The sequence below is a fragment of the Tachysurus fulvidraco genome, chromosome 9 (assembly GCF_022655615.1).
Source record: "Tachysurus fulvidraco isolate hzauxx_2018 chromosome 9, HZAU_PFXX_2.0, whole genome shotgun sequence".
Lineage (NCBI taxonomy): Eukaryota > Metazoa > Chordata > Actinopteri > Siluriformes > Bagridae > Tachysurus > Tachysurus fulvidraco.
The window spans coordinates 4,584,720-4,728,080 of NC_062526.1; the positions used below are offsets into that span (position 1 = coordinate 4,584,720).

At 37.3% G+C, this 143,361-nt stretch overlaps 11 protein-coding genes and 2 long non-coding RNA genes across 17 annotated transcripts in view; 9 read left to right on the top strand and 4 right to left on the bottom strand.

Annotated features, from left to right (window-relative positions):
• Positions 1-13,054: 13,054 nt before the first annotated feature.
• Positions 13,055-15,743, bottom strand: sdf2l1 (stromal cell-derived factor 2-like 1). The gene is made up of 3 exons (XM_027162801.2): positions 15,486-15,743; positions 14,612-14,808; positions 13,055-13,387 (listed from the first exon to the last, which is right to left on the bottom strand). Exons 1-3 carry the CDS (start codon positions 15,661-15,663, stop codon positions 13,109-13,111), a joined length of 654 nt encoding a protein of 217 aa, XP_027018602.1. The 5' UTR covers positions 15,664-15,743; the 3' UTR covers positions 13,055-13,108.
• Positions 15,744-17,520: 1,777 nt separating this feature from the next.
• Positions 17,521-22,310, top strand: ydjc (YdjC chitooligosaccharide deacetylase homolog). Of its 3 annotated transcripts, none has more exons than XM_027162799.2 (6): positions 17,521-17,790; positions 18,255-18,502; positions 19,427-19,583; positions 20,097-20,196; positions 20,279-20,456; positions 21,416-22,310. In XM_027162799.2, the coding sequence occupies exons 2-6, from the start codon at positions 18,339-18,341 to the stop codon at positions 21,750-21,752; spliced, it is 936 nt and encodes a 311-aa protein (XP_027018600.2). In that variant the 5' UTR covers positions 17,521-17,790; positions 18,255-18,338; the 3' UTR covers positions 21,753-22,310. The 3 variants fall into 3 exon arrangements, with proteins under 3 accessions (XP_027018600.2, XP_027018598.2, XP_027018599.2); XM_027162797.2 differs by having other exon boundaries at positions 18,324-18,502; XM_027162798.2 differs by lacking the exon at positions 17,521-17,790 and having other exon boundaries at positions 17,797-18,502.
• Positions 22,311-23,812: 1,502 nt separating this feature from the next.
• ube2l3b (ubiquitin-conjugating enzyme E2L 3b) lies at positions 23,813-30,665 on the bottom strand. Its single transcript, XM_027162802.2, has 5 exons — positions 30,621-30,665; positions 30,167-30,275; positions 27,938-28,033; positions 27,483-27,669; positions 23,813-25,326 (listed from the first exon to the last, which is right to left on the bottom strand). The coding sequence occupies exons 2-5, from the start codon at positions 30,191-30,193 to the stop codon at positions 25,172-25,174; spliced, it is 465 nt and encodes a 154-aa protein (XP_027018603.1). The 5' UTR covers positions 30,194-30,275; positions 30,621-30,665; the 3' UTR covers positions 23,813-25,171.
• An 8,427-nt stretch (positions 30,666-39,092) lies between these two features.
• Positions 39,093-41,249, top strand: ccl19a.2 (chemokine (C-C motif) ligand 19a, tandem duplicate 2). The gene is made up of 5 exons (XM_047818861.1): positions 39,093-39,186; positions 39,830-39,983; positions 40,475-40,595; positions 40,713-40,825; positions 40,925-41,249. The coding sequence occupies exons 2-5, from the start codon at positions 39,851-39,853 to the stop codon at positions 40,933-40,935; spliced, it is 378 nt and encodes a 125-aa protein (XP_047674817.1). The 5' UTR covers positions 39,093-39,186; positions 39,830-39,850; the 3' UTR covers positions 40,936-41,249.
• Positions 41,250-42,677: 1,428 nt separating this feature from the next.
• On the top strand, positions 42,678-44,198 carry ccl19a.1 (chemokine (C-C motif) ligand 19a, tandem duplicate 1). Its single transcript, XM_027162840.2, has 4 exons — positions 42,678-42,866; positions 43,195-43,318; positions 43,575-43,677; positions 43,952-44,198. The coding sequence occupies exons 1-4, from the start codon at positions 42,791-42,793 to the stop codon at positions 43,979-43,981; spliced, it is 333 nt and encodes a 110-aa protein (XP_027018641.2). The 5' UTR covers positions 42,678-42,790; the 3' UTR covers positions 43,982-44,198.
• Positions 44,199-44,687: 489 nt separating this feature from the next.
• Positions 44,688-55,086, top strand: tctn2 (tectonic family member 2). Its single transcript, XM_027162835.2, has 18 exons — positions 44,688-44,929; positions 45,299-45,412; positions 45,494-45,567; positions 47,207-47,405; positions 47,507-47,607; positions 48,317-48,516; positions 49,555-49,675; positions 49,757-49,895; positions 50,099-50,173; positions 50,279-50,398; positions 51,065-51,139; positions 51,219-51,308; positions 51,832-51,949; positions 52,374-52,477; positions 52,975-53,122; positions 53,192-53,335; positions 54,224-54,312; positions 54,438-55,086. The coding sequence occupies exons 1-18, from the start codon at positions 44,836-44,838 to the stop codon at positions 54,557-54,559; spliced, it is 2,127 nt and encodes a 708-aa protein (XP_027018636.2). The 5' UTR covers positions 44,688-44,835; the 3' UTR covers positions 54,560-55,086.
• A 974-nt stretch (positions 55,087-56,060) lies between these two features.
• sec14l8 (SEC14-like lipid binding 8) lies at positions 56,061-77,432 on the top strand. Of its 2 annotated transcripts, none has more exons than XR_007143937.1 (12): positions 56,061-56,267; positions 57,323-57,398; positions 61,410-61,453; positions 65,425-65,487; positions 65,628-65,816; positions 66,030-66,125; positions 66,309-66,369; positions 67,433-67,516; positions 67,671-67,777; positions 72,788-72,927; positions 73,462-73,573; positions 73,697-73,866. XR_007143937.1 is itself a non-coding variant. In XM_027162837.2 (12 exons), exons 1-12 carry the CDS (start codon positions 56,214-56,216, stop codon positions 75,890-75,892), a joined length of 1,230 nt encoding a protein of 409 aa, XP_027018638.1. In that variant the 5' UTR covers positions 56,067-56,213; the 3' UTR covers positions 75,893-77,432. The 2 variants fall into 2 exon arrangements, 1 of the variants encoding a protein (XP_027018638.1); XM_027162837.2 differs by lacking the exon at positions 73,462-73,573 and adding an exon at positions 75,747-77,432 and having other exon boundaries at positions 56,067-56,267.
• Positions 67,784-71,787, top strand: LOC125145540. The gene is made up of 2 exons (XR_007143938.1): positions 67,784-68,576; positions 70,609-71,787. It is a non-coding gene; the product is annotated as an uncharacterized LOC125145540 (long non-coding RNA).
• Positions 77,433-79,435: 2,003 nt separating the features above from the next.
• LOC113653315 (metal transporter CNNM4) lies at positions 79,436-108,591 on the top strand. Its single transcript, XM_027162834.2, has 7 exons — positions 79,436-80,837; positions 92,616-92,759; positions 92,977-93,111; positions 94,028-94,197; positions 99,818-99,911; positions 104,158-104,333; positions 106,692-108,591. The coding sequence occupies exons 1-7, from the start codon at positions 79,469-79,471 to the stop codon at positions 106,929-106,931; spliced, it is 2,328 nt and encodes a 775-aa protein (XP_027018635.1). The 5' UTR covers positions 79,436-79,468; the 3' UTR covers positions 106,932-108,591.
• Positions 108,592-109,927: 1,336 nt separating this feature from the next.
• Positions 109,928-127,716, top strand: ckap2l (cytoskeleton associated protein 2-like). The gene is made up of 9 exons (XM_027162836.2): positions 109,928-110,088; positions 112,348-112,414; positions 112,519-112,582; positions 119,155-120,167; positions 123,007-123,205; positions 123,909-124,064; positions 125,275-125,332; positions 125,857-126,007; positions 126,678-127,716. Exons 1-9 carry the CDS (start codon positions 110,046-110,048, stop codon positions 126,979-126,981), a joined length of 2,055 nt encoding a protein of 684 aa, XP_027018637.1. The 5' UTR covers positions 109,928-110,045; the 3' UTR covers positions 126,982-127,716.
• A 5,901-nt stretch (positions 127,717-133,617) lies between these two features.
• Positions 133,618-136,052, bottom strand: LOC113653377. The gene is made up of 4 exons (XM_027162943.2): positions 135,871-136,052; positions 135,240-135,411; positions 134,899-135,008; positions 133,618-134,470 (listed from the first exon to the last, which is right to left on the bottom strand). The coding sequence occupies exons 2-4, from the start codon at positions 135,403-135,405 to the stop codon at positions 134,102-134,104; spliced, it is 645 nt and encodes a 214-aa protein (XP_027018744.2). The 5' UTR covers positions 135,406-135,411; positions 135,871-136,052; the 3' UTR covers positions 133,618-134,101.
• LOC113653379 lies at positions 135,913-141,376 on the top strand. The gene is made up of 3 exons (XR_003443076.2): positions 135,913-136,057; positions 139,707-139,837; positions 140,831-141,376. It is a non-coding gene; the product is annotated as an uncharacterized LOC113653379 (long non-coding RNA).
• A 345-nt stretch (positions 141,377-141,721) lies between these two features.
• purba (purine-rich element binding protein Ba) overlaps positions 141,722-143,361 on the bottom strand; it is a 3,483-nt gene continuing 1,843 nt past the window's right edge. For both annotated transcript variants that reach the window (XM_027162940.2, XM_027162941.2), the window contains exon 2: positions 141,722-143,361. This exon is cut by the window's right edge. The gene's annotated coding sequence lies outside the window, so the exon portion shown is untranslated.

The following is a 143,361-nucleotide window of genomic DNA, read 5'->3' on the forward strand; positions in this document are numbered from 1 at the left end:
GCCTCCGCTATTTGTTTAATTTGACACACATGTGCATACGCTTCACATATGTAAAATGTAAGCATGCAGCTTGTTTTACTCGCATCACGTGTGCATGCAAAAGACAACACGTGAATTTCCAAACCGTGCGGTACATTGTGCAACCACAATGACTTAAATATTAACCCGTGCGCCACGAACCAGAAGTTACAGTGTGGTGGCGTGGATTTTTTTTTAAATGAATGTAGATTGGTTTAGATTTTATTGACCGTAACATGTTCCATGTTTAAAACATTTTACAAGTTAATGTTATATTTTAATATTACCTCTCCTTGCATAAAGACATAGATGCTTACATACATACAAACATACATACAAACATACACACACACGTACACATACACATACATACATACATACATACATACATACATACATACATACATACATACATACATACCTCTGCTTATGATTTACACTCTGCAGTACCTCCCTCCCTCCCACACACGCACACACACACACACACACACACACACACACACACACACACACACACACACACACACACACACACACACACGCAAACAGAAATTCTTCACATATTCTGCACATATTCTGCGGTCCACTGAGAGGATATCAATAGCTATTTGTTGGGCAAAAATGTATGTGTGCGGAAATGCTCTTTAGAAAGACAGAGAACAGAATGACAGTGTGTATGAGAGAGTAAGAGCATTTCAGATTGAGAGTTGTCCCTTCTCCATGTGTCTGCAGCACTTACTGAATTCACGCTCTGCTTTAGATCAAACGTTCGGTACCGATTAGGCCGCAGTAAACGGGGGAGAGCGAGGCGGCGAGAGGCGGGCCCTTTTCCGCCGGACAATGCTATTATTTCGGCTCCATTGGTCAGGAATGCCGGATTTTACAGGCTGCTGCCCTCCTCCAGGCGTCAACCAAAGAGCCTCCGGACCCCCCCTGCTTCCCTCCTTGACTCAAACCAAGCAGCATATCAATCCCAGCCACCAAGACTGACAAGTTTGCCAGATTGGCCAGTTTCCTGTCCTGTCTTTTTTTAGTCACCGAGCTGAGAAAATAGCTTTGGGCTAGTAGTACTTAAAGCCGTTCTGCGGAATAAGCCTTCAGAGATCAGGTTTTTAGTTATGACTATAAAGTGAGAGCACAATCTGGATATTCAGAAGAAACCTGTCACTGCCTTCCACTTTGCTTTCCACAATTTTTGCTCCTGGGTCATTTTAAAGAATCTACACAACTCACTAGGTTTATATATGAAGCAGTCAGAGACTATACTTTATTCTAATAGTTCCATGAGGCAAAGTATTTAACAGCAACTTTAGATAAGACCTTTAGAAAAGGGGCGCAATACATGAAGCCGTAACGACCCGTATTCAAAATTAGGACCTTTTAAGAAGAAACAACCCAGAACTCATCGAAGAATAACCAAATTATGTATAGCATAGATTCAGAGGTGTTTTTTGTTTTCTCTCTCTTTTTTAGAACTTCATAAAACTTGAAATGTGTTCTAATAATCTAATAATCTAATAATTAATATAAAAATAATTTATATGCATGTCAGATCTTACACATTATTTAAACAACTTTAAACATTTACACGTTATTTATTAATCATGCTTATTTACAGCTATTTATTTACAGCTACTTGCGTGACAATGTCCTAAAATTAAATAAAAAAACTCTCATGTTGCGCGGTAGATATAATGAGAAATTTGTGAATGGAGAATGGAATGTGAACGTTCATTGTTAAACTAAAACTATATGATGACGCTTCGTGGAAAGCGACCAATCACGACAGTGATGGGACAGTTAAATGCCTCAGAATTCGACCAATGGCTCATCGAGCGGCAAAGACTAGCGCAGAAACGGACCAATCGGAAACGCGCATGCAAATTAAGGAATTCGCTTCAGCAAGAGCTGAATGTCAACTAGTCAAAGATGGAGTCTTGGAGCTGAGAGGCCGACAGGCTGGCCACGGATAAATTACAATTTACATTACCAAGACAATGCGAAGAACGAATACGCAAGGATGACAAGATGGCGTTGGTTAAACTGGATGAATGCGAAGGAGCTGGTTGGAAATAATTGATGACACCTTTTGGCTTGCTCTTTGGTCCAACTTTTTTCTCTTTTTGTCGTTTCTTCTTCTGCTTTCAAGGATTGTCTCACCTTTTGGCCAGGTACCATTCATGAAATTCGGGAGGGGTGTCCCTCTTTCTGTTTGTGAGTAGCATCATCCGGGTGATTTCTCGAAAATGGCGGGAGCTGAAGGCAAAATCGACAATATCGTGTCGCTTTGGGTGGGTGAAACTGCAAACAGGGTGGCTGGTCTAGACTAGTCTAGTTTGAAGCCCCTAAACATGGCTGTAGTTGGATATCTTGAAGAGCACACTAGTTGTAGACAGCATGGAGGGCACTGCGTTGCATTACACTACACTCGATTTGCTGCTTTCTGCTTGGTTTCCTTCTTACAGGAAGATTTTATCAACCATGTGGTCAAGCTTTCATCACTTGGATCTTTATTGGTACATTAGAAATTAGACTTCTGGAGATACCTGAAATGTTGGGACTAATTAGTCCATTAAAGTAGGCAATGGGTTAACCTGCAATCAGCATGCCAGTATTAATAGGAAATTTAATAATAATAATAATAATAATAATAATAATAATAATAATAATAATAATAAAAATAATAAAATTCGTATTACTTATAGAGACATCTAATTGTCCTAATGTGTTTTTCTGACTCTTTTTGAGGCCAGCCTGTTGGAGTTTAGATTAACACCAGACGAATTTTAGTATAAACTGAACTTTTGTTACTTCTGAAAGGACTTCACACTCAAGTTCCACATGATTACGCACGATTTATTTGAATAGGATAGTTTTAACAGTAAATCCCGTTCATTGATTAATTCTTCAAAATTATTTTTTTCGAGTTCAGTTGTTTGTTTATTTCAAAATACAGAAGCAATTATTAAGCTTATTATTATTATTATTATTATTATTATTATTATTATTATTATTATTATTATTATTATTATTATAGTCTGCTGGGGAAAACAAGCATAAAGCCCCTTGATGAAATGTGTAATAGTACTATTGTTATAGTGTGTGTGTGTGTGTGTGTGTGTGTGTGTGTGTGTGTGAGAGAGAGAGAGAGGGAGGGAGATTCAGATTTAGTGTGTGTGTGTTTTATATATACTGGTATTATCCTATTTAATTTACAGTACATGCATCAATCTTAATACAAAATTATACGAATTACATTGAATTAAAATACTAACAGACTAACAGACATGAGAGATATTAATGTCATGCACTGGATTTGCAAGTGGTCAGAATCTTTCAGTAGTGGAGAGTGAAAATGCCAGGCTCGGTTCAGCAACTCCCGCCCCCTCACTTCACCCCCCGAACAGGAGGAGAGGAGTGGAGGACAGGAGGGGGTTTTTAAATTGCCACTTTGGCAAAAGGGATAAGAATAGTACATATTAAATGAAGAATTCAGGTATTGTATCGCGGAATGCGCTCTTTGCCCCATTTTGCTCCTCTCCCTCGTTTCCTACTCGAAGGCGAATTATTTTTTCTCCTTTCAAATCGCTGTGTTGGTGAAATGTCCATATTCACACTAATTTCACAAAAGACATTGAACATGTTTTTCTTCTTCTGGAAAGCAGTGTTTGTGTGGCAATGCAAAAGTAATTTCAATACTTTCTGAAGTTATTTTGTATGTCTTCAAAAAATTATTATAACCTTTTGAAAAGGACAAATATTTCAGTCTGTCTTACTTTCTTCTTTCTTGGTGTTTTTATTTATTTGTTTGTTTATTTTTGGATCGTTAGAAAATTTTTACATTTTTCTAAACCATGATTTTAAAGTCTGCATGTAAAATGTTCTTGGTGGTTTATTTACATATTTGAAATAGTCAATCACTGTTGTTTTTTTTTCTGTCCTGGTTCTACGACGAATCCTGATTTCGCAATCTCCATTTAATATAAAACAAATACGATATGTTGACAATTACATATTAATTATAAATGCAGTAAGCTGAGATTGTCAGCTTCTACTTTGCTTGTCTCATATTGTTAACCAGGGCCCTTTTTCTGTTGTACTACTGTGAATCAGATAAGCAGTGCAATATTAAAAGGGCATTGGATGACAAGAAACACTCCAACCTTCCCATTCCAGTTAAACGTGTCCAACTCCTTCTTAGAAATTAATCTCATTCTTAGAAGTAGATATGGTTACACAATCCAAGACATTGTTTTCTATACATCGCTATTTTAGTGACAATCTTTATTAAAATAAAATAAAGTAGGCCTCGTTTGCTCGCTTATATTTCGATATATTGCGTCTAAATACACTCATGATCATAATTCAACACAGGTTTTATATATTTACAAACACACGATATTTATGTTCTGATTGCACCAACGATTTAATTTGAGTACACGTTGTACACATGTGTGTGTATATATATATATAAGTGTAACTTAAATACAAATATGGGATAAATGCGTTAAGATAGTCTGAAAAATGTGCAATCAGCTATTTTAGGACGAATTAACTTAAACCTCGTGAAACGCTCTGGTTGTAGCCTGAACTAATCATTAGAAAGTGCTAAAGTCTTTTGCTTTGACGATGTTGCACTACTGAACCATCTAATCAAGCAGTGCAATAGTATTGTCATTGCATTCGGCTTTCGCCAACTCGTATGGCGTTATACGGACATGGGAATTTGCTTTAGCACCAAGGCAGCAGTAGGCCATGTGCTGTTTAATATGGACACACTCATTCAGACCCTTAAGGGGATTTTTTTTTGGTAACACGAGAGGGCCATAACAGTAGTCTTTACACTGACTCCAGCCCTTCATAGTATAACTCTAGTGTAATAAATATGACCCAGACCGTGCTAAGTGTACTACAGATATACTATAGTGGCAATGTGGAGCCAACGTAAAGTCCATGTTTCCCTAAAACGTAATGCTATAAACGTATACTGCAGGTCTGGAGTGCGTAAAAAGTCTATTCACGTGTCCCACAAGCTAGTGGTGGACGACATCTTTACAACGAAAAACTAGCCTACGTCACAATACGATTTTCTGCTAATGTACCTAGCTAATGTAACCTACGTCACAATAGGTTATTTGATACGATTTTCTAAACAGTACGTGGTATATATCTATATCTATATATATCTATAACACGTTGTTATATACCAAGTCTGATCGTGTTAGACTTAAAATGAATTAGACTTAATTAAATTAAAATGAATTAAACTACTTATGAACTGACCTATGAAAAATGTCTTATTTGTTAGTAGCTGTTATCTGTATAGTGTATGATGTCGCAATGTCATCATAAAATTCTCATATTAAATTGTGTGTTCTATTACTTGGCAAATATCATTCCCGGTGGCCCAGGCCACAAATTACGGGATATAAATAGGATCTGGACACAATTATTGGTCACGTTTATTAAAGAAACTGAAACTAGCACATAAAAATTCTTTGTTGCACTTAGTTTGAAAATAGACCAGCAAAAAAATAAACAAATATAAAACAACCAAAACAACATCGTATTTTTATCGAACACAACAACAGTAAATCAAAAGCTTACTGTGATTTTGCGTTGTTTACATTTTTTTCAGTTCGTTTTTGGAATATTTTACTTTGCAACGAGTGTTTTATTTGATTGTTTTTGTATTTGTATGTTTGTTTTGGGGCATTTTATCATTTTGGCAAACTTTAATGAAACCCTCATTCATAATTGTCATGCACATTGTGTATTCGTGTGTCTCTGTAATATCACACAGCTTGGACACATCTTTTTAGGCCATACTGCCCACACTGACACCACAAGCACTATGTAGAGGTCTAGAGTTAGGCTAAAGTCCCATGTCCCTGACCGTGTGTGTATATGCGTGTGTGAGAGCGCGCGTGCTATAGGCCATCCATATAGGAGCAATGCTCTTTCCCCTCGTGGTTAAAAAGGGCCTCGATACCACGCCCCCAGAGAAAGAACATTCTGTTCAACAGAGCTTCAGAGGTCGTCTTCGTTTGCAACACTTAAACTTACATGTAAGATTAAATAACATTCAGATATTACTTAAGTCCCTTTTTTAGATAAAGCATTGTAGATCTATTAAACGTCTCGTCGGTTTTAGGCTATTTATTCTTCATCTTGAATAGTATCAATGCCCTAAAGTCTAATTAAATAAGTTAAAAAAAACCCCAGCTCTATCGTACCACGTGCAATATTGTATACTCTAATTAAACGCAAGCCATATTTTTTTATTACCTTTTCGCAGAATATGAAGCACTTTGGTGAATCAGTATTTTATTTTATCCAAGTGGGATTTTTTTAATCACGCAGTTATGCTGTTACAAGTAAATAAACAAAACATAAAGCAGCACTCATAAACTGTGCTTTAGATTAAATACAAAGGCCATTTATTTAGAAATAATCCAGAAAGTAACGCTCAGGCAGGATAAAGTTAGACCATGCTTTCCTACAGCCGTGTCTGATGACAAATATCAAAATTAGAGATAAAAGCCATTTAGGTCTGTTATAGCACATGTATGAGTGTTTGTGTCTTTTCCCCCTTCTTCTAAACACATAGCTACAGCGAGGTTAGTTGTCAGGAATATGCACTAATACATCTAATTGCTTTATAAGAATAATGGTTTGCAATTATTCTGTGCTTCTAGTAAATAGGCTATGTGGACACACAGGACTTAAACAAAAGCTATACATTTTGCAAGGGTATATAGTGAGACTGTGGACGGAGGAGGAGGAGGAGGAAGAGGGGGATGGATTTCCTATTTGAGGCAGGTCGGTGGGGGGATGGGACTATTTGTAAGGAATGCGGGAGGGGGGCAGGTCTCGTTCAGTGAGTAGAGGAAAGGAAAGAGGGAGGGAAGGAGGGAACATCCCACCCAGTGTGACATTTTTACTCCTTGGTCGGTGTCTGCAAGGTTTAGCAAGTTGAACTTTTGTTTTAATCTCATCACTTAACAGACTGAGTGAGAAGTTTGGCTAAACGGAATGTTGCATGCGTAAAGCGTCTTGCAGACTACAGAGTTAGAGGTGGAAGGCTGCAATTGTAACATTTTTTTGGTTAGAATTAAAGTGCTCGACGATGGTTTAAATTACAGACTTCATACTTCCCACATAACATCATGCATAGGGGATGTGCAAGTTGGCTGCTTTTAGCTATCAAGTGCATGTTTCCCCATTTAAAAAAAATGTTATTTCAACTTTGAATTTCGTGTCTCCACAGCATGTGAAATGAATACTTCCAATAAACAACACTGTCAAAACATAGACTTTTCACTATTTCGCTGAAGACGACAAATTGACATTTTAAACAGTATATCTGTGATTATGACTGGTACATTTTGGATTTCTATTGGTTCTCTTTTATGTATCCTGGCAACAGCAGACTCCAGCCCACCCCCATCCGCCCACTCCTCCTCCTCCTCCTCTTCCACCTCTCCGTTTCCTTCCTCGCGCGCGGTGGTCTCGGGGTCTCCCATGGCAGAACATTAGCGCGTGCACATCCCAAAAATCTAAACCAAAATAGAAATAAACATCGCTTGCTTCATTCGTCAAGCTAGATAATGATGATGTGTAGCCTAATTGGTGAATATCATCCATGATGACATGATCAATTAGGCTTCCTGTCTTTTTCCCTAAATGGATTTGTAAGCTACAGACGCACCTCTTATTTTCTTTAATATCTGTATGCACCACATAAGCACCATTTAACCTGAGTGTTTATTAATACTGCGGTCATTTTATCTTGTTAACAATGGTGGTGATATAAGGCGGGTTTTCTGATCATTTTTACCTGACGTCACATGAAGCCGTAAACGCCTAGAATTAAGGAAATTCATGGGAAAAAATGTTCCCGCGTGGTTCAACGCGCATGCGCATCACTCTGGCATAGGAAACACGGGGCCTTTGCGACACCTTTTCCTGCTCTTCATGATCAAGGCTCGACTTTAACAGAAAGCCAAATGCATAGGTTTCATTGGTGGTAAGTGCAAATGAACATTTTTCCTGTAACTATTGCATTTTTTAAAATATATATTTTCCATATAAACAAGAACACCCTTTTAAATATGGTGGCACATTAGGGCCCAACTAGTGTTATTTTCTGACGGGCTCATTTATCAGTTTAGATATACTCTCAATTTACGCATTAAGAGTTTTACATGATGATGTTGCCATTCTTGGTATTATTGACCATAATATAAATGGCATTATTGACATATTGATATTTTACATAGAGTACCGTAGTCATCCATACTTAGGAGTGCACAGATCCTGTCTCCATTTCCACACGCATGAATTATGTCTTCACTATGAAAGAAAGGCTCTTTCAGCCACACTTGGCACGGAACATGTACGATCATGCATGTCACTTCAACGTAAAATCCCCCAAGAGGAGGGGGGGAACAAAAACTATTCTGTTGGAGCATGTCATTTGCTCGCAGGCAAAAGCTGGTATGTGAAGAATTAAAGTTTACCAACGAGAAAGTGAAACATATATAAGGTTTATTAATTTGGCCTGTTTTGTGCCAACAAGGTTAATCAGGATCCTGGCATAAAGATATAGGCTTTGCAGCATTTTAATCTATATTTAAATGAGTGGATGTCATATGATCTATTTGTATTTTATGGCTCTTTCAGCAAAGGTTTTGTCATACTTTTATCTATAGGCAATAAGAAAAAATGATGTACTGTTTGTTAGTTGACAAGTGATTTTCAGGCTTTACATATCACATAAATAGAAAAGGAGATTTTTATTTCATTTTAAATATCACAAATAAACAACAAACAACATATGAGAAACATGCATTCTAAGGATGCAGTGGTGTAGAAATGTATAGTACAAATGCAAATACAAGTTTAATGTGTTCATACAGAACAGTCTTGATATAAATGTATGGTTATGTATGGAGGCGGTTAAAAACAAAAGCAGGATGGACAGTGCTGTAGTACATTTGATGGCAGGCATCAGGAAAGGGGCTGTGGTTACAAGAACCAAGGAAAAAGCCATATTTTCTGTCACTTTCACATTTGAAAATGATTAAAGCTCAGCCATATTTAATTTAAAATGCTATAATGCATTTACACTATGAATTTCACCTTGCAGGCGAGACCCTATCAATATTGCCTCTGCTTTTTCAACTGTAACTGTAGTAGTGCAATATTGCTTATAGGGTCTTGACTTTAAGGCATATCTGCAATTGTAATTGTTTTACATTTCCACCAAAACACATAAAAACAGACAATGCAGTGATGCTGTATATTTGCTGTTATGTTCATTTCAAATTATTTTTGCATTTATTTATGAATTATATGAATTTCTAGAAATGTGGTCTTGAGGTTCTTTTGATACGTGGAGGAAAAAAAACTATGTAGCAATATTTTAGATGCAAACTTGCTGAATTAAATTATTTAATTACAGTGAGAAAAGTTAATGAATATAAGCTCAGTTGTTGTTTTTTGCCTCTATTTAAACTATTTTTTCAATAGTACATCTTTTAATCCAAACAGAACTACAATTTTTTTGGTTTGGTCAGGTGTATTTTTTGCACTTGTTTTGCAAATTATTAGACATCAACATTCAGGAACAGCAACATATAGAACAGTAAGATTATGCATCATTGATATCTAAAGATTATTGCTGAAACAGAAAAACATTTAATTATATATTATATTGCTTTTAAAAACAGTGAACACATTACAGAAAGTGTGTTTTGAAAACAAATGACCCTGGAGGCATGTTGGTACATTGATTTGATGTTTTCTCACCATTTAATCAGGACAGTCCAATGATTTGATTATATAAGTATTTATTTAGACATATCCAGACACACTAAGGATTACAATTATCTTTCAAAGAAGCGTGAAAGCTCATATGGTTCATATGCCATATCTTGGTGGTTTTGAACTTAATTCTGACCTTTTCTTTGAATGGGCACATATTAATACTTACAGAATAACAGTTCCTGCAATGTGGATTAATTAAAGTATGATTTTATTAATATGTTGCCTTGGATAAGTAGCTTTACATGTTGAGCAGATCTAATGATAACAGATAGATCGATCGATAGAGAGATAGAGAGATAGATAGATAGATAGACAGATAGACATAATGCGCATGTGAGTGTAGTTCTTGAAAATCTCTTGTATCCACTGACTGTTAGTCGTCTGTTGCCTGACACTCTTTCTCTGTTGCACTACTGTGGGAGATGCAGCTAGCAGTGCAATAATGAAAGGGCATCAGTCCACTAGACTAAAACACACACACAAACCCATAAGTATCTTTTCCTCAGCCTCTTTTCTTTCTGGACAGCACAAAGAGCTCCCAGCCACTAATTTACCTGCAATTAAACATGTATGAATGTGTGTTTTGTGTTTATTCTTTGTACGTTTTATGCTGTAAAGGAGAGATATATAAATAAAAGCTGAAATCATTTATTTATTGTAATTTGTATTACATCTGTGTAGCTTACTGTTAAACACATGAACATCTTCACAAATGCTGTTAACTTTACCTACTGTGAGATTTAATATCCAGAGATAAGAACTCTACTTTACAGGTTAACTTGGATTTTGTTTACTTGCCTGAAGTGACCGATGTCACAGCAGATAATATTTAATTTCTGCACAAGACCACTTAGCGGAACAATATTAGTAGGATCCTGTAATACTTATTCATCTGTGGGCCGAAATTAAAGAAACAAATAAAGGAGTGGCTACATTTAATGTCATCTGAATTATTTTATTTTACTACATTCACATAAAATTCAAATCACATTTGAATGACGTTCCTTTCGATCCAGTTTTGCTTACTGTTTATAATGTTTAGCTTTAATATATTAGAAGGCTATTTGTGGGCATGTAAGTGAATTAGCATGTTGTCTGTCCTAAGTACTTCAATAGAAAGTAGGATCGTAGGATAGACATGTAGCTTTAGAAATTGTAGTTTAACTATTAAGTAAACAAAACACAAAATTAAATATACGACATAATAAATGTAGTTTAAATGTTAGTTAATCTGTAGAAATGTGATACTAGCAAGGTGTCCCTTACCCCAAGAACAAAGGATAATGCAAGAAAATTCCTGCTGAATATTAATATTTGCTATGTATATATGTATATTCAGAGAGAATGTAAGAATATGAGTTAGTCCATGTCCATATTTGGCAGAAACATCTTGTTATTTTTTTTATATCCACACTGTACTATGACCTAGTGTTTGCTAGCATGGCAAAATAATACGCCATTTGCATACTGGTGACATACTTGCTGTTTTTAACAATTAAGTGGGATATTCGTTTTATTCTTTTAAATAAGTCGACTTGGAATAAAACTGTAGTGTTTTAATATTTATTTTTTTCCTAATTAGAAAGAACGTAAGGCGCCATGATGGGAAACCAATGTTTAGGAAGTCTATATAGGCAAATTCACAGAGATGTCATAATGCAATCATGTTTTTTACATTACTGGACAATTGTATATAAGGTATAAGACGAGATATTTTTTTATTCGGCACTTAAGATATTAAACTGAACACTCTAAATGAAAAGGGTCACAGTGAATCACAACATGGAGGATTTCGTTATTGCAGAAACGGCAGTACTTTGAACGCTTCTTTTAATGCTGGTGCGCCACCTACTGTCAGAAAGTTTATAATCACGTTGGCTGCTTTCTCTCAGATATCGATTTTATGGCGTTATATTGTGTGCAAAATATTAAACATCCTATTCCAGATGTTTCAAGATATCTACGATGCTTTGAATTCACTTGTCTTTAATGGAACGTCACTGCAAATCAATATAAAGTTCCTATAGCTCTGATCGCCTATATCCTCAGGTGGGCGTGGTCTCTTACATGGTCACGCCCACACCAAGTAGACTTAAGGACTCACTGAAAGATTCAGTGGATGATGTTAATGACGTAAATCATCAATACAGCTGAATCACTAAATCAGCGACCTGTTAGACATCACCATCATCATCACCACCACCAAAGCTATTCAAGCTATTAACACGCTTTATAATTGTTCCCCATTTTGTCACCTATCTGCGGTTTTCCAGATGTAATAATTACTCTCGATGTATACTCATAATTTCGATGTTATGATCCCAAAAGCATCGTAAAATAATAGTGTTTGGGAAACTCATCTTATTTAAATGTTATAATATGTAACTGTATTTTTTTAACAGATTTACACAAATTAATTGCAGATCCAGATATATAATATATAACAAATATACAACTTAATAGCAAGAAAAAAAGAACAAGCGGAGGAAGAAGTATATGTATTTAAATATTGTATATCAATTTAAACATTTACACTGATCATTTTATCATAACCTATTACACATTTATCATTTTGTATGAGTTTAGAATAGAATTCTAAAGAGAATGGCAGGGATAACACAGAAACAATGAAGGATGGATTTTAACCAGATATATGTTCAATATTAAATTAATATTTTTATTCATTTGGGTTTATTCATATTCATTGTTTAATTACTTTCCCTATTACTCCCTGTATACCATTGTAAACCATATATGGAAATAAATGGCATTTTAATATTACTGAAAGTGTTATTAAAATAAAGCTATAGCTACAAACAAACAGTAGTTATTATAGATTGACCAAATGTAACCACAGTTTAAACATTTTATCATTAAAAATGAATTTACTGTTATAAGTTTAAGTCCAACCTTCAAACAGCCAATGAACAGACTATGCAGTATTACTGATAAATAAAATACAACCACCATAAAACCTCAAAAATGGATATTTTTAACCTATATACATGAGAGAATAAAAACATATGTAATAAAAGAAATTTAATTTCCTATTAATTGTGAAATTGATTGAAAGTATCATTTTTATTCCATACATTTTACTGGTCATTTTTGAAAAAATTCAAAACAGACACAAAGAATGGAAAATAAACCGAAATTAAAACTAAACTCATATCAGACAGGATGACAAATGAAAAAGAAACACTAGTTGCAAATAGTGGTACAGTCTTTATTGGCTGAGAGTACAGTGCATTCTGAGTCATCAGAGCTCATCATGATTTAAAGGTTCAGTACCAGGAAGAATAAAAACCCCCTCCATCACTTTCCAATAGTTGTTTTGACTGGCCGAGGGCATTCCGTGGACCTCACGCTGGCCTCTGATTGGATGACCATACTGCTCTCCAGTCACACTGAGGAAGACGCTGGTGCCAAGATGCTTGAAGCGGACAGTGTCTTCACGCTCCCAATAGGTCCCACTGCACTGGACCGTCCACACGTCTAAGTCATCACCTTCACCGTTCTCTCCAAAAGCACTCACCTCCTGCATTTAAAAACACAATTTTTTTCAACCAAAAAGCAGTAATTATTGTGAAGCTTAGGAAGCATTCATACCAAGTCTGCAGACATTTTTCTAAATTTAGAGATGTAATAAGTTGGATATGTTATTTTATTAGTGCACTTAGAAGAAAATTAAAGGATTAGTATAATCCAACCTGGATGACTAAAAACTAGATATTCTGAAAATACTTTTGCCTTACGTGATATTATGCCTCTGAACAAAGACCCATGGTATATCTGGTGGTAATATTGGAATCTACTATTAAAAACACACACAAAAAACCTAAATCTGACCTGGATGACTACAATCATTCAAAAGAAACCCAAGGAAATAATAAAATACTACTAGTAAACCTAAACACCTAAGTCATTTAAAAAAAATACTGAAAAAACAACCAAATTAAAAATACAAAACAAAAATAGACTAAATCAAATCCCAATATGCATATACAACACATGTAATACTGTTTCTTTCTGGGGAAGGAGTGGGACAAAATAAAAGTTAATTTCCAATTTGCAAATTCATAGAATGAAGTTAGGAGACTTAAGGAAAATTTAATGCGCTTTTATTTAATTCAAAATGAGGGCAACTTGCAGAGAAACACAGCCCAATAATGTTATTACAGTCCTCTAAAGATGTATATGAAAAACCTGCTGTCCTCATATCCAGACATACTGTAGCACTTTAATGACATGAAGCAAAGTATCCGTCTGTTGGAATTCCCTGAGACAGGAGACATCCGTTACACAGGGTACAATGGCATATTTATGTCATATCTAATATAGGAGTCTACTCTTGATGTAAGAATTTTCTAATGATATCTTTGCTCTTTTCTAGTTATCACCTACAAGTAATTTGGAAACATCTCTCAAACATTGAACTGAGCATGTTTGCAGGTGTGTGTTCCTTTTTCCTACAAGTTCCTTTTTTTTTTGAAATACTGAGGCAGAAGCTAACAAAAAACAAAAACAACAACTACAAAGAAACCCAGAAACAAAAACAGACAAAATAACATCTGCTATTAGAAACAAATGTTTGATTGGGTGTAAATGTTTAATTTTTTAATAGCCGTTTGAAGAAATTTGTTTTTGTAGGTATCAGATGAAAGTACCCAAATAGGAAGGAATTAAAACCTTTGATTTAGGATACACACTGAATGTATGTATGAGAAGGTGAAGTCAAATTCAAAACAAATAAACAAATTACCTGGTTGTTTGATAGAGGAGAGCTGAAATGGTGGCTGTGGAGGTTGCGCCCTGTCTTCATATGAGTGAAACGGATAGCCTGACCGCATTTAATGGGCACTCCACGCTGGCATATTTCATTTGGTTTACCACGGATACGCCAGTAACTGTTTGCATCGTCTACTGTATCCACACCTGTTACCGACTGCTGCCCACTACCTGTTAGGGGTATAATGGAAAATAACAGTCATATGCATATGCCATAATATATAGGGCATGTGGTAGCTTAGTGGTTAAGGTGTTGGACTACCAATCAGAAGGTAGTGAGTTCAATCCCAGGTCCACCAAACTGCCACTATTGGGCCGATGAGCATGGCCCTCAATTGCATATATAAAAAAAATGATATAATGTAAGTCTCTCTGGATATAAGGGTGTCTGCCAAATGCTTTAAATGTAGAGCAGGTGGATGGGATATGATAAAATGACCCCTATGATGGTAGTAAAATGGAGTAAAATTAGAAAAGATTCATTAAATAAAGTGAAAAATAGAACAAACCGGAAGTGTGAAAATTTAGATGCAAAGCAAGATGTATTTAACTAAATCCTTCCTAAGCTTGCTTTGTGTGTCGTATACACCAAATCTCGTCGTATTTTATCAGCATTAGCATTTAACTGACTGAATTAAAAACCGCAGGTTATTCAGAAATAAACATATTAGCATAACATATTAGCACAACATATGACTAATAATGCTAGCAGATATTAGCCTCATGTCTAATAAAGTTTTAACACAAATAAGGAAGTAAATATTATAAAAGTATATGATGTGTTCCAGTTGTTTATCTCTGTTATAAGCGTATTTGTAGAACATTATATTTACTGTAGCTTTGTCTACCTGAGCCGTATTTCACATCATGCGAATGGAGTCTAACGTTGTGTCTTGTGTTCAGTAGTTTTACTAAAGATCCACACGTAACATAATCAGACTCTGAGTCGCGACCCTGACATTTTGCAAAGATGAAAAACAATAAAAAGAAATCTAAATAGACTCGTAAAGCTTTTACTGGATCCATTGCGCAGATGTAGTAGGAAACCTACATAACACCTAGAGGTCCATTCAAAACATTGGAGCTGCAGCTGACCAATCACAGCGTGACAAGTCCGAAAACCAGGAAGTAATGTGAACACCCGGTAATCAGCGATTGGTCAAGGATGTAATGACGCGACACGTCGTCACGGCTACGTTGAAACAAAACTCTGTAAATTTGTAGTCATTAGTGAAAGTCTTTTGTGATTTAAAGGAAAACTGCACTCTAAACATTAGGTTATAGGGTTTTACTGAAATATTTGTCATGTGCTTGGCTTGGTGCTAGAACAGTTCCAATGGTGCTGAATAAGAGAAAAAAAAATTAAACTTAATGGATAAATGGAAAAAATTTGAAAAAAAAAAAAAAAACTCCAAACAAACAAATAAACAAAAAACAAACAAACAAAAAAACAAACAAAAAGAAAAACACTTTCTCATCCATGGTTCACCAGATAATTTCAACGTAATAATAAGAGATCAAAGATGAAAACAGGAAACTCCATTTTCTAGTTATCAAACTATGAGATGATGATGATGATGATGATGATGGTGGTGGTGGTGCAGTTTATTGTGGTGTTAGTATAAAAATTGAAGTTGATGTGATGTATCCTGACACCGTACAGATAAGAAGGTGAGGGTGCTGTAAAGAGTAAAGGGTTAAAGTTGGACCAGTCAACAAAAACACTGGTGATGCTTTTTGAAGATGGAAAGACTTCATGTACAAGTACAAAGCACTTAAGGCAAACTTGTTTCCTGGTGAAAAAAACTTGTGAAAAAAACACATGTGCCCAGAAATACTACACAAACTGGTTATATCAGCCTAACTCTAACTCAATGTCTACATAGCATTGTAAGTCACATAACTAAGTCACTGAGTAGGCATGTATGCTGTTTGCTATCAGGCTTGTACATTTATTTAAAATAGAAATAAAAATAGTTGAATAAAATAGTTAATAAAAGGAGACAGCATCATAATCATTATCATAATGAGTCTCTCTCTCTCTCTCTCTCTCTCTCTCTCTCTCTCTCTCTCTCTCTCTCTCTCTCTCTCTCTCTCTCTCTCTCTCTACCAGCAGTTTGTGACTCTCAAAAGTACAGACATGACATTATACTATACAAAACAAGATCATATAGACTATACAAGAAAAACTAAATAAATAGTATATATGTGTTGTTGAGGGTTTTGTTGCTGGCAAATAAACTTAATAAACAGGAAGAGAAATTAAGATATGAAAAATAAATGATACACACTCTGCACACTTGTTATGAAAAATATGAATAATCTCCAGAACATTTGAGTACTGGTATGTATAAATGCAAATTTATACAAATATACAATTTAAATTGCGATTTCAACTCCAAAATGACAACAAGATAATAGAAAGGTAGCACCTCATAGCACATTAGGTTTTATGTAATACTGAGGATTTTGCTAAAATGGACTATATGGTCGAACAGATTTAACTATAAGCTTTCAACAGTAGCCTCAAAGTGTGCTATATTGTATGATATTGCATATATAGAAATTCTTTATTTTGCATATTTCAGTGCAACTTCAGTTGGAGTAGATTGGGTAAATGATAGAGAGAATGGAAAATATATCAATAGATATAAAGAAAAGAAAAGAAAAGAAAAGAAGAAGCAAAGCAAAGCAAAGCAAAACAAAACATAGAAAAGAAAAGAAAAGAAAAGAAAAAAGCAAAGCAAAGCAAAACATAGAAAAGAAAAGAAAAGAAAAGAAAAGAAAAGAAAAGAAAAGAAAAGAAAAGAAAAGAAAAGAAAAGAAAAGAAAAGAAAAGAAAAAAGGTGAAAACTCAATAATCATTGCTATACATGTCCAGTAGAGGGAATCGAACCCCGGAAAAGGAAGCAGTTTATTTCTGTCTAAGGCTAAATTACAAATAGGTCTGTACTCTCTATATTAGTGCACTACATAGGGTAAAATGTAACGTGTACTAATGACTGTGTAATGCTCTACGTCATGGAGCAAATAGAGATACATTTGGAAGCAAACCCTAATATTTTATTGAAGCTTGTTCAGTTCGAGTAAACAGAGCCGCTAGTTATCAAGAAGAACCTGCATCAATGGCACAGGTCTTGTAATAAAAAATGGGTAAGTACACATTTCATCTGTTTAGCTATTTAATAAGTACAATTATAAGTGTATTTTACGTCCCTGGTCTGACATCGAGCAAAACTCGTCTGAATGGTTCAGGGAATAGATGGCAAGAGAAATTGCCCCGAAGCAATAATCCGTCTTTGTAGGTAATGCATACAGTGGTGCGTTCAATATACCAGGCGTGATCATTAGTTGTTCAGTAACATTATATAGGGTTTGGTTCTCTCTTTCCTGGAAGATTAGGTTACAGGAAGATGATATCCTAGCGTAATCCAAACCCGAACATACTGTCATTTCACTAGCAGCATAGAATGAATAATTCAGGAGGTTGGACGAGTTAACCGACTACTAGAAGACATCCGCATCTGGGTTTAATGCTGAGGTTCCACCTCATCGTGACTCACAGGAAGGGAGCCACGTGTTTGAAAGCTAATTTAACCTTTGTATCCGCTTTTAAGGAAACTAGTCATCCTACAGATGTTTATAAGTCATGACTGGAAAACAGTAATTGACATATTTGCCGCCAGAGCCAGGTCTTGAACATGCCTCAGCCCAGAGTCAAGCTGGTGGTGACTGGAGATGATTTTGGGTACTGCGCCAGGAGGAACCGGGGCATCGCCGAGGCTTTTCTGACGGGTGGCATCTCCAACGCATCGTTACTGGTGAATGGAGCTTCTGCAGAACATGCGGCCCAACTAGCCAAAAGGTAACCATCACCTAATAATTCATTTAAACAGGCTAATCGTATGGAGATTCAGAGGAGTCGGCTCCTTAAAAGGCGCAATGGGGTGACATTATATAGTCTATAAATTTACATATCTATTAAACCATAATGATTTTTTGGGTGGGGGCTTTGATTATTTGACTTCTTGGTCACATCCTAGGTCAGCGCTATGTTTTCTGGAGCTTGGATCCAAAATCTCAATTAATACAGATAATCACAGAATTAACAAATATTATGTCACTGTATTTTTATATGGTTCCATTATAAAGGCAATTTGAATTAGTGGAATTATAGTAGATACATTTATTGGATTCCATTACGTTTAATTGCTGATCGGTTGTGTGGTTGTGATAAGTGATTGATTGTTTGGACACTGTCATGATCAATGGAAAACATTCTTTATATATATAAAAAAAATATTTCATTTTAGTATCAAACACATTTTCGCACATATCAAACATATTTTGCACCAATCTGCCAAGTTACGTTTTTGTGTTCTTGTACAATGGTAAACAGTGACTTATTGTTGGTCCTGCCTTACAGAGCAAGCACAACTCTGTCACAGTCTGCCTAGTAGTCAAATACACCTGTTCTTTTAATTTGTGTATTTAGCATTTGCATTTGAGTTGGAGAGCTGTACTGAGTGTGAGATAATTGTTAATACAAAGGCATCAAAGTCACCAGCTTGTTTTTAATATAATTTAAATCCTTGGATGTTGGATTCACTAATAATCACCTACTCATGAAAACTGAGTTTTGTTGTCTTTTCTCAGTCCAGCGAAATGTCCTGTCTGATAATCACACATATGTGCCAGATATGGGAGATAGAGTTAAGGTTAAAAACACTGAAGTATTTTTCTAACTTTTCCGTTTCTCTCTTCTTTATTTTTTTTTATCTGTGTTTAGACATTGCATTCCTATAGGACTCCATGCGAACCTGTCTGAAGGTGCTCCAGTCTGTCAGGAGCTGAGGCGGTCCACACTCCTTAATAAAGATGGCTTCTTTCATGGCAAGATGGGCTTTCGTGAAGTTCTGCGAAGTGGAAAAATGAGCATGACTGATGTATGTATAAAGGGTTACCACATCCAGAGACAGGCATTCATCTAGGTACCAATGTCAGTTACTATATTACACAGATTCATGGTAAGAGCAAGTTGTGTGTTATTGTTTCTGTATACAGGGTGATTGGTAACTGATTTAGAATACGGATATACATGGATATACATATTGCTCAACCGTCAGGATTATTTCCAGAGCTGCTGTTATGAGAAAATGAATCAGCACCTGCTGACAGATTCAAGAAGTCATCAGTTGATACATGTTAGGCAAACTAAACTAATGTAATTTTATACCAGAAATGGGTGTATCAGGAAAATTTGCCTTTGCCTCATGTGCAGCTCAACTGATTTGCTATGAGGTCCAGGTCAAGGTTTGAACAGTGGAAAAAGTATAATATTATTAAAATCCTGGGAGGTTGCAGGGTTTCAACAGCCAAATCAGTTGTCTAGGCCACCTTTATTAATGCTGTTAAACTTCCTAGAATTTCATGGTAGATTACTTTTCTCTGATTGACAGGTGGAAGTGGAGCTTAGGGCCCAGGTTAAACATTTTTGTGAGCTCACTGGTCACCTGCCATATCACATGGATGGGCATCAGCATGTGCATGTGCTGCCAGGTAAAAACAACAGCTTGTGGATATTCATATCTTTGAACACGGTTTTGAATGTAACTCAGTAGGTTGGTATGTTTGTTTACAGAAGTGCGAGAAGTGTTTGCTCGGGTTCTTTCTAATTTTGGCATCCATTACACACGGGTCCCAGTGGAACCTGGTCTGCACTCCTGTCATTTCCTACCTCCAAACCTGAAAGAATTCTACTTGCAGGTTGAGAAAGATGCACTTCAGTCTGTGGAAGTCTTCCACCGCCATGGTATCAGGTGTGTGAGGCTGAACGGAAGCATGAGATTTAATCAAGGATCAAAATCTGAAAACCTACAGTACTCGTAATGATGTAAACTGCTGTATCAGCACTGTGCATGAGTGCCTTGTGCCATTATGGGAAGATACAGTTACATGAATTATTTGTCATTGGAGTATGAACTGTAGGGGTGGAAAGATTCACAGATTAGTGTAAATATAGAATGGCTGCAATGGGAAAACACATTTGAAAACTACATGGAATAACAATGCAGTAATATTTATAAAAATAAATAAATAATTGAAATACTGCAGGATAATTAGAGATGGAGCCTGCTGATTTTTAGTCTAATCTTATTCTAATGCATCTGTAGTGGATTTGTGACCACAAGCATGGACTTTTTTTTTTTTTGGCTGTACTAAGAAAAGAACAAACCTGTTGACCTGAAACTCACTCGTTAATGAAATCCGAATAGTTTGTGCTAGTTGACTAAATTATTCCACATATTTGACTAGTTTTCCATCATGCAGTGTTGTCAATCACATTAATTGTAAATGGAGCTGAAGGCAGATACTAGAGACTAATTATAAGGCTTTAAATAGTAGTTCAAAATTTAGGCAACTCTTTGGTCTGATTAGTGAAATGAAAACATGGTTTCTTTATGATGACAGAAACAGAATGTTTTAAGAAAAACAGACAGATTGTTATGATTATTTTCCCCACATCAACAATGTCTCATCTGTTCTGAATGTGACTTTTGACTAGCGCCAAAACGAAACAAAAGCACTTTAAATGATTCTTATTTATTAAACTAAATCCTAACTAATCCTAATATTATTCAGTCATGATAATTTATATATCATGTCAATATATCTAGATGTATAAGAAAATAATTTGCTGGATAACTTTTAGTTTAGACTGTCTGCTCTCTCACTCACTCACTCTCTCTTTTTTAATCATGAGTTTGTGTTTCTACAGATGGCCAGATATTTACATGGGCCTCAGCACGATGGGTCAAAACATGTCCTTCTCCAACCTCAAAAGAGTCCTGAAATTTGCTCTAGAGGAAAGGACATCTATAGGCACCCTGGCTGACAGCCATTGTGCGCCTGAGTCATATCGACCAATCACAGCAGAACTGATGGTACACCCTGGATACACAAGTTCTCCTATGCATGGCGGGTGCGGTGAAGGACCAGATGACTTCTCACAGTCATCTGATCGTCTGCATGAGCTTAACACACTCAAAGACCCGGTGCTGCTTAGTTACTATCAGAAGCAGGGAATCCTGCTCTGTGCGTTTAACGACTTCTGAATATTAAGAACCGCTTAACTGGGTCCTCAGGTGCTGCAAGTCTCAACGGGATTTCTAAAGGACAATACCTGACTTCACTAATAATGTTTTCATCCTGTTCTCTTGGGATATATTAATTAAGCAGCTGCGAGATTGTTTTTCGGATCACTGGAACGTTTGAGATCTTACCAGGTTTTAAACTGACCTATCAAAACCATACACTTTACACTGTGACACTGAGATTTGGGTTCATGCTTCCAATGGCCATTATTAGTGTTTTAGGTGCTTGCCTTATTTGAAGAACCAGTGCAGAACACAACAAAACATGGGCTGCATTCTCAAATCTTACAGATAACTGGAAAACATTTTGCATTATTTTAACCAAAACCAGACATTTTAAAATGTCTGAACTGTGCAATAGGGTTGCAATATGATGTTTTAGTTTTGACTGAGCATGTAACGGTGATTATATCTTTTAAAATAATATATAATGTGTATATTTTTATTACATATATTGTAAGAAGTGTAGGATATTTTTATGCCATTACTTGAATTAAAACCATAACCATATTATTCCAATTGATCATTCTGATGTCTTTTTTTTTAAAAACTAGATTCTGGAAGGGAAAAAAAAATCTAGAAAAATTATTTGAAGTAATATGAATTGAGAGATAAATCTTAAAAACCATTCATGGATTCTCCATGTGTTTCTGCAACTAAAGAAGGATGAGGAGACACAATGTGGCAGGAGTTATTACACAGACCAGGGAGTGGTTTTATCTTTATATCTACTGGTATAAACCTTGCCATTTATTCTGATCGTGGTTACAGCAGAGGCGGAGCTAATTTGAGGAATATTGGGCATGTTGTGGGAATCAACCCATCTAGGGGGCAAATTAGAGTTGCCATTCTACATACTGGCAGGTTTTGGAGGTGGTAGATTTCCAGATAACGTAGAGGAAACCTCCAAGGACACAGAGACAAGACAGTAACCGGAGCTCAAAACACTACCCACAGTGCAACATTACACTATTAAGTTGTGACCTATAAACTCTAAGAGTAGCCTGCTTTCTTTCATAACAATTCTTTAACATTATCTCATCTACAGCTTCTTCAGTTTATTTCTTTTGCATTTTCCGCCATTTTTTTCATGGGTATCTTATCTTATTGTTGTGTACTGTCTCTCTGATCCTCCACCTACATTCATACAGCATTTACCGCTCTTCTCCATGGCATTTTGTTATGGCAAGTTATAATATCCATCCATCCATTTTCTGTACCGTTTATCCTACGAATGGTCTGATGAAAAGACAAAAACTATGAGAGGGGACCCAGTGAACATGATGGACCCAGTGGACACTCACTCACTCATTCACACTACGGATAATTAGATTCCATTCAACTAACAAGACATGACCTTGTTCTATGGAAGGAAACTGGAGTACCTAGAGGAAAACAAGTAAACCCATAAATCGTAAGGAGAAAATGCAAAGTCTGCACAGGGCAATTACATTAGGTGTTAGGTGTAGATGTCAAACCCTACCACAGGTTGCATCTCAGAAAGGTTCTATGTATAACCCTCTTCAGAAAAACCTAAATGTCTAAGGAACCTTTAAGGAAACAAATCAGCTGAAGAAAAAAAGCTTAATTTTTTAAAGCCTTACTTTCACAATAGTTCATATTTAATCCATTGAACCTTATTTCTAATCTTCCATGAAACACAATAAAAGGTGAATGATGTGGAGATGAAAAACTTCAAATAGAACTCCAAAAGATGACCTTCGATCGAGGTCATGATCCTCAAATGATCTGTGGTGGTTGAGAAAATTGCCATTTAGTGTGAAGAGAAAAAAAGTAATACTAATGTATGAATTACGTTTGTTAATGTGGATCAAGCTTTAATCAGCTGTTTGGGTTGAGATCCCAGTGTTTTTGTTTATTCTGCCGTCTACTGTGTTTCCATGGAAAACACAATACACTTAACGGTACTTTAATAAATGACTGATGCTATGTGTTTATAAATGTCTGAATTATTTATTCAGATATAAGGTGCATGAATCGATATATCTGAGGCATCAATATTTGAGGTTAGCTAGATTTATTTGGAAACCATTGACCAATCAGAGAGTCAGAACACTCAGAGTGACCAAGAGTCAGCCGCTTCTTGAGTATAACGTCATTCCCATGACTGTGCCAGTTTATTCTAGTTCCACACAAAATATATAGAGGCTGTAAAATAATGAATGTAATGCTGATACGACTTACTGTATGAAGTGGGATAAATGAATTAAAGGGATAAGAGACTATATTTCCAAACACATCAATCACCAATAGTTTTTCTTGAAGGCCTCTAATAAAAAAGTGTCAAAGCACACCTTATCATCAACATCTACTTTTCACTACTAAGTTTGATATTCAGTATCTTGGCTAGAAATGTGAAAGGAGAGATGAGGAACAACAGGATGACGTCAATGCGAATCTAAGGAGGCGCCGACTAATCTTTATTCTGAATAAACAAAAATAAACGCTCTCAGTCCGGAGCCACCATTTCCGTTTTTCATATTTATACCCTATACCCAAAAAATTAAAAAAAAAAAAAAAAAAAAAAAAAAAGAGCTCTCTGTGAAACATTTAAAATAAAGGTGGCTTTAAAATTAGACATCACCATAAAACGTTTCATAAGAATTGTATTCATTTCTTTCTTCATGTGCGAAAAATGCTAACAAGATCAGTGTCTAGGTTTCGTTGATTTTGACTACTCAGTGCATCTGCAAAACTACGGTGTGTTAAGAACAGATAGGACGCCATCCCAAAAAAGCACAGTAAAAATAATAAGAGCAGATGAAAAAATTACCAGCACACTCCTACATCTAAGCTGTTTAACCTCCGTCAGCTCCTTCATTGGTTTAAACATCAAACTTGTTTTGGATTTTTTTTTGAAAATCATAGCATATAAATGTGTAAAATGGGTACAACAAAAAATATTACACAAATGATAAATGACATTTCACAAGGTTTTTGTAGAATTATTTTTTGAATAAACTGTTAAACCTTACTCCAGATTAAAGAAGTGCATATTGATGCAAAAAGCAATGATCATTTCACTCAGGAGAGAATCACACATCACTTAATACCGAGATGCCTTGTAACAATATCTTGACCATTTTTCCATAACAAGCTTTAAAAAAAAAGACCAAATCCAGAATTTTCCTAAAGGCTTTACGCTTACACCAGGCACTGGTCTGGTGATGGATCCCCAAGGAGACCTGCTTTACGACGGAGGTTGCAGCTGTGTTGCGATGGGATGGGATTCTCCAGCTGGACGATGTGTGTATTGAGAAAGAAAAGAAGGAAGAAAAAGAGGAAAGGTAGGAAAGAAGAAGTGGGTAGAGCATGATTGATGTTTGGGAGGAGTGGGGCTACACACTTGTCAGGTGTCATTAGTCCACTGGCCGCTTTTCACCATGTTTCTTTGTAAACTCTTCTGCGTTCTTAAAGAATTTTTTACGGTCCTTTGAGTATTCTTCTGCTAAGTCAGCCCTCAGGGGATGTTCTGGCTGTGGGTCATTCACCAGTGCGATGAGTGACTGAATTACTGAAAAACAAACATTCGAATAAACATTCGAAAAAAATTTAGGGCTGATATTTGATGCACATTTAACATTTGTTCCCCATGTTCAGAACATTGTAAAGACATAATTCTTTCATTTAAAAAACATTGCCTGATTGCGTCCTATGCTGTCGCTCCCGGTGGCTGAAAAGTTGATTAATATCTTTGTGCTCTCTCGTATTGATTATTGTAATGCTTTGCTGGTCGGGGTCTCAAAGGCTACCCTAAGTAAATTACAGCTGGTTCAAAATTCAGCTGCCTGAATCCTGACTGTAACCAGGTCAAGGGATCACCTCACTCCAGTCTTAGAGTCCATACATTGGATCCCTGTCAGATTTTTGGTGGATTTTAAAAGTTCTTACGCTTACCTATAAAGCTTTGAATGGTTTGGCTCCTCACTACCTTACTGAGCTTTTAGCCCCCTACACACCTGTGCGTGATCTCCGCTCTTCGGAAACTGGCCTTTTAATCGTCCCACATACCCGTTTAAAATCTATGAGTGAAAGGACATTTTCTTCTGTAGCTCCAAGACTCTGGAATTCCTTGCCTGTTTGGATTACGCAAGCAGAATCCCTTAGTGTCTTTAAATCCTCCCTTAAAGTTTATTTCTTTAGGGTAGCTTTTACTTGAAATTATTTTTTTTTTAACTTACTTGTTTTGAAAGTATGTTCTTATTTGGTGTGTTTTTATATCTTACTTATTTTAACGTATTATTTGTATAATTGTACGTTTCCTTTTTCTTCTGTGAAGCGCTTTGAGATGCTATTTTTAAAGGCGCTATAGAAAATAAAGTTTATTATTAATAATAATAATAAACAGATAGATAGATGACTAAACATAAGTAAAAACGCAAATGTAGGGGGGCACGCCATATGACAAGGTATCAATTATTTAAAATGTCAAAGAACCTTATTTATTCAGGAATTTTTTTCATTTCTAAATTCCTTAATTAACCGTTAGTAGAAGAAATACAATAAACTACAGATATGTAAACTAGACTATAAACACTAATAGTGATTTGACCATATAATATTCTTTTCTACAGTAAATCTCTCCAATTTTTTTTTCGTTTTATCATTGATGTTTTTGCTGTTAAAATCTCGACCTTTAAAATTACATCTTGTAAAATATAAACTTTTTCCAGCCGTATTTCTCACTTTCAGTGAAATATTTTTTCTTTATTTTCTATTTATAAAAAGTATTTTTAACCATCTGCACATGGTAAATGAAGTAGAATTGAACCATTTTTAATGCAACACATTGTTTTTTAGAACATCTATCATGATACACATAAAGCATCATAGAAATAAATGCCTTTGAGAATCTCAGTAAATTTCCCAATATTAACCTTATCGGCAAGCCCTGATTAAAAAAACATTCATGACTCTCATTAGCAATAACTTCACTCACAAGTGTGACTAATGTATTACTAGAACCAGGCCTGTGAGGTCAGTTCAACTGAGACTTGTATCAATGATGGAGCGCTATGTTTGGTTAAAATAGAGAAGATAATTCGAGAGAAAGTTCTGTTTCACAACACAAGCATCTCATCACTCAGGGCTGAAAGAGGAAATTATGTAATTGGCATAAAAGTGGGTTAAATATTAACACCAGAAAAAGTAAGGCCATAAAGCTATTAAGTTGGTTCTTCTGTTTTTCATGCTGTAATCATGCGTCACATAAAAACAGGCTTTATATCCTGTTACAGATCTGAAGTTTCAAAGTTCACAGGCTTCAGTAGTATGGCTTAGATTTACCTCATGCACGTTTGAACTACTGCTGCATTTTAACCATGTGTTTAGACATGAATGTTCAGGCCAGGAGACTGTAAGAATCTTCAATAAATAAACATGTTTATTAATTTTTACTTGTAAAATGAACAGGAAACAGAAACTTATGTGGTCTCACTTTTAAATCGAAACTAATGAGTTTATTCTGCTTTGTTAGGGAAGCTGAAAAAAGAACAGCACTTAAATGATTTTTTTGGACAAACATTTGTGGTGCACAGAACTAAAAAAAAGGAAGAAACAGTAATATTTTTAAAAATATATATAAGTGTTACACTCTTACACAATACAATACATGAATGGGTCACTACCAAATTTATGGCCTGATGCTAAGGGTGGTGAAGTTTAATTTACCTTGGTCAGTTTTGGTGGCTGGTTTCCAGTTTTCTGCGCTAATTACAGGCAGACAGACCTGCCCTTTCTCATCAATGTTGGGGTGGTAGATCTTTGTCTTGAAAGTGATCTTCGGGGGCTTGAAAGGGTATTCTGCAGGGAAACTGATCTCGATCCGGAATGCCCCTTTGTCATATGGAGGGTTATCCTTAAGAACAGTGAATTATATTTTTGTTTAATCTGTATACAATTTGTATACATCATTCAGGAAACACATAAACTGAAAGTAAAACTTTAGAAAGATAAATGCCAGAGCTCATAACCACTTTTTATGAGTCTGTAAACGTGCAGACAGCAGTAGTCAAAGTTTTTTTTTTTTTAAAGATTTTTTAAAAATGTATTTATTTATTTATTGAATATATAGCAAAACTAAGACAATGCAATTTTGTAAAAGCAGAGCAGAAAAGTAGACTTACTGGAACAATGAGGCCTTGCCATGTCAGTATATTCGATTCATCAACTTGAATGTTCCGGAAGTTTTTCATTCCAGATTTGCGAATTTCTTCAAGCTCCTGTCAAAACCAATAAACACAGGTGTTTCAACATGACATGCTGCTACATTTTATCAATGGTCCTGCTTGCTTTTAATGAGCCAATCGATGAAGATTGTGTTATTTGTGGCAATGGGTGCTTTTAATTTTTTCCAGTTGCAAAAACCAAGGTCAGAAAAACAAAGGGCAAAAATAATGACAAATGTATTCGGAAAAGGAGACGTCTTTATTGTTTCTTTGAAGTGACATCATAGGTAAATGGGAACTCATATCATCACACAAATCATACATGTCTGAAAGTATTCTTTCTTTTTAAAATTATGCACATGCAACTTTAGCATGAACACATGTACACCCACTCATTTATCCAATTCAATCAGCAAATCACTTGCCAGCACAACAATGCATAATCTCACACACATCCAACATTAAAATGTGGAAAAAAAGTGACTCATTGACTGTGGCATAGTTGTTGGTGCCAGACAGGATATGTTGAGTATTTAAATAACAGATAATCTGGGATTTTCACACACAACGATCACTAGTGAACACATTTGCCAGCAAAAACTCCTCACTGATCAGACTGAGGTCAGAGGAGAATGGCAAGAATAGTTTAAGTTGACAGAAAAACTACAGCAAATCAAATAATCACCCTTTACATCAGAGGTGGGTTGAAAAGTATCTAAAAGGCAGATGCGCTACAGAAGAACACAAAATGAGAGGCAGTTTTAATTTAATACTGTATATTTTTATGACACGTTGACAAATCTCTGTTAGATCCACTCGTCGTAGCACAACGACAAGTCATACATAGGATCAGGATCATCCCGTAACTACAATCAATCACATTTTAACACTGCACAAGCTGCCCAAAATAGTTATGTCCCAACATGGGACATCCGACGATTTGAAATTTCCCTGTCGGTTAAAGATGTAACTGACAGCAACCGTGTTTGGTTTTATTTTTAATCCTTTAATCCTTAATTCCATTCCTTTTTATGCTTGAATACCGGACAAACGTAAAAAGCATTTCACTGCATGTTGTACTCTGTATGTATACGTATGTGACAAATAAAATTTGATTTGATCAGATTATCAGAGGATGTGTCCTCCTTACAAGTACACATTATTGCACTACTGACTGTTCAAATCACTGAAAGCACGTTTAAAGCACACTCATGCTTCACAAGCCATCTAATCTATAAGTAAACCCTTAAGGAAACATCCCACACACTGCTGAGAAGTACAGGAAATATACAGGCTGGACAACATTCAGGCATCTGACTAGCTGACGTAGGGAAACTGATCTGTGCTCTCGGATGCTCTTGAATGAAATCGACTTACAGTTTCGTTTTTTCCTTTAGGGCCTTTGCTAACTAGCTTGATAGTCATTTGTATATACAAAGCATTCATGTTAAAAACCTGGCTGTCGCTCATTTTTGTTAACTTCACAACCAACGCACTCATTTATTTAGCTAGTAATCTAGACTACTGTTTAAGGTTAACACCTATTCCTAGTTTAACGTTACTACTTCTGCTTATTTGGACTGCTAGTCGTCACATCCCCAACATCTTTAGTCGAATAAAACAGGCACCATTTTAGAGAACTGGACGTTAAGGCTAGATTAAGCAAGACATAATGACCCGCTTTTTCCTTGACGATATATCTCACAGACGACTAGCATGGCATATTCGGGGCACAACTTTTATTTAGACAAATTATTATACGCCATTATCATTCAGAGTTCTCAGTATTTCTTGTAACAGCTCAACAACACACTTATGTAGTTTACAATGAGTATGTGCGGTCTATTTTCACACACAAATCGAGGTTCTGTAAGAAAGCTAACCGAGAGTCACCGGCTACAGCCCAAACCGCATACTAACATAATAAATAGTATGTTAAAACGTTCCACCATCGCTGCATGAGCACTATTTTATACATACTATTTAGTACAGTAGTAGGCTGATCCGGACCTAGCTACCGCCTGAGCCAGTCAGTAACTTTAAACGAAACTTAACCACAAACGAATGTGAACGAACTGATTACTCATTCGGTTCAAATAATAATCGATTTAATAAACGTTTCCCATTCGGTGGCCGACTACGAAAGAGATAGAAAAACAAAAAACTAGAGAAATAAAATGATTCTACCTTGTGCAGTCTCCTGCTCGCCGCCATCTTGAATCCTTCGACTACTTCCAGAATGCACCGCGGCAACAAGAAACGGCAGAAACTCGTTTAAAAAAGTGTTAAAAGTAACCTAGAAATACAAGGGATCAAAAATAAGTAGTGTTTTTTAAGTGATATAATACTGAATTAAAATGCCTATGTTTGTTCTCCAATGGGCATGTGATAGAAATATTAAACTGTTACAGTGTGGTGGATCTTAAATGGGAGACAATATAGAGCTTCCATAGCAACTAACATTTTAGCTAATGCTATCTGTTTATGGTTCCCAACAACACAAAACAGTCTTAGCTAACATAATATACAACTACATCTTTATTTAGAATTAATTATAGCTAATCACAAACTTATGAATCCAGTGTTACAAAAGTAAATAATAATAAAAAACAAAAAACAAACAAACAAAAAAAAACCTTACAATAGTGTGTTCAGTGAGGCAAAGGACTAGTTCACGTCTGTGTTGGAAACAAACAGTGCTTGTTTCATACACCTACAAAATGACGGTGTATGAAATTATCTTACCAGAAATGTTGTATCAAAATTAGAATCAGAATCAGAATTGTACACACACACACACACACACAGTGTTGTGGCCTCATGGTTAGAACGTCTGACTCCTAACCCTAAGGTTGTGGGTTTGAGTCTTGGGCCGGCCATGACTGAGGTACCCTTGAGCAAGGCACCGAACCCCCCAACTGCTCCAGGTGTGTCTGTGCACTTTGGATGGGTTAAACGCAGAGAACTAATTCTGAGTATGGGTCACCATGCTTAGCCGTATGTCATGTCACTTCACACACATGGGGAATTTGGTTCCAGCTGTTGGTGACTCTTAAAAGTACAGACATAAATAACACTATACTATACATTTAGCTTGGACTGTACAGATAAAAACAGACAAAGACTAGACGAAACAGACTATACGAGACAGTACAGACAACGTGAGGCTTGTATTAAAGTGGAAGTGAGTTTTACATAGGAATAGAGTATATGAGGGATCATTAATGTACATAAAGTGTGAGAGTGCATGTTAGTGCAAATAACAGTGTTGTGCGTCAGGAACGACAAAGAGTTTACTTTAGAACTTTTGTACAATATACAGCAGCAGAGGTGTGTGTAACGGATACGAATGATGTGATGACTGACAGTTCTTATAATGCAGTACTTATAGATATGAAGCAGGGAATATAATTATGGTGAGTTGTTATTCAGGGTGATTGACCGGGGAAAGAAACTGTTCCTGTTTCTGGCAGTTTTGGTAAACAAAGTTGTGTAGCGCCTGCGAGAAGGGAGGAGCTGATAAAGGTTGTGTCAAGTTTGTGAAGGGCTAGTAGTGATTTTTCCTGCCCATTTTCTGGTTCTTGTCTGGTACAAGTCCTGGGGAGTGGGCAGGGGAGTACCAATTATTTATTCTGCTGTTTTAACTGTGTGTTGCAGTCTGTTCCTGTCCTGTTTTGTTGCTGATCCAAACCAGATGGTGATGGATGTGCACAGGACAGATTCAGTGGCTGTAGTGTAGAACTGCATCAACAGCTCCTGTGGCAATCCATACTTCCTTAATTGGAGTAGAAAGTACATCCTCTGCTGGGCCTTATTCCATATACAGTATATTCCATTAGTATTCAAACTTTCATGACAAGATTGACCAAGTCGTTGTCAATATATCGGTAAAAGTTCAATAATAATAAGAATATAAAAAAATAATAGTAATAATAATAATGGCCACCCCATAGCTATGCCCAAGTACACCAGTGGTCCGATTCTCTTGTTCATTTAGCCAAAGATACAAAGCATACAATTAGCTCCCTACTACAGACAAATGTATCTTTAATCAGAATAACAATACTTTGTTAATCCCTATGTGGAAATTGGTTAAACCCCAGTTTTGTAAGCTACCACTGACCACTAGTAACATTAAACTTTTCTTTGGCCAAATTCATTTGGCATTAAATAACAGTATAAGTAAAGCTTTTTCTTTTCAGAATTGTAATGCATGATTCACTGGACAATTGGCTACTATTTCAACATCTACAGTGATTCTATGTAGGGCACATAATTTAGATCTGAACTGTTTTCTTCCTGTGACCAAAAGATGTCACTCTAGTGTCAGAATCCAAGTCAAGATTCAAGTCCAGTCAAGAGGCTTTTATTGCCATTTCAACCATATATAGCTGTTGCAGTACACAGTGGAATGAGACAACGTTTCTCCATGACCATGGTGCTACATAGAACAAAGACAGAGCTAAGGACTTAGTAAATTAGTCCTAGCCACATAAAGTGCATCTTTGCAACCTGCTGCAAACAGTGCAGTACAAAAACCAGTGCAAAAAATACAAGACATTTCACAAAAGACAACACACAAAAGACAATACACAAAAGCAGCACTGACCAGTGTAAATACTGTATGTTCATTCAATATTGTGTGTGCAGAAATCCTGGAATGAACACATTAGTGTTATAGCAGCAGTTACATAAGGTATTGTAATGTATTGTGCAAAACAGCAATCAACTGAAATGTGAAAGACATGTGCATGTGCAAAGACAGCATGTAGGGTGAATAGTGTGTGTGAGGGGTGTGTGGGATCATCCACAATGTTGGCTTTGTGGTTTAAATGTCTATGACAGAGAGAAGAGAGACTCCAATGATTTATCATCTTTCCTCAATACCCGCTGCAAGGTCTTGTGATCCGAGATGGTGCAGTTCCCAAATCAGACAGTTATGCAGCTGCTCAAAATGCTCTCAATGGTCCCTCTGTAAAATGTAGTCAGGATGGGGGAGGGAGATGTACTTTTCTCAGGCTTCATAAGAAGTAGAGACGCTGCTGGGCTTTCTTGGTGATGGAGCTGGTGTTGAGTGACCAGGTGACCGCTAGTTGAACACCAAGAAATTTGGTGCTCTTGATGATCTCTACTGGTGATTCGTCAATGTTCAGGGGAGAGTGGTCACTCTGTGCTCTCCTGAAGTCAAGATCCATCTCTTTAGTTTTATCAACATTCAGAGACAGGTTGTTGGCTCTAAACCAGGCAGTTAGTTGTTTCACCTCCTCTCTGTTTGCTGACTCGTTGTTCTTGCTGATGAGACCCACCACGATTGTGTCATTAGCGAACTTGGTGATATGGTTCGATCTGTGCATTGCTGCACAGACGGGAATTAGCAAGGTGAACAGCAGCGGGCTGAGCATGCAGCCCTGAGGGGCTCCAGTACTCAGTGTGGTGGTGGTGCTGGGGATGGTGTTCCCTATCCAGACTGACTGAGGTCTCCCAGATAGGAAGTCCAGGATCCAGTTGCATAGGGAGGTGTTCAGTCCTAGCAGACTCAGGTTTGCAATCAGGTGCTGAGGGATGATTGTGTTGAATGCTGAAGTCTCTCCAGCTCTCATTAACTGGCAAATACAATAAAATGCCCAACATCAAGTTATAATCACTGCATTAATTTATTAATTTATATTAGCATATAACCTAGTTAGTCATGGTATGGTATACTAACAATTTCCAGAAATAGTTGTGATGCTAAAATTTAGAAGCATTTTCCTCCCTTAATTCAACATGGGTAAAAGCAAAGCTGCTAAACATTTTAAGATGCATAACATTTTTATTATATATAATATTATCTTGTGTTTCTTATCAAACCAGAACTCCCCTAACTTTTGCATTATTTAATGATACCAAAAGAATCACAACAGATGATGCGCATCATGGAAATTTTTGTACATACCAGACTAAAACTTTTAATAGGTGTTTGATGCATCATAGATGTGTGTGTGCGTGTGTGTGTGTTTGTGTGTGTCTATTTGTGTGTTTCCCAATCTGTTTTCTGATTACTGGTTTGATACACATGCACGTAAATGAAACACAATTTCAGCTTTCCTATAAACCATGTGACTGTACAGACCAGCCTCTTTTGGTATGCAGTGTTGTTCTGGCAAAGGTGAAGTGTATGGTGATAATTGCTTTGGGTTCTTGACTAGTGAGACTACTGAAATGTACCACAGTGTCCCAGACACACTTCTTAATATGGGAATTTTCACAATTTTACACTAGATTTTAAATCTCTGCTGAAAAGCAGCACTTACAGTATGTACATAAATATGACCTTCTGATATATTACATCTGTGTGCATAGGCTTTTCTCTTGATTGGTAGATAAAGAATTAATTTGGCTATGGAAACAATGACATTGAGTGGTTGAAATACAAGAATTTGCCGTATTTAGGCTGACAATAATACATAGAAGCCAATAATATTGCCTGTAGTGTAGCATCTATCGTTGATGAATGTTCCTGTTAAAAGCTCATAAAAGACCTCAAGTTACAAAAGAAGCACAGCATGTTTTTGCTCATAAAGGCCTCACACCCAAATTCTTTTGAGATTTTATGTTTGTGTGGGATGTAATTTGAATGCAATCATAATAGCAGGCATGTAGACAGTAACAGTCAATACTGTGGGTGAGCCGATTAATTGTTCCCTTCCAAATTTCCCTTAAGTTTTATTTCATGAGTACCAACAGGGGTCATTTAATGTGTGTGTATATAACGCCAGTAGGGAAACATAGAGATCACGTTAGGCTTGTTCTTCCAAGATGAAAGGCATATTACAGACTAATGATAGTACTTGAGTAATGATACCCAAACATAGGGTGCGATTATACATGCAGAGATTCAGAGAATCCTAGGGAAACTCTGAAAAGAATAACAATAATTCTACCATGTTTTGCAGCTTGGTGGAAATAGACAGTAAATTCACTATAAAGTTACAGAAAGTTTCTAATTCTGAATAGGGTAAAAGTACCAATTTGTCATACATTTCTTGTTTAAATGTTGTTTGTTGAAAACTGTCGCATGATTTATATAAAATTGTGTGATATAAGCTAGAATAAATCATTTCTATTGGGTTATGGATCATTTAAACCATTTTGTGTCCTATTCCAGACAAAGAACCTCACTCTCTTTCCACACTGAGGATAAAGCATGAAAGCGTGCAAGCATGCTTTTGGTTTCTTGGGTCTGTGTTACAGGAAACTGATACATATCATAGTATGAGCTAACATTACAGATTAAGGAATGGATGTCACACAGTCAAGATTCCACTTAGAAAAGTCATCCTGTTATATCTTTGCCAGATTTTTTTTTTTTTTGACGCTGGATTCTATTGCTTTTCACTTGAAATGCAGGTTTTATATAAATGAAAGTAAAGTAGCAGAACTGTCTGTTGGAAGTATTGACATTAACATTGCTGTGAAGAGAAACAATACCCACAATCTCCACCGGGAAGGGGTGAAGGTCTCACAAAACAGTATGTCGTTCAAAGATTTCGGGAGCAGAAATATCAGGAACATACTGTACCACAAGCTGCAAATTCCTCATCAGTAAGCAATCATCAGCAGTAACATTAGAAGAAATACAGATTAACCTGATGGAAAAGTCAAAGTGTACAGAAATAAAGGATCTGCTAATTATCTAAAACATATGAGCTCATTAGTGAAGAACGGTGGTGGTCAAGTCATGTCATGGCTTGAGCATACACGAATGCTTCTGGAACAGACTGACTAAGCAGAATGAATTCATGTCTAGAGAAACATTCTTTCTGCCAAAATTCTGTTATATTACAAGCCCAACTGAGGTTTTTAGCTGATGGTTTTCTTAGTCTGTGAATTTTTCTACAGTATCTATTTATTCAATGATACAGTACAATGAGACAGACACAGCACTTCCGTGAGTTGCTCTGGATAAGGACGTCTGCAAAATGCCATAAATGTAAGTGTTAATTGAATGAACTTTGAAATGCATCCAATCTAATTGGGAGAAATGCCATCATGCAGCATAATAATGACCCAAAACACACTGCCAACCCAACAAACAAAAGCATCTGGGGAAAAATGGAAGGTTTTAGACTGAGCAAGTCAAACAACAGACGTTAACCTAATGGAACAAGCATGTCACTTACTAAAGAGGAGACTGAATGGATTAAATAAATATTAAATGTTATTTATATACGATTACTTTAAGTCTATTTGTTTCTATACTTCTCCTTATCTAAAGGTGCCATGTTTCAGGTGGAAATGTGTGTCATGTAGAAAAAGAAAGTATCTGTTCCAATGTTACACAATCTGCTGTGTGCAGTTATCTGTTTATATTAAAAGTCAGATTCAAAACAGCTGCATGTTTAAGCTAGAAAAAAGATTGAAATCTTTAAAAGTAAATCTGAAATAAAAATAAAATGAAATAATAAAAATGATAAAATTTTAAATCATCAAAACTAAGTAACCATCTGGTACTTAGTTCAATTTATAATGTTATCAATCACCAAAAAGCCCACTGTGTCCACAATACAGAAAAATATTTGAAAGTTATTCTATTCTATTCTATTCTATTCTATTCTATTCTATTCTATTCTATTCTATTATGTCATATTACATTGTTTTATTCAATTCAATTCACTGCAATTTCATTCTATTCTATGACATTATTCTACATTGCTCTGTCATATTCTGTTCTGTTCTGTTCCTATAGCCATAAGCCACAATTATATTTATATAATTATAAATATATATTATATTTATATTAATGGCCATAAGCAAGCTTATATAGGTGTGATGCCCTTTTTTGTTCATATAACGTATCCATAATAACATTTCATTCATACCCATGTTGCATAGTATCACCTGTAGCAGTGACAGTTTTATTGAGCAACATTTATTTAATGTTTTGTCCACACTGCACAGATTTCACAGTAGCACTTCCTGGAACACTTGTTTACTGTTGAGGAACCAGTGCCAAAACTACTTACTGTTTCTCATCTAACCCCCCTCATCATTCCTGATTTACGACACAGGACAACAATATGAATTTTTTTCTGTAGTGAAAGTCCCTACAGTAAGAATTACAGTAAACTAAGATTGTAAAGGACCTCCCATTTGTTCTCCAGGCACTTCACTGTTAACAGACTGTGCATTACATAAGTCATTATGGATCACGCATGATATAAGTGGTTAGGATATGATAAATTACCTGTGTTCAGAACTGTTATTCACACATCAGCTGTGTGATAACTAGTGAACTATGTAAAGAAAATAAATAAGTGAATAATATGAGTCAGCTTATGTTTTCTTTTTTAAGTAAGTTTTTTTGCACTGCAAAATATTATATTGTAAGGTGTGTCAAGTGAGTTGAGGTTCACGATAAGGTCAGTAAATATTACAGCTCTTACATATCTAACTCATGAGAGGGGATTTTTTTCTGGCAGCCACATTATAATTCACTTATGCTGTATAAACCATTCATGTATTCATGTTTTGTCCATTGTACACTTACTATATCACATTTCTAAAACTTTTGGTGGCCTATTGTTTGTGTGGATCCTTTGATTACTTGACTTTTGCTTACTCTATTTATCTCATGCCTTACTCTATTTAGCTCAGGACACAGATCGCTTTCACTTCTACATCTGTCTGAGTTCTACAATTCCTGGTAGAGTAACAGAACTGAAAAAACCCGTGAATGAAATGTTGAGCCAGAGAAACTTTGCGAGCTGCTCCTGTTCATTGTTTGCTTGTTTTCTTAATGCAAAGTTCCACCTGTATGACCCAGTGGCTTGACCTCAGATGGGAATTTTTTTTTCCATTTCACTGGTTTCTCTTCTTTTTCTGTCCAGTTCTTACATGTGATGCGGTACTTTCAGGACCTCTTGTCCGTTCCTACTTATTTTGTCTCTCTGTTGGCCACATTATGCAATAAACAATGGTGTAACCTTAGAACAAATATGCCAAGATAAGCATCTGTGTATTGAAGAATTGGAAAAAAAGAAGAAAGAAGTGCAGTTTAGAATAAACACTGGCTCTTTGTTTAATACATACTATACATATGCACACATGCACACACAGCTACACATAACCATTGCGTGTATGTGGTGGTAAAAAGCGTAAAATCACCCAACATACATATAACTAGTTGGATAGTTGATTAATAATGTCTTATGTCTTCATTTGATTTATGATTTATGGCTTTTATATTTGCTAAAAATATAGAGGTTATAGAGTTCACTGTTTAACAATTTCACCTTTTTCTTGCATTCCTTGCATTTGTATTCATTCATGCATACATTCATTTATACATTGATGTGCATTTGGAACCTATCCAGTACATAATTGTTCACACCTTATCACAATTTAGACTAGCCAATCCGACTGTTGCTGGAAAAACCCAAAGAAGCCGGTTGTGTGTGTTGTGTGGGCAACAAAATAAACAAGAAGCAAACTCACAGGTTCTGTACAAGTTTGTCTTTTCATTCAGCTGCATTTTGTCAAGCTGTACGCTAAACATATCCCCTTTGTTCTCTAAACTTACGTTTAGATGTAAAAACAAATTTAACGCTCGATGAGTAGCAAATTGAGGAATCCAACTGATCATGTGAACGATGATCACAAACTTCTGTACGTCTTCTATGGTGTTAAAGTAGGAAGAAAAGCCACGGCAACTTTGGATACAAATCAAAAGTATCTCTGATGTTAGGTCAGTTAAATGTAAAGCATCACAAAGAACCTCTTTCCAGCCACATCAGCTTCATTTAGGTCATCCAAAAATAAAATTACACACCCTCATGTTATTGCATGGGCAATTTGTTAGACATCTAATAACATCAAAACACAAAATTTTTAGTCATATAGTGCAAACTGTGATCTATTTTACTTGGACATGAGTCTTTGACTCTATTTAGTTTTCAAACACTGTGTCATACATTTACCACATTTGGTGGATCTTGCATGTCAAACAGCGATGCATTAAATCATTATGCATGTGTCACAGCAATGTAAAATTAGTGCTCTATAGTTAGTGGAATGCTAAACTGTCCAGAAAATTATCAGGACATTTATGGTTGTTTTATTTCACAGTTTCACCGGTGCTACTGCTCTGTAACTCTCTTGGCTCGGTGGCACAATATTCTTGGAAACACACACCCCTGTCCTGATGCCAGGATCTGACATGAAGTCAGGTACAGTAAGTGGGGGCTGATCATAAATCAAGATAATGGCAGCGATCAGTGCTGCACCTTGCAAACTCTTTAGACTGAATTGAGATCTTGGATAAATGTTGCAAAATAAATACAGAGGAAGCTAAAGAAGAGGAAGAATGTCCTTCTCTGTCATGCAGAGAGTAAAATAAAAGTGATAACTTGTGCAACAAGAAATAGAAACTTCTTAGGAAGCACTTCTTAGGAATGTATTGCCTTTTTCCTGAGGACATAACTTTCCTTGTTCACACAGCAATAATAGTGTCTTTCATGCAATGGTGGACATACCCACTACAACTATTTATCCACAAACTATCCACAAAGAACACCCTTGGTTAGAGAAAAGTGCACAATACAGCCTATTTTGCCCCGTTTGTGCAGAAATGAAACAAAACCATGGCTTCATTTCAAAGCATTACTAAATGATGCCTCTTTTCACAGGACTTAAAAAAAGCATTTCTGGAGAGCGTGGGATTGCCAAAAGAATAAACGAAAAGGTGGGGAGGGGGAGATGTGACGGGAAAGATTTGGAAAAGACAGTTGAAGAGGGCGGAGAGTGACAGTACCTTCTGAATTGATGGGTTTATGAGATAACGAAAGTGAAAGTTACCTTTTTTGTTTGCAGGTGTATAAATATGAGCTTGTGATGGTACCTGAACACACACCTTCTGCACATTTCCTTCTGATACTCAGAAAGCTACAGAACACAGACGCAAACATGTCTAATGCAGTTGTTGCTCTTCTGGTCTTCTCTGCACTTCTGTGGAACAATGCACAAGGTAAGACAGCACACACATGTGCACATGGATGTGCACATGCATGCAAATCTATAGCTGTTTCTGTTACTGAAGACCGAAAAGCATGTCGGTCATTCATTCAGCACAGTGATGTAGACCCAGGGTCAATGACCGCCTGAACGAAACCCTTCTAAAACTGCAAGCCTATTGTGTTTGTATCCAGCATGACAGTAAAGCGTGTGGGCTATCAAGGTCTTTATTCATGTTTCCCCTCTCACGGGGTCTTTCCATTTTCCTGCCAATGACTAGATTTCCTGTAAATCAGCCACAAAACTTATATAAAGCAAAAATGTACAAAGAAATCCACTTTTTAATTTATTACTACAGTATTAAATTATATACTATAGTCTATTTTTTATCTATTGCTATCATTATTATCATAAAGAGTCTCTCTCTCTCTCTCTCTCTCTCTCTCTCTCTCTCTCTCTCTCTCTCTCTCTCTCTCGCTCTCTCGCTCTCTATTTTTTTTTTAGCATTCTCCAATACTGCTGCTGATTGCTGCTTGACCACCAGTGACACTTTAGTTCCACGCCGCATTGTTGGTTCCTACACCATTCAAACCCTAGACAGCGGATGCCCCATTCCAGCTACTGTGTAAGTTTTCACAGTTTTTCATTCATCAACAACCTTAAACAACTTAGCATAATGAGCTGCAGTACTAAAATTTTAAATGCTCCCTTTTCTTTCCCTTCTGACATCTCGGTCATTTAGGTTCATCACAAAGAAGAACAGGAAGCTGTGCTCTCCACCTGTAAATGACCTGAGATATCAATGGGTGTTGAAGCTTGTTGAATATCTGGATAATCGTAGCGCCAAGAGCAACGGTAACACAAATCAGCTTAATAGTAATATCATTCTTAAAAAAGCTGTATGGAGTTTCATTCTGTCCTGTTTTTACTGATCTACTCTTTGTCTTTGTTTAGGCGCTCACTGATAAACAGAGCGAATAAGTCCAGGCCTGTCTGATGATCACGCCTGGATTTTCTATGACAGCTCCTGTGATGTTAATAAGCTACTTCTCCTTTGTACCTTTATGTGTCAAAGTGCACTAACTCTCTTATGTAGTTCTCATATAAAAAAAGAACAAACATAAAATGTGAATCTGTGTGTATGTGTGCCAACACACTGTACATTATTTTTTATACACATTTAAGCTAATGATGAATTGTAATTTTTTTTTTCCCTTACAAAATGTGCATGGGTTTTTTAGGGTGGGTGAATTCAAATAAAATTCATTTTATTAAATAATACCAGTGTTGTGTTGCAATTTTTATCTTGATGTAGAATATTGTGAATAATAGAATACTGATATTGTCATACATTGTAATTTTACACAATACTGACACATCACAGGAATGATGTGGCTTTTACAACAGATATTTGGAAAGAGTCTGATATGGGACAAAAGGCTTTCAGGTTTCTCTGTAACTTGACAAGTTGCATTGTTTCTGGCATTATTATGTCACGTGAGAGTGAGAATAGCAGTTGGTTAGGCAATGAGGGTTTTAGCTGTTGTAACGCAGCCCCATTATTAATACATTCACTGGAACTTTTTGTGGATGATGCACAACTCTCTACATGATATACAAAGTGTGGTTTCATTCAATATAAGAAATAAAAAAAGTTAGTGGAATAAAACAGTTCAGGTTATGCTATGATTGGAAAATAATCCATTTCCAGTTTCCTCATTATTATATTATTGTAGTACAAAAATGTAAAAATGTAAGTGTTGTGATATGTTATATCTCCTACTTTAATAGCATTTTCATATAAACCGAGTAAACGTAATGCACATTATTAAGCATTTATCATTCATCATGTTTTCGCTTTGTACTTTTAACAAGCCTTTATTGAACAGCTATATTGCACTCACACGCCCTTATGCTCGACACAATAAACAGGCACATTGCCTCATCTGTGGAATTCCCAAAAGTCACATAAGAATAAATTACAAAGAAATGTTGATGTTGACGGTGGCTTTATCACAACATTGAATCTAAGATGGTGATAATTTACTGAGATGAAGTACACTATCAGGACCATATACACAATCAAGAAAATGAAAGTATTCTCACTGGAGTGGCTCCAGACAAATTCGGGAAAAGCAGAGTGATCGTAAAGAAGCCAGACTGGACCACCAGAGAGTGTGAGAAAATGTGAAACTGGCACACATTTAGAAAATTAATTCTGTGAACAAAAAAAAACCTTTCACAGTTAGCTTAGTATTGTAATGTAGTAGTTCTAGTCTTGCTCCTACTACAGATAATTAATACACATCTTTATATTTTATATAATATATTGTTTCTATGACAGACATATAATATAATACCACATATGCTTAAGGTGTTACAAGTTGTAGGACATCTGCCTTAAAGTTGTGTGAAATGTTGAGTGAAATGCTGAGATCCTTTCCTGTTCTTCACAGTTGTAAAGAGTGCTTATTGCGTTACTCTTCCTGTCTGCTTGGACAATCTCTGCAGGCTGATGCTCACTGGATGCTTTGTGTGTGTGTGTGTGTGTGTGTGTGTGTGTGTGTGTGTGTGTGTGTGTGTGTGTGTGTGTGTGTGTGTGTGTGTGTGTGTGTGTTTAACCTTTCTCTAGCAAGGTCTATTGGGAATCCCCAGATTTGATTGAATGCAGGACCTGCGTGAAAACGAAAGTTAAAGCAGCTATAAAATGCGGGCGAGGAGTGGACGAGAGAGAGAGAGAGGGCAGAGAAGGAGGAGATTCAGAAGCATCTAATATCAGTGTCCAGACAGAAAGTGTGTGACTCTCATCCTCTGAACACAATGGCTCGATCTGCCTTTCTCAGTCTGTGTATGGGTGTATGGATCACTGCTATCATCATCAGCATCAACATGGATGGTTAGTTTTATTATAGATTATTCTGTATATGACTCAAGCATGTATGTATGTATGTATGTGTGTGTGTGTGTGTGTGTGTGTGTGTGTGTGTGTGTGTGTGTGTGTGTGTGTGTGTGTGTGTGTGTGTGTGTGTGTGTGTGTGTGTGTGTGTGTGTGTGTGTGTGTGTGTGTGTGTGTGTGTGTGTGTGTTTTCACTGTATTGCAAACTTGGACTGTAATGTCACACCTTTGGAAGAGAAATCAAATTCTAGATCCAGAATTTTAATCAGCATCCGGAACATTGATGTTAATTTATTCAGACAAATCTTCGTTTCTTTGTGTCATTTAGTTTCTCTTGGAGATCAAGCATTGGACTGCTGTTTGAAGTTCAGCTCTCATCCCATCCCAAAACGCATAATCGCCTGTTACCGTGAACAGCGCAAAGGCGAAGGCTGCCTCATCAGTGCTGTTGTGTGAGTATCAAAGTGACGTCGACCTTTAAAGGTTTTCTCAATGATTCTTTAGTCAGTTCGCCTGTGACGCAACAAAGCTATAAGTAAGTAGTTCAGACAGTTAAGACATGGACATGGCTAAGTTCAGAAAGCGGTGTTTCATCTCATAGGCGCCTAATACGAGCACCTTATTGTGACAACGATAAAGGAGGTGCTGTGTATTTGTATTGTAAGATGTTCCTGCACTTTATAAAAGGATTTTTATTTGTACTTTCAGATTCCGAACTCGAAAAGGTCGTGATCTTTGCGCTCCCCCTGATGCGCAATGGGTTAGAGAGCTGATGGATATGGTGGACGCGAGGCCAATGAAGAAATACAAGGTATATACACGTTCATATGAAATGATATCGGTATATAAGTTTGTAGCCTATCTAGATCATAGTCATGAATCATTATTATTTTTTATTGGGTGTTTGTGTAGGTAGTTAAAGCTTCAAAAGCTTTCCATAACGCACATCATCAGCGTCACTTGTTAGTTTGTTTGGATCAATGTTGAACTGAAGTCTTGGGTTTAATTTGTGTAACTTTATACCCTAAAGAACAAACGATATTTTCAGCTGATTTTTCTTTACTTTCTCTGTTTTGGTATTGCAGGAGACCATCTGTCTAGGAATGAATGCCTAGGTTCCCACATGGGCTGGAAGATGCTGGTAGCTAAACAGTTAAACTGCCTAGTAGTCCTACACCGTTTCCTGGGACTGCATCTTTTACAATGAACTTTTTTTCTCTACGTTATAATGCATCTGGATCTTTTATATTGCATTATGTTGTTGTTGTTGTTTTTTTCTATAAACTTTTTAAAAATACTTTGAAGTTCTATTAAACTGTGTCAACGTTCAAATCTTCTCTTTTTTTTTTCAAACCAAAAATAACGAGCCTATGATGTTGCTTTAAGTGAAGGTCAATCAAACGATTAATAACAAGATTAGGGCATTTCTCACCTCTCTGTCGTTCACAATAGCTTATTGCAAACCAAATGAAATAAAGTAAGAAGCATAAGTAAATTTTATGTTTTTATTCTTTGCTTGCTCATTAGGGATAAACTGATTTTTATGTAATGCTGCTTTTGTGACCATGAAAGTCCTTATTTCCTTATTAAGTTTTATTTATATATAAATAATAGTGATCTTTTTATCATTTAATTAACATATTTGTATATTGTATATTCATGCAAAACAATTAATTGGATATTCACAAAATAAACGTTATTTAAGTTTCATTGTTTGCATAAATGTCTGTTTATTTTGAAAGATGTGTAGGTTATATTAACTGCTCTTGAAAACACTATTAGTATATTATAGAATGATATATTAATTTATATTTGAATTAATATACAATATAATTAAGTGAGTAGAGCTGCAGAGGTTGAAACGCACACATCATCCTGGACACCAGGTGGCGCTGACGCAAAAAACGCACGCTGTTTGTCTCACTGCTGCTAATATTTCCAATGAAGAAGATAAATCTCTAAGTAAACAATGCTAAAGACACGTCCTGGACTCTTTAATTTTCTCTCTCAGACGTTGATCCTTTTTGCGTTGCTTTTAAAAAATGATGCTCGATGTGATCTTGGTAAGCTATTTTTATGTATTAATAATAATAAATTATTATTACTATTTTTAAGGTCGGATTAGTGAATTATATTACTGAAGGTGGTGACAATGTGTCTCGTTGCTTAGCAACGGTAAAAGCTTTGGGTTGTGTTTCATTTGGTCCTACTTTCTCTATTTAAGTGCACTACACAAGCATGAAATCTAAAGACTATACAGTGCATCATGTGTCTGAAATAATAATCAGTTTATACATTTAACACCAAGCTAGCAAACATTAGCACCTGCAGGACAGTTTATTAATTCAGTTTGTTGTTTCTGTTACAGCTTCAGGAAAGCTGCTAACAAACTCGCATGTAATACAGTACGTTGCTTTTCTTGTCGTTTTCAGTGTTTCTACCTTCAGTCCTTGTTGCATCTGGTCCAAGAGCTTCTGCCTTTCTGGTTGGAAACGTGACTAACGTGTCTCTGACCATCAGAAGCGTGTCACCCTCTAATGATACCGGTATGATTCATAATACACACATTTCTCTTTATTATAAACTATAGATGAAACTCCAGAGACATTGCTCTTTCTGTCTGATAGGACGCCTCCCTATGGCCTCCTGCGTGCCGTCCAATCTCAGTCAATGGACTGTATCAGAAGAGCCGAATGGAATGGTGTGTATTTGTTTATAAAGCTCCTTAAATGATTTAGAACATAGGTCACTAACAGGCGGACCGTGGCCCGGTTCTGGACCCACAAGCTATCCAATCCGACAAAAAAAAAAAAAAAATTGAACAAACACATCCACGCTAATCTGAAGACAGCTTTCCTTGAGACAGCTTTCCCAGGTCTGAGGGAAGTAGCCCTATACATCCTGACCATGTTTGGCTCTACATACAACTGCGAGGCAGATTTCTCTACAATGAACATAATCCAAACTAAATATGGTTCCAGACTCACTAATGAGCACCTCCACATGTGTATGAGAATGGCCCTGACTCCATTCAAGCCCAGGTTTAACATCCTGCCAAGCCAAGCTAGAGCTCAGTTCTCTCACTGAGATATAAAAGGGAAAGTTAAGCACTTTATTTAAACATACACAATTTTCACATTTTATTCATTTTCTCTTATTTTGAAATGAAGCCCTACTTTTATTTATTTAATGGGAGAACATTATACATATCTATAATCATACATATGTTCAGTTCTATGTTACGTGACAATAAATATTGTCAAAAGGTTTTTGAATTGTACTGAATTTATTTGATTTTACAGTCAGGTATTGATTGCTTGCAAATGTTGATACAACTACTAGGCTACTTACATATATATCACATTAACTATATTATGATCTTCCGGACCTTTGCTTCAAGAAATTTTCTCTTACTGGACCTCTTTAAATTTTAGTTGAATATCTCTGATTTAGAAGCTACACTAGGTTAGGATATGACTTCCAAATGAGCTGCTTTTTTGTACAGAACAAATGATCCAGTACAAAATCTGAAATATTTTTTAACTTTTTTCAAATAGTTCTTTGTTGTCATCATAATTAAATAATACATTGTTATAAAGATCAGCAGGTTATGCAAGTGCATCCTTATTAGAAGAAAGATAAAATTCTGTCATAAAAATGCATCATTAAGTGAATGTGGTAGCCTAGTGGTTAAGGTGTTGGGCTACTAATCAGAAGGTTGTGAGTTGCTCAGTTGTATAAAAATAAAATAATATAAGTTGCTCTGGATTAGTGCTGTAAATGTAATATAATGGCATAAATGTAAATTTAATGGTGACCATAAAAGCTTAAATCCCCATAAGTTTTCCTGCCATTTTCTCCCCAATTTAATTGTTGTCATATGAGTGCTGTCCTGCTCAAGCAATGCTGAATTTTTGCAGAAGAGAAAGTAATTAAAAAAAAGACAGTGTTTAGAGAATCTAAAAAACTGATAGAATAATTCATAAAAATCTTAACATGCAGGAGACCTAAAAATAAACAACCTTAGAGGAATATGGTATAGGAATATGATGTAAGGGTGTACTAATTTTTGCACTCGGTTTGAATTATTAAGATAGTAAAAAACGGCAAATTTGAACCTGACTGGTCCAGTGGCTTGTTGGATACAATCACGTAGTGTTGAAAATTACAAATTTCAGTTACTCTGTAGTTGCACCAGGATTAATCTGTAATCACTATTTGTACATACCCAATTTACTGCAGTCGATACAAACATTTTATCCTTACAGACTGTAAACTAATCTCAGTCTTGAATAGCACTGTGTCTCCAATAACCAGTGTCTTGTGTTGTCCTGTAACAGAACAGCCTCCTAGTGCGTGTGACTCTGAACAAGAGTCTACAGCTGTGTTCCAGCGCTAATGACACAGATTGCTGTCTCCAGCCGCTGTGTGTGAAAGAGACCATCATGGTGTGTGTGTGTGTTGGCACCGTTTCCCAGGCCTCTCTCATTGTTCAGGTTCAGATCTATGCTCAGTTGCTGCCCGCTGGCCCTGTGTTCGGTCAGTGACTTTTTTCTTTTCTGCTTTGCATGATCAAAACTAATGCAGTGTGAATTGTTACTGAAATAAATACTGAGTACTTACTCTTCTGATTATTTTAGAGAATAAAACTGTGATTCCTAATCAAGTGTTCCAGCCTCTCGGTCAATGTCCATGTGACCTGACGGCAAAAGTGTGTGATGTGCGATGCTGCTGTGACCAGGTACATGATATTAACACAACATACATTTTTAAAAGAAATTAGGTACATGATCATTTTAACACAATAATACATGAGAGTTGACTCTCTGTGACTGGAGTTGGCCATGTATCGGTTGGTTAGAAATATGGAAACATTCAAAAATAATATTTAAAATATATTAAATCTGGTGCATTTTTGAATGATCCCTAAGTTTATAATAGAAAATCGGAGTGACTGGTGGAACCTTTGAGAACCATTCAGTCACCTCTTGGCATGTAAACAGTTTACATTCATTATTAAATTTGAGTTAATTCATTTTTGCTGTACATGACAAAGTAATAAACTGGACTTTTAATAAGTCATGCGGCTTGTACAAAAATAATTATATTTAATTTATTTTTGAATGCACTTTTAAAAACTATAAGATATAAGATAGGGATTTAGTATTTATGGTAGTGTGTTCAAGATTGTTTCAAAAACTGCATTTTCTTGATCTTTTTTAACTCATGTTTGCATTTTAATAATCCGTCATTTATTCTATTAGAACTGTGATTTAAAAAAATGAATTTAATTATGCTCAATTATGTAAGAAAGCCAAAATCATGGAGCAAATAGGATTAATTATGCATCCATGTGTTTACTTTTTTTAAGTAACAATAACAAATATACTGATTAGTCTTTCATCTGTGAGCATAATGTGTCCATGTCCATCTTTATTTAATTCCTGCAGGACTGTTCCCCAGAGCTGTTGTGGCTTTTTGCAGGTCAGTGTCTCCCTGGACCATTTGGAGGAATGATCTCTCCTGTTCCTGACTACGTCTGCTCCGCTCAGTCGGCTATCAATGCTCCTGACTGGTTCCCTTTTCTCTGCGTCACCTCTCCTTTGGAGAACAACCCGTTCCTTGGGCTTTTCTATGATGGCAGTACTGTGTAGGTGATCTTTTTTTTTAAACCTCTGTTTGTATTTAACCTGCTGGCAGGTCCTCTGAAAATCATGATGATCCAAAATGCAGCTGCATGACTAAGATTTCCCACACCACCCCACTGCTGGACTGCTCCACTGATGTCCGGTAGCTGCACGCATCAGATTCAAAACACTGATTGCCTACGAAGCCAAAAAATGGACCAGCTTCCTCTGACCTCAAAGCTCTTATCGCTCCTCTCACTGTACCTTGCTTTCTTAAAGCTACCAGCACTGCTCGACTGGTCCCACCATCTCTCAGCGTAAGATCTAGGTATACATAAAGACATTTCTCTGTTCTGGCAATGAGGTGGTGGAATAAAATTCCTCTAATTGTCCGAACAAAGGGGGCACGGTGGCTTAGTGGTTAGCACGTTCGCCTCACACCTCCAGGGTTGGGGGTTCGATACCCGCCTCCGCCTTGTTTGTGTGGAGTTTGCATGTTCTCCCTGTGCCTCAGGGGTTTCCTCCGGGTACTCCAGGTTTCCTCCCCCGGTCCAAAGACATGCATGGTAGGTTGATTGGCATCACTGGAAAATTGCCCGTAATGTGTGTGAGTGAATGAGAGTGTGTGTGTGCCCTGTGATGGGTTGGCACTCCGTCCAGGGTGTATCCTGCCTCGATGCCCGATGACGCCTGAGAGGCACAGGCGCCCCATGACCCGAGAAGTTCGGATAAGCGGTAGAAAATGAATGAATAATTGTTCGAACAGCTTAGTCACTTGTTATCTTCAAACAACGGGCGATGACCTACTTCTTCCTGAAACACTACAACTAGCACTTATTTGTCCCTGTTTGTTTTACGTATTGTTTGAAACAAAAGTGCTATACTTTTCTTCTAACAGAGATTTTAGGCTGTGACCTATTGACCCACTGTTGATGTATTCATTGATGGAGCCTTCAAAGCATTTTGTACATTGCTCTGGATAAGGGTGTCTGCCAAATGCTGTAAATGTAATTAGTTTGTAATATTTATTTCTGATTGCATGCATCTGAACTCTTCTCAAGCACTCCGAAGCCTGCTCCATCTTTCCAGGCTCAGCCAATAGCAGCACCTGTACCCCCTACAACCTACCGCCAGGGGGCGCCCATCTTCACTAAAGACAACCAGTACTTCACCATTCCACAGGTAATCTAAACAGAATCATGTTCATCTGTACATGCCATCTGGCACTATTTAGTAAGCCTCATGTTCAGGATACATGTGTAGGTGTCCATGCTGGGGCAATGCCTGGAGAAGGCTCCAGTAGCGTTCCTGCAGAACTTTGAGGCGGTGTGTGTGAAAAGTCTGCAGTCATGCCCTGCTGCACCAGCTGAGCTCAGCCTGGCTGTGAACGATGGGCAGGGAGGTGAGATTCTCATTGTTTGATATCATTTTTATCTGTTCCATTAATTAGCACAAATAACCGAGGTAATAGATAGTGGACAATTCTAGAAAACCAATTGTCTTGTGGGTAGGAATTGAAGGAAAAAATGGCCGACCATCATCCTGAAGTCTCAAAAACTTCATTGTGATGCATATATTAAGCTTTGATTGTGTTCTTGTGTGTAGGATTTGTCACAGTGGCTGTTGTGGATGAAGTGATCACAGATTTCAGCCCTTTTTTATCAAATGCTGCTAATCCAGGTCAGTTATTTTAATCGTCCTTCTTTATCACTCCTCCACTCTGTCCTTTCTTTTTTTTTCTCATATTTGTATTAACTCTAATTCTCCTCTGTTTCTCTTTGGCAGCTAAGCCACTATGTATGAATGTGGTTCTGTCTTTAAGTTATACATTTCAGTGGAAGGGGAACAGCATTACAGCCATCAGTGTAACGCGCCGCGTAGGAAACTTCCTGCTCAGTCCTGGAGGTGAGTGTGTAGTTTAATGTACGTGTTGAGCTATATTTATGTTTCCAATATTTTTCACGCTTTCTACTGAACGCCTGTATTTTTTTCTTTCTTTCTCCATTTTAACCACAGCCACAACCATATGGGTCACAAAATAATTGTGTTCTGTCCTACAGGATACCTTCAGGTTAACGCTTATCCTAATATTCTTCTGTTGCAGTAAATACATTTTAAAAATGATTCGATTATCTCTATCATGGTGTGGTTGAAAAGCTGATTCAAAAGCTTCTCAGAGGATATAAATAAGGTTGGAGGTAGTTCTAAGAGTTCTAAGAGAATGTTTGTCATGTTTATAAGAGTATACGTACTGTGTATTGGAACTGATTATTTTTCCCTTGCTGTCAATAACATTACATACACTACAGTATTTGACCATCTCTCTTAATTGTGTTTTAAAAAATAGTAATAATCATTTAAATATAGATGTGCTTTACATTTTGTCCTAATGGTTGTGCAAACTTTCTCAGCCAACAGATGTTTTCTTTAACCTCAGTGTTATGTGATATCAAGATTGTAACAACGACTCCCAATTAGTTAAGATCCAGCTTGTACACCTTGTATACAGCCACTTGTTTACTTTTTTAACTTACTTAGCACCGTGTAATTAACACTCTTTTTTTTTCTCAGCGACTCTGACGACCCGATATTCTGCAGTGTTTGTGAATGGAAACATCACAGCTCAGCCTAACTCTGGCAACCCAGGTCAAACTGCATCTCAGCTCTTTAAAAGTTTTAAGAGGAACTTGTAAGAAATAGGTCTTACTTTTAATTTATTTTTCAGGTTATCAGGTGGGAAGGCCGGTGATCGGTGGAGTTTTAGATAACGCTACAGGAACTTTAGTGAGAGCTCCAGTCAGCCTCTGGCAAGGAGGTAACATTGCAATGGTTAAATAAAACCATTCATGAGAAGACTTGTAGTATCTATAGTATCTGCAACTCTTTATAACAACACAAGGATGTTCAATAAAATAATATGCACTAAAAGAACTAAACTGTTGGACAATGTTTCAGTTATGAGCTGTTTTTATATTTCTGTCTCTGTGTTTAACCACATGGTTAAACACGGAGACACGGTTGTGTATTTTGTATGTCGTGCTATCGCTAGACATCTATCGTAGCATGGTTCTCTAAATCTTTGTAGTAAAAAATGTTCTACCATCCAGAACGTTATGTCTTTTCATGTTGTGGTTCAGAAGGTGGTTGCTTCAAATGTATCATTGTTTTTCGCAAGTAAAAATGAAGTATATATTCTTTTTTTTGTTGTTGTTGATGCTACTTGCTCAATTGTGCTGCTGTGGATGTGTTATGAAGTTAATATCCCAGACGTGTAATCTGCCTGTCCCAGGCATCCATGCTACTCATACGTCCTCCATTCTCTTCTGTCTTATATGCAGTAAGAGATGGGCTGTGCTCCTCTGCTGACAAGAGACCAGCTCTCTATGGAATAAACTCAACATCTGGGTGTCTGATGGCTATCAGTTTGCTTAATCTCAGGAGCTGCACCCAGCTCAGGTGAGCACTATAATCCTCATACTGTGCTTCAAAGAATAGTCTGGGAGGCTGAATCCTGCACAGCTCTCTGGTAAATATAGTTGATCAGCTGTAAGACTGTAAAGAGTAACTAAGGTCAGTTTCACCCAATATAGACTTTTCACATGGCTTTGTTAAATTTAGTTCGGACAGCGTAACTTTCTGTGAATGTGATCAAGGTGTCAGTGTGTAGTCGAACACTATACCGTTATGGGGCAACCATCTTGGAATAACAGACACACTCATCCTTAGTCCCCAACTTTCAAAACATCAGCAAAACTGAAGGGAATCCTAGAATCCAAACATGCCTTGAATACATTTGATAAAAACTGGAAACATTTTTCCCCCTTGAATTATAACTTTTGCCACACTTTGCTTTGTAGCTTGACCCCTTTTCTTATTTCAGAGAAACCATCTTCTCTACTTTGGCTGCTTTAGTTCCTGCTACGTGGATTTCCAGAACAGGAAATCCAGATTTTTCTTCACTAACCAACTGGAGCCCTGTCACTAGTGAGTAACTGAACAACGTGATGATTGGTACAATTTACTATGAGAAGTTGATCTACGGGCTTTGCAAACTATCTAGAATTCTAATCAGTTGTGCTTAAAACTTATGTACTGTGAGCTGTACATTAATTAAAATGTGAATTAATAAGTAAACACCAATAGTAGATGTTGAAATCTGGCTTGTGGCTTGTATTTACATGCTGGAAAAAGGTTGACTCTTGTATCTCATGACACATGACTTCTCTATTCAGTCCCTCTAAGATTCAGCAATTTTGTGATTTTCAGAGCAGAGCTGAAAAAAAAAAAAGATTTTGCAGGTTTTCTGCAAAAAAAAAAAAAATGCAGAATGCATGCACTTTTGTCTGCATCAATCACAAATACACTGCAAAAAATGCAGAGAGACTGCCTGTTGCATGTTTTAGTTCTAACACAATGAAATATTTTTTCTAACAACATTTTGATGTAAAATGTCTTCAATAAAATCTTTTATTTTCTTTAAGCTGTAGTACAAAGCTTTAATCAGACAACGGTGGACCTCAAGGGTGTGTGCTCCAGCGTTCCAGCTCACCTACACATTCACATCAGAAGCGTTGTTATGGAAACCATAAATGGAGTACCACAAAAAATGATCCAGGCTGTGGAATTAAAGTAGGTCAATACTTTAATCATCGGTTTACTGATATGTTTAAGAATCAATCTGATTTCTTTATCTGTTAGCTTTAAAGCGTCTACATGGAGATTACAGTGTGATGCTGCTCAGGGAACCATCTGCATGAACCCAGAGCTGACACAGACTTTCCCTGTGACCTCGTCTGTGACCTTTACCGAAGCTCCCAGTAGCACCCAATCCCCCAAGTCCAGGTGAGTCAAAAACATTCATAGGGTATAAGAATGCACTGAACTCCCCAATCTTTTAGGGAGCATCTTCAGTTTCATTTAAACAGGCTAAAAATATTACTCACTGAATCCATTACAGAAACTTTGGAGCACTCCAGTAAGGTATAGAAGTGTAACAAATTTGATCACTTTTTTACAGTGACAAAATATGGGATTGTAGGGAATTCGGTGAGGCGATTTGGTGTATTTCGATATCTGCCGACTGAAGTGTGTAGGTTCTGAGATGTAACTGATTATCCTGGAGCTGGTTGCTCTTCACTGGCTTTGGATTACCTCTCTTCCTTTATCCGTCTAAGCCTTTTTGTGCAGCTGCTGCAGAGTATTTCTCGCTTACCGTATTAGACTTTGTTTGCTTGAAACCTGATCATTGTAATTACTTCAGCACACCCTGCTGAGTCAGACTTCCTTTTTTCTGATATTCCAAACCTAATTCAGACACCTTAAATTCTCCAAAACTCTCTTACATAATCACACACATATTATTGAATAATTTTTTTTTAATAAAACATTTTTTTGTAAAATGATGCTATTAAATTCCTAATGATCCCAGAGTTTGTTTCTTTCTAACATATATAAATAACTTTCATATATAACTGTATAATAATGATATAAGCAGAATAAAGAAAATCAATGCCATGGTTATTTTAGTTCTTGCATAACATCTGAAATTCATTTTAAGACTTAGTTCCTCAGTTTTAACTATTGAGCATTCATTATAATATATATTTTAGGGGTCATAGAAGCTTAGCGGTTAGCACATTGGACTCACCTCTAACCTGCGTTAGTGTGTATGTGGAGTTTGCATGTTCTGTCACATTATGATAATAATCTTCTGTTATTTCTCCATTACAGGTTTCGTATTAACTTCACAGAGTTTGATTGTGAGAGGAATGATGTGTGCTGGCCTGAGCTTGCGTTCCCTCTCACACCTTATTACACTGGTGAGAGTTCACATGGCATACTTTGCTAGATCTGTCATTTTCTATTTCATTTTTTGGTGTTTTAATATAAAAAGTATAACTATTATGTTTTTAATAAATGTTATCGTGTGTGTTTTTGCTGGCAGGTGAGCCATACTCTCAGGCTCTGGCTAAAGGTCTCATCCTTGTCTTCTTCTTTATCGTCGTCTCTCTATTAGGAACACCGTGGAGACAAATTAGACAGGCGTGGAGCAATAGCTTACTCTAGAGAGTGCGTATGCGTGTGTGGTATCCTAGTGGTTAAGGTATTGGACTACTGATCAGAAGGTCATGAGTTTGAATCCCACGTCCACCAAGCTACCACTGCTGGGCCCCTTAACCCTCAATTTCTCAGTTGTATAAATTATTACAAAAATGTATAAGGGTGTAAGGGTGTCTGCTAAATGCTCTAAATGTAAATATGTGCACGTTTGCGTTCGCGTGCATGGGTGGGTCGGAGCATGCACATGAGAGATCACTGCAAGTTAGCTAATGGAGGGAAAGACAAGATTTATTAAGCAACAGATTCAGTGTTGAGTCATACTGGAGTCACAAGTCTATTTCTCAGAAAAGTCATTTTCTATTTTTAATGAACTGTACTGTATTAACTAACTTAGATTTTTCTGTAAGATTACATGTTTATTATTAATTTATTGTACCATGTTTTGTACAGAGTTTAATGTGGAATATATTTGTATCGATTTTTTTTGTGCTTGTCCTGTTTCTAAATTAAACTGAAACTTATTTTTCTTTTAATCATTCTGAACCTCATTGATTAGACAAGGCATATTTAGTATCTGATGTTTGCTTTTTCTGTAATGAACTGCAATGCCACGCGATGTCTTTTCCCACCTACTGCCCTAGTGTTCCCGGTATAGGCTACTGGATCTGGACGAAGTGGTACAGAAAGTTACTGAAGTACTGTATGTTAACCCAGAATACTTTCCATGTCTTTACATTCTTGTTACAAACATTGTGAAAGTTTCATCTTTTAAATATGTAATGAAAAATATTTAAAAATATATAATATAAAAAAGGTCAAATTCAGAACTCTTAGGAATTACAACTGTTATGTAATGCTCTCAAAATGTTGGTGATCAGTTACAGTGTAAAAAGATAAAGTTAAAGATATTTCTATTGTTTGTTGGTTGATGTAACATCAAAAGTACAATAGTATTATTCAAACACTGGAGTTTACGTAGCTTGACTATATTGGGTTTGCATTGCTTTGCATCTCTGGGGTAGGTGGTTTGATTCCTCCCTCTGCCCCGTGCTTACAGAGTGTGTATTATCTCTGTGCTTCAGTGCTTTACTCTGTTTACTCAAGTTTCCTAGACATGCAGGTTAGTAGCATTAAGTTGTTTTGTAGTGTGTAAGTGTGTGCGATTGTTCCCTGGGATCGGTTGGCACATTGTTCAGGATGTCACCCGCCTTGTGCCCTGTGTCCTGTAGCATATCTTCCAGGCTCACCGTCATCCTGGATTAAAAAAAAAAAAAGAAGAAGATGAAATGTTTTCATGCCAACTTAATATTTTTTTATTTTTTTATTTTTGTATATTCTAATGCAATATATGTCTCTTAAATATACTCTCTGCTTACACATACAATTTCTTTTTTAGTGTACGTATTTTACTAAGCATTCTGTAATATATAATATCGAGTCAATATCGTGATAAATTCACGTTACACCGCGGCCGCTTCTCAGCTCTGGTGCTGACGAGAGGGAAGAGGAAACGTCTCACTGCGCGTGCGGCTGTGCGTGACCGTGTGTGTGTGTGCGTGTGTGTGTGTGCGTGCGTGTGTGTGTGTTAATATGCGTGCGCGTGAGTGTTAATGCGTGGCACCATCGCGCAGTCCCGTTCATTTCGGCCCGTTTTGGAGAGATGAGCGGCAGGGTTGGAGATCTGAGCGCTAAACAGGCCGAGGCTTTAGCTCTGGTGAGTATTTCAGTCTTGCTTCCTGACTTCCATCAGTGTTTTTACCCGGAAACGTGGAGCTCACATCTCTGTACCATAGAGCAGCTGGACATTTGTCGCATTGATATTGATAGAATAATATTCAGCCAACAAATTCATATCACCAAAGCAACAAATCAGTAATTGCGCGCAGTTATTAGAGACGATAATTTCAGTAAGAAAGAAAGGTGGAAGTGAACCGGATCCGATGTGTTTGTTATGTATCTATCACATATATATCCGCTCTGTTTTGATGTATATTGTTATAATGTCTACTTTTCTCTGTAGTCTGTAGCAACTTACACAAGAGATCTCATACCATCCGGGTTGCCAGATTGAACGCTTTTAAAGACAATTAAAAAAAAATGACAGCAACGTTGCACTCTTTTATAAGGTTTTCTGTTTGTTCCTCTTGTATAACTCTGAAGAAACCTATTGCAGATCCCAGTTCAGGAAATAAACTGCTTTAGAAAAAGGTTATGTGTTTAATATGACAAAAATATCATAAGAATATGATGAATAATAGTGGCACTTGTGAGTTAAAGAGTTGAATTTAAATTTATTTCAGGGAGGTTTTTGTTTGTGTCTACAAAAATAAAAGATTTGACACTGAAATTCTGACAGAATATGTTATACCTTAAAAAATTAAATGACATATAATAAGATGCAACTTAATTTCTTATGATACTGTTATTAGCTTGTCATTACCCAGGAGTATCAAATTATTAAAAATCATATTAATAATACAAATAATTATATGTAAAACCAAAATTTGACAGCGGTGAGAGTCTATTCAATTAACATCTTGAATTATTATTATTATTATTATTATTAAATCTGCCAAGTTCTTCTTTTGATGATAATGACGATGATGACGATGATGATTATTTATAAGGACCACTAAGGATATAGAGTAATTAAAAATATATGTAATACATTTAAATGAGAGTAATTAAGCTGACAGCTGTACAGACAGTATGGAAACACTGTAATTCCAAACAATTTACTTGTTTGTCTTCTCTTTTTAATTGGGACAGTTTCGGGAGAGGGTCCAAGATGTCCTGCCTCAGTGTACGTCTCAGAGTGACCACTTCTTACTGCGCTGGCTTCGAGGTAAGAACAACATGAATCTGTCGATAAATGACACAGTGCCATTGGATGAGAGATTCCTTTTCCAACCTGTTTCCACAGTGATATTACAAATCACAGGTTTGGTTTCATAATAGAAATCAATCCTCTTTCTCACACATTCGCTCATACAGTTGAAGCTAAAAGCAAGTGAAAGGGATCTATTGTTCAGTCCTGACACAACAGCGGGCACAATGAGCTAGATTTATCTCAGCTGTAATCCGATTAGAGCTCTACAGCATGTCTGTACAGTCTGCTATGACTGACCAACTATCCTGTATGGTTGTCAGTACAGTATTAATTGCGCAGTAGCAGAATCAGAAAACGACAGGAATTTCGGGGTCAAAGGCTTCCAACATGGCTGAAAAGCTAGACATACTTTAGAATATGATATAGTATTATATGTTCTTGTTTAAGTGGTGTCAAAGCAACTATTAGAGCTGTGTTTATTGATGACTCAGCATTGTGATAAAGAATCTCTGTGTTCAGAGTCACTGGCCTCGAAAGACACTGATTATCTGGCATAGTTCAGCACTAGCAGAGTGCAATGGATCAGCAAGTGATAAGTTAACATTATCATTGCTCGTTTATTGTTATTATACACAATGTACCTTTTACACTGGGTGTGTGCTGTTACATTTATGAGATAATGTTTGTGTAAAAATGTTAAAGTTATTTGTCTTATAATGGTTGAAGTGTGGATCGTCACTTCGCCTGTTCTCTCTTGGGCTCTCTGTATATTATGGGTGCTTAAATATATGCTTATTCTTAAGAGCTGAAACGCTCAAATTTGATTGGTCAGGAGGTATTAATTATTTCATTATCTATAACAGCAGCTCAGATTGTAGTGTAAACTAAATTGTTTCTATAGTAACAGCACATTCACACAGAATTTACAGTGGATGCTCCATGTAATCTAAACTTAGTAATAAACACTTTTTTTAAACAAATAAAGTGTATAATTATTAATATAATGATTTAAATAAGGAGCAGTTTAGTTAGCATTATTAGCAGGAGTCTCCAGTGTCAGTGCTTTGTAACAGATATAAAGCTGTAGCTTCAGAACTAGTCTTAGCCCTTGGAAAAGACTTAGTAACAACAAGCTCAATTTGAATATAACTGTTTATAGCTGTTATATTAATTATATGTTGTTTGTCGATATTACAATGTTAAATATTGTATAATATAAATTTTAAAAAAGTATGACTTGGCATGTATTTTTGAATTAAAAAGGCTGTAATATTTATTTAGAAGATAAATAAAAGGAAAATAATCAACATCGGATTGATTAACTCCAGCCAGGCTTGGCATGTCTTAGATTTCTTTATAACCTCTTGCTTTCTGAATATTCTCTACACAGCACATGATATTGCCTGCACTTCTGCTTTTCTGCACATGCAGTACAGTCATGCAATTTCCTGCTGAAGTGATGATGGGTGGCATTAACCATGTTCAGCACCATAACAGAGTGTCTTCACTGCTGTGATTATATCTGATTAATGGATCAGAGCTGATTCACAAGTTGCTTTTTTAAAGATAATATTGATGCATGGAAATTTTAAGATATTCCTGGTGGTTGAAAAGCAAGTTTGTCAAATTAAAATTTTATTTGCCACATAAACAATCGTGCCCAGTACGACATGCAGTGGCATGCCTTTTATGATTGTATAAAACATTGAGATTTTAACTTAAGTGAGTAAAAGTAAAATAAGATACAGTACAAAAGGAATAATAAGGAAATAAAGTGGGAGGCTGTACAAGGTAAAATAAATAGACAAAATTTGATTTATTAAATTGATTGATTTGACAAAATCACGTTTATTAACACCCCGCTCTCGCTATTACCACCTTCACACATGACTGGCGATGCTTTAGGAGGGCTGCCTCAGCACTTAATGGAGGATAAAATAAAACAGTGTATAGGAATGGTGCTGACCTCCAGGGGTGTATGCTATAAGTTGTAGAGCAAGTGTTGCTTTTGGCATTTGCAACAGTTAAGGCTTACTTCTCTGATTCACTGCTGATTTGTCTTCATATATAATATTATAAAAGATCTGCATTTAAAGCACATCATCACTCATAAAATGGACTTTCACACTCTTGCCCTGAGGAGTGACGAGTCTGAGATGTGGCAGGTGTCAGATCCGCTGCTGTCAGCTGTAATGTATAATCCCCTTTATGAGTATTAAACACTTTAGAGTGTGTGTGACCGGAAGACAGTCAGGTGCATGCGAGTGTCACACAACGGCGTTAATCTGCTCGGCTACTGTCTGAAGCAATTGTTTTTAAGACAATTTTTTATAGAGTTTTTAATGATTAGGAAAGTGGTAGCTGTGTGCAGACATTCAGTTACTGATCAGAAGGTCATGATTTCAAATCCTATCACTGCCATGCTGTCCATGCTGGAATCCTTATACAGTACCAGGCTCATAACCCTAAACTGTACAGAAATCAGTTATGTGAATGAGATAAATGCAAGTGGCTCTGCATAAAGGGTGTCTGCCAAATGCTGTAAATGTGCAAGGGTCAGATGTTACGTTTACTATTATATTTTATAGGCCAGTGACATATATAAAGAAATAAAATAAGTGTAGACTGATTCCACCCCGGTGCAACAGTGAACATTACAGAAGGTCATTTGTGCCCACTGCAGTAAGACTGAATAATGCATCCCTCATGTGCAGAGGCATTCTGTAGTTTTTTAGTGAACTAGATAGCCAAACTCATTCCATTACAACCTGCAGGACAATTCATACATAATTTGCATCTCTTTATACAGTATGTATATAATATATACCAATTTCCCAGTGGGGATTAATAAAGTACTTTAAAGTATCAATCAATCAATCGCTCAATCAATCGATCAGTCAGTCAGTCAGTCAGTCAGTCAGTCAGTCAGTCAGTCAGTCTGTCTGTCTGTCTGTCTGTCTGTCTGTCTGTCTGTCTGTCTGTCTGTCTGTCTGTCTGTCTGTCTGTCTGTCTGTCTGTCTGTCTGTCTGTCTGTCTGTCTGTCTATCTATCTATCTATCTATCTATCTATCTATCTATCTATCTATCTATCTATCTATCTATCTATCTATCTATCTATCTATCTATCTATCTATCTATCTATCTATCTGTCTGTGTGTTTCTCTGTCTATCTGTTTCTCTGTCTGTCCGTCTGTCTATCTGGCTGTTTCTCTGTCTGTCCGTCTGTCTATCTGTCTGTCTGTCTGTCTGTCTCTCTATCCGTCAGAGACAGTATAAAGCTTTCAAAAATGACATTTTTTTACAGCACACTTTTCTGATCAAAGTGATTTAAATATGACGTGTCCTACATCATGATGGGAGTCTTGATGTTAATTAATTAGCCACCTGAGAGAAACGTCTGTATTCGGACTAAGATTATTTTGTACAAGACCACCACTCTTACTCATTCATCTCTATTCATGTGCAAAATTAATGTGTTTAGTAAACTATGTGGACAGTTTTCCATCAAGGGGTTTGCAAACTTTTCATGCTATAATGATAATGAGGACATTAGACAAATTAGGCAAAAATGTGCCCTTGTATTTATATTCTGGAGGCATTAGAGCTCTTTAAAGCCAAGAAGCAAACCTGTTACGGTTTATTAAAATATACATTTATTATTGCTGTATTACTGTTGTCTGGGAGCAGGATATGTGTTGTGTTGTGTTGTGTTGTGTTGTGTTGTGTTGTGGTGTGTTGTGTTGATAATAATACTGTAACTACAGTCTACAGATCCGATTAAAAAATTCAATCAGTATTCACCCTGAAATTAATACTCATTATCCAATTGGTTCATTTCTATTTTAAACAATTATTTTAAAACTATTTTAACGATACAGTCATTTCTGAAATTTACTACAATTTGTTCAATTTGTATGTTACATTTTCATCTTAGATTTTAACAGCACTGTCCTTTGGGTTTTACATTTGATGTCTACTCATCACGTCACAGCATTAACTCCCGTTCTATTGTTGTCTGTTTTTCAGCCAGAAATTTCAACATACAAAAAGCTGAAGCGATGCTACGTAAGGTATGACACTTTGTCCCCTGTTTGAATATAAATCTAGTGTTATAAATTGTTGTCTGTATTAATAGATGGTGTATATACTGGGTATGTATGCTTTCATCGCTATCGCTTTCATTGCTATTGAACGCTGGTGCATTTGCATTCATCACAAACATGCATGGAGAACCATATAAATTATTTAGATGCTATTAAGTGCAGTAAGGCGGTTCCTCTCTTCTGTGTCTCACAACGTTCCCCTGCCACTCATGGGACACGTATGTTGTGAGAATTGAGCGATATCATCATCGGATAAAACACACACACAGGTTACAAATGCAGACTTACGTTCATGGGAATTGCAACACAGTTCTAATTCAACTGAACTCACACTATCTCCCACAGGTAGTCTTGGGATTGGTACCACTTCTGTACACTTCCTGGTTCACTTGAGTACATTCATATTCCCAATCCCAGTTTTTCATGTGAACCGTCCCCCGATTCAGATGAACCTGCCAGCGTGAAAGCTCCATTAAAGTCATTGCTCTATTTGAGATATATTAAAATGGTTCAAACTGGTCCTCTTTATCTAATACGTCAAAGGAAAGCTCATAAAAATTTAGTACAGCCTGATTATTAAAATCATGCTTTATATTTTTATAGCAATGTAAAAGTGGTGATTATTTGGAGTGGTGTTCTGAAGCGTGAGATTACGACCATTACGATCTCTGCTGGAGTCTCTCTCTCTACACCCTGTCAAACGCGACAGCCTGATTATGTTATGTGAACATTTTCTTGTCTTTATCTCTCATTGTCATGGCAGGATTTGGATATTGAACTAGAGTTTTGAAAGATTAAACATAAATTAATCTAACTTCTGTCAATAGATGAGTTAAATCAAATCAAATCAAAATTACCAAAGATCTCAAATGTTTTCGAATTTAGTAGCTCGTTGGATCAAGATGGATTATAACAGTACTATAACAGATTAGTGTTAAAAAAGTGAGTAATAATGACCTCTTTTCCGTAATGATGCAGTGCTTTTTTGTTGTTCTTGGTTAAATATGAATAGTATTCAATCTTAACTGATTAGGATATATATGTCATGCTTAACTTACGCACATTTCCAAGAGCAATCACGGTCGATTCAGCCTCAAAATTAAATCAAGACATTAACTTAGTAGTCATCTTGAGCCATATGAATGTATGAATGGCTTCCTTAATAATCTGCAGTATTTTTATATATAGTATAAGTTTTAAGTTATTATAGGTTCCTGAATGCTTAAATGTATTTACTAGTTTTTTTGCCTTTGGTAGGTTTGAGCCTTAAAAGATAATCTACAAATCAAGTCTCACCAAATAAAACCTGTTGTTATTGCCTCTCTTTACGCTGTATTAGTGTTTCTCACGATTTACTCCACTGCTTTTTTGTCTAAGCACACACTTTTTCCTGAGACAAAAGCAGTATACCGGTTTGTCCAAACTGAGACTTTGTTGGATTTTGCCATGTTAGGGTCATGTTCTGTCATGTCAGGTTTCTTTTGTATACACGAGGATAATTGCTTTAAGAATAACATCTGCTTTATGGTCATAATTACTAGGGCAGGTTTTTGAACCTAGCCTAGGCATTATTTCCACAAATAAGGAGATTGCTTCCACTAATGGATTAATATTATGAATATATTCAATCCAAGTTGGTTTTTTTCCATGAACAATCTATGCAATATACGCAACGGTTAATGTGTTGTAATGTTGAATAGTGAAACGTTTTCACTGAAAATCTATTAACAAGAGTATCGAGCTGCTCTCAGACACCCAGTTTGACTGTCATACCTGTAAACTGTTATTCACAGTTTTACCAAAATTTGGTGTAACTTTTTTCTAAATTTTAATTTGAACAGGTTTCAAGATCGGAAATCGATTACTTGAGAAAAAAAGCGTCTGGGTTAAAAAACAACATACAATTTAGAAAAATCTCTCAGGTCTCAGGTTAGTATTTGGTTATTTGTACTGAAGCATATTATTCAGTAACAACAACAACAACAAATAAAAAAAATAAAAAAATCTGTAATTAAGTGTGAGACTTGTACAGTAAGACTAAACCTGGAGACAGTAGTTTGCACAATTCTTTACACGATAAAAATCAGACCTGCTGCTTTGCGCTCTGGTTTCATCTCAGAAAACATTTGTTTTAATCAGACTTTATTAAGGTAAATAGCAGTAAATGCAGATTTGAAGTTAATGGTCAGGTGAGAATCTGATTCTAGCCTGTTAGGGGTGTGTATTGTCTGTGAATCATTTCAGTATTGTTGTTCAGGTATGTTGAGAAATAAAATGTCAACACATTTGATGTGAGCAGTCGATTTGCTGAGTCACAATTTAAGTCAGTCACGATTCAGCAGCTCCTTGTGACTTTGGGATAAATATACTGTTGATTGTGTAACTCCAGCTGTCTCTTCTCCATCCTTAAACTACTATTGCAAAGGTCACTCACCCTCAAATATCTCAGAAGTTCTTTAAACAGTAAACGATTATGGATAGTACAAGATATTTTATATGCTATTCTTAGAATTTGGTGTAGTCTCAGAAATCTCACAAAATATACATTTATTTACCTTTATTTTCCAGGAAGTCTCATAGGCACCTTTCTACCAGTTCAGAGAAATGGTAAATTACATCTTAATATAAAGCTCCACAGGAGATTGAAGAGAGCTAGATGTTTTTTCTCTGCACCTCAGTTTCAGCAGTTAACTTGAGAGTTATTGGGAAATTAGAGAGTTGGGATGTTATGCTCTGAGATTGTTTGTAGATCACTACTTGGTTCAATAAGTATAGCCAAATAATCATTTCACACTGTTTTCCTCAAATATAGCCAATGAGACAAAAGATGTTTGGTTGTCACAGCATGCACACATTACCAATGGAATGGAATTTGTGCCTGTTTTGTTGTGTTCATGTTCAGTATTGAATGCCTTTGTCATGTTACACACCACACTGGTGGATAATGACTCATATGAAAGTAGACACTCTGAGCTTTAAGAAAACTCATAGCTTTAATAAAATATTTCCCAAAATGGTTATTTTTTTCCACACAAATGTTTCTATCTTCAAAGTAAATGTTGACATCGAACTCATTTCTGCTCTCTGAGGCACCCCAAGTGCTTGTTCATAATCATCTAGAATTTCAAGCCGTTGCCGTCAATTACTAAAATTCAGTGGAAGGTTATCCACAGAGGGAAAAACACACATCAAGCACTGAAAGCCAACAGCATCCTGACTCATTTTATATCAGACTTAAAGCATTATAAAAGTTCATTTGTTTATACTGATTGAAAATGTCAGACGGTCAATTTAATCGGTATTCCGGTAAAAAAAAGTTGTTCTTTTTTAGCAAAACAAAGGCAGATGGTTAACAGATTACAGTAAGTACTTAGCAAGTTTGCAAGAATCGTTTGCCAAGTGTGTTGGTGTATACGCTTATTAACAGCCAACTCTCACATCCTAATATGTTATTAAAGAAAGATGCAGTTGGAGGGTAAACACATTAAGCCTGCAGGGAAAAGACTCACTAGTAGACGGCTAGTAAATATATTGTATGCTTAAAGTCTGTAATTAGAGTCATAAAGAGTTTGGCCATTTCTAATTTAGTTCAGATTTTTTTCCTAATAAAATAAAATCATTTCCATAATTAAAAAATGTTTTTTTCTTAACACTTAATAATTTCTCCCTTTTCTTGTACTTTTTCCTTGGTTGGATATTTAGAGTTCACTTAGACACAAAATTATAAAATAGATAGTGTTTAGTGTGTTTACAGGAGATATTTTTTGTCACATAGTCTTGCATTATTTGTTAGTTACAGCAAAAACAGCAACAAAAAACAACAGCAAAAAAAAAACAAAAAAACATTGGACATGTTGGCTAATCATTTGAGGCTGATATTTTAAACAGATTTGTCTTTTCTCCAATTTGTTCCTTGATATTATTTTTCACTTTTTTAGCATTTGGAGTTCCGGAAACAGTTGAAGGCTGACACCATCACCACTGACTGGAAGCCTCCTGAGGTACGATCTACACGTGGAGCGCATTACTTTGATTTGTTCAGAGCAACAATTTCATTCAAAACTTGTTATATCAAATCAAGGAGGTAATGAAAGCTGTGATTTTACCTGTGGTCTGATCTGATTTTGCTGCTTGATTTTAGGTACTAGAAAAATTTTTCTCTGGTGGAATGTGTGGCTACGACCGAGAGGGAAGCCCCGTTTGGTACGACGTTATCGGGCCGGTGGATCCCAAAGGACTTCTTTTGTCTGCCTCTAAGCAGGACTTCATCAAGACAAAAGTACGAGATTGTGAGATGCTGCAGAAGGAATGTACTTCACAAAGCGAAAGGGTAAGAAGAGTGTAAGCGACATCATGCCTAGTAGACTGAGCAAGTTGTAAGTTTGCAATTAGCCAGGAAATGGACTTAGCAGAGCAGCTAAGTCTTAGACGGAACCTGGAGCTTCTTTCTGGGTTTATATCCAGTGATTAGTTTTTGTGGAAAAGACACATCATCTCCATCTGTGTCTCACTCTTTTTCTCTCTTTCTTTTTATTCAAATAAGTTGGGTAAAAATGTGGAATCCATCACTATGATCTATGACTGTGAAGGTTTAGGCCTGAAGCATCTATGGAAGCCTGCTATAGAGACGTATGGAGAGGTAGGATGACATGTTGTTTTCTGTGTACAATGTGCTCACATGCGTTATCATCCCCCACAGTTCACTTCTAAAAGTGTGTAAATATTTATATGACCTGACCCCGTGTTGAACATGGCTTTTTTTTAGTAGGCTTTTAGAAAACAGACGTCTCTTGAGCAATCAGCAGACTTTTTTCTCTTGTAGGTTTTGACAATGTTTGAAGACAACTATCCTGAAGGATTGAAGAGATTATTAGTAATAAAAGGTAAGGTCTACAGAAGTATATACATAAATTAAGTTAGCATGTACAGGTAATCATTTATAGCATATCACTTTTGAATTCACAAATCTGATTGGTCAAAAGGCGTCGAATATTTTCTGGAAAAGCAGAAATGACAGTAATGATGACTGTAAGGGAAAATACTATAAAAAAATGTTAGTGTTATGAGGAAGTCTATGGTTGGGCTGCAGAGTCAGTAACAGTAAGAGGTTATGTTAAATGGAGTGAAATGGGTATTTGATGAGTTAAAACAAGTTGACTTAACATGTGATGTAATGTCAAGTATATACATTTAATGAGTTGATGTACAAAACTTGAAAATCCAGGAACAACATTAGCATGGACCGAGGCCAAAACAACAAACGAAATCCATTGTTATAGGAAAATTAACGTACATATATACAAAGAAATATAAAGAGACCATAACCAACAAAAATTGTATTTGAACTAACAGTGAACATACACAACATATGGATATTTACAGAAATAAAAAGTATGACTATTTACAAATAGAGGCATCTAAACAACTGAAGGGACAGATAAAGGTTGAGGTAAGGATAATTTAAAAAGAGAAATTTAGCACTAAGCGAATGCAACCACAAAAGGAATCAGAAGAGCTTCAACAGAGTGAAGCTACTGGTACTGGATTGTGTCACTGGTAAATATTGTTGCCCAGTGATGATGTCATTGCGGACAGCAGTAAGCAAGAGTAGGCAACTGAAGTAGATTTGGAAGGCCTGGACTGGAGTCTGGAATGGACTCACCTATACAGACTGAACACAAACACCAAAACATGAATCATACTTAACCTTGTTGGGCTGTAACAGTGTTAACAGCTTGAGGTTGAATATAAGTATAATTAAATACTTTGGCATGGTAGGGTATAAGCAAAAAAAAAACTTCATGGTTGTAATAGACACACAAATCTGCCCTGATTGTTTTCTTTAACAGAACAACCTGTAACGTTTTATTCCTTACTTAGAGTAAGAGATTTGCTCAGGCTTTACTAACGTAATGTTTTTTTGTTTTTTTTTGCTTGTATTTTCAGCCCCCAAACTGTTTCCTGTTGCGTATAATCTGGTAAAGCACTTTCTGAGTGAAGACACTCGCCGCAAGATCTTGGTTCTGGGGTGTAAGATAATCTTTCTTTCATTTTCTATCTATGAAAATCTTCACTTTCCTGTTGTGTTTATAACCTTGACTAAGAATCACTCAAATGTTTACCCATAATACACCCGCATATTTAATGTCTGTGATGTAAACTTTGTCCTTTTGCATTTCTCCAGCAAATTGGCAGGAGGTGTTAAAGAAATACATAGACCCAGAGGAGCTCCCAGCCATCTATGGGGGGAAACTGACCGATCCGGATGGTGACCCACGCTGCAGGACCAGGGTGAGTAAAGGTCAAAAGTCACACACTGTACAGCTCAGCCTAGGTGGCATATGCTTACTAGTAAGCTAGTGCATTGTATAATCAGAATGTCATTGTTCCATGCTAAAGTGTGTTTGCTCCTTGCTATACAAAATGCAGAAGGTGTCATGGAGAATTCACTTGCAGTTTCCTCTTCCATACCTATATTAAACCCAGTTCTGGCCATGATTAGAGTTAAACCCAGTTCTGGCCATAGTGACACATCAACTCTCTGAATCACTAAATTTGAATGGTTTTTTCTTATTTTGTACATCTTACAATGTACACTATGTGGCTAGACGTTTGTGGACACCTGACCATTACACACACACACACACACACACACACACACACACACACACACACACACACACACACACACACACACACACACACACACACACACATGCTTTTTGCACATACAGTTCCAGATTTCCTTATTTTCTTCACAGAACACTTTTCACTAGATGTTGATGTGTGACTTTGGGAATTTGTCCTTATTCAGCTACAAGAGTATTTGTGAGATCATACACTGATATCAGATGAGGTGTTCAGTGGGGTTGAGTCAGGGCTCTGTGCTGGCCTTATGTGTTTTCAACATATGTGGGAAGTACCACATTTGAGTGTGATGCTTTTGGCCATATAGTGTACGCTCACAAAAACAGATTTTTTTTTACCAGACTGTTAAGCTTTTTCCTGGTGTCCGGGCTGAGGATGTGATGTTAGTGGAAAACGGGTTGGAAATTCCACAGCATCGCCATATCTTGATTATTACATGCAGGTCAGCACGGTTTCATTTCTCATCATAAAAAAGTGCAACTGGGCAACTAAAGCATAACATTTGGCAGTGTGCCCTGTGCTATGTTTTCATGACATGGGTCATGTTAAACCAATGTCACAAATACTCATAGTAAAAATCAGATCAATGGATTGAGTCAGAAAATAAATCAAGTCCTTTTGCAAGGGGGCACGGTGGCTTAATGGTTAGCACGTTTGCCTCCAGGGTTTGGGGGTTCGATTCCCACCTCTGCCTTGTGTGTTTGCATGTTCTCCCTGTGCCTTGGTAGTTTTCTTCGGGTACTCCGGTTTCCTCCCCCGGTCCAAAGACATGCATGGTAGGTTGATTGGTATCTCTGGAAAATTGTCCATAGTGTGTGAGTGAATGAGAGTGTGTGTGCCCTGCGATGGGTTGGCACTCCGTCCAGGGTGTATCCTGCCTTGATGCCCGATGACGCCTGAGATAGGCACAGGCTCTCCGTGACCCGAGAAGTTCGGATAAGCGGTAGAAAATGAATGAATGAATGAATGAACGAATGAATGAATGAAGTCCTGTCACAATGCAGTGTTTGGGATAAATATCAGCCCAAACACTGATATAAATATCTGATAATCACATCATAAGGGAATTTTGTTTTGATTCTTAAATGGGTTGTTTTCAAGAAGAAAAAAAAAGACCAGAAACTGTCCCGTATTAAAGGATATACAATCTTTTTTGCTGACTCGGTGAAAGATAACTTTGCAAGATCAAGCCTTTACTATAAAATAATCATCACTGACTTCAGCATTAGTCTGTAGGCCTGGAAACTTATGCCAGAGAGCAGCATTGCAAAGAGCGTTCAAAAGTGGGAAAAAAAAACCCTCTGAAATGACATGACATGAATAGCAATAACATTATCATACATCATCTTCTTTCATTGCCATTTGCTAGATATGAATCATTGCAGTGCAATTAAATTATTACATAAGGTTTTGTATCTTCATTAAACAGAGGCCAAATTACTTTATTGCATATTGTGGCTTGCATAACACTGATTCAGCATTTTGTCAGTTAGCAGTTTATCAGTTTTATCAGACAGAGTGAAAACCGGAGCATATTTGGTGTCCCTGTCACTTCTCTTCGCTCTGTGACAAATATTAATGTGTTATTGTGTTTGATATCGACACCGCTTTTTTTTGCCGGTACCACGATCTCATCTGCAGTATATATATATAAACAACTTTCATGAACAAACACTTTCAACAAACACTTTCAACAGACACTGCCATGTTATGTCATTATAGCTATCAAACTGGTGTTAGAAAATGCAAACATATTTCATGGCTATGGAATTAAATCTCTCAGAAATCCAGTAAGTAAACCTCTGTTAGCTAGCTAGCCATTTATTAAAGTTGATGTGATAAACATTTGGGAATATGATTCAAAATACTCTCGGAAATTCTTTAAGGTTAGTTTGTGTTAGTTAGCTGTGAAGATAATAAACATGACATGAACTTGGAAATCCTGTTAATTTACTCCACGCTAGCTAGCTGACAATATAGTGGTGTTGAAGTACGTAGCAGGCATAGTCAGTAACCATCTCGGCCTGGGTGATTAGTTATTATCATGACGGCTTTGATGGAAGACAAGAAGTGCAATTTGCAAAGAAGGTATAACCTTAGCACTTTGTATACACAGGAGGTGATGAATGATGAAGCAAAAGGCAACTCCCACTGGCCTCTCTATCACATGAGACACATGAAGCTTTTATATAATCCTGCCTAATGGCTTATCCAGCTTTTGTGAATTAAATCACCCCATTGTCTCTTGTGCTTGGTGCTGACTCAGCAAGATGCAGCTGATATGAAATATTATTTAAAAGGCTAATCTAAGCACTTCATCTGTATGAAATCCAAAGATATCATTCTTGATTCTTTTCTGCTGTAGGCAATTAGTGCAGCTTTTAGCCATCCCGCATTCCCTTAGGCAGAAAACGATCATGCCTTTAATGGCCTGGTTATTATCTGATTTGTCCTGACATGTTGTCTGCCCATAGATACACAGGTAGAGCTGCATGCTGCCCTCTTCAGGACTGGAAGAGAAGTTCTCATGAAGCGGCACTGGATTCAGTTTTATTTTTGGGGGTTACACAATTACATGGAGACTGTGAGCTCTGAAATGTGGACCAATTTTCTTCTTCTTCTTCTTCTTCTTCTTCTTCTTCTTCTTCTTCTTTTTTTCATCTCCTCCTCCTCATCTTCCTTTTTCTTCTTCTTCTTCTTCTTCTTCTTCTTCTTCTTCTTTCTTTCATCTTCTCCTCATCTTCCTTTTTCTTCTTCTTCTTCTTCTTCTTCTTCTTCTTCTTCTTCTTCTTCTTCTTCTTTTTTTAGAGGTATGGCTTTCTTTCGTTTGGAGTCCCACATAATACAGGATTGTATGGTTTTACATAAACCACACCATTTCTTTTATGAAAAAAAAAGAACGAGCTAGGGTTTGTTTTTGTGACTGAAGACAGCTGGGATTTGTAGATGTTGAAAATTTATATCGACAAAATTCTGTATGCATAGGTTTTGTGGATTTTGTGTGTTTGCCTTTCTTAGAATTGAAAAATGGAAGGATTTTATTGTCAGTCCATCAGACCAGCCAGTATGTACTGTCCAACTATGATGATTTTATTTTTTAATAAAATGATCATTTTACTTTACCTATACTACTTTCTTAAACCTGTTAGAATTATTAAAGTCGTGTAAAGTCGTTGAAACAGGTTTTATTAAAATTTATTTGTTAGAGATTTCATTTATGAATTTTGTGTGGTCAGAGTGTGAAAAATGTCATTGCAGCAGTTTAAACAAAAAACAAAAAACAGAGATGATGTTTTGGCCTGGTAATTTGAGCTAGTTTAGACATGACATACGACATGGCGACAAGTATGCAAATAATACACAGTATACATGCAGGCCACAGAAATGTGGTGACATGCAGGGTTGGAGGAGTTTCTAGTGAATTTTTTGTGTAACACTATTTAGTTAATTTTCTTTTATATTTCGATGTGTTTTATATATTTAAATGAATAATAAATATCGTAATAAATATCATTGCTTTGTTATTTTTACAGTACAAAAGGCAGATAGGAGTATTTTTTACATTCATATTTACATGTTATTTGCGTTCATAAATTGCTCTGTGTGTGTGTGTGTGTGTGTGTGTGTGTGTGTGTGTGTGTGTGTGTGTGTGTGTGTGTGTGTGTGTGTGTGTGTGTGTGTGTGTGTGTGAGCGTGCATGCAAAAATAAATGCAAAATAATTTTCCAACCGTCAAACCCTATTAAAATTTAAATATATATAACACATTAATTTAAAGACAACAGTGAAAGAAGAATAGTAAAGGTGTGCACCTCAATCAGATCCCTAGCTCCCTTGGTAGTGGATCAGTATATTGTGTACAAGAGTTGAGGCACTGGAGTCAGTTTACAAACAGAAAGCATTATCTTTCCTGTATAATATATTTTTTATGAATGTCTATGTATTATGTCACTGTAAGGAATTCTCATCTGTCGCCAGGGTAACCATTCTTTCACCTGGGCAGGATAACCTAAAATACAGCCGTTCGGACCTCTGCTCGATTTCCGTTCTCCACAGGCACTTGGGGAAATCTCAATGAAACACACACACGTCAGTCTTTCAAAGAGAAGTTCCAAAGTTTATTGTGTCAAGCATGGATATATACTGTAGTAGTACAAAAAGTGGATGTGCGTAATGTGTGTGTGCGGAGCTTAATGCTAGTATCAGCAGAAGATACCTTGACTGTTATCATGAAGCAGGAAACCTCCCAGAGCGGTATCATGTTTTTCATAACTTCTTTCATACAAAGTGGAGCAGATGTGCTAGGGAGAGGAGGTTATGCTAAGGCCAAGGTATCTCTGTGTGTGTGTGTATGAGAGAGAGAGAGAGAGAGAGAGAGAGAGAGAGAGAGAGAGAGAGAGAGAGTATGTGTGTGTATGTGATTGTGTGTAAGAAAAGAACATTGTGCTTTGTACAGTAAGTCTGCAACATTATCAGAAAAGATGAAGTATTTCATACAGTTATTATCACAGTCACATTATATAAAGCACAGCAGCCACTTTTAACACTAACCATCCTGTCATCTCTTGTAAGTTTCATTCTTTTATTCTTCACTTCATCCTATTGTTAAATGTATGTCTTGCCTGAGATGAACCATGACTTTATTTTTGCACAGATTAATCAGGGTGGCCTGGTACCTGAGACGTACTACGCGCGGGATTTTATTCAAGTGCAGTACGACCAGTGTGTGTCTGTCAGCCGTGGCTCTTCCCATCAGCTCGAGTATGAGATCTTGGCTCCAGGCTGTGTTCTTAGGTAACATGCAACATTTTGTATGATCTAGGAGTATGACAGAATAGAGAGAGAGAGAGAGAGAGAGAGAGAGAGAGAGAGAGAGAGAGAGAGAGAGAGAGAGAGAGAGAGAGAGAGAGAGAGAGAGAGAGAGAGAGAGAGAGAGAGAGAGAGAGAGAGAGAGAGAGAGGACCAGTGTAAAGTAGAATAAAATAATTATTTATATTATTTTATATAATGTGATTTATGTTATTTATTTTTTTGGACACCTCACAAACACTACCCTTATGTACTTCAGTGGCTGAAAACGTCCACTAAATTAATTTATATAAAATGATATCAGATTAATATTCTTTTCAATCTGTTTTAATCAAAACTCCTAAATATAAAAAAGTAAACATTTACTTATTACTATCATTAGTGATGTCATTAATTTGCATAAAAATATACACACTTACTGGTTGTTTTCTCTGATTTCCCTCATCATCTTCATCATCATCATGATCATCATCATCATCATCATCACCAACATCATTCACCATTATTTAAAAAATCTAGAGAGTGTATATCCCAGGAAATCATCTGTAGACTCAAACCAGTCCAAACCATGTGACACCAACTCCACCATCAAGTCTCTGAGATCCTTTTTACCTCCATGCTGATGTTTGATGTGAATAATTACTGAAGCTCCTGTCCTGTTTCTCCATGATTGGCTGATTGTAAACATTCACGAATGAGAATGAAATAGTTCATTTTTTTGATACGCCCCTCTCTGTTCTGTCTCTGTCTTCAGGTGGCAGTTCTCATGTGAAGGCGGCGATGTAGGCTTTGGAGTCTTCATGAAGAAGAAGTTGGGTGAATGGATGAAGGCAGGACAGATGCAGGAAGTCATGTGCAGTCAGCGCTACAACGCACACCTCGTACCCGAGGACGGAACTCTCACCTGCGCTGAGCCTGGAGTGTGTAAGTGCACAAAAATTTCATTGTGCAATTTTATATAAAGTTTGAAATGCAAACTTTCTCTTCTCACCTTTGTGTTGTATCACAGTATAAACCTTTAATTAGAAACAGAAACAGAAAATTTGCAGTAGTAACAAAATACGTCATTTTAGATACTGATTATTTCTCACAGTAAATGATTATGTTTGGAAATTTGTCATTGTTGGGTTTTTGTCTTTTTTTGACATTGAAACTACATTAACAGCCACAAAGCAGTTGATGCACTTTTTATTAATTAACTTGATCATTGATTATATCAGAACAATCGTATTGATTACACATTGTATTGATTTAATAGAAAGGAATGAACACTACTGTATGGGTGAAGACTGGATTTAGAGTTGGCTTTTAAATAAATATAACATTAGTATAATAAATGTAATACTTTAGAACAATGCTAAAAATGGTACCAATGTTTTAACACAATTCCTCAGATAAAAATACTTTTTTTTGTTACTATTTGTATTGCTATTTGTAAAGAGATCTTTTAAAGACTTATAGTCTTATAGTCTATAACTTGTATAGTCAGACTTGTAGTTCATGTATTGTGAAGAACATTTAAGAATTTTAAGAATTTGTAGTGTTTCATAAGGATTTCTGCTTTACCTAGCCTACTAGAGACAGTATATTCATAGAAAAGTTCCAAAAAAAACACAAAATGATTTTTTTTCCACACAAATGATTCTATCTTCAAAGTTAATTATGATTTCAAACTCATTTCTGCTCTCTGAGATGCTCCAAGTTCATGTTCATAAGCATCTAATATCTGAAGCCATGACCTTCAAACACTAAAATTCAGTGTAAGGTTATCAACAGAGGGAAAAACACACGTCTCACACTGACATCCAAGATGAGTCATAACTAATTTTATATCAGCAATAAAATAATTTTTTTGTTTATATTGACGGAAAATTAAGCAGGTAGAATGAAATGTCTGGTATAAAGCACTAATTATTAATTCAATTCGATTCAAATTTACATAAGAAACATAATACAAAAAATGTAATATTATACAAAATGAATATAATACTAATTGTATAATATATATTATATTTTTTAGGATTAATATTCATTTAATTAATTTTAAAATTATTAAACGAGTAAGAACTAGAGTTAAGAAAGTTTTTCCTCACCACAGTCGCCTCAGTCACCTCAGGCTTGCTCACAAGGGATAAATACAAACACGTTTAAATATAAGTCTTATAATACATTTTGTATTATATTGATCTTCATACAAGGGGAGCACGGTGGCTTAGTGGTTAGCATGTTCGCCTCACACCTCCAGGGTTGAGAGTTCGATTCCCGCCTCCACGTTGTGTGTGCGGAGTTTGCATGTTCTCTCCATGCCTCAGGGGTTTCCTCCGGGTACTCCGGTTTCCTCCCCCGGTCCAAAGACATGCATGGTAGGTTGATTGGCATCTCTGGAATATTGTCCGTAGTGTGTGAGTGTGTGAGTGAATGAGAGTGTGTGTGTGCCCTGTGATGGGTTGGCACTCCGTCCAGGGTGTATCCTGCCTTGATGCCCGATGACACCTGAGATAGGCACAGGCTCCCCGTGACCCGAGGTAGTTCGGATAAGCGGTAGAAAATGAATGAATGAATGATCTTCATACAATATTAGATTTCTTTTATGATTTTAAGTTTCCTATGTTCTGTAAAGCTGCTTTGAGACAATGTCCATTGTTAAAAGTGCTATACAAATAAATTTGAATTGAATTGAATTGAATTGAAGAACTTGATTTTATAGCAAGTTACAAAACCAATCTAAATATTAAACAATTAATGCTCTGGCTTGATGTCATAAAATTAAACCTATATTTAGCAATGTTATGATTTTTCTCTAGACGTTCTACGATTTGACAACACCTACAGCATCTTCCAGTCCAAAAAAGTCAGCTTCTCTGTGGAAGTCCTCTTGCCCAGCAGCGACAACCAATCACAGTCTGAGACGAGCAGGTCGCCGGGACGGGATGTGCAGAAAGGTCAATAGTGTGTGATTCGCGTCCTGCCTGTTTAGAGACTGCCAGCAGGGCAAACCAGTACTTGAAATGGTCTTATAGACAGTATTTTCCAGAAAAAGGCTTTGAGACTGTTCTGTGAAAATGTTGCTTGTGGGAAGAGAAAAGTGCGACCTTTCTTTATTTACTTCTTAAGTGGAATAGCTGCAAAAGTCAAAGTATTAAAATTCCTTCAGCATTTACAGCTGAGCTGCGAAAGAGGTTTGAAGTAGATGCTCGCTTTGGCACTTTAGTGACAAATAACTTAAGACTTAAAGGAATATATTGATAGAATCACAAGCACTTAGTATTATTATTACTTACAGATTGTATGAACATTAACATAACTGATGATACAGTACTGTGCAAAAGACTTAGGAGAAATACTACAGACTTTGTTATGGATGTTTATTTTATTTCTCAATACGAACCCATGTATGTCATTAAAAACAGCAAGTGAGATGGAAAACAAATGATCATTTTATCCTGAATTAAAATGTCTCTATAAAGCTTCAATATCCATTGTTAAAGCGCTAAACAAATAAAATTGACTTCCGATTTTTATTTAAAGCAAAGGGTTATGTGAACCGTGCTTTATAGTCATTTTTACTCTAGAATTTCACTATATTTGAAAGCATTGTGTTGCTTTTACACAGTACTGTACGGTAATACGTGAGATATACGTCATTTTCATCATTTTAAACGTCTTTAATGGAAAACACATAAATGCTAGTTTGAAAATTCATTCATATTCAGCAAGTGTTTATCTATGGCCATTTTCTTGGGTACAGTGTACACTCATGCTCGTACTAGGGGTAGTTTTGTGTCACTAGTCTAGTTTTGGGAAGTGGATAGAACTTAGAGAACCTGGAGAAACAAGGTGGTCATATGAGGAATGAGGAAACAGATAGGACCCTGAGAAAAAGGCTGAGTGAAGACCCTGGAGCTGTGAGGCGATAACACTATGATAACAGCCATGTTCGAAAATGATTTAAAAAGAAGCATTTTAAGTATTAATGGTTGCTGGATGTTTATCCGGTTTCCTCAGTTAGGATAAAAATCAGAGGGAACGAAGGAATCATGATGTTCAAAAGTAGCGTCAATCACTTTTATTAACCAGATTAAATATAGAGTTTAAAGCTTTATTCTAGTCGAAATTGACTAGATTTATTTTTCTTAAAGTGCCATTTTGGTCAGATTATTCATCAACTTACAGCTGAAGACGATTCTTTCATTAACGCTGAACTCGCGTTCATTCTTAACCGCTCTAGAAAGACTCATACTTAATCATTTATAATAATGATTCAAAAACTAATTTAATAACACTTTATTAAAGCTTTACTGTCAGAGAATGAGTGCCACCAGCAGGGGCAAAATCCAGACTTAAATGCAGGCATAGCAAAAAACAGAGAGGTTTTATTAAGAAAATAACAGAACCAACAGACAGAGGAAAACACTAGGGGAAAACTGAGCAACAAAAATACAAAGCAAGATACAAGGAAAGCTAAAAGAGAGAACACGTAATAAACAACATACAACGCACTACGCAAAACACACACACACACACACACACACACACACCCACACACCCCACTCACACACAAATGCACTAACACACTTTCTCTCTTTCTCTCTCTCACACCCCCCACACCCCCCACTTACACACAAATGCACTAACACACTTTCTCTCTCTCTCTCTCTCTCTCTCTCTCTCTCTCTCTCTCTCTCTCTCTCTCTCTCTCTCTCTCTGTCTCTCTCTCTCTCTCACCCCCCACACACCCCACTTACACACAAATGCACTAACACACTTTCTCTCTCTCTCTCTCTCTCTCTCACACACACACACACACACACACACACACACACACACACACACACACACACACACACACACACACACAAAACACACACACACAAAACACACACACACTCTCCCCCACTCACACAAACGCAGTAACACACACACACACACACAAAACACACACACACTCTCCCCCACTCACACAAACGCAGTAACACGCACACACACAAACACACACACACAGCGGTAGGACTGGGATAAGGATCGGGGTAAACACACGTGAAAACACAAAACATAAACAAAATTACATGGCACAAGACGTACACAAGTCTAAGTAATCATGACATTTATTTTTATTGTAAGAGCAAATACAGATTATATAGATTTGATCTTCCATATGCTAATTATAACAGCAAGGCATTTACACAGTCAGGTTTCAGAGATGTATTACAGGGAACAAAATAATGAAAGTGCATGTGAATAGTAAAAAATGAATGAAGGTGTCAGAGTAAAAGACTACATCCCATTTTTGAATCTGTTTTAAATATTCTCCAATAGTTTGTAATTAGCATGTATTTATCTCTTACATATGTTCCAGATTTGCCTTACTGTTTAAAGACAATGGCATTTAATTTTTCTTTATTTTTAAACCAACTATTGCACTGAGCTGTTATTAAACATCAAGCAAACCTAATATTCCTAATTAAATTATTGCAGTGTTCTCTATATGCAGCTGTTTTAATTGGTGACTAAATTATTTTTAGTAGTGATGTTATGTTTGATCTCAGGAGTTTGGACCTCATTGTTATTTAAATAATGCATATGATTATTTTTAAAAGAGTTTTTGCTAATAATAGTTGGAATATGTGGATGTGTGTGTGTGTGTGTGTGTGTGTGTGTGTGTGTGTGTGTGTGTGTGTGTGTGTGTGTGTATTCATATAATGCCTAATTGTGTTTGAGTAATTGTCTGATTAAACAGCTATGACAGTTATGGCAGTGGGAGTCTCTGTATTTCACTTTCTGAGAAAGAAATGTTAGAGTCACAATATGAAGTAGCTGACTGAAGGTACGGATGGGAGTTTGTAAAAGGACGACTAAATGTGGGCTCGTAATTGATGATGATGATGATGATGATGAGGAGGAGAAGAAGAAGAAGAAGAAAAGATCTATCGAAGAACGAGGAAGTTTTTGTATTGATTTTTTTATACATAAACATGAATGATTAACATTTATAAATAAGAATAATGAGAACAATACCATTATATAATAAAAACAAACAAACAAATAAATAAATGACAAAAACATCAGTCTAAAAAGGAATATTTTATTTTAGTGCCAAGTCCAAGACATACGAGTATTTGGTGCTCTCTAGCGGACGTTCACTCAAACTGCACGAAGGTTTTTGTTATACAGAGTTAAACACAAGAGGGGGCCAATATTTATTATAAACATAAAACATTCCGGGCTTTTATAGATCACGATGTATTACATACAATGTATTTAGGATTTATTGAGAAACGCGAACATGTAGCGAGTAACATGCTGTTTTAATGAAATCGAATCTGAATGAAATCTAATCTCACAGTCTTCCTTAAAAATCAGCGCGACCATCTAGTCCACCTTAAAAACACGGTATGGAGGGAGGGAGGGGCTCGATCTGTTCCACCGTGTGACGTCGCAAACGCCGATTGGCGGTATGTTAATGAGGAGTCGCGAATGAGTAGGTGACGTCAGCGGCGATATCCCAGAGAGAGAGCGCATAACAAACATGGCGACAGGACGGAACGGAGGAAAAGGGATCACGCTGAATCTTATACTGTTGCTGTGGCCTGGGGTGTGCGCGAGCGCGGCGGAGACCGGAAGCGACAGCCGTATCCTCGGCATGCGCTTGGAGAGAAGCGACAAACCCGCGGCGACCACCGACGACGGCATCGTCCAGGTGACGGAGGAGAGCAACATCTTGCTCCGGTTGTACGGGTTACACCTCAGTAACGACACCTGGGCGCAGGTGAGGTTCGTGGAGCTCGGAGACCAAAGCGACGGGTTTAACGCGACTTGTGATGATTTCACTAAAGACATCACTGTGAACGTCGGTGTGAACGTCAACAGTCAGGGGACCTCCGGGGTCCTGAGCGTTAAGATCAAGCTGCTGAGGAAGAGCGAGGCGCAGAGGGATTACGCGCTGTGCATCAGGAACGACCAGGACTCCAGGTGGTACCTGCTCGGAGACAACGACGGCAGGATACGTGTGGTGGAAGAAAAGAAGTCCATGCTTCCTCTGTGGCTTCAGGTGATCCTGATCTGCTTCCTTCTGGTGCTGTCTGGTATGTTCAGTGGTCTAAACCTGGGGCTTATGGCACTGGATCCTATGGAGCTGCGCATCGTTCAGAACTGTGGCACGGACAAGGAGAAGAAGTATGCGAGGAAGATCGAGCCCATAAGAAGGGAAGGGAACTACCTGTTGTGTTCGCTCCTGCTTGGGAACGTGTTGGTCAATACGACTCTCACCATCCTTCTGGATGATCTCATAGGATCAGGTATCGGCGCTATAGTGGCTTCTACTATAGGGATTGTCATTTTTGGTGAGATCGTTCCTCAAGCTCTGTGTTCTCGTCACGGTTTGGCCGTCGGTGCGAACACCATCCTAGTCACCAAATTCTTCATGCTGGTCACCTTCCCGCTGTCGTATCCTGTCAGCAAGCTCCTGGACTGCATTTTAGGTCAGGAGATCGGCACCGTGTACAACCGAGAGAAGCTCGTGGAGATGTTGAGGGTCACCGAGCCGTATAACGACCTGGTCAAAGAGGAGCTGAATATGATCCAAGGTGCGCTTGAGCTCAGGACCAAAACGGTCGAGGACGTCATGACGCCGCTTTCTGACTGTTTCATGATTCACAGCGATGCCGTGTTAGACTTCAACACCATGTCTGAGATCATGGAGAGTGGATACACACGCATTCCTGTCTACGAGGAGGAGCGCACTAATATCGTAGACATCCTGTTCGTGAAGGATTTAGCCTTCGTGGATCCGGATGACTGCACCACTCTGAAGACCATCACTAAGTTTTATAACCATCCCGTCCATTTCGTGTTCCATGACACCAAACTGGATTCCATGCTGGAGGAATTTAAAAAAGGTGTGTTTGCGTTGTCCGGGTTACATTTGCACAGCTTAATTTTGACCCAGTTGTGCTTTTAAGGGTGTACTTGGGGCAGATCACCGGTAGGTAACCTGTTATGTTCCTCTTTTCCCCTGACCGCACACTACTCTAAACTCTTGTGAACAAGACTTAATGAGCTTTCAAACACTTCCACGTTTTTTTTTTTGCAAGAGCTTTCTATGAATTAGAAGCCTTCGATTGTTGAAACAGATTTGCAGTTCTTATTCCTCTGTTTAACACACACACACACACACACACACACACACACACACACACACACAAAACCTACTGTCCCACTCACTGGATACAGTAAGTATCATTACCTCTCTAATTTAAGTATTATTACCTCTCTCTAATTATAATCCCTGTCCCACAACATCCCCCAAACTCGGTGTGTCATATATTTCTATAAACAACCACTTTTTCACTTTTTTTTCCTCCAACCGTCCTGCCTGACTCAGAAAAGAAAGACATCTCTTACATTTATCTAAAGCCTCAGGTTGACATTGAGTAACGTTTGGCCTTGTACATAACACACACTGTACACTTCACTGACTTTACTAGGGACAACTGTATTATATGGATAACTGGATATCAGGAAAAAAATATCACCTGGACTTTTGTCCAGTTTCCAATTGTCCACTTTGGATGTTTCCAAACTGTAGCCTTAGATTGTTGCAGTTCAGTGACAGAAGTGGAACCTGTTATGGTCCACTGCATGTTACTGTTATTATTTATTTATTTAGCTTTCTGAGATGGTTTTCCATTTTTGGTTATTTGAGTTAATCTTTCCATCAGCTCAAGCCAGTCTGACTGGACTGTTGTGATCTCGCTCATCATTTGCAACTCAGATCTTCTGCTCGCTGGATGCTTTAATGTTTGTTTTCACGCCGTTCTAGCGTAAACCTCAGAGACCGTCGTGTGTGAAAATCTCAACCGTCTGTGAAAAACCCAAACCGGCTCGTCTGTCACCTTCGTTCACACGTCGGTGAAAGTCACAGAGATCACACCGAACATGAACTCGAAGCGTTTGATTGTATCTGCATGATCTAACGAGTTGCACCGCTGCTGCGAGATCCGATGAGGTGGAGAACCTACAACGAACGAGCGGGTGTTCCTATTAAAGCGCCCAGCGAGTGTATATATATATATATATATATATATATATATATATATATATATGTAACTCGATATTTTTGCAGTTTATATTTTTCACAGCTGTGAGAACTTACACACTCAGATATGTTTTATTGTCATAGATTAAATATCGTGTTTTTTTAAGATAGTCATTGACCTCAACAAGTTTAATTGGTTTAATTAGTTTAGGGCTTAATTTAGGCTGAAGGTATTATTTAAAGCAGGCGTCTTTCCCTGAGGTCTGATTTCTCCAAACCTGCCCAGAGATCTAAATAACAATGAAGTGAATTGAATTGAATGATTTTTTTTTTGCTAGCGCTGTTGTTGTCAGCTTCTGTAACGGCTCTTAAGCTTGTATTGGACTCTTCCTGAGTTCTAAGTCTCTTTAGATGTTCGTGATTGGCGATGAAATAAATGTAATATAATACAGATTTTTACAAAAAAGTCAGTCACACTACCGACAGAAGTAGAGCGAACAAAAGGCAGAAAGCGTCAGGAGCTTCAGCTTTGTGGGGGTTGAGCTGAACGTTCTTGTTGTTACGCTCCTAGGCGACAGTACACTCGCTCGTGTCAGGTCCTTCTGACTCTGCTTGGACTGGAAGCCTTTTCAGACCGATACACTGTCCTGAGGAAAACTGTCTGTTAGGACAGTAATAGTAAATGTTTTTTTTTTTTTTAGAATTATCTCATGACAAGTTGATGGAGCTACAACCGTTGTGTCCTGGCATCGTGTTTTGTTTAAGATGTCACTGCATGTCATATTTGGCTGAAATTGCTGCATTGACACTTTTCACTCGTCTCTCGCCCGACTCCTCTTATGTAAGAGCTCGCCTTTTCCTGCTTGGCCGTCTGCCAAGTAATGCGCAGTGACAAGCGAAATTGTTCATTCGCAAGCGTTGTTGCCAAACGCTTATAACAGCCGTCATGTGACAAACGTCTAGCTGTTGTTTGTTTGGTGCCTGAAAGCTGCATCTTTATTTTTAACCACCTTTCCAAGGGATTGGACTGATCTTGTCTTAAGCAGCATGTAATGAAGTGACCTTCCACCATGGGACGAGTTCCCTAAAGCATCACAATGCAGTTTCCGGGTCACTTGCAGCGTCTTACATTTGTGGTTGGTTGTTGTGTTGATTAAGATCTCTGTGTGATGAGGGAGAAATCTGATGCTGTTAGATACATCATGGGTCAGTATACGAATTCCAACAGGAATCTTGTCCTCGTTTGACACCCTGTTTTGTCTGACGCTGTTTTGTCCACACCCAGGAATGTGTGAGGCACCGTCTCAGCCATAACAAGTGCAATAAAGCATGTGTTCATTTATTCTCTGGGCAAAATATCTATCTAGGGACAAAATAAGAGCCAGCCTAGCTAGGTCTGTCTTGGTGATCGACAGGAAAAACCTTGTGCTTACAAAACCAGAGTTTCCTGAGCTTTCTCTTCATCAGCCTTCATCATCTCATCCCAGGGTCCATTTGTTATCGGAGCAGAATCTTAATTTTGTCATAAGTGCCTCACAGTTGGCCAACAGCACTGATCCAATACAGACATTTGTTGATCCACTCTGCTAAGTGGATTCCTTTTGCTCCATGTTTAGGCCCGTCATGCCATAAGCCTCTCAGAGTGTAATAGGATCAGTCTGTCTCTCTCTCTCTCTCTCTGTCTCTCTCTCTCTCGGTCTCTCTCTCTCTGTCTCTCTCTCTGTCTGTCTCTCTCTCTCTCTCTCTCTCTCTCTCTCTCTCTCTCTCTCTCTCTTTCTCTCTGTGGATTTAAGTGTCTGTCTGAAATTGAGTGTTATAGGATCAGTCTCTCTCTCTCTCTCTCTCTCTCTCTCTCTGTGGATTTAAGTGTCTGTCTGAAAGCAGTGTTTTCTCGAACATGCTCTTCCCCTTTCCGCTTTCCTGTGCTGACTGTGCAGTGAGTTCTATCGTGTCCAAATTGCGTAACAGGAAAGACGAGTAAAGAGACGGCAGAAAGCTGAATGATCGACAGCTGTCTAACAAATAAAGTGCCGGAAAATATTGGGCATGAACTCTGCCTGTCCTCGATTAACCCTGTCACTATCAGGTCTTGTGTCGTATCCTCAAACACACACACACACACACACACAGGTCAGCATGCTGTCAGGAGACACACATGTGATTTGTGGTGTACTAATAATCCTTGAACTGTGTCAAATGCATACATGTGGGTCGGAGGAGCCGACGTACACAAACACAAATGGCTCAACGACTGGATTGATATCTCGAAGAGATTAAGAATTTTTCAGGGAAAAATCCTGACGCTCCTTTACGATGAGCAGTTTAGTCATATAAGATTTTAAACAATATAAAATCTGTGATGCAACACTAGGCTCATTGTCATTCGTTTGGTATCAATTATCAAATCAATGTAAAATACAAAGTGTGTGTGTGTGTGTGTGTGTGTAAATCTCGCACGTTTGCACAAGTCATGGTATTGCACGAATTGCTTTCGTAGATTGCCGTGAGGTCATAAGAAGGTTGTTATTGCAGGCTGTCGTGTTAGTCAGACTGTCATGACGGGTGAATTGGTGGATGTTCGCTGTCTATCTCTTAATAGATGGGAGGAGATTACAGACATAATGTCCAGGGTGAGGGAGATGTTTAACGATGATTGAAGCCCCTGTTTGTACAGCCTGAGGTGATGATTATTCGCTCATTTAGATATCAGCAATGATGTTTAACTCTTGTTTCCTAGATAAGTCTTTACCCAGTCATACAATGACTTTTTTTTTTTCTTTCTTTTTTTTTTTTTAAAGGGCTGCTTTGGGGGAAACAGTGATTTCTGAACTGCTTTAGACCCTACATCCAATGGAACTGACCATTTTTTTAAACAAATAAAATATATTAGAATATTATTGCCCTTTTAATGATTGGTCCCTGGTCAACCAATTGCTTCGGTCTTTCCATCCTTTGTGGTGAACATGGAAAAAAAAAATCATAAAAACAGATTTTTTTTAGCATCGGTGAATAACAAGTGTATATCGGTGAATAGTAATTTTTTTTCCTTTTTCTTTCTGTGTTCTTTTTTTATTTTTTATTTTTCTCTTGTTTTCTTTCTCCTCTCTGTTTCTGGTTATTTTCTTTCAGTGTTCCTTTTGTCTTCTTTATTTGGAGTTTTCTCTCTTTTTTATTTTATTATTGTTTTCTGATTACTTAATTTTTTTCTATTCTTTGATTTTTATTTATTTATCTATCTATCTATCTATCTATCTATCTATCTATCTATCTATCTATCTATCTATCTATCTATCTATCTTTATTTATTTATTTATTTATTTATTTATTTATTTATAACTTTCATTCAAAAATCGTAGTATCGTAGCTTAGTGAAATCAAATCAGGTTGAAAGCGTTTAATCATTTTAATATCATGAGTAGATGTTCCCGGGAACACGGGACCAGAAGCTGGTGTGTGTGTGTGTGTGTGTGTTACAGGGCACCGTGCATACACTCATTTGCACAGGTGTGTCTTTGGGCGGTAGGATGACACCGGAGAATCCGGTGGAAACTCACACGGACACGGGTAGAACATGAGAAACTCGACACGAAGAGTAACCAGAGCTCAGGACCGAACCGGCGAGCTGTGACGACTCTCATAACTGAGATTATATTCGTTATAATCTCTCTGCACACCAAGTGACATGACTGACCTCAAACCACAACATTTCCTTTCCTGTTCTATATAGCAAACTTATCTTTTGTACATTGTTTTTATAGACACGGTCTACCAGATCTGAATTACATAAGGCTTTTTTTACGCTGGAAATTCGGCCCTTTGTTCCGATATTAAATTATTATTTGTGACATTTAAAATGACTCGCGATATTAAGATCACTGGAAAGTAACGAGTCGACTGGTGAATCACTTTTTATTAACAAGTCGTTATGTTTAGAGTTGAATCTTTTGCTTTTTTCCCCCCATTTTTCTATCCTGCATTAGGATTTGGGAAGAATTTGCATTTTTTTTCTTTCTTTATGTCAAAATGCTCCATTTTTCATTCATTATTAAAATCACTAGGTTTAGTTTATTTCCATAACATTCATTTTTCATCAGAAATGTTTGGTCCAGACTTTTTTACCCCTGGTGTGCGTCGTGCTCATAATCGTGACTCATCAAGAAATCTGTCGTTTTCCCCCCTCACACACATCCTTTAAACAGATACAGAACTGTGTGTTGTGCCTTTAAGAAATTGCTTCTAAAAAAAAAAAAAAAAAGGAATTATTATTATTATTATTAATCGGCCGCTAACTAGATTTTTTTTAAACAGTCGACTTTTTACTTTTAACAAAGCTCTGTTTTTGCGGTGCGGTTTCAGTGAGATAACGATAACTGATAAATTTCCAGCTGTCTGCATACGTGCCTGAGCACTGAAGAGGATGTGGGTCATTCCTCACATCCTGCCATGTAATACTTGGGCTACTATGTGATGTATCTGTGAAGGGACGCTCTAATTCACACACGCACTGATCTGCATGATTGGGTTATCCAGCTCTTTATAGGGTGATGGCTCCTTTTTCAGGTTTATAATGAGCGGTGGACTTTTAAAGCACAGAGGAAGCGGAAGTGTGTACAAGAGCTTATATACACTTCTCCTGTCCTAGAGAATGCATCTTCCATTCTGCCTCATGCACACGCTTACATTCTGCCTCATGCACACGCTTACATTCTGCCTCATGCACACGCTTACATTCTGCCTCATGCACACGCTTACATTCTGCCTCATGCACATGCTTACATTCTGCCTCATGCACACGCTTACATTCTGCCTCATGCACACGCTTCCATTCTGCCTCATGCACACACATCCATTCTGCCTCATGCACATGCTTACACTCTGCCTCATGCACATGCTTTCATTCTGCCTCATGCACAGGCTTTCATTCTGCCTCATGCACATGCTTTCATTCTGCCTCATGCACAGGCTTTCATTCTGCCTCATGCACATGCTTTCATTCTGCCTCATGCACAGGCTTTCATTCTGCCTCGTGCACAGGCTTTCATTCTGCCTCGTGCACACGCTTTCATTCTGCCTCGTGCACACGCTTTCATTCTGCCTCGTGCACAGGCTTCCAGTATGCCTCGTGCACACGCTTTCATTCTGCCTCGTGCACAGGCTTCCAGTATGCCTCGTGCACAGACTTCCAGTATGCCTCGTGCACAGGCTTTCATTCTGCCTCATGCACAATCTTCCATTCTGCCTCATGCACATGCTTACACTCTGCCTCATGCACAATCTTCCATTCTGCCTCATGCACAGGCTTTCCTGTAGAATAGGTGCAGATTTTTTCTCTAACTTTGCTCTAACTTGCTTTCCAAGTACCAGCATCAGCATCTTCTACCCTGGAGTTCCTGCTCTTCCCAGTCCATTACATGAGAAGCCTGCATGCTGTCATACAGGAAAATTGTGCATGCTTGATATTTTTAAGTTCTAAAAATGTGACCATTCTTTAGTAGTGTAAGTGTGCATGCTGTATTGCAGGGAATGTGTGTGTGTGTGTGTGTGTGTGTGTGTGCTCCAGCAGACGGGACGCTTTCCTTTTCTGCTGCAGGGAAAGTTGGAGAAAGAAAAGTCAGCATTGCCCTAGAGGGTATTCTGAGTCAGTGAGTAGTGTGTGTGTGTGTGTGCGTGCATGTGAGCACAGACACGTCCTTGCATCAGTTGCTCCTAAACGGCTGACTCATCCGATTTACAAAAGAGAGAGAGTGTGTAGATGAACTAATGGCTTTGGAATGAGCTATACAGTGTCAGCTTGAGCTCAGCCGTTCGGTCATGACGTTACTTTATCTTTTGTAACGTGGCATTAATTAGGCCTATTGCTACAACTAAAGCGTAAGCCCTCTTCACCACAAACACTATTGAGAAACATTTCAGTCATGCAAAAAAACTCACAGCTAGAATGCTCTGTATTCGCAACTGGAAACACTCCCAACACTTTTCAAGGGCAACTTCACAGGGTGTTGGTTTTTTTTCTTCTTCTTTATTTCTTTGTTATTATACCAGCCGCTGATCTACCTGCCATAATTGGGGCTGTTCAGGGTTGTTAGTTTGCCTGTACAAGCCGCACAGAGATGTTTTCTTATATACAGAGTCCAGACATTTTTATAAAAGCACTATTTGTGTGCTTGACAACTTAATTTTTGAAAGTCTTTGGCTGTTCTTTAACGCAGGTTTTGTGTGTGTGTGTGTGTGTGTGTGTGTGTGTGAGAGAGAGAGAGAGCTTTTATTTCATTCTGTTTGGGTTTAAATGTTAATCAATGGAGCTCTGAAAACAAGTTAAATGTTAAAAGCAGGTTGAGGCTCTGATGACTGCTACACACACACACACACACACACACACACACACACACTAATGTATTTAGGCTAATAAACTGTATTTTATTGTACACAATGCTAACGCATGTTTGCCATAATCTATTGATGACCTGACTGTGTGAACTTCATAAGTGAATGAATTTTGGGTCTTTTATGAAACAATTGACTTGCAGAAAAAAAAAAAAAACATTTCTGATGTAGTTTTCCTGGAAAACTGAAAGTCTTAATCTAACCGGTGAACCTTTTACCACTTCCAGACTTCTGATTAGGAGAAAAAAACAAAAAAGGTAGTGCAGTGTACAGATGTGTCCAACAACGGTCTTGGATTTGCACAAAACCTGCAAAGCATTTGTTTCTATTTTAAAGTCAGCACCGATCAAGAAATCAACTACGACTTTCCTAAAATTACTCATTTCCTAACTCTCTAATGATGACACCAACAATGTTCAGTACAGCAATCTTCAAGAGTTCCCTTCTCTGCAACAGGAACTAGAAAAGCTCAGCAGACCCGCTGACCCAACTCCTGCGTTCCTGAAAAGGTTCCTGTGTTGGAAACATAAACTACAACAACACAACTGCTAGGAATTCAGTTCAAAATTTCTAACTTTTATAAAAGTGACCAAGAAAACAAGAATATCCAGAATGTCAGATCATCGCAGTAAACGTGAACTTGCATGCTTGTAACGTGAGCATGAGCCAATCGTTGCGAAAGATGATACCAGGTTCTGTCTTATGAATCACGCTGTTTTAGTTCTTATATAGATTAACATTTTGCTAAACGTTAAAGGGAGTGGATTTTGTCAGAGAGGATTGAGTAAGTGTATCACAGCGGCTATGTCGGGTCACGGCTTCAGATGTCTGGATCCGTATTTGGAACAAAATGGTAGTTGTCTAACTAGGAAGTGGGTTCTTTTAAGTGGTGGAGGCATCGTGTGTACAGATTATTTTTACAGGAATATCACAACTAGTAGTCGATGATCGATTTGATGAATTTATATAGAATTGGATTCGATCCAATCAGGGTCGAAAGTCCCAGCAAGAACAAATGTCTTTTTTTGTTTTGTTTTGTTTTGTTGTCGTTTTTTATTATTATTATTATTATTATTATTATTATTATTATTATTATTATTATTAATAGCTTTCTTTCCTGTGTTTTTCTTACTTGCACTCTTCATGTCCAAGAAATCAAGGCTCCTGGACTATTGGAATATTTGTTGGATTTATATATCGATTACATTTTGTACCAAACAAAAGTCACAGCAAGGTGAAATGTCAAATAGTTTTTCTTCTATAGCCTTTGAGGTCCTGGACCGGTTCTCCTCTCAGGTCTGATACACACCAATCTCAATGCTTTTTATCTTTTCTGCTAAACTCACTAGAAAAGAAAATCAATATTTTCATTTCTGTTCTGTTTTCTTATCTGGATTCATATCTGGTGAGAGCTTTATGTTTCTGAATATGCATTCGGTTTCATCCTGACGTTCAAGTGGGATTGAACATGAGTACAGCTTTCAGATAGAGATCTTATCTTATCTTACACGTACTTTTAGTTTCACCAATTCGAGTAGTTTTCTGCAAAGTTGGACCCCCCCCACTTCAATTCCTTTAAAAAAAAAAACAAAAAAACCTTAATCTGAATCTTTTGCCTATCCGACCGATGGATGTTGCCAGTGGGATTATTTTATTCTACTGTCCTTCACTGGACATTGTTGGTTTGTTTCATTATCTCCTACCAGTCCTGACCTTTCCATTCCTTGTTAACCATCAAACAAAGCCCATCATATTATTATTATTATTATTATTATTATTATATTTTTTCGGTTGGTTTGTTTTGTTTCTTTATAAGCACTTTAGACAATTGCATGGATACTCCAATCCTTAGCACTAGTACATGCGTATGACAAAGCGGACTGGCAAATCCAGCCTCGTCCAGTCTTCTGAAGAATCTGTATTTGTGAGCTCCGTCAACACAGATGTGGCTGAAGCCTGATCCTGTATAAGCTCTCTTCCTGTCCGATTTGTGTTTGGAGTGTCTGAGGTATGAGTATGTTGACTGTGTTTTACTCCAGGACACATTTGTTCCTAATAAGCAAAATCTGCATATTCAGTTTTGGGGGGCTGCTTTTAGTCAGGTGCTTAGAGATTATTAGTGCGGTCTGATGAATGACTTTAATAAGACGGTTTAATGAATCTGTGAAAAGACAGGAAAGCAGGAAATTTGAGATGCTTATAGGTAATTGATACCAGCAGATCACACACTGCTTTAATACCTTTAATGCTATTGTAGCCTACTGCAGCAACATCAGCGCTCTCTCTCTCTCTCTCTCTCTCTCTCTCACTCTCTCTCTCTCTCTCCTCTCTGTCTCTCTCTCTCTTTCTACTCTCTGGCTTAACATTTTTAAGCTGGCCGCATTGCAGAATACCGAATATTAAGGCGGATATAAATATCCTCGCATCAAACACGTTCGGTTAACGGACACTTTTTTTCTATACACGTGTCTTTATAATTAAACCTGGGTGTCATGATTATGAACAAATGGTTGGTGATGGGTGAAACTTTTTTTTTATTTTACAAAATTAGGTTTAAAATAAAACGTCCAGTGAAAACCAAAAAGTGCTTAAATACATATATTCGTGGCCTAATCGTTAGAGAGTCTTCTGACTCCTAACTCTGACTCCTAACTCTAAGGTTGTGGGTTCGAGTCTTGGGCCGGCCACGACTGAGGCCAGAGGACAGTTGGACTGTGTGTGCACTTTGGATGGGTTAAATACAGAGAACAAATTCTGAGTATGGGTCACCAAACTTAGCCGTACGTCACGTCACTCTGTTGTTGTCACTTTGTTTAAAAACAATTGATTAGCTAAGAAAGTATTAGGTAATGAATTCTAGTTCATTTTTGGCACAACACTGTAACAGATACACAGTCCATCATTTTGTTATTTACACTACAACGTAAGCCGTACTAAATCTGAATACCTGTGTTGAATTGGGTTACGTTTCTAGGGGTTTATAGGTGGAGCTAGAAGCTTCTGGAGAACAGCTCATTTCCAGACATCGTGACCCCTTCCTGCTGTTTTATATAACACAATTTAATGTTTCAGACTCATTTTTATTTCTTTACCACAGTAATATTTTCTCATTAGTGATATTTACCTGTATTGTGCAATTCTTATTTGTGATCCAGAGAGAATCTGCCATCTTCTCGTATTAGTGTTAGGGTTTTTTTTTTAACTATTATAATATTATATTTATTATAACTCATTATTGTTTCTATATCTGTATTTTTGGCTTTGAAGTAGACACCAACTTTCTAATTTCTGCTCATTAGTTCATTAGATAACTAAAGCCCTATTCGGACGGGATTAGTTTTACGTGGGGACGTGGGGGTAAAGTAATTATTATCAGAGCTTCTCTGTGATTTTAGTCCCGTCCGAATGTGCCATCTCGGTAATCATTACGGACAATGTCAGTAAAGATTACGGCGACTTTTACCTTCTGTAAAAAGGTTCTGAAAAATTACCTCAGGTAATACTAATCCCGTCCGAATAGACCCGCTGTAAATATGTACGGTAAAAAGTAGTTTTTGGTGCGTTTTGCTAGCATGGAGGCGCCATGTTGTCTGTTTGCGCACGTGATAACGGGAAGCAACATCATACGCACATGAGGACAAGGAGGTTACTGTGGTGCGTAAAGCGAGTTACCCCTACCACTTCTGGTAGTTTTACTGAGATGTCTTGTCCCGTGCGAATTGACCAATTAATATTACAGACGTCCTGAGGTAAAATTGCATTACTCCATGTCCCCACGTAAAACTAATCCCGTACGAATAGGGCTTAAGCAACACGTTGTACACATAATGTTGATTAAGGGAATGGTTTCAGATTCTGGATTACACTTTTATTGAGTGGACGCCATTGAATAAACTGTGACTTGCACAATTTCTATGCAATGAATCTGACTGGCTCTGTTTTAGGATTCGGTTTACTTTCCCTGTTCCATAAATTGTCTTCGTTTGAAGCAGAGCCATTTAGCCAGTTAGTGACTTTTATTTTAAAAAGTAGCCCTTCAAGTGCACGTAGTTTCAGCAGAGGCAAAGCGGTTGTTTTTGGAAGAAGAGGAAGAAGCTTGTCAAAGTTTGTAGTTCTCCACACAAACAGCCTAAATTACAAACCCCCTCCCTTACGTTTAACCAATGTACACACCTGGGACTTTTACTACAGGCACAGAAGGCTGAGTAAATACTTTTGCTTAATTTGTGTCATGTATTTTTTTTCTTCCTACTAGGTAAGTCTCACTTGGCCATTGTCCAGAAGGTGAACAATGAAGGTGAGGGCGATCCGTTCTACGAGGTGCTGGGATTGGTGACATTAGAGGACGTCATCGAAGAGATCATCAAATCTGAGATTCTGGATGAGTCTGACCTTTACAGTATGTAATTATAATAAAAGGAAAATTGAAATCAATTACAGTGTTCTGACACGCAGCCTGTTCTACTTGTATGATTACTTGCAACACATCTTTACCTGCTTAGTCACGATGAACATACAAGGCCTCCATTGCATTTTCCTGATGATGTTTACTCACTGTATGTGAGGGAGTTTTGTGGTAATCATTTACACAAGTGTTTCTTTGTGTGTCATTCTAGCTGACAATCGGACGAGAAAAAAGGTGGCGCCCAATAAAAACAAGCGTGACTTCTCCGCCTTTAAGCACGAGAGCGAATCCAAAGTTAAAATCTCTCCTCAGCTATTATTGGCTGCCCACCGATTCCTTTCCACAGGTAACCACTTAACATTTATCTTATAATTGAAGGCAAACAAAGGGACAAAAATGGCAAAGGGTTGAATCCTGTTTTTCTTATTTCTAAGGAAATTATTATCGTAAGGAAGATAGGAGGGAATATTGTGGACAATAATATTGCTTTGATGTGATTGATTGATTAATTGTCAGACAAACATGGCTGTATTTTTTTTAAACATAACATCTAATGAAGCATGTTGTTTAATTTTTGCTCGAATTACAGCAACACCATGATTTATTCACTCATTTGCATGCTTTTGCAATGTCACTATTGCAAAGGCTAAAATTACAGACCTAATACTCGACCTGGAGCACAAATAAACACCCTGAACTTGTTATTACGGCCACAGCAACTCAGAAAATAGTTTCCAGGAGGCACTTGAACCCAGCAGGGCTGTGGTATTTGTGGTCATCCTTTATGAGATCCTCCGACATCCTGCTGAGATTCAGATGGTTAGTGGGTTGCTGGTGGTAACAATCCCCTTATTAGATGGAGTCATGGTGCTGAGAAAAGTGGACGAGCGCAGGCAGGTGGGAGGCAGCGTGGGTACGAGACAGTTTCTGTGGTATGGATGGGGGTTAGGAGTGTGAGGTCACCTTCCTGTTTTAGTGAGGAGCAGGTAAAAAAAAAAGGTCACGTAAAGCAGGAATGTGCATGACATTAAGCTTGACGTGTACACGTTTATCTCTGGAGAAGCTCTTAAGCTTGTTTCCTGTCCTAGTGACTGGAATGTTATGAGATATAGTCCCAGCTGTTTAGTCGAACGAAACACTTAAGTGTAGCTACACGCCTGGACTGAAAAGAGTTCTGCTCTAATGCATTTCAGCTAAACTTAATTGAAATTTACCTCAGCACTCTGTCTTTGTCTTCACTGTTTTCCATCATGTCTTTGCAGAAGCGAATTTATTCAACCAGTCTCAGATCTCTGAGAAGGTCCTGTTGAGGATCTTAAGGCACCCCGACGTCATTCAGGAGATCAAATTCAATGAGAACGACAAGCGATCGCCTCATCATTACCTCTACCAGCGTGGCAAAGCCGTCGATTACTTTATCCTCATACTGCAGGTATTTTTGACCATTACTGACTACTTTACTCAATCCTCAGTGGGAACCCTTGAGGTTCTGACAGGGATTGTATTAAAGGTGAGCTTAGGAGAAACTTTACACTGCGAGCGCGCCCCACACGGCCGAAACGAGAGACAAGACGTTGTCCGTTACTGTCTGGAGGATAACTAGCTTAACTAGTTGATAAAACGAGTGTCCGCAAAATTTTGAATGTTGTTTTGCACTTTCTTATTTATTATTATATGTTGTTTAAATTTTATTTTTAGTGTTAAATAAATAATTGTTAAATGTAGTACAGAGTCTGTGGTCTATCTCACAAAGAAGCACCACCCTAACGCCTTAACTAACAATTTTTCTGTGGGAAAATTTGAACACTGAATACAGCAGATGTTATAGATAGGCAGAAATAAGAGTTGTGTGGACCAAAGCTTTACATACTTAAAATCGCTGATCTGTGGTCTGCCGTAGTTTACAGGAAGCTCTGATCACATAGGAACCTCATTTACAGAGCTTTACGATCTGTAGTTCAATCTGTCAGAATACCTCACACACCCAGACACGGAGAGCTTTCCGAGCCTGTTCAGACTATGCACAGGACTGCAAGCAATATAGTATTCAGAGAGCCGGGTGATGGGATAATGTTTCACTTTGGCTAAGCAGTCAGAAGGAAACACACTGAGATTCCTCTTCATCAGCAGATGGAGCTAGCAGATGGACAATTTCTTTGCTGCAATAATTGAGACCTACAATGATTTTTCTGCTGCTTTATTTAGTGTGAGATACAAGGAATGAGCTTGGAATCTGTAGTACAGACTCCATTTTGTTGGATAAGTTCATTTAAGCTCCACATTGAATGCAAGTGGAATTTGTAATGAGGTGAACTGTACACATTGCGGCATCCATTCTGTGAAGGTTAAACGCAGTTAAAATGAATGATTTGTAAGGAGAGTCAGATGGTGCAGCCATTAGGAGTCTGTGTGATCTGTAGGGAGTGTTTGCCCTCTCTTCCTGAGTCCCAGACTACATGGGCAGAGGACAGTTGGGCATTTCCTCTATTAAACAAACCCCGTTAGGCACAGAACAGCTGTGGGTCAGATGGGTTGGCTTTCGAGCCGTACTGACATTGCCTATAGGCGCTGCTCTTTTATAAACTATCTCACTTACACAGTCAGAGGTACGAGTACGGCTTGGAGCCGGTAATCGGCACACAGCAATCCATAAATCCCATAAATCTTTTTTTTGTGGAGTTCGTTTGAATGAGCAGACCATAGATGACTTTTAAACAAGCTGGAAATCTTAGTAGAATTATTCCAGTAGTATTGGAGGTGTTCTTCTGTCATAAAATATAAGAGCCAATCAGGTTGGAGTATGCAAATCTAGAACATTTGCGTGGGGCTTCCAGAGTTGGGACGTAATCCAGTTTGCATATCAATAAAATCTGGAGTTTGTAGGAATGTGTTTTTGTAATCAATTCCTTATGTATGTTTAAAAAGTGGCTTCTTAATGGAATTTATATAGGTCTGTTTATATGGTTGTGTGTCTTTTTGTATCAAACACACACACACACACACACACACATTCATCTGCAGGTTTGTTGTGTCAATACTATAAATACTCATTAGCCCCCAAGCTCCATCCCCCATAAGTGGTCATAGTGGTCTGCTCTTGGCAGAAAATTACAGGCCTCACAGATGGAGCGATCCATTTAGACTCTGGATTTGGGGGTGGGGTGGGGTTGTTTACATGTAAACATTCCAAACTCTTGAGGCCCACCACTACAGCATGAGTTAAAATCTGAACCAGAGTTAAGAACTGACTAAAGATGTGTGTGTGTGTGTGTGTGTGTGTGTGTGTGTGTGTGTGTGTGTGTGTGTGTGTGTGTGTGTGTGTGTGTGTGTGTGTGTGTGTGTGTAGGACCTGGCTGCTCTTTGGTGTGTGAAGTGATCTTTGCGCTTAAGTGACATATTTACACCGTAACAGTCCAAACGTTTCTCCTGACTCCCTCTCTGTTGATCATTTCCCGTCCTGAGTAAGCGTGTATGTTATTACAGGCGGCGGTAATAGGCATGTTGGGTGATACAGCTTACAGCTCAGTTAAGTTGTTTTCTGTAGACGATATGCAGTTATTATTTTAATGAGTATAATTCCTGTTTTGTATCCCTTTTCTAATTGACTCTATTTTGTCTCAAGGGAGTTTGAGGAGCACAATTAGCTTCCTTGCCTGACGTTTTCTCATCCGAGAGCTGAGAGAGTGTGACCTTTATTAAAGATTAATGCTTTTGTTTTTGAAGGCGTGTTGAGTCTGCGTGACTCTCGACACGCCACAGTCGTTTCTCTTCACAAGTCATCCAGCTGTAGCTCTCTCATCTTGCCTCGTTTTCTGTTTAAACTTATGACAAAGTGTAGCACCTTTTCAGAAACAAACCTTGTCCAACCATTAGAAAAGCGATCCAAGGAGCGTCTATTTTTGGCTGCGCTGGCTTTAATACTTCCTCTGACCTCTTCCTCTGACACGCTGAATCAGAGTACGAACATAAATAAAGCACAGCAAACTGACTGTACTGTTATCACCTGCGCCAAGACCCGTAATTATTTTCCTGTTAGTTATTATTTTGAAAAATATTTTTAGGCTGGAATGTAAAAGCTGAATCTGAGATAAAAGATGGATCTGGATTTGGATGAATACAGGGTTGGAGATCCTAGCAGCAGCACTTCACAGCGGTGCTCCTTAGGAGTTTTAATAAGCTGCTGTAGTGACCTTTACTGGCATTCAGTGAGACTGTGAGAGACTCTCTAACACTCTGTGTCTTGCCCTAATAGGATGATTGCCACATTAATACTTAATAATACTTAATATATAATATCATCTATAAAGGCTAAGAACAAATCCAAAACACACACACTCTCGGGTTGCCCCTGTGTGTCTCGTGTCTCTCACTCACACGCACACATGCACACACACAGGCACACACACACTGTATTATTCATACAGTTAGAATGTCAAAGTCTATACATAATGATTTGCTGAGAGCTTTTAGCACAGTCTTCGATCGTTGGTGAGGTGTGCATGAGATTTTAAAAATACATTTTAATTCTTTCTGATCACCTAATCAGTGTATTTGACTTTATTATGATTAGGCTGTAGCTATTAGAGGTATTTCTAATGCTGTAAAAAATCTTTTTTACCCAGAGGCCAAAAATGGAAATTGCTCCTGTTTGGTTGTGTCTATGTTCAGTTTTGAATGTCTTTGTCATGTCTCACTTTGCAGTGTTTAATATGAAGCTCATATAAGTTTAAAAAGGATTTAAAAACACTTACAGCAAAATTAAAAGTATTAGAGAGATCTGCATTTTTATTTTAATAAATCTTTAATGGAATGCCAGTCCATCACAGCTCATCATGCACACTCTACTTCATACGTTAATTCATAGCTTGGAGCAATTTAGCATAGCCAGTCTATCTTCCAGCATGTTTTGTGAGGTGAGAGTAGAACAGAGAACCTGGATGAAACCCGAGCGGATGTGGGGAGAACCCGAGTCCACATCTCCACACCAGACCCTAACCTGAGCTCTGGATTAAACCCTGAAGTTGTGAGGTGGAGATACTGTCCAGTGCACCACTGTACCACCTGGGTATTTGAATAAGTTCCTAATATGGCTGTGGTCAGAACTTTGAACCAAGGACTAGGAAAACATTGAGTCACTTTTTTCTTGGTCTTGGGATTACTCTGTGTGCTTATTATTGACAGGAATGATCTTTAAAGTTTTCACAATAACTTCTGTTCTGTGCTCACCAGTGTTGCTCCTGATGATGTATTCAAGAAATGTCCTACCGACACTGATCAGGTTCATCAATTTAATAAATGATTCTCACACACAAAACCGAGGACTCAATACATTACGTATAAAACTGTCACATGCCAGAGGACGTGTGATGGAGGAACTCTGCAAGCTCTCGTCTTTAAGGTGGAGTCCATCTGCTTGTTCATGTCAGTGTAAATGACATGGATGATTTATGTTTGATAAACAGGCCATGGGTGGGGAGGGATATAATATACAGAATACCTTTGCTCTCAAACAGTGGGCTAGCAATTACGTTGTCTCTGTCTCTGTGTGTGGGTGTGTGTGAGTGTGTGAATGGTTGTGAAAGTGTTAAAGAAAGAGCGAGAGTGTGATTAAGAAATAGTGTGTGTGTGTGTGTGTGTGTGTGTGAGAGAGAGAGAGAGAGAGAGAGAGAGAGAGTGTCTGTATGTGTTTCTGAGTGAGGGAGTGTGTGTGTGTGTGTGTGTGTGTGTGTTTATTGGGAGGGGGAGCAGATTGTTTTGTCTCAGTAAGGATTAATTGCGCTATGACAATGTTGCAGTTCTCACATTCCCAGCTAAAGCTCTCTTCCCATTGAATCACATAAAACACACACACGCGCACACACACCTGTTTTTGCCACAGGCCTGTTTCTGTCCTTGTACATCGTTCTCTCCTATCCACTAATCTCTCTATCTTTAGCCATCACTTAATGCTGCCTTCACTTGCTCCTCAGATTGTCCTGTTTTCCTCTTCAAAAGTCTCAAAATAGTAATCGAAAATGATTTGCAGTCATGCACTTCAGTGCTAAGTCTTTGTCTTAGTCTTAAGTGCTAAGTCTTAATATTTTGTTATAGTCTACAAATGGACACAACCAAAAGAGATTTAAACGTAATCATTTGGTGTATTTCCTAAACACTGACAACCAGAAACAAGTCGTGTGCTGATGGAGTGCCGTTTCTGGAAACTGAGAATTAAAATAACATCTATATCATGTCAGAACAACTTGAAGAAACAATATTGTACAATTGGGTTGTGTGATATTTTTTCTGTTTGTAATGCATTTCAACTGATTTGAGATCATGAAGAGAGCCTTTTAGGGGTGTGTAATATCAGCACTGCAGTCAGGAACTGCTTGCTGGCAGTGGCAATCATGAACGCTAAGCTGGATCGTGGGTTTTGTTTTTTTGTACAGAAATGTACAGCTAATAAAAAAGTACACAATCCTTTTACATTCAGACTGTGCGCCTGATATTCGCCATTCTGATGCTTCTCTGTGTTTCAGTGTTTGAAGACATCTGAGCTTAGTGAACTTTGTAAACCTGTATAATTTTTTTTGTCAAAATCTTGATCCTTTTTTCTTTTCTGGTAGGGAAAAAAAAGCCATTTCAGGAGCTTAATGTAGGGAAAAATGTCTAATTAATTCAGGCTACGTAATAATTACCATGATGTATTGAGTTTAGATGTTAATTTGAAACCTATAGAAAGTTTTGCATATAGAAATTCTCTCGATTCGCACAATATGCTGACAAACTCTACAGTGACTTTATTTATCATGAAACAATGACATTTTCTACATTAGTCAAATCCTTGGGTTAGTATCACATGACCCTGAGCAGAAATGGAAACTCGTATTTACTGTAATTCCAGGAGCACCTGAACACAGCATGCACATGTTATTGTATACATATTGTAATATGTATAGAAAATATTCATATTGTAATATGTATAGAAAATATTCTTAAATTCTAGTTGTCTTGGTTGTTAATGTGTTTTGTTATTTATTAACACAAACCTTTGTGTGTGTCCGTGTGTCCAGGGTCGTGTGGAGGTGGAGGCTGGTAATGAGAATATGAAGTTTGAGACAGGGCCTTTCTCCTACTACGGTGTCATGGCACTTAATGCTACATTAGGTAAGTGGGACTGATACACACACATGCGTGCACACACGCACTTCTCTTTCAAACCCCCTTACAGACAACGTGCCTCACGTACTGCTGAGTGATTCCCACTAAATAGACATTTTTCTGGAGTTAAGTGAACATTAGAAGATTTTTTTCACAAATAGTATTAACAAATTTAGCCTAAAACAGTCATTTTGTCTCATAATCCATATTTAATCCACCCAAAGGGCCACCCATCATCATCAGAGCATGGGAAACGCACACTACATGAATCTGAATCACCCACAATGTGTGACTGCCACCTAGTGGTCTGAGTTAACACGCCATACATTTTCTTCACTTCCAAGAAAACTGTGTCGCTTTTTTTCCCCCCATTTCTTTTGTTTTCCTCTTTGTAACTGTCTTCTCATACATTCTGTTTTCCATCTTTACATGGAAACTTTCTCTGTCTGAACGCGCCATCGTGTCTTACAGCTCCTCCTTCCCTCACTCCCTCAGGAAAGGTTTCTCGTCCTCGACACCTCTCTCTAATGAGGTGTTCTATCTTCTCCCGTTTTCCAGGTAACCTCAAGTGTGTGAGTTCTCGAAGCGCACACTGGGATTATTAACGCCTGTGGTAGCAGCCATGCATCCTTTTGGCCCTTTTAACTCCTAATCCTTAAGATTACTAAATAGGGTGATGGAGATGATCCTTGAACGGCATGAAGTTTAAAACTAATTTAAGTTCAATGAAGTGCACATATTCATATACATCATCTTCATGTCCTTCCTTTGGTGGTTTAACTCTTTGTGTTGATTAAGGCACTGATTACTTTTTTGCATGTCAGCTCATGTCCATGTCACATTTACGTTTACAACATTTGGCATCCAGAGAAACATACAAAATTTCTTTGAAGTCTCTATTAATGAACACATTAACACTGGGTCATTATGTTACAGAGGGTCATTAGGTTATAGTTTCAGGAAACTATCAACCTAAAGAAAAGGAAAAAAGGTTTCAGGAAAAGGTTGGTGTTCACCCACTATGTAAAGCGTCTTATGTCGACATTTTTGGCTGATTGTACATGACTAGAAGCACATAGAAACTGGGATTTAATAACGATTAGGACCAAATTAATTTCTTTCTAACACTATTGGTACTTCTATAATACTTTTATATGTCACATACATAAATCATACACAGTATAACATGCACTGACTTGTATTTTAGGAATCTTCATAGTAAATTTAAAAGTAAAATTAAATGGAAATAAAGTGGAATAAGCTATACAATAAATGGATTTGGATGGACAAGATAAATAAACAGACAAAATCTAGAAAAAATATGTAAAAAATATAGCATGAATGTACTACAATGACTTTTTATAGCTTTTTAGTTCCAAGTTAGTTTCTTTTCTCATTTACATTATAGCAGAATTAAACATGTTCCAACCAATTATTTTGTTAAATTTATATATTTGTTATTAGTCATGGATGTAGCTTGTTCGCCATACACTGGTTATTACTACAGATACGGTACTATATGAAAACAAACCTGTTATTCATATTACACCATCATTGTCAAAGCTTCTGTTCTAGAAATTAAAGCAAAACTTTCTTACTAATCAGATTCGAGAATTTAGCTTCACTGTGTTATAAGTAAAGAGAGGGGGGAGCAATATGTAATAAAATTCTACAAATGTCCTATTCATGGAAATTGATAAACTCCCACTCTCTCATATCAATACATTAAAGCAATCCCAGTGGAGCTAACTTGTTCCTGATCTATTTACCCATCACTATATAATAATGTAGAGTAAATAAGACGATGGAGACATCCGTAGCATTTGTTTGAGTCTGAATTCCGCCAGTAGAGGGAGCTAGATATTGTATATGAAGATATTCTTTTAAAAATGGTAATTAGTACACTGTAATAGCATCATGATTCAATTGTGGACACCTCAGCAAATGTGTGTCGTCTTCTTTTTACTGTGTCACAGCACAGAAAGCTCATGAAATGCTACTTTAAATACATTTACTGTTACATAAATCATTTCACATTCGTAAAACATTATAGACTCAAATTGCAGCACAGCAGCAAAAGACAGTAGCGACTATCATTAGCAACAACAGACAATAGCGACTATCATTAGCAACAACAGACAATAGCGACTAGCATTAGCAACAACAGACAATAGCGGCGACTAGCATTAGCAACAAGTTAGCCAGAGAGATACACTTTCTTCACTTTTCTCTTTTGACTCCAGACAAAATCAGACCATATACACATATTAACAACTCTACACAATGCTTTTATGTAGAAAACACACATTCATCCTAGAATTCTTATTGAACATTAATGTAAAACACCATATATTGCTGCTGTTTTTGTCAATGTTGTATATATTATTACATTTATGATATTTAACAGAAGCCTTAATCTTTTAACTTTCTTTTAATGTGACATACATTTTTCTAACTGCTGAGCTATTGACAGTTAAGGGACTTGTCCATTAGTTGTCAGATTGAATTCACCACCATCCAATTAGTAGGGCAACACATTAAACACTAGACTACCACATTTCCCATAGTAATACAGTATTGTTGTAATACTGTAAGAATCCACAGAGTGTCCTGTTTTACCTACCACGAAGTTGCCTTGCTTGAAAATAGCAGTTGATGCTGACGTGGCATTAATAGAACGTTAAATAAATTAATAAACAAGCTTGTCAGAGGACAAAAGTGAGTAGCATCACATCAAGCTTGCCAGCTAATGTAAGAGATACCTCAGAGTCTGGTCAGTGTTATTGATTTATACAAATTTTCTTCATATGCACCGATCTAAAGCCGGTGCTGCTATAAAACCCGTGTAAAAGTAGAGAAGCGGTGCTTTTACCATGTACACCGTGTGAGCAGCCATGTTGAATTAATGTTGCTATGGAAACAGGGTTCGAAGCGATCAGTCGATTTTGGAATTGATATGTTTTTTGTGACTTATGTGTTGTTGATTTCATCTCAAACACAGTATAATAGTAAACTGTAGTTTTGATCTTTCTGTAGAACTTTCTGTAGAGCCTCAGGGTCTCTCACATGTTTTTTTACATATCAACATTAGTTTTTTCTGGGTTATCCAGTTTCCTCCCACCTCACAAAAACAAACCAGTAGGTGAACTGTGTGTATGTGTGTGTGCATGTGATGCCATACATGAATTCATGTGTATTAAAAATAATATAGATTCTCATTATTTGAGGCTTGAGACTTCCACTGCTACCTGTTTTTTTTTTTTTTTTTTAAACCCAGTTAGTCCATTGAGTTTTGCCTTTCATGGGCTCATTTGCACCAAATGCAAATCAGCTGAGACGTGCACATGCCTGGTAATTTACAGACAATTGATGTTCAACAACAAAAACATGCAAAGAAGGAGAAATTTATCCATCCATCCATTTCTGTACCGTTTATCCTACACAGGGTTGCGCTATGTCTGGAGCATATTCCAAGGGCCTCGTGGCACAAGCGCACACACACACACACACACACACACACACACACACACACACACACACACACTGCAGACAGTTTAGAGATGCCGTTCAGCCTATAGTGTGTGCCTTTGGACTGGGGGTGATAACCAGAGTACCGAGAGGAAATCCCTGAAGAATGACAAGAACGTGCAAACACCACCCACACAGGCCAGGGAAGGGAATTAAACCACCAAAATCCAAATTTTATTTATTTCAAACATTTACGCACAAGTACTGAAACCTTGGGGAACATTTAACCTACACTTCTTTTTTAGTTGTCAGTGCACTGGCACACACTTAAAAATGGCTTGTAATTGTTATTACCCAGCATGCATCTGTGTCAAAAGCACCGACCTGCATGAGCTGCATGAGAAACAACTTTTATTGCTCTTCTAAATACCAAGAACAACCTGGTCTGCTCACTATATATACTTTATAGTATATAATACTATCAATTTAAATTTTTGCTTTTTATTTATTTCCATTTACTGTTACATAAATGTTATGTTTATTAACCTGAACTAATATTTAAGCTCTTGTAGGATGTCAGATGTGTCTTTAAGTGTTTACTCTGAATTTTCTTTCGCTCTGGCTCTGTAATGGCTCTTGACTTGTTATGTAGTGGTGTGAGCATACGTTTTGTATGAGTGAGTAAACATAACTTGTATCTTACTAAGCCTGGACTATGTGTGTGAAATGAATAAGGATGTCAATTTCATTATATATAAAATATTTCATTTTTTATGCGTTTCAGAGTTCCGTTCACCGTCTCGCATCAGCGGACTAAACCGTTCGTCATCTCTTAACTGCACGGATCGCTCAGAGTCGCAGTCCATCAGTGGTAGCAACACACAGCTGAACAGCTCCCCAGCCGCACATTACGTCCCCGACTTCAACGTTCGTGCGCTGACTGACCTACAGATAGTCAAGGTGAGAATAGAGATTTGAATCGAATTCTTCACAGAAATCATCACTGAAAATTTATGTACGTTTATGGCATCAGACATGATTTTGGCTTGGAGATGTCATAGCCTAGTGGTTAAGGTGTTGGACTTCTGCTGAGAAGGTTATGAGTTCGAATCCCAGGTCCACCAAGCTGCCTCTACTGGGCCCCTGAGCGAGGCCCTTAACTTTAAATTGCACAGTTGTATGAAATGAGCTAAAAATATAAGGTTGGGTGCACGATGTTTGAAAGCCAATGTTGACATTTGAAATCACCAAAACGAACACGCCCCCTAACCCAAATGGGTGTCACCCCTGTTTTGACAGCTGCCCCAGCAAGCCAAGGGGATATTTTTATCAATAAATCAACTCAATGAGTAGTACTATGGTAATACAGGTCAAATGTGTTTTTGTAGTACTGTGTGTTGTACCGTGAAAGGATTAGCTCCGTTTCACGCGGAAGACGACATTCAACACCTAGAACCCGAGGAAGAGGTAACGACAGAGGCTAATGTCAGACATGGGCACTGAACACACTCTCTGCCACATATTGACAAGACACGCTCCTTTCTGCTAATTGGCTACACGTTTGTTTTGTTTGACGGCCCGACTCAGTTTTCTGAAGCATTTTTCAAACATCGTGCACCTCACCTTTAAGTCAGTCTGGATAAGGGCATGTGCAAAAATGCCCTAAATGTAAATGCTTTTAAGTTTATATCAATGCATACATCCATACAGGTGCTCTACGTCACAGAGGTCACTAAGAATATCATCAGCTGTATTTTTACCAGCAGAAGTCTATAGATTTATTCGGGACAGAACACGTTAATAATGACACGTCAATCGTAAATAGACTTTTATTTAGTGAATTTGTAGAGTAGCTCTAGTTGCAGTTCCTATTTTTGACCACTAGGTAGAAATTCGCTAGTAAATCTTTGTTCATGATTGTGAGTGTGTGTAGCAACTGAAGAGTGATATGTTGAGAGGCCGATTTATACGGTGGACCACTGCTACAATCCTGTAAAATTATTAGCCATCCTAAATGTTAAACTAATTGTTTTATTTTTTTTTAGTTCAGCTCTTTAATGAATTTGAGCTTACATACATCTCATTTATAGTCGTTTCAGTGTGTAAATCAAATAAAAACGATGAGGTTTTAGAGAGATTTAGCCATTTTTTAGAATCTGAATCACTTACTGAAGAGTAAACCTTTAAACATTTCTATGGATTTATCTGTGGTCTGAAACATGGGTGTGGAAAAATACTGCAAAATGATTACATTTCGTACGACTAGTTTACATTTCCTCAGAAAAATATCAGTGAATACATAGATACATCAGATTTTAAACTTCAATTTTTAAAAGAAAGTTGTTGTTTTTTCTCTCGGACACAGACTAATTCCACATATGATTCAGATGAGCATCATGAAACAGTTTAATCTGTTGTAATCTGTCTAACCACTTTAAATTCACATACTGGAAATTTAACTGGAATTGCAGTTGAACAGATGTTTTTTTTCACGTAATATTTTTAAGTGAGTTGAATCAGCTATATAGTCATCGTCTGAATAATGATTTCAACGTGCTGCAATGATTGCTTTGATTGCTTTTCTTGTCGAAAGATGTTGCATAGTCATCTGCTGAGAAGTTGTAATTTTTGATCATTTTAACCGGTTTGTATCGTTTGATTTATTTTCACAATCAAGATTCCCTTCAGCAATCTTGTTTTGCCGTTTCAGTTCACCTGATTCATTTCAGCAGTCTTAATTCATTTGATTCATATTCGTTTCATTTGATTCACTTCGGCAGACTTATTTCACTTGAGTGATTTTTGCAGTTGCATTTTATTTATTTGAGATAAATGTTTCATTGAATTAGATTGAAACTGTTTGCTTCGAATCATTTAGCTTTCTTGGTCTAATAGGATTGTTTCCTCGACACCTCACAGACTCGCGCACAGTTCTTTAATGATCATCTGTAAATCTATCCCTCAGAGAACGTCTTATTTTAATGTTGACGACAAAATAACACATCAACCACAGTGGAAAAGTTCAGAAAAGTTTGACCAACTTACAGCAACAAATTTAATACTCTTTCATTCCAGTATACCCTAATTTAATTCTAAATTTATCCTAATTTAAAACCCCAATTTAATCCAAATTGATATATATTTTTTTTTACTTAAGTGCATGTAAAAGTTCTAAAAGCAGCTGAGTTAATACCCAATTAACTATGCTAAATGCTCTCTCTCTCTCTCTCTCTCTCTCTCTCTCTCTCTCTCTCTCTCTCTCTCTCTCTCTCTCACACACACACACACACACACACACACACACACACTCTTTCTAAGATCACTCGGTCGCAGTACCAGAACGGTCTGATGGCATCTCAGTTGGACAATTCTCCCCAGTCTCCAGACAGCGGACAGATGCGTGTGGAGAACAACAGCACGGTGTCTCAGTCTCCATCTGACAACACGCTCACACTCCCTATGACAGACACGCCACCAGACGAGCACACGTCACTCCTAAACGAGCAGAACTCCCTGTCTACTCGGCAGACCATTAACAGCACACAGAGCGAGATCTGATTCTCATGCACAACTTTCCAACAGCATGCTAGAGACCACCATCCAATACACTACTTTACACACACACACAAACACACTTTCCAGCCTGAACAATGAAACTTGCAGACGTCTGAATTACTGACACATACACCCATATAATCTATTTAACTTTCTGATATTCTTCAGTTGTACAAATTTAAAGCTGCCAAAATGAAGGGCAATTGGATGGAGAAAAAACTGGATGGAGAAAAAACTCTGTGATTGCACTGAGAAGTTAAGTCTGGATGATGGACTGAGTTGTTTTTTGAGCAAACAATGCATCTGGGCATTTTAAAGACTGAAATTTTTTATAGAATGAATATTTGTTTAGAAAGCCAATGTTTAATTTTCTGGTGTTCAGAGGAAGAGTGGGGCAGTTCGTGAGGAAAGCTGAAACCTATGTGAAATAAGTGGTCCAGTAAGACTACAGATTACAGGAATATTCCAGCGTTTTTCAGATTAATCTCTATCCACTGCATGTGTAGTGTATGAGCGAGGAGCACAGATAAGAATTTTAATGCAAGGAGAATTTATCTTGGAAAAAACTGTATTTATATAAAGGAAGTGCAATTGTCAGAATGTTGAAGAACAACTATACAGTATAACGCATTTTTGATGACAGTTGTAAATTAAGCACATTGGATTGTAGTTTAATATCATAAGTCAACGGTTTTTCTGTGAATTCTTTTAAATAGTACCAGGAAATTAGTCCAAATTCTTGACTGTAGTAATCTCGGCTGTGCTACAAATGTGATCAGAGGAGATTTATTTGAAAACGCTGAGGCAGTTACTTTTTTAGATACATGTGTGTATTCATGTTCATGCTCAACTGTTTTAAAGAATCTTCATCTTTAATCCTAATCGCACCAAAATCCAAGATGTATCTCAGGGAGACAATAAGCACCACATCTATAAATCTATATGTTAAACAATTCTCTGTTTTTCATTATACAGTATAAAATAGAATAAGTGACCAAAAAAAGAGAAACTTAAGCATGTTGAAGTTTCATCTTGTATCGAGTCCCCGTATTTGCCTACTGTAAGTGAACTTTCTAATGTTTTTTGACCATCTGTTCATATTTAAAGTGAATCACTGTACAAGCAGTGAGTCTAACTGTTGACTTTCCAGTGTCTGTGGAAAATGCATAAATAAGCTTTAAGAATTGAACTTGAAGATAACCCAAAAGACACACACACACACACACACACACCCTTATATACTGTATTTATTTGACGTATAATTTCAAACTGTATATTTTCTTGTGAAAATGTCATTTTTTTTCTTTGTCTTTATTTTAATTTTTTTAAATGTGTTTTATCGTTCTTGCCTTGAAGATATAATTCAGATCAACAGCATGTCTCGGTACTGAAGCATCACATCGTATCACATTTCTGGTCCAATTAAAAGACAATCCGTTGTTGCATCCAAACCAAAAAGATCTTTATTTATACAAAATTAACTCAGAGTCCTGGAAATAATGATATGTTTTGTTTTTTTTTTTCTTGCTCTAGCCTTTTATTTTTTTGGTTTTGTTTTCACTGTGAGGGTTTTATTTTGCTTTATACCAAATCTGGAAAAACTCACCCTAAACAGCCTGTATGCAGGACAACAGTCTTAGCCAAATAAATACCAGAAAACTGATATCTTCTTTATGACCTGTGATCTCTGTTTATCTGAAAAAAGTAGAGAGCAGTTTGATTTTTCACTGCTCCATGGGTTTTGTGGGTTTAATCTAGATGCTGCAAATTTTCTGTGTTTAATCTAGAGTCTGCTAGATTTCCAGGTTGTTTGTTGTCTATTTAATGTTTGTTCTCAAAGTTGATATATGGCCATAGGTATGATGATTTATTAAATTAGTTTTCAAAAATTGTGAAATACTTCACCCATTCATCCCTCTTCCACACCACTATGCTACAAAGAGTCACGTGGAACCTGGAGTCTATCTCATGGGACATGGGACACAAAACAGCAGACACCATGAATGGGGTGCCAATCCATTCTAAGGCACGATGGACAATTTTAATCAAGTCAAGAAGCATTTATTGTCATTTCAACAATATCTAGTTGGTAGAAAGCATACAGTACACAATACACAGTGAAATGAAACTGTCTCTCCGAGACCATGGTGCTGCATAAAATGACACGGAGCTAAGGACTAAAGTCCTAGCCTCATAATGCGCAATGTGTGCACTTAATGTAACAGTGCGAGACAAAAGACTGTGCAAACAAACAATACAAAACACAATAGGACAAATATACAAAATACAAAAAATAGCACTGACCATCATGCATACTGTGTATTATAAAGTACATTGTGCAACTAGATACATAGTTTATGATTATACAAAACACAAATGATGTATAATTTTTATAATTCTAATTTAATCAAAATACATCAAAGTTTTTATTAAAGTCTTATAAGTGATTGTTAAAGAACATCTGCTCATATTTTTAAATAATAAGGCAAGAAAGGGATGTTCAGAGGGTTAGTGAACATTAATGAATTATTATAAATCATACACACATCTCATCTCTAGAAACATAGTATAAAAAAACTATCTGCATGTTTCTATAAATTCAGGTGTTTTGTTTAGGTAAAGGGTAAATGGGTAAGAATAGGAATTAAAATCTGTGATTTCAAAAAATACCTTTCTTTCTTTCTTTCTTTCTTTCTTTCTTTCTTTCTTTCTTTCTTTCTCTTTCTTTCTTTCTTTCTTTCTTTGGAAATATTGTCTTTATGTCTTGGAGAAGTTGAGTCGTTGTTTTCTTACCCATATTCTGGAATATTCCTTCTCCTTCTCTAGGATTGGCTAGGAGCGTCGCGCTCACTGCGCTTGGATTGGTTAGTAGATCAATTCTTACCCGCAGCATTCTGCACCATCCAATCAGAGAGCCGGTTTAGTAGTCGCTGTTTTGCCGTTAAACAGGTGGGTTAAAAAATACACGACTTCAAATATTTGAACTGGCCAATAGGGTTGAAGTGGGCGTTAAGCCCGCAAGATTCAACCGTCGGTGTTTTGGTGGCTGGATTGCAGCAGATTAGCTGCTGGTCAACAATAGATAGATACAAAAATTAACGAATTTAATCAAATAAGATGGAACTGACGGATGACGACGGGGAAAATCTTTCGCGAGCAGGTCGATTTTAAACATTTTATAAACGATTAATTGTTTGTAACAAACTTTATTGTTGTTTTAGCTTGTTTAGCTCGTGACCTCCCAGTATACAGTACATACTGGTCCATTTCTTGTCAGCTAACTAACTAGCTAACTAACTAGCTAACTAACTAACTAACTAACTAACTAACGTTAAATAGTAGACGGGAAGAATGAGCTAGGAAACAGCTGTTTTACAGAATTATATCTGCATTAAAACAGATGATCCAGCTGTGTGTAATGTATGAAAGCAACATAAACACTGTTTACTTTGTGTAAAACTTGCTTTTGTGTCCTAATTATAATTTGATGTTGAATAATACAGGACTTTTCAAGCATTTTGCATCCAGGAACCTTTTAAGGCTAAACAAAAATCCTCCACAAGCTTTTATAACCCATAACATTTTCACCAATGAACATAAAATGATCACCATTTTGTGACATTCTGCTTCATATCCTCCTACACAGGATTAAGATTGAACACATTACATTTCGTGAGTGTAAGTCATCGTCTAGATGTTTGGTTAGAGAAATAAAGGAAAAAATATCAAAGAAATTGGCATGAGTATATTGGTTCTGATTATTAGTGATGGCACAGATATCAGATCCTGTCCCCAAAAGAATGGTAATTGGATTTGGAAAAGCAATATCCTTCATTTTTTTATTATTGTTATTTATTTAATCATTTATTTATTTTAACTGAAAATGAGACGCTAGCAGGTGCACATCAGTACAGGATGATATTCAAGGTACTGGTTTCATATAAGAAAAATCTCTAATAATAATGACGCACACAGATTTCTATTATTGAATAGAAAAGATTGACAGGTTTAGAGATTATACCGGTGCTTGTACCACAGAGCATGGCAGATTGGGAGCCTGCTTGTGGTGTTGCCTTAAATTAAACACTAAAGAAACGATCGTCTTCACAGTGAAGAACACATAAACGTTATTCTGACATCATAAATAAGTATTAAAAAAAACTTTTAGAAAGAATATCAGCAATGGACTGGGGAAGTATTTTTTTATTTTAATTTCATTTTATTTTATTACATTTTTTAAATAGTTTTTTCTTACTCTGTATTGTGCTGCATTAAAGGTAAGGTCTCCGTTGTGTGAGAAATGCTTCAGAAAATGAGTCGGAACGACAAACAAAACAAATAACAAACTACCGTGTAGCCAGTGAGCAGAAAGGGGCATGTCTTGTGCACGGAGAGAGTGTTCAGTGTGCATGTGTGACATTAGCAGAAAGCAGTTTTAACATTGACATGGAGGATAAAAACAAAGAAAGAAAGTGAAGAAAGGCTTATGATAAGGCAAGAAGTAGGACGTGTTAATATAGGATCAGCTTTCCAGCACTGGAGAGAACTGAAGGAGCAGGAAGTTGGCTCCTGAGCTAAACACTGTTACTACACAAATAACACCTCTTTTCTATTGTAGTAATGTAAAGAGACAGCTACAACCACGTTTTGTGTAGTAACAGCGTTTAGCTCAGGAGTTATTGACTCGGGAAACTCGAATCTGTGAATATGTGGCCGACTTTAATTAAGTCTCAGAGGTTGCTTTTTTCCTTTACGATAAGTGAGAAACGTTGGTTTTGCTTTGTTTCACAGAACTAATATATGCCGTCCTTTGCATGATTATGCTTGTGTGTCATTTTTGCTTGTTTGTTTATCTGCAATCGTATTGTTCTTCCCTTCAGCTATGATAAAGACACATTTCTTTCCATTAGTTGCCTGGGTTGCGTACGTAAGTGTGGGCGGAGCTATTAATATTGGGGTGGGACCCATTTGGGTTAGGGGCGTGTTTCTTTAGGTGATTTCAGAGCTTAACATTGACTTTCAAACAACAGAGACCCCACCTTTAAAGCTGGTCAATTTGCAGTTTTAACTTGATTTGTGCTGTTCATATGATCATTTTTTCCTACAGGTTAAGAAAAGACAATGAATGAGGAGCAAATTATCATTGCTTCATGCTGTATTTAGCTTTATGTTGAGTCAGCTATGATTAACTTTTTTTTTTTTATGCTGTAATCCAACTATGAAACACATCATTAAGATGTCCTAAAATTGTACAGTTTCACCCAGCCAATTCTATAAGTAACTCTTATTAGTCAGCAATTAAAATGACGGATGAAAATATGCTGTAATCTTTCATAATCATTTCTTAACATCGTAATTTACTCAACAACACATTTGATGAGTAAGCCTGATGTGAACAATTCATTTTGTCAATTCACAGAGATACGCAAGCAAAAACTTGCAGAATACCTGGCGGCGAAAGGCAGGTTGAAGCCACCTAATCCAAAGTAAGTCGTTCTGTTTATTTAATCCTCAATTTGTGAAAATTTGCAAAGTACATGTACAAACCACTGAATTTCTTTTCTTGATTTATTTATTTTTTTCTTTTAAGGCCTTATCTAAAGTCCAGTGCTGTTCAGACAAAGCCTCCAGGAGCGGCGCAGAAATCTCATACTGTAAGTTTGTACATCACGGTCATGCAGGAACAGGATTCTCACACATCCTAGAAAAAAAAGATGCGAAAACATTTGATTATTGTTTCCACTTCCAAGTGATCTATATGTGCTGAATTTGGCTACTCAGTAACAGACCTTTTACTTCATCAGATTGTCTGTACTGTAAACTTTTTCACACAGTCTTGAATACATCCTGACGAGACGCACATTTAAAGCAAACGCTATCAGATGCGCATCAGTACAGCCTAATATTTACGGTACTGGTAACAGAACAGAAAAAGAGGCCATCTCTGTTAATAATGAGACGCACATCGATTTCTACATTTTTCCAGCAGATAGCAGGACACGGTGATCTTCAAACATTTGTACTCGTATGATTCAGCATCTACTCAGTATCATATGATTCAGTATCTACTCAGTATCATATGATTCAGTATCTACTTAGCATCATATGATTTTGATTTGTAAGGTGATTTGATTTGAATTGATGATACCTGCAACAACATTTAATATCCAGGTTTAAATTAAACTTTTAAAAGCAACAGTGAGGCTGGTAAATCTAATCGCTTGTACATTAAATTGGGGGAAGTCGTGGCCTAATGGTTAGAGAGTCTGACTCGTAATCCTAATGTTGTGGGTTCGAGTCTCGGGCCGGCCACGACTGAGGTGCCCTTGAGCAAGGCACCGAACCCCCCGACTGCTCCCCGGACGGCGCAGCATAAATAGCTGCCCACTGCTCCGTGTGTGTGTGTGTGTGTGTGTGTGTGTGTGTGTGTGTGTGTGTGTGTGTGTGTGTGTGTGTGTGTGTGTGTGTGTGTGTGTGTGTGTGTGTGTGTGTTCACTGCTGTGTGTGGATGAGTCAAATGCAGACAACGAATTCTAAGTATGGGTCACCGTACTTAGCCGTATGTCATGTCACTTTCATTAAATTAGTTACACAGCAGTTTGGTAATCAGTTGTTTTTTTACACACTAGTTCTTATTTATCAGTAATTTATTTATCAGTAATAATTTTATTCATCAGATTGTTGCATCGCGACGTGTGTCCTTGCAATGAGCGCTTAAATTGAGTGTGGATAATGTAGATTTCCTGAAAAATCATGATAAAGTGATTCAGAGTCCAGTAAACTTTAAAGGTGATTCCATGTCAAATCTGGAAGTTTCCTGCCTTTGTGCATTACTTGCGTGCTTCAGCTGGTTTAAACATTCAGACTGTCAGCTGACAAAATCTCCACCATCATTTCACTGCCTGTAGCTACAACCTGTTGAATACCAACTGTTGAATAGAACTGATTTATGAGTGAATCTGTTTATATATAGCTTGTAAATGTAATTGTATGTTTCTTTCCAGTAAAAACCACATGGAACCTTAAACAAGGTAGATAGGTTGCTCCCTTGCACGTATTTGAGTTGTTAGAATTATTGTAGATTAGTATAGATCAGGGGTCGGCAACCCGTGGCTCTTTAGTGCCCCCGTAGTGACTCCCTGGATCCTTTTCAAAAATGTATGAAAATGGGAAAAGACAGTTTGTTGTAAATATGGTTTCTGTAGTAGGACAAACATGACAAACATTCTTTTCCAATGCTTTAAAAATGTGCATAATAAATGCAAAGCATTCCCCATAGAAACGAAACTGATATGAAACAGTAATAAAACAGAATAGAAGTTTCAGAATAAAAATAAAAAGTTGTTTGTCACGACTTGTGTAATTAAATTTATTCATAACATTCTTCTTACCATAGTTACTCCTGTACACCTGTCTTTTCTTTCCATGTTCTTCTTGTCTTACTATACTGTCCTTAGTGTCATCTCAAAATTTACTATTTATACCCCCAGTTAATACATTTAATAACTTAAGCTTTTGTCACTAAATTAAAGATTTTTTTAAAGATATAATTTTTTATTCGATCTACAGAGTATTTTTCTGTTGAAGAGATGTCTAGAACTCGATTCAAAGTTTTATTTATTTATTTATTTTTTGTTCTAGATTTTAATGTTAGACCAGTGTTTGTTCTACTCATGAAGTATAAAATATATTCTACTCCCGCCGGACCAAGGCAATTAAATTTCAACATTTCTATCAACGAAGATTTGCGTCATAGCCTGCGACATACGTTTTGGCACGGCGCGGTGCCAGGCAGGTGGCTGTTGCAAACTAACCGACGGGTGTGTCACGAGCCATGGATCCCAAAGGGAAAAAGAGAAAGATAGCTGATGAGAACAGAGGCTTCAAGGAAGAATGGACCGACTCCTTTGCTTTCATTGCCAATGTGGAAGGATTACCTGCATGTTTGCTTTGTAATGAGAAGTTAATAACAAAAAGAGTAATTTGGAAAGACATTTCCAGGGAAGGCATTCTAAATTTGCAGCCGACCACCCAGTTGGGAGTGAGAGGAAAAAGTGTGATTGCAGAAGAAGACTTCTGGAGAAATTAGAGGAGCACAAAGATAGATTTAGGAAGTGGATTGCATCTCCAAACTCCACTACTGCTGCAAGTTTTGTTGTAACCCGAGAGATAATAAAGAGAGGAAAACCGTTCACAGATGGTAATTACATGAAGGATTCATTCATCAAAATATCAGAGTGCCTATTTTCAGACTTCAAAAACAAAACCGAGATAATACAGAAAATTCAAGAAAAATACACCAAAAATCTGATTTCTTTATCGTATTTCTATAATTTCATCAATGCAACAAAACATAATACATTAATATTGTAATGGAAGTTAAAGCACCAAATATCGTACAACATAGTCACGTGGTGTGTCATTCTCTTTAGGATGCGCTGCAGGGAAAATAAACATTTAATCATGAATGCTCTTTATGTATTTGTAGCCTACTTAGTCATTTTGATAGTAGGCTAATATACACTTATAGCCTGTGTTGCCTTCATCTCATCTCATCTCATTTTCTACCGCTTTATCCGAACTACCTCGGGTCACGGGGAGCCTGTGCCTATCTCAGGCGTCATCGGGCATCAAGGCAGGATACACCCTGGACGGAGTGCCAACCCATCGCAGGGCACACACACACTCTCATTCACTCACGCATTCATACACTACGGACAATTTTCCAGAGATGCCAATCAACCTACCATGCATGTCTTTGGACCCTGGAGGTGTGAGGCGAACGTGCTACCCACTAAGCCACCATGCCCCCTGTTGCCTTCATATAAGGCTTAAATAAGGCTTTTAATTTTTTGCGGCTCCAGACAGATTTGTTTTTTTGTTTGTTTGTTTGTTTGTTTTTTTGGTCCAATATGGCTCTTTGAACATTTTGGGTTGCCGACCCCTGGTATAGATGTATTTTGTCACATATACATCAAAGCACAGTGAAATTCATTCTTCACATATCCGTAATTTGGAAGTTGGTGTCAGAGCACAGTGTCCACATGATACAGCACTGCTGGAGCAGGGAGGGTTAAGGGCCTTGTTTAAGGGCCCAACAGTGGTATCTTTGCAGTGCTGTGGCTTGAACCCTGTTTCTCCAAACAAAGCCTTAACCACTTGAGCCACAACTTCCCTGATGATCTTCATAGTTTTGAATTATTATTATTATTATTATTTATTTTTATTTTTTTTACACAAACATTTATTCATGATTCTGGTTAGATAGAAATTTGAGTATGTTCACTAATACTTTATCATCACAGCCTTATGCCTGATGCTCGTTCACAAACAAACACACACACTGTTATTTGTAAAATGAATCAAAATGTTTGAGAACATTGACTTTATTGCCATTTGTCATTGAAAATATTATTTATCAGTAATAATCTTATTTATCAGATTGTTGCATCGCGACGTGTGTCCTTGCAATGAGCGCTTAAATTGAGTGTGGATAATGTAGATTTCCTGAAAAATCATGATAAAGTGATTCAGAGTCCAGTAAACTTTAAAGGTGATTCCATGTCAAATCTGGAAGTTTCCTGCCTTTGTGCATTACTTGCGTGCTTCAGCTGGTTTAAACATTCAGACTGTCAGCTGACAAAATGTCCACCATCATTTCACTGCCTGTAGCTACAACCTGTTGAATACCAACTGTTGAATAGAACTGATTTATGAGTGAATCTGTTTATATATAGCTTGTAAATGTAATTGTATGTTTCTTTCCAGTAAAAACCACATGGAACCTTAAACAAGGTAGTTAGGTTGCTCCCTTGCACGTATTTGAGTTGTTAGAATTATTGTAGATTAGTATAGATCAGGGGTCGGCAACCCGTGGCTCTTTAGCGCCCCTGTAGTGACTCCCTGGATCCTTTTCAAAAATGTATGAAAATGGGAAAAGACAGTTTGTTGTAAATATGGTTTCTGTAGTAGGACAAACATGACAAACATTCTTAACGTTTTCCAATGCTTTAAAAATGTGCATAATAAATGCAAAGCATTCCCCATAGAAACGAAACTGATATGAAACAGTAATAAAACACAAGTTTCAGAATAAAAATAAAAAGTTGTTTGTCACGACTTGTGTAATTAAATTTATTTTTTTTGTCACTAAATTAAAGATTTTTTTAAAGATATAATTTTTTATTCGAACTACAGAGTATTTTTCTGTTGAAGAGATGTCTAGAACTCGATTCAAAGTTTTATTTTTTATTATTTTGTTCTAGATTTTAATGTTAGAACAGTGTTTGTTCTACTCATGAAGTGTATATATACAAGTATAAAATATATTCTACTCCTGCCGGACCAAGGCAATTAAATTTCAACATTTCTATCAACGAAGATTTGCGTCATAGCCTGCGACATACGTTTTGGCACGGCGCGGTGCCAGGCAGGTGGCTGTTGCAAACTAACCGACGGGTGTGTCACGAGCCATGGGTCCCAAAGGGAAAAAGAGAAAGAGAGCTGATGAGAACAGAGGCTTCAAGGAAGAATGGATCGACTCCTTTGCTTTCATTGCCAATGTGGAAGGATTACCTGCATGTTTGCTTTGTAATGAGAAGTTAATAACAAAAAGAGTAATTTGGAAAGACATTTCCAGGGAAGGCATTCTAAATTTGCAGCCGACCACCCAGTTGGGCGTGAGAGGAAAAAGTGTGATTGCAGAAGAAGACTTCTGGAGAAATTAGAGGAGCACAAAGATAGATTTAGGAAGTGGATTGCATCTCCAAACTCCACTACTGCTGCAAGTTTTGTTGTAACCCGAGAGATAATAAAGAGAGGAAAACCGTTCACAGATGGTAATTACAGAAAATACAAGAAAAATACACCAAAAATCTGATTTCTTTATCGTATTTCTATAATTTCATCAATGCAACAAAACATAATACATTAATATTGTAATGGAAGTTAAAGCACCAAATACCGTACAACATAGTCACGTGGTGTGTCATTCTCTTTAGGATGCGCTGCAGGGAAAATAAACATTTAATCATGAATGCTCTTTATGTATTTGTAGCCTACTTAGTCATTTTGATAGTAGGCTAATATACACTTATAGCCTGTGTTGCCTTCATCTCATCTCATTTTCTACCGCTTTATCCGAACTACCTTGGGTCACGGGGAGCCTGTGCCTATCTCAGGCGTCATCGGGCATCAAGGCAGGATACACCCTGGACGGAGTGCCAACCCATCACAGGGCACACACACACTCTCATTCACTCACGCATTCACACACTACGGACAATTTTCCAGAGATGCCAATCAAACTACCATGCATGTCTTTGGACCGGGGGAGGTGTGAGGCGAACGTGTCTTTGGACCCTGGAGGTGTGAGGCGAACGTGCTACCCACTAAGCCACCGTGCCCCCTGTTGCCTTCATATAAGGCTTAAATAAGGCTTTTAATTTTTTGCGGCTCCAGACAGATTTGGTTTTTTTTTAGTTAGTTTGTTTGTTTTTTTTTGGTCCAATATGGCTCTTTGAACATTTTGGGTTGCCGACCCCTGGTATAGATGTATTTTGTCACATTTACATCAAAGCACAGTGAAATTCTTTCTTCACATATCCGTAATTTGGAAGTTGGTGTCAGAGCACAGTGTCCACATGATACAGCACTGCTGGAGCAGGGAGGGTTAAGGGCCTTGTTTAAGGGCCCAACAGTGGTATCTTTGCAGTGCTGTGGCTTGAACCCTGTTTCTCCAAACAAAGCCTTAACCACTTGAGCCACAACTTCCCTGATGATCTTCATAGTTTTGAATTATTATTATTATTTTTTTTTTTTTACACAAACATTTATTCATGATTCTGGTTAGATAGAAATTTGAGTATGTTCACTAATACATTTTTTCATCACAGCCTTATGCCTGATGCTCGTTCACACACAAACACACACACAGTGTTATTTGTAAAATGAATCAAAATGTTTGAGAACATTGACTTTATTGCCATTTGTCATTGAAAATATTGCAGTTATGTGCAAAATGTGATCAGATTCTGATTCAAGTGGGTGTGTGTGTGTGTGTGTGTGTGTGTGTGTGTGTGTGTGTGTGTGTGTGTGTGTGTGTGTGTGTGTGTGTGTAAAGCTGTGGAATATGTTTATTTTCAAACGATTTTCTAGAGTTGAAACCTTTAAGAAGTTTTTACATTAACGTTTTAACATTATTTTGTTCCCCTTTTTATGCTCCTAGTTCATAAAAGGAAAAGAAAACGCAGCTCTCAGTTCTTCAAAAAACAACAAACCAAAATGGAATGTGCTGGCTGAAAATAATAAAAATTTACTTCCTCGAGCTCCTTCTGCCGTCCCCCTACGCCTCCCGTTCCAACCCACTGTTTCACAAACAGCTTCTCAGCAGGCTAGAACACAGTGCAGAGAAGCAGCTTGTGCAGTTAGAAATCCTTCTGTCAGAGAGCAGCAAACAAAACCAGCTCCATACACAAATGTCACAGCCCACAAGCCAGACAAGACTGTTAAGAAGGGTCAAGTGTCTGTGCCGAGCCAAGCGAAAGCTCTTCGCACGTCTATGGTAAACACGCGTACAAGCATCGTCAAGACGGACCTGCAGAAAAGGAGTTTGGTCACTGGCCCTGAAAAGGTAGTGCAGAAACCTCAGGTCAGTTGTCCCACGGTGAAAGAGCGTCGACGCAACACCGTTCCAAACACAACATCTTCAATTAGTAAACAGGCCACAGTGACGCTAAAGCCAGCTAAGGAAAATAGCAATTACAGGAAAACACACACTGATCTGAAGAAAGCACTGACCAGATGTCCAGTGGAAAAACCAGACACATTAGGCAAGACACAAACCATTTCCCGAGAGACACGATTATTAAACAAGGCAGGAAATAAACCCGGGCTTTCTCACACAGGAAAAAGTGTTGTAGTCACAGCCAGGCAAGGATCCTCTCTATTGTCGACTTTTAAAACTGAAAACGCTCCAAAATCAACCAGCGAGATTGTGGCTGGTGTGAATAAAGCAGCTCCACAACAACGGCGTACCACATTTAAACTCCCCTCCAAGCCCACCGCTCAAGCTCCAGTGCCACAGACTCTTCCACGCCCAACCAAGCCGTCCAGCCGGACCAGTGTGTCGAAGGTGCAGCCGAAGACGCCCAAGTCAACGTTCAATCCTGGGACAAATGGTGTCAGGACTGTCCCCCTGGACGGTAGAAATAAACCAACCACTGCTCAGGAAGAGAGACTGTGAGTCACAGTAATGCATTTTTTTTTTCTTTTCACAAAACACAATTTATATCATAATATTGACGTTTAATAGCAGTGATGGCTAGAAAGATGATCAAGACGCCTATATTTGCCTTCTGCAAAACAGGGAATACAGAAACGATAAATGGCTTATGACAATGAGTGGTACTTTAACGACATAGTTGCATGCAAGCTAATAACAGAGAAAGGGATTGTGGGTAAGCGTAAGTAACTGAACGTTAGCTCCCAAATTAATGCAGCTGATGAAATTTCACCAATATCCTTTAAATGCTATCAAGGGAGATTTCTTTATTGTATTGAACACAGGAATTGGAGCCACTCTTATTTCTCTGAGCCAATAAATGATGTGTGTATTATGTAAAAGCAGATTGGAATTCAAATCCAGTTGGAACAAAGTTTGTCGGGTGAACCTTAACACACAGGGCTTAGTAACATGAGCTGATTTTTTATTGAACTGATCGCCTGCTTAAACTTGCAGTGCGTGTAGATTTTGTTTTCCTGGAATTATTTTGCGGGAAAATATTCGCATGACGTATCCCCAAGTGATGTGTAGACAAGTGCTTATTTCAGTCCCTTACTTATTTTCCTTCAATGGTAAAAGATTAGACATTATTCTTTTATACTCTTAAAGCCTTTGATGTGAAAAGCACTGAATTATTTATCGCTATATCAGTATCATATTGCCCAGTCCTGGTCCAAAGTCAGATTTTCATGGTTATTTATTTGTTTGTTTGCACTGAATGTAATATATCTGTGTTATTAAGTGTCAGGAGTGTTGTGTGACAAGAGTGTCAGCAAGAATCAAATTAAAGGTGTACAAGACAGTAGTGAGAGCAGCTCTGCTGCGTGTGTTAGGGGCTTTTTACACCTGGTCACTTCATGCGTTTCCTGTGATCAGATAGCTATCCGATGGTAAAAAGACCAGGTTTAAATGCCCTCCGAAACGGTTTCGAGACAGATATAAATCCGATGGTTCGAACCACTTCAGGAGGTGGTCTGGGGTGCATTTGAGATGAAACTAGACCGGTGTAAAAGAATGTGGTTATTCAAGCCACATACCTCAGCTCTATACTCCTCCCAAATGGAAGTACGTCACTCGCAGGTGACTCACGAGTCGTGCATCGCGCCAGAAACAAACATGTTTTCCCACATGTGCTGGCGCCGATCTTTCACCCAGGTGTCTCGTTGGGTCTTAAAACGCACTGCTGCCGCCAGCAAAAATGCGGCAAACAGTAAATGCTGTTTTTTGTAGCAACCGCATACACCAAAGCGTGTTCCATTTCAATTACCCCGGAAATGAGGTAAAATATATTTGCATTTTGGGCGGGAGTAGAAAGATCGGATCGATATCCGATTCGCCAAGACGCATTTATGTGGCCTAATGTAAATGGAACAGTTTTAACTAATCAGATAGCTATCGGATCAGAGAAAACACATGAAGTGACCAGGTGTAAAAAGGCCCTTAGAGACTAGTAGTGAGGAAAAGACATGAGGCAGAGATGAGGATGATGAGGTTCTCTTTAGGAGTGACGAGGATTTACAGGATTAGGAGCGAGCACATCAGAGGGACAGTTCAGGTTGGTTGTATTGGGGACAAGGTCAGAGAGGCTAGATTGAGATGGTTTGGACATGTACAGAGGAGGGAGATGGTTATATTGGTAGAAGAATGTTGGAGATGGAGCTGCAGGTCTAGAGAAAGGACAAAGAGGAGATGTATAGATGTGATGGTAAATGGTGTGAGAGTAGAGGATGTCGAGGATAGAGTTAGATGGAAACAGATTAACATAACGTGGAAGTAACTAACACAGGGGTCGGCAACCCGCGGCTCCGGAGCCGCAAGTGGCTCTTTTATCCCTCTGCTGCGGCTCCCTGTAGATTTGGAAAATAAATATTTAATTTAAATTTTTTGTTTTTGTTAGTTAGTTTTTTAAAAAATATAATTCTAAATTCTAAGATCATGATGCTCTTGTAACATTAAAATTAATTTTTTTTTATTATTTTTTTTTTTATGCGTCATAACTGCCGACTTGCGAAATCCGACACACAGAAGCAGGGCAGTTTTGGTTTGCTGCAGCCGGCAAGTTAAAGTTTTGATGTCATGCATGGCTGTCAAGTGCCACGCATTGAGAGTGACAGTCACGCATTTGGGTCTTTTCTCACGCTCTCCCGCCGCACATCATATTCTCACGCAGAAAAACTTTTTGACTATCATATATTTAATAAGCCGCAGCGCCCAAAATGTATCAGTCCGCACCGCTGTCTCTGTGGAACCGGGCAGGAACCAAGCGCGTCTCAGTTCTTAGTCGAGCCTGACACTTATCAGCCAATCAAAAAAGAGGTTACACAATAGCCAATCAGAAAATATCACTATCTGGGAAAGATTTAACGCAACATCCAATGAAAAAAAGCGAGGGGTTGGAGAGGTCATGCTTGCCTGTCTTCAAAACTTGAGAGCCCTGGTCATGAATACAAATGACTCAATTATACATTAAACATTTTATTTGAAAGTAACCTTCAACCCAGCGTCTTTTTTCTTAAGGTTAGTTCAAGCTGTTCGAAATATTTTTGTTTGCCTGCAGAAATAAAATTGCGTTTACTCGGTAGCAGTTCATTGATTTTATAAATGCAACACACTGCAGTTTTTTCTATACTTTCCATAAAGGTAAAAAACGATATATGCAGTGTTATCTTCACTTTAGATGTCAAAAGAATTTTGTGGCTCCCTGTGGTATTTTTTCTGTGGGAAACGGGTCCAAATGGCTCTTTTGAGTGTTTAAGGTTGCCGACCCCTGAACTAACATATATTTCCAAACTACAGGCGTAAACTTAAAGAGTGGCGAGAGGCAAAAGGCATCACATATAAACGTCCGCCGATGCCTGTACAGCCAGCGAAGAGGAAGATGGTCGCTCTGCCTCCTCAGGGATACTGGAGTACAATAGAACAAGAGGACGAGGTCCATGGCTTTGTCTGTGCTGTTAACCAGTCTCTGAACGACTGCATCAAACTTCTTCAACAGGTAACATGATCACGGTTCTACTACTGGTAAATAATCTGTCCGTGTACTAACTCCATCTCATGTTTGCGATGACGAATGAGTAGCTTCTTGTGTAACACTCACTTTACCTTTTTGTTTTGAGTGAGTAATGAAACATGATGGAACATGCTTCCATCATAGGAAGGTAAATCTTGACATGACGGTCTTCATACTACAGGTCTTTCAGCACTATTGCTTTTTTTTTTTTTTTTTACTTTTTACTTGTTTTTAACCCTGATATAATAAAATTTTATAGAACAAGTTCCTTTACACCACTCTTATTTTCACGTCTTATCATGTTCCCAAGAAAACAATGAGCCTTACAAACATCATTTAAAAACATCTCCGCCAGTGAGCTTGTTAATATAGTGAATCGACTTGTATCTGGCCAGAGAAGCAAGAGATAATATGAAAGTTTCTACATTCCACAGAATTGCAACATTGATGTATCTCTTGCGTGCCAACACTGGTTTTGTTAAACATACTCTGCCTGTTCCATGTAATGTTTAGTCTTAGTGAAGTGAGGTGCTTCATAATACAGTCTTACTAATCGATGGTGGATTGATTCTGTGCCAAATGGTTTTATCATCAGATTTTCTTAACTACTCGTTTCAGTCCTACTGTATTCCTCACTAATTAATTAAACAGATTAATATTCACAAGTGTTTAATTTGCTTGCCGACAGGGGTGTCCTGTAGACCAGGTGCGAGATGTCCTGTCACGGGTGCCAATGGCACAGAAATTCGCTAAATACTGGATTTGTCAGGTGCGCTTGTTGGAGCATGAGGGCAATCTCGATGTGCTGCCAACATTTGAGGAGGCAGTTCGTTTAGTCAGAGAGGTATGCTTTGTCTTTTACTTCCCACATGCTTTTTATTAGGTAGTACACCCGCACATAATTGCCATACATTGTTCCTCCCACACACACACACACACACACACCTTTCTCCTGTTGATTATCGTGGAATTTCATCAGCCTTCGGGTGTTGACATACAGGAAACCAAAGGAAAGTTTACAACTGAACTTTCTTCACTTTGTTACAGCAGATAAGCCATTGTTTAATTCTATTTTTCACCCACATCTAAGATAAGCATAAAAGCTTTCCAAAAAAAAAAAATAAACAGTACAGTCTGATATTTAAGACTCGTTTTTGTTTTTTATTTTCTTTCAATTCTTAGATTATAACATGCATGATATTACAACGGTAAGGGACAAAGTGTTTCAGATGTCGTAAACAAGGCAATACCTATAAAATTACAGTATTGAAAACGCCCGTAAACGATGGAGCAATAAATCATACTGTAAATACCAGAGCTGTAATGATCCCAGTAGTGTCGAGGTGCTGCCTTTTATCAAATATGGGAGTACTTCTCTAATGAACCCACCCTGGTGATAAAACACATTTTTGCTCCTCACAAAGGAGCGTGAGGGAAGTAAATATTTATCCAAGGATTGGTGGTTCACTACTGCTCGAGTGTTTCACCTTCATCTGATCAGATATAAGCATCTAAAATAGAATGTTTTTGGCAACAAACATTGAAGGTTATACAGAAGAGAGCATCATGGACTCCGTGAAGATTTTAAATCAAGCATTAAAGCCAGGTTGCAGAAACTACCAAAAACCGACACATTTTCTTACGTTCAAATCCTTTATTTTATTTTATTTTATTCATTATTTTGCATTTATTTATCTTACCTGTCTTTACAGAGGAGAGCTTTAGAGCTGACTGTGTATTTATTCTCATTGGTTTTGGATTGAATTAATTTTATTCAAATAACCCGTCATTTTGACATAAAACTATAATAATTAAACATAAACATATGAACTTTGGTTGTCAGTGGTAATCTTCCCCACATTTGAAGCTCTGGTACTTTTATCTGTTCCTGGGCGAGAAAAGAATTAATGCGTCATCAGCTCACATATTTATTTTAGTCACTAGGAATATCGTATCAGTGATTTTGCATCGCATCATACAAAATTGAGAAGTCATTGTTTATTTTTAAGGGTGCGGATTTGGTTCGATAACCCTACGTTTTTTTTGCTTTACAGCCTGTCGATGAACTGCGCTCTGTGGTATTTGAGATCCTAAAGAAGAAAGAAGCAGAAGGTAAAAAAAAAATAGTAGTATGTAAGAGTATGGAATTTTCTAGATAATATTTTTATATATATATGAACTAGGTGATTTTATTATTTTTATTATTATTATTATTTAATAAATGTCCCTATATAGAGAAATTAATCATTGTGAGAATAGTTGCATAAAACAATCTTTTCTGGTAATGTTATAGACTGTCTGTATAGGTTCACTTCCCTGATAAGATATGACTACATTGTGGTAACTGAGAGGTCACCTAAACACACACACGTGTTTAGCACACACATACCAACACACACTCACTACACCCTCCCTCTTCTTGGATGACTATATACTCCTGCTTTTCCTAATAAACTTTAGAACTTATCTTTGAAAGACTGGCACGTGTGTGTTTCATTGAGACTTCCGCAAGGCCTTGTGGAGAACAGAACAGGTTACCCTGCCCAGGCGGCAGATGAAAAGAGGGTTACCCTTTCCAAGCGACGGATGAGAATTCCTTACAATCATCTTGTCAACCTTTTTTTTTTTTTTTTTAGGATCCTCCTCAACTAAAGAGAATGATGTAGGCAGGGATGAAGATGGAGAACACAGTTTCAGCTCGTGCACCCCTAAACCTGTCGGCGCACTGATCCGTGGAGAGAAAAGAGACTCATCTGTAATAAAATACAAGATCACAGCCACTCCTGGGTATATCATCATTCTTTCTTGTGTACATTGGAGTCTTTTGGGTTTTTTTGCGGGAAATTAGACTGATGAAAATGAGATGCTGTAATTTACGCTTGTGCTCTGGTTCAGTACCAGCCACAACCTGTTGTTATATAAATAAGGAATAAAATGATTGGGTTAATTACAGCATGCCCTGGAGTGTTTTATTTACTATTTATTATTACAATATTTAATTCTTACCAATTTTTTTATAATAATTTAAAAAAAACAACAAAAAAAACAAACAGCCGAATTAATAAGAACCTTTCAGAATTGTATAATTTTACATGCTGAAATGTGAAGACGGCTTGGTTTGATAGATTTTCCCCTCTTTTCTTCCTTAGACAGCTCTCTGGTCTACATGTTGGTTTATAACAAAAAGAGCTTTGAGATATTAGACATTCAGAGCTGTGTGCAATAAGAAGCACATGTTAATCCAGTGTTCCAATACGTTTAATCACATGTTTAATTGTTGAGTTGGAGAAAAAAAATAGTCTGTACATCTAGATGTATATATCAGGAAATAAATGCTGAAATCGTCTCATATCGATCATTTGAACTCGAACACAAATATCTTGGTTTCAGAAGGAATTGTATGTTTGCGTATAACATATATACATAACAGGTGATGAAATGTTTTTCTTTTGTTTAGTGGGAAACAAAGCCAGCAGAGGCAGAAGCCAGGGTATGTTAATGGCCACGAAATCCGCTTCATCACTCCAGTACGCCGATCCGTACGCATCGAGAAAACATCCTCCCGTTACCCAGCAGTACTGCAGGAGCACGACCCCTGTGTGTCTTCGGTCCATGAACTCTTATCCGAGGGCGAAGGTGAGAGTGAGTTCACAAGCACAGCAGAAACGCCAAACTCTCCGCTTTACGTGTACCGAGAAAACGATGCTCTGAAGGAGCAAGTGCAGATCCGGCTGGTTTACGACGATACCAATGCATCATGAAACTGTGACGAAGAGTCTGGAATTCCATGATGCTAAAAAGCTTATAATGATGCCATGATTGCTTAAGGGATTTTTTTTAAGCACATCATCAATTTTACTGTGTTGAGAAAGTGAAACATTTTAATGTTTCTTAGGACAAAAAAATGCAACGCATGACTCGTAGTTACATGTTCAAGCTGGTAGCGCATGAGAATAATAAAGAAGACGTTTTAACTATTTCTAAATCTTTCATCCGTGTCTGTATAATGATATGGGTTTTAATACCAAGCAAATTGGTGTTTGTTTTTTTTTTTGTTTGTTTTTTTACTCAATTATATGCAATTTTATGAAATTCTCTGTTTCTGTTCACTGACAGTTTTTGTCTTTTTCTGTTTTGTTTTTTTTATTTAACAGGAACTTGTCAGTATGTACACACTGTATTTGGCTGAGCTTGCCATTTCATCATCCATTCTGCCAAATGGTGTAAATATAAATGCTTATCAAATGTTATCAGTGAAGGATAATAAAATAATTTATCTTTAACTCAAAAGACACCTATACCGTCAAGAGATAACAGCTACAGGTTTTACACACCCACGCACGAAAAACCTGATGCAATCATAGTAACTTGTCACTTCCTAAAGGCTCGAGGCTCTCAAACAGGTGGATGAGTTGCTAATATGTTTTTGTATGCCAGTATTTATTGTTGTATGTTCATAAAAGTAGAATTTTCATTAAAAAAAAAGATTCAAAGAGTTCAAACTCTTAATTCCTTTAATTAGGTACGATTTTATTTTTCTTACGGCAACACCTTTTCCCAGGAAACATGTAATGTGGGTAATATACATAGAAAATTATACATTGTTAAAACATAGTTTACGATGTTTGCGATGGCTTTAACAATTTCCTCTGTGATATTTTATAGTTTGATATTTTCTTGGGCTACAGTAATCTTCAAAACTAACAGAGGAAGTGTATGACTGCTTTGAGCTATTGAAGCATGGACCTTATCAGTAAAATTGAGGAAGGCCTCTGAAGGTGTGCTTGTGGTATCTGGAACCAAGACTTTAGCAGCAAGTGTGATGTAAGATGTGTGGTGGAACCTCCATGGATCAGACTTGCTTGTTTAGCACACTTCACAAATGCTCGATCAGATCAAGATCTGAAGCCGAGAAAACACTCTATTATGTTCCAGCATGTCCATTATCAATAGCAAATGCATAAAATAAACCATTCATGAACTCATTTGTGGTGTAAATGGGTTTGCAGGGGTGAAAATGATCTGCAACAAAGATAGCAGTAGTTTGGATATTTTAACATGAAGGTCAAGATCCATTGTTTCCCGGCAGAACATTGCCCTGAGCATCACACACTCATATAATGCATCCTGATTCCATCTTGTCCACAGATAAGTACCATGATGTAACAGAAAATATGATTTATCAGAGCAGGCCTTCTTCCATTGCTCCAAATCCCAGTTCTGATGCCTACATGAACCATTTCAGCATTCTCTATACAGAGCTGCTTCTGTGGGATCAAATCCTACAGGCTAGATATGTGAAACGTGTTTCAAGCCAACGTCTCGACCAGCATTATTTAAAAAAAATAAAAAAAATAGATATCTTAGGTCTCTGATTACTGTAATGTTAGTACAGAAGAGTGGCTTATTCTTTTTCTTCAGTGTACCACGAAAGATTGTATGCATAATTACAGATCTAGATTATTTATATTTAGGAATTTTAAGAATGTTGTAAATATACAAGATCAGTTTAATCTGACAGTTTATAAACCAAAACAAATACCACTTACGTTGACTCAAGTGTTAACGCAGTTTAGATTGAACTAAATGATGCTTGACGTTGAAGGCATCTTTGAAGCTTTTAATTTCGATGGATAATTCTAACTTTCTAAAGACATTTCATTTTGTTCCAGGAAACGGTCTACCAAGCGTTAAAACCTTTAAGCAGATAAACATCTTCCAGTAATGGCTGTTTAATCTAGACTTTCCTGGAGAACATGTGTTTTAGATATTTTAGTCATGAGGGTCTTATTACTGTGGCTGCTGACCAAGGTGCCTGGCTTTGGTTCTTTAGCTACTGTGATACATTTATCTGAGGAACAAAGTTATGTAGACTTTAAGAAGTGACCATCAGTTCACTTATGTGTATCAGTGTATTTGGAACTAACAGCAGACAGTGGGACTCAATAATTAGTTGTTAAACCTTCACACAGAGGTGTAACAGACTAAGCAAAGAAATTCTTAGTGATATGACATTCAATATGACGATATTCTGCTTTAAGTAAAATACAGGTATTATCCTGTAGTGGAGAAGGGCTCCGCTACAAAACAAGCATCATTAAGGTAATTCGGAGCATGTATTCAACATTCAGATTTTATTTGTAACTCCATAACCATGGACAGTATATAATATATACATAAATAATACATTATGTTGCACCATTATGCTCTAAAAATATGATTTTTTTTAATTATTAATCTACATCCAGTACACCATAACGTCAAATTGAAAAAAATTTGAATGTACTTAAAAGAAAACAGAAATATCTCATTTACAAAAGTAATGAGACTCTTTACAACAACACCTTTTAGCTCAGGTTCCTTCCATTTCTCGTCAAGTCAAGTCAAGAAGCTTTTATTGTCATTTCAACCATATATAGCTGTTGCAGTACACAGTGAAATGAGACAACGCTTCTCCAGGATCTTGGTGCTATATAAAACAATGACAGGGCTAAGGACTTGTAAGTAGTCTTAGCTACATAAAGTGCAACTGTGCAACCTGGTGCAAACAGTGCAGGTCAAGGCAAACAAGACAGACAAGACAGTGCAGGACAAAAGACAGTGTAGACAAAAAGTTACAAGACAATACAAAAAGTACAAAAAAACAATACACAAAAGACAATAAACAGCAACAGAAACGGCGCCGGCCAACCAGTGTAAATACTGTATGTGAATACTGAATGTTCAAACAATATTTCGTGCAGTAACATTAGAATGTACACAGTTTCTTAGCAGCAGGTCCTTGGGATAATATATAGAATTGTGCAAAAAACAGCAAATGACTGAAATATTGTATAGTATGTGCGAAATGGCTGAGATATTGTACAATATGTATATATATATATATGTGTGTGTGTGTGTGTGTGTGTGTGTGTGTGTGTGTGTGTGTGTGTGTGTGTGTGTGTGTGTGTGTGTGTGTTTTTAGATGTCAGTTTTCCTTTTGCAGCCTTGGTCCCTTTTTCTGGATTTATTCCAACAAATTGTCTGAAAATAATAAAGGAAGAATTTCTGTTATTTAAAACTTTAATAATAGAAATATATCTAAAAACACTGTACAGTAGTGTATGACTTGATATTTAATACATTAGCTAATATGAAATATTAGAAAAATTACAGCTTAAAAGTCACAAGTTTGAAATTGAGTAAATTAGATCACCATTTTGGAACTACTCCTCTTAGGTCAAAATACTATTATTACCATATTATTGAAAGACAAAAATAAATTTACCATTGTAGAAATTCCAGTGAGGATGCTGCTTCCTCTTGATATTGCAGGTTGAAGATGTAATACAGTGAAAACAAAGCAGCGAGTCCAGAGAGAAAGATTGGTTGCATACCCTCGCAAATTATTCTGCCTTCCAAGCTGATCATCCACCTTTTCATCCACTGTCCTTGAGCATCACTTGGACCTTAATGGAGTGTACAGAGTATGTTATAAACTATTGTCCTTGGAGAGCTAGCATGAGAAAAGGCAATGAGAAAATTATGCAAGTCCTGACAAAATCATATAATATTCATATCTTCCAAGACAACAAACCTTGCAGATTCAATATTTTAGCCAACAAGCCACTAATGTTATGATATGTGAACTAAACATCGCAAACTCATTCAGGCATAACATAAAATATTTTCCTCAGTTTTACACAAGTACACTTTAATCAAAGCAGTTTTTTTCAATCGCATAATCATATGTTCTAAAAGAGGACTCTTTGGGCTGATCATGTGTGGAAAAGAACGAGAGAGAGAGAGAGAGAGAGAGAGAGAGAGAGAGAGAGAGAGAGAGAGAGAGAGAGAGAGAGAGAGAGAGAGAGAGAGAGAGAGAGAGAGAGAGAGAGAGAGAGAGAGCTCTCTCTCTCTATAGCTCTCTCTCTCTCTAGGATCCTTCTCTCTCTCTTCTACTCTCTAGGAACTCTACTCACTCCTCCGCTCTCTCTCTCTATAGAGAGGATCATTAGGAAGTGGGGCAAGGACAAGGGAGAGGACCAAAGGTCTTGCCAGAGAAGATATCAGGTGCAGAAGACCGGGCAGATTAGATTAAAAGATTACTCTGTTTTTTTTTTATTACAATTCCCACGCTTTTGCTGTTTGTATATCTTGCAGTAATGTTCTTTTGCAAATAAAGTCTTTACTGCAGCAATTCTGTGTCTGTTTTTTTTTTAACATAAACTGTACATTTTATAAAGCTACTCTGAGATGGTCATTCATATTTTGTGTTGAATTTCTGCAGCAAAAGAAACAAAATGCATGCATTTAAAAACCCAACAAAACAAAAATGTGCAGAGGCTTCAAAAGAAACTACAGTGCAAAACACAATCTATGATCAATATAATATACTGTCTATTGTATAAAGGCAGACCTGCAGTTTCTGTCATTTCAGCTGATGATAGTTTTTTTTTTTGTCATTGTGTTATGATTGATTAAATGTTCGTGTTGGAAGAGAACATGTGTTAGTGTTTTGAATACTTATCTGCAGTGTTTGCAGTGTTTTGTTAGACATAGTGTATTGTGTTAGTTTATTATTCATTCATTCATTCATTTTCTCCGAACTACTCGGGTCACAGGGAGCCTGTGCCTATCTCAGGCATCATCGGGCATCAAGGCAGGATACACCCTGGACGGAGTGCCAGGGCACACACACACTCTCATTCACTCACACACTCACACAATACGAACAATTTTCCAGGGATGCCAATCAACCTACCATGCATGTCTTTGGACCAGGGGGAGGAAACCGGAGTACCCGGAGGAAACCCCCGAGGCACGGGGAGAACATGCAAACTCCACACACACAAGGCGGAGGTGGGAATCGAACCCCCAACCCTAGAGGTGTGAGGCGAACGTGCTAACCACTAAGCCACCGTGCCCCCCTAGTTTATTATTGTATTTTGAAAATTAGTTTTGGGGTTTAGTTTACAATGTGTGATTTTGAGCATGAAATGAACCGTTTTGCCAATTGTGTGTTTTAGGTGTGTTGATGCGTTAAGAGTTTAGGAGACTTGTTAAATATATTGAAAAAACTGTCATAGCCATTGTAAAAAAAAACTGTAAATGTACCGCTTGGGTAAAAAGTCTTGCCTATAAGTAAAAGGATTGGCAGACTTTTACTAACTATTGCTTTCTCTTATTAAAACATTTAACATTTCCATGTAATATTTATTTTTTAAAGATATGACAAACATACTGTGGATAAAGGTGCAAACTACCTCGGGGTGATAATCCACATCGCACAAATAAAAAAATATGACCGTTAAATAAACCGTTAAAATAACAGTGAAATACTGTTGTTGCTCAACCACTAACATGAAGTGAACAAGCAATTTGCTGTTAAATTTCTATGTACATTTACAGAATTTTTTTACAGTGCAGTTTGGTGGATTGGGGGGGGCACGGTGGCTTAGTGGGTAGCAAGTTCGCCTCACACCTCCAGGGTCGGGGTTCGATTCCCGCCTCCGCCTTGTGTGTGCGGAGTTTGCATGTTCTCCCCGTGCCTCGGGGGTATCCTCCGGGTACTCCGGTTTCCTCCCGCAGTCCAAGACATGCATGGTAGGTTGATTGCCATCTCTGGGAAAGATTGTCCGTAGTGTGTGAATGCGTGAGTGAATGAGTGTGTGTGTGCCCTGCGATGGGTAGGCACTCCGTCCAGGGTGTATCCTGCCTTGATGCCCGATGACGCCTGAGATAGGCACAGGCTCCCCGTGACCCGAGGTAGTTCGGATAAAGCGGTAGAAAATGAGTGAGAGTGAGAGTTTGGTGGATTGCAAGCAACTTAGAGGACAATCGATGTGTACTGTATAATAAAAAGTTACATAGATTCAAATAGTATGTACAGTGAGTTTAATTGTAAATGTTTCCCTGCCTTTTCATTTTGTGAGGCCAGTAAATAGTTTCTTTCACTAGTGTCAAAGTCTTTAATAAATCATGTAGAATTTTATTAAGAATCTAAATATTCAGGTATTTTTAATATAGTTTAATATGTCAGAAATTACTGAAGAGTTAACTTAGTGATGGTCCCTAAGCGCAGATAAAATAAGACAGTTGCGCCAAGAAGAACACCCGGCGCTGTTCAAATATGTGGACCACAAGATCTGCTGTGGTGACCAGGGAGCAGCCAAAACAACAAGAACATCCTGCCAGAAATTGATTCTTAAGGTTGGACATTATGTAAAGCAAGCACTACAGATGTATTAAATATATTTCTTAAATATATATCTTAAATATTCTCTGAAAGTTAAAAAGTCAAAGCAGGGACAGATTTAAGGGTGCAGGGGTTGTTTTGCTGTTCATGTTTCTTTTGCCTAAAAATGTTTTATTTTAATTTCAGAGTTAAGATGATTGACAACGTATTAAAAGACAACGTATAAAATTTAAATAGCTGCTTTATTATTGTTGAAAAAAAAAAAAACTTAACCTATACATGGTACAAACATAATTCATATTCATATAAATGCTAACCAATACAACTGATCATAACATGCAATATCATATCCATTTCAAAAAGCAAGCAAGAAACAGATATCTGTAAGTAGTATAATGTAATCTAATTGTATATATAATATATATTTATATATGTAGTACTGTGAATAAACGTACAATACATATGCAGAATACAATCTCGTAGTATATGTTACACCAAGATTACATCACAGATCTGAATAGAGATGTACAAATTCTCGTGACAGTGAACCGAGTAAGCATGACCTTTCCTCACCAACGCAAACATAATTCTGCATTAAGAGATGCTGTATTGATGGCGAACTGTTCACTTTCTCACCGAATGTTTTATAACACCTTTTAAAACGACTATGAAAGTGTTTTTAAAAGGTATTGGATCACAAAATACTTTTAGCTCTGGTTTGGCGCTTTTCTTTTTCTGGACTGATTTCTGACCTTTTGTTGTGGCTCCATAACGCAACACAATCGTCTGCACTGCATCCTTGTGTGCCGTGTGTTGCAATGTGGTTTGTGTGCCATTATAGTGTGCCCCACCCTTAAGCTACTATTCGGCATACAGAGCATTCTGCTTTGTATATTGGTGGTTTCAACTTTGAAATGATTGTCTGGTTCGGAGCTAAGGGTGACCTCTTTTTTCTGTACGCACAGGTATCGCACAGGTTCAGTCACTGTTTTTAGGCTTCCATACGACCCTTTGTTCGAATCCCATGTCCACAGGAATTCTTGGCCGAAATCTTTGGGCCGGTCCTTTGCTTGAATCTGCAAAGGTGGGAATGAAAATTGTGTTTAAAACCAAACATTATCCATCACCATGAACCAAAAGAAATTAGCGAAGGAAAATAAAATAAAAGCTTTATCAGAAAGGAAAATAAATGTGTTTCAGCATCATGCATAAAAGACAATCATAAATAACAGGAAACATAAATATGTATAAATATATAAATATATAGCATAAATATGACCCAAAACATCACACAAATCCCAAAGGCAGACAAAGTCAACCCAATCGAACAAAGTAGAAGGAAGTGGATCATAGCAAAAACAACGGTTACTTTTAGGACTTGTGTGAATATCTGATGATGTTTTTGGCATATGTATGCAGAACCATAGGAATTTGCTTACAAGTGACACTCTAGGTTGTAAACGTGGACTAAAACAAGACAGGACAAGCTCTTATTAAAAATTACCTTGAAGCAAAATTTTTCCCCCTCCACTCCAAGAACATAACTTTTCTCTTTTTGCTCAAAGCAGAATCCCAAGTGCGTTTTTGTGTCATTACTTTTCATGTACACGGACACTGAAACATGGAGAGATGTGCAGGATCAAATAAAAAATCAGAATAGCTCATGCCAAATATTAATGACATATAAAAATCAGATAGTCTATAACTCATGCCAAATATTAATGACATATAAAAATCAGATAGTCTATAACTCATGCCAAATATTAAAGACATATAAAAATCATAAATGTGTCAAAATTCCTACAGACACAGAATAAATAAAATATAGGATCTTGCTCTACTTACAGTTTGATGTTTTTCCCTGTAAATATTTCAAAACAATTTTTCCGTTGATCTTTTCAGATGATGCGTTTCCTTCAACTCCACTTCCTTCATCTCCACTTTCTGGCTCGAAATCTGCATATGTGCCGTCGATGATCTTCAGACTTCCAGGAACAATATCTGCTTCCATTATTTACTGTACATAATAAAATACCATATAAAGGATTAGTGTTGTGCGCTCTCTCTCTCTCTCTCTCTCTCTCTCTCTCTCTCTCTCTCTCTCTCTCTCTCATCCACTCTCTCTCACACACACACTCTCTCTCTCTCTCTCTCTCTCTCTCTCTCTCTCTCTCTCTCACACACACACACCCATTCACTTTCTCTCTCTCTCTCTCTCTCTCTCTCTCTCTCTCTCTCTCTCTCTCTCTCTCTCTCTGTGTGTGTGTGTCTGTGTCTGTCTGTCTGCTTTTTTTTATTTAAAAAATGAACTATTGATTGTAAAGAAATAAGAAAGACTACCAAACCATACATGCATCGTAGCAATATACAATATTTTCTCGGACTCAACAAACCATTAACAGCATTAATTCGTGCTGTTGTGTTTACATAAAAAAAATTTGTGTTCTATAAAAAAATGCAGTAAAAGGTGACTGACCTGTTCTGAGTGTAGATTCTGATTCTGCAGGAGAGAGACGACGAGTCTATATTTATAGCCCTCAATCTGCGTAGTGGCCAATAAAAAAAGCCAGACCGATGTAACATCTCAACATTCTCCTCCCAGACTTATTCACGGATTCATGCGCCAAATAATCAACATCATTTCATCATTTGCCGGAAGCAAAGTATGTGTGTGTGTGTGTGTGTGTGTGTGTGTGTGTGTGTGTGTGTGTGTGTGTGTGTGTGTGTGTGTGTGTGTGTGTGTGTGTGTGTGCGCGCGCGCGCGCGCGCGTGTGTACGTGTGAGAGAGAGAGAGAGAGAGAGATTATGACTGGTGTTGTTCATTTTAAGTGTTTGTTGCCTCTTTACACTCCTTTATCATTTGTAATGTTGCTCCCATTTAAAACAGTTCGGCACAAGCCCAGACATTTTTAGGGTCAATATTGCGGACAATGTCCCGTCCAGAGACAAGCTGTTTCGTTTGAGGTTTTGTTCAAACCGACCATCGAAAATACCCTCTCTAATGAATGTGTGTGTGTGTGTTTTTTTTATTGGTTGTTGCGTTAAATCTTACCCAGATAGTGCTATTTTCTCATTGACTATTGTGTAGCCTCTTTTTTTTGATTCGCTGATAAGTGTCAGGCTCGACTAAGAACTCCAGGGGAGACGCGATACATTTGGCCGCTGCGGCATATTAAATATATGATAAATAGTCAAAAAAAAAAAATGGGGGGCACGTTGGCTTAGTGGGTAGCATGTTCGCCTCACACCGCCAGGGTCGGGGTGCGGAGTTTGCATGTTCTCCCCGTGCCTCGGGGGTTTCCTCCGGGTACTCCGGTTTCCTCCCCCGGTCCAAAGACATGCATGGTAGGTTGATTGGCATCTCTGGAAAATTGTCCATAGTGTGTGATTGCGTGAGTGAATGAGTGTGTGTGTGCCCTGCGATGGGTTGGCACTCCGTCCAGGGTGTATCCTGCCTTGATGCCCGATGACGCCTGAGATAGGCACAGGCTCCCCGTGACCCGAGAAGTTCGGATATAGCGGTAGAAAATGAATGAATGAATAAATAGTCAAAATGGTTTTCTGCGTGAGAAATACAATGAGTTGCGGGAGAGCGTGACAAAAGACCCAAATGCGTGAGTGTCACTCTCAATGCGTGACACTTGACAGCCCTGAACAAGTATGTATACACAGAAATGTAAGTAATACATTATTGTCCTAAACTTATTACAAAAGAGAATTGTACTTGACAGTGAGCATAATTCTAATGGTTAGATTGGAAGGAAGCCTGAACTTTTCAGATTTATTATCTATATAGACTTTATCCAATACTTTATGCTTTGTTTCTGTATTATTGTGCCAGTAAAAACATAAAACTGAGGATGAATTCAGTAACACTGCAAGGCCAAAGTACGTGGACACGTGGCCATCAGACCCATATGTGGACACTGTTTAAGCAAAGCACAGAATTTTATTTTATACTTTAACATGAATGATTTCCATTACATTTACATATACTGTAAGTGTCTATCGATAAATACATTAATACTGGTTCACTAAGTTACAGACTTAGGAAACCATCAGCCTATAAACTATGTATATATCTCTATATATAGAGCAGTGCTGAGGGAAGGTCGAGGAGCGAGGAGTAGTGTGAGAGGTAATAAGAGCTTTGAGGTATGAGGGTTTGGCTTTTTTATTTGGCTTTGAAGGCAGGCATCTCTGTTTTGAAACTGATACACTTCCATAAGCCAGTATAGGGAGTGCAGCAGTGGATTTGTGTGGGAGAGCTTGGTTGAAAACAAGTCATGCAGCAAATTGATGTGGCAGGTTGAAAACAAGTAATGCAGCTGCGTTTTGGATCATTTGCAGAGGACGAATTGCATTCATAGTTAGACCTTTCAAGTGCAGTCTTGAAATGACAAGAGATTGAATGCGTACCTGAGCAGCCTGAGTGTATAAAAATAGCAGAATCCTTCTGATGTTGTAGACAATTAACCGACATGAGCATGTCACATTAGCAACATGAGAGGAAAAGGACAGTCAATTGTCCATGTTTACCCCAGAGTTGTGAGTTGTGACCGAAGGGGAGATCAGATCATTGTGCAATGATGTTTGGTTTATTTGAAAAAGCCAGCTGTAGCTCTTCTAAAAGTTACAGGAAATCTCTTATGGCATCGGTGCAATCACTTCCAGAAAGATTTCTGGTTCTTATGAACAATTCTTTTTATTTATTGCCGAGACCTTATCATTAAGTTCATGCTGCTTTCATTTTAGGTTGCTTTAAGTATTAGTGTATTAAAAAGAAAAACAAAGACAAATAACAAATAAAATAAAGAAATATAGGATTCAGTATTTAGCAATTTGAGGTAAGGGAGCATTAAAAAGGACACAATTTAAAAAAACAATTAAATAAAAATACAGATGTGCAATTGAAATAAAATCGTTATTTATTTTTGTTTAACTTTTTAAAATTACAGAATTTTTAAAAGACGTGGGTAGACGTTTTTTCCATTGTATATGTATGTATGTATGTATGTATGTATGTATGTATGTATGTATGTATGTATGTATGGATGGATGGATGGATGGATGGATGGATGGATTAAATCCATTTCTGTGGTTGATTGTTACAAGGAGATTTGTGCTCCTAGTAATAATATAGTGCCTAAAAAAGACAATCTTCCTGTTTACAAATGCTGCTGTGAATTTTTTTCCTAATATTTGATGTATTGATAGGGATGATTTGATTGATTTGAAATGATAATCGGTCTGTTCACCAGTGTGGCATGCTGGTGAATAATAATGAGTTACTTATTAATTACCTGCTTCTTTATCTTTTTTTGTGGTTAATCTGATTCCGACGGAGGCACGTGACTCTGGAGACAGAATTTACATACAGAATTTTACATACATTTACACACTTCTTTTTCTTCACTGAAGCCAGGTTGAAAATTTTGACATGAAATAAGTGTCTGTTTTATATTTTTATTGGCTTATACAGTAGATCCCAGTTAACACACTTATAAGTCCCAAAAGTTATCCCAATCTTTCTATCTGATGCTTTTGTTCTTGTTACATTCCATCCATGCCAACTGAAATACTGTGAACTTGGATATGAATGGAAGATTTGATATAAAAGCTGAACTTAAGGGTAAAACATATCTTCTAAACATCCATTAAAGGTTTTATTTCTTTTTTTTTTTGTCCATTTCATTAAGCTTTCTCCCAAATTTCTGATATCTGCCGGGAGATATTGATGATCTCATGAATAATCTGACTGATCTCCCAATAGGCTTTGGAGTTGGTAACCTTCAGGAAATCTGCATCTACAGTCAAGGGTGATTCAAACCACAACTGGAATCAGGAACCACCAGTTTCATGTATCATTACTAACTAATGATACATGATGACCCTTTTAACATGATACATAATGACCATGACCATGCTTAATGCAGGAGAATATCTCTCATGCATTAAGCAATGTCACCTTTCCTGGATGCCTTAATTGTGCATAAAATGTCCTGATTAATTTCCATTAATTTCCACATAAGAAATCCTGTGCCAAAATGAATGTCTGAGATTAGGTATAAGTTTAGAGTAGTTTTGTAACAGACAAGTTCCCAGGAGTAAGCACAAATGTTCAACAGACACAGTGAAACACGTAATGTATTTATTTATTTACATAGGCTTTTGTATGGTTCCACAGAATCACTACTCTGTCATCAGTAGATTCCATGTTGAGTTCATTGGCTACATATTGGCTACATATACCAATTGGAATACTGTTGTCTATCACCACAACACTTCATACATGTTTTCATATATTCACAGGTTTATACATCTCTGTATCATTTAGTTGGCTCAAACTGGACTTCTTTCAGCAACCACAGAGTGCAACAGAGGAGAAGGATTGCCCAATCTGGGAAACACTTCTGGTATTCAGCACACGAATTTATTAGACGGTAAGAGAAAAACAAGGAGAGATCGAGAGCAAGGAAGAATGCTTATAAGAAAGCAATGAAGAAATTGAGGTTACAGGCACTTATAGAACAGATAACAAGAGGAATCAATAAAAGCATTAAATAATAAAAGCAACTCAGGCATTATGTGTGCTGTTTCCTCCTCCATTCAATTAAATATTTGGTCTGTCACTATCAATTAAATTTCAGTCTTTTTAAAATCTTGGAAACATTGTCCTTAATTTTAATTGTGTTATCATTTATGATAAAATACAAATATTAGTTCATTTTATGGATAACACCATTTTGGGATGCATTATGAGACATAATGTGCCACAGATTTCTGCAGTGAATATTGTAAGAATTATGACTCCACCTGGAGGCTTACTTTTACCAGTACAGCCAGGCTTCAGATTAGAAGAATCCTTTGGACCTTGTAAGGACGGAAACCTCAAGCTATGTGATTTTCACACAAGCTGAGGCTCAGGATGAATAATTCTCAATGAGACAAAAATATACGTAGGGGTTGAATGAATAAAGCTGTCAAGCAGGTTGTGAGACACCGTTACGGATGAGATGAACTAAATGAATGAATGAAATCCCAAAGTTCCATGCATCTCTCCTTTTAATCACAGAATATACAGTATAAAGCTACAGGACTGGTGTCTGATGAATTCATTCTGATCACCCCAGTCAGTAGGTCACTTTTATTTGCACAGGTTTTACGGGCTTGAGATAAAACCATTCAGAAGTATTAAATCAATTTAGATTTGCTCACATTCCCAACCAGCTGACTGGTACATTTTGCAATGTTATCTTACTTCATGCAATGTGATATTAGGACATATTCTTATGAATGACCTGCTTTTTACCCCAACAGACCAATCTTTAGGACAGTTTTATCACTGGAACTTATGAATAGTTCTGGTTTATGACTTAGCTGTGAGCAGATGACCATGACATCTCATGACAGTGTTTTTTTTTCTTTCTGCACAGAGGCACGGCATGTAGCATTGCTGAACTTGGCATGATCCTGTGCTCTGGTTACTGTCTGTGTGACATTTTGCTCATGATGTCCTCTGTCTCTGTGGGGTTTGTACAGTTTCTCCTCTTTCCTCTCCATCTCCCACAAACAATGCAGATGAATAATAAATGGACACTTTAGTTAAGTAGACACTTACCAATAACAATTAATGTACAAATTGGCTAGCTTACATCAATCGGTACTTTTACATACAAATAAATAACCCCTCTGTCATTGGATAGAAATACGTCAGTGTAAACACCTCAATCGATCTAGAAGAAGAAGAGAAGAGATTTTGTTGTGATTGTAGATCTGAAATAAACTGAATAGGACACCAACAGTTTTCTCAACTGAATAAAAAAATATTGTCTATGTTTATTTAGGCATTACTTTTGTGTAGATATTTTGCTCTAATATATGTATTACACATGTAAACAAATATTTCAATCAGATTGCAGTGTTTATGGTTAATTCAGAAATCTACCTTGGTGTCAAATTCATGAATTTTGATTGATGAAAACGGGCACATTTAAACATTCAAACTAATGAAGAAGCATTTATTAAATGTATTATTTTATCTTATTATATAAGTGACAAAAAAATGGCATGTTTATTGTTTATAAAGGGCAGTGTGTTTCTTTGTTTTGCTAGTTGATTCACTAGCTAATGCAAAAGGAAGGACTAGATTAATAATACAGGATGCTACCAGAATTGACTCACTCATTCACTCATAAGCGCTTTATCATGGAAACGGAGTCTGGCAGAAAAAACAAACTAGATATGACCGGTCAGGACCATGATCACACACAGATTTTTCTTCACCCTTGTTTTCGTCTGCTACAAACACATTGCTTAAACAAGTATCATTTCATCAGCAAAGAATTTTTATTTGTCATCGAAAGGACGTCGGTGGAGTGTTACAGCAGAATGACATCGACTGAACAGCTGCCTTTTTCATGGGAAATGGTACAATGAAAGCAAAACTGAAACTGCTTTTTAAAGTAGTAGAAAATTGCTATTGCTCCCAGGTGGTGAATATGACATGGGTTTTAAACCAAAACCTGAAAAAGGAGTTCATGCATCAAGGCTATGTGTGGCAAATGTCATTTCTTTTTTTTGTTTTTGTTTAATTCCGCATGTTCTTCTCTATAGAAAATGAAATGTTTAATAATACAGCATACAGTGATCAAAACAGGTACAAGGAGATTGGACAGAGTGTCTGTAAACTGTAACAGATATATATACTTTAAAAATCTCATGGAAACAACATGGAGATCGATGAGAATTGGCTCTTTCCGGGAGATAATCGATGTCATACATATTCAGATACAAATCATACAAAAGGTTGAAAGAAACATTTCTCATGAGGAGGAATTCATTATTGAGAGAAAGGTTACAAAGCATCTTTAATACTGTTGCGATGTTTTTGTGGCCTTTGTCGATGAGGACCATATGAAACAAGAAAATATAAAAAAACAGATGATATATCCGATGGAAAACTGCATCCAATATTTTGTTTAAATAAGCCTGTTATAATTGAATCAATTCTATATTCCTGTATATAAATATATTTCCATATAGTTCTGTATTTCATGTTTAAAAATAGGTGAGGTTTATGTTGAATCTAATGTATTTTCCAGTTACACATTTTTTTCTCTTTTAACTTCTAATAGGAAAGTCAAATTCAGACAGATACTGAATCTCCATCGCTTCTTGCGGAGGTATCTAATGCGCCGGCTCAAAACAGATTAATATCCTTTATAAAATAAAATAACGACGCTAAGTATTTGTGCTAACTTGTAATTTAAGAGCAAAGTGTCAAAGTAATCAGTATCCTTTAGGATAATAGTGGCCGTGTGCTTTGTCAACCTTCGACCATCTCCGTCAGAACGATTTATAATAATTTAGTATGTACATTTTACATATTCCTAATAATACTACTAATAATTATATTAATAATACATATAGGTAATGTTTAAGGGGAGTGGTGAAATGTTTCATAGCACCTTTTTTTTGTCGAATGGTCCAAGTAGTGTGTCTGTATATACTGCAAAATGTCGAAGTTTCAGCTTGAACATTTAAAATGAAATCTTAGCCCAGAAACTGGAGCCAAAAGTAAACAAATCCATTACCAGAGACCTTAAACAAAGGTGATAAAAATTCATGAAACAAACTTCCTGAATAAGCTTGTGGTGAATTTGCTGGTCTTCTGTCTATTATGGCAATATATACTGTAAATAACCTCAATAAGTAACACTGTATGCTCAATTTGTGTTCATAAGCATATTAGAGCAGGTTTTTTGGTGGGTTTAATTATGCCTTTCCTTACATGCCATTTAAAACAGGAGCTTTCACTAACTAGGCCTAGTAATGCTAGCTAGCTAACTTTTCTCTAGCTAGCTAACTATTCTCTAGCTAGCTAGCTTGAGAAAAGTCGTTTATCTTAGCTAGCTTTCATTTTTAACATTTTATTTACTCCATATGTCAGTCACACAACTTTATT

Bases quoted from the DNA above. Each gene is read 5' to 3' on its own strand.
- sdf2l1 (XM_027162801.2), bottom strand. From the start codon at position 15,663: ATGGATCCAGTAAAAGCTTTACGAGTCTATTTAGATTTCTTTTTATTG. The intron at 14,809-15,485 runs GTAGACAAAGCT...TACCCCTAACAG, and splicing joins TGATGTGAAATACGGCTCAG to GTAGTGGGCAGCAGTCGGTA. The intron at 13,388-14,611 runs GTAATTTGTTTA...TTTTAAATGCAG, and splicing joins CTCCTCTATCAAACAACCAG to GAGGTGAGTGCTTTTGGAGA.
- ydjc (XM_027162799.2), top strand. From the start codon at position 18,339: ATGCCTCAGCCCAGAGTCAAGCTGGTGGTGACTGGAGATGATTTTGGG. The intron at 18,503-19,426 runs GTAACCATCACC...ATCTGTGTTTAG, and splicing joins GCGGCCCAACTAGCCAAAAG to ACATTGCATTCCTATAGGAC. The intron at 19,584-20,096 runs GTATGTATAAAG...TCTGATTGACAG, and splicing joins GAAAAATGAGCATGACTGAT to GTGGAAGTGGAGCTTAGGGC.
- ube2l3b (XM_027162802.2), bottom strand. From the start codon at position 30,193: ATGGCGGCGAGCAGGAGACTGCACAAG. The intron at 28,034-30,166 runs GTAGAATCATTT...TGGTTTTGACAG, and splicing joins CGAGCAGGAGACTGCACAAG to GAGCTTGAAGAAATTCGCAA. The intron at 25,327-27,482 runs GTAAATTAAACT...TTTGTTTTTCAG, and splicing joins AGCCACCAAAACTGACCAAG to TAATTCAGTCACTCATCGCA.
- ccl19a.2 (XM_047818861.1), top strand. From the start codon at position 39,851: ATGGTACCTGAACACACACCTTCTGCACATTTCCTTCTGATACTCAGA. The intron at 39,984-40,474 runs GTAAGACAGCAC...TTTTTTTTTTAG, and splicing joins TCTGTGGAACAATGCACAAG to CATTCTCCAATACTGCTGCT. The intron at 40,596-40,712 runs GTAAGTTTTCAC...TCGGTCATTTAG, and splicing joins TGCCCCATTCCAGCTACTGT to GTTCATCACAAAGAAGAACA.
- ccl19a.1 (XM_027162840.2), top strand. From the start codon at position 42,791: ATGGCTCGATCTGCCTTTCTCAGTCTGTGTATGGGTGTATGGATCACT. The intron at 42,867-43,194 runs GTTAGTTTTATT...TGTGTCATTTAG, and splicing joins CATCAGCATCAACATGGATG to TTTCTCTTGGAGATCAAGCA. The intron at 43,678-43,951 runs GTATATACACGT...TTGGTATTGCAG, and splicing joins GGCCAATGAAGAAATACAAG to GAGACCATCTGTCTAGGAAT.
- tctn2 (XM_027162835.2), top strand. From the start codon at position 44,836: ATGCTAAAGACACGTCCTGGACTCTTTAATTTTCTCTCTCAGACGTTG. The intron at 47,406-47,506 runs GTCAGTGACTTT...TGATTATTTTAG, and splicing joins GCCCGCTGGCCCTGTGTTCG to AGAATAAAACTGTGATTCCT. The intron at 51,140-51,218 runs GTCAAACTGCAT...TTTATTTTTCAG, and splicing joins GCCTAACTCTGGCAACCCAG to GTTATCAGGTGGGAAGGCCG.
- sec14l8 (XM_027162837.2), top strand. From the start codon at position 56,214: ATGAGCGGCAGGGTTGGAGATCTGAGCGCTAAACAGGCCGAGGCTTTA. The intron at 56,268-57,322 runs GTGAGTATTTCA...TAATTGGGACAG, and splicing joins AGGCCGAGGCTTTAGCTCTG to TTTCGGGAGAGGGTCCAAGA. The intron at 66,370-67,432 runs GTAAGGTCTACA...TTGTATTTTCAG, and splicing joins GAGATTATTAGTAATAAAAG to CCCCCAAACTGTTTCCTGTT.
- LOC113653315 (XM_027162834.2), top strand. From the start codon at position 79,469: ATGGCGACAGGACGGAACGGAGGAAAAGGGATCACGCTGAATCTTATA. The intron at 93,112-94,027 runs GTAACCACTTAA...ATGTCTTTGCAG, and splicing joins CCACCGATTCCTTTCCACAG to AAGCGAATTTATTCAACCAG. The intron at 104,334-106,691 runs GTGAGAATAGAG...ACTCTTTCTAAG, and splicing joins CTGACCTACAGATAGTCAAG to ATCACTCGGTCGCAGTACCA.
- ckap2l (XM_027162836.2), top strand. From the start codon at position 110,046: ATGGAACTGACGGATGACGACGGGGAAAATCTTTCGCGAGCAG. The intron at 125,333-125,856 runs GTAAAAAAAAAA...TTTTTTTTTTAG, and splicing joins AAAGAAGAAAGAAGCAGAAG to GATCCTCCTCAACTAAAGAG. The intron at 126,008-126,677 runs GTATATCATCAT...TCTTTTGTTTAG, and splicing joins AAGATCACAGCCACTCCTGG to TGGGAAACAAAGCCAGCAGA.
- LOC113653377 (XM_027162943.2), bottom strand. From the start codon at position 135,405: ATGGAAGCAGATATTGTTCCTGGAAGTCTGAAGATCATCGACGGCACA. The intron at 135,009-135,239 runs GTAAGTAGAGCA...TCCATGTTTCAG, and splicing joins ACAGGGAAAAACATCAAACT to TGTCCGTGTACATGAAAAGT. The intron at 134,471-134,898 runs GTAATTTTTAAT...CCACCTTTGCAG, and splicing joins GGGAAAAATTTTGCTTCAAG to ATTCAAGCAAAGGACCGGCC.